General features: G+C 50.2%; 9 protein-coding genes, 1 long non-coding RNA gene and 4 pseudogenes across 34 annotated transcripts in view; 9 read left to right on the top strand and 5 right to left on the bottom strand.

Annotated features, from left to right (window-relative positions):
* The first annotated feature begins 5,350 nt into the window (after positions 1–5,350).
* Positions 5,351–6,349, top strand: LOC116238950 (olfactory receptor 6B9-like). Its single transcript, XM_031608891.2, has one exon. The coding sequence runs from the start codon at positions 5,414–5,416 to the stop codon at positions 6,347–6,349; it is 936 nt and encodes a 311-aa protein (XP_031464751.1). The 5' UTR covers positions 5,351–5,413.
* Positions 6,350–15,928: 9,579 nt separating this feature from the next.
* Positions 15,929–17,228, top strand: LOC149914851 (uncharacterized). Its single transcript, XM_090124826.1, is given in 3 exon segments — positions 15,929–16,536; positions 16,538–17,012; positions 17,082–17,228. Coding segments are annotated over 3 exon segments (1,230 nt in total).
* A 3,092-nt stretch (positions 17,229–20,320) lies between these two features.
* Positions 20,321–21,253, bottom strand: LOC116238949 (olfactory receptor 4N5-like). The gene has a single exon (XM_031608890.1). The coding sequence runs from the start codon at positions 21,251–21,253 to the stop codon at positions 20,321–20,323; it is 933 nt and encodes a 310-aa protein (XP_031464750.1).
* Positions 21,254–30,464: 9,211 nt separating this feature from the next.
* LOC116238948 (secreted frizzled-related protein 4-like) lies at positions 30,465–44,865 on the top strand (annotated as a pseudogene). Its single transcript, XR_016460059.1, has 6 exons — positions 30,465–30,636; positions 31,705–31,842; positions 32,487–40,467; positions 40,543–40,608; positions 42,640–44,298; positions 44,411–44,865. The product of XR_016460059.1 is annotated as a secreted frizzled-related protein 4-like (transcript).
* A 1,305-nt stretch (positions 44,866–46,170) lies between these two features.
* On the bottom strand, positions 46,171–49,058 carry LOC149914850 (uncharacterized; annotated as a pseudogene).
* On the top strand, positions 47,417–59,741 carry LOC116238947 (SUN domain-containing protein 3-like). Of its 10 annotated transcripts, none has more exons than XM_090125358.1 (11): positions 47,417–47,521; positions 48,152–48,266; positions 54,497–54,633; positions 54,716–54,825; positions 55,208–55,248; positions 55,481–55,619; positions 56,217–56,301; positions 56,847–56,959; positions 57,371–57,538; positions 57,904–58,129; positions 58,423–59,741. In XM_090125358.1, the coding sequence occupies exons 4-11, from the start codon at positions 54,772–54,774 to the stop codon at positions 58,548–58,550; spliced, it is 954 nt and encodes a 317-aa protein (XP_089981484.1). In that variant the 5' UTR covers positions 47,417–47,521; positions 48,152–48,266; positions 54,497–54,633; positions 54,716–54,771; the 3' UTR covers positions 58,551–59,741. The 10 variants fall into 10 exon arrangements, with proteins under 10 accessions (XP_089981484.1, XP_089981487.1, XP_089981488.1 ...); XM_090125362.1 differs by having other exon boundaries at positions 47,490–47,628; positions 57,904–57,990; XM_090125352.1 differs by having other exon boundaries at positions 47,490–47,628.
* Positions 59,742–68,577: 8,836 nt separating this feature from the next.
* On the top strand, positions 68,578–75,616 carry LOC116240017 (zinc finger CCCH domain-containing protein 11A-like). Of its 8 annotated transcripts, none has more exons than XR_016460001.1 (10): positions 68,837–69,731; positions 69,954–71,979; positions 72,541–72,731; positions 73,020–73,143; positions 73,568–73,630; positions 73,877–73,963; positions 74,255–74,569; positions 74,670–74,719; positions 74,900–74,973; positions 75,430–75,486. XR_016460001.1 is itself a non-coding variant. In XM_090125092.1 (10 exons), the coding sequence occupies exons 4-10, from the start codon at positions 72,678–72,680 to the stop codon at positions 75,484–75,486; spliced, it is 774 nt and encodes a 257-aa protein (XP_089981218.1). In that variant the 5' UTR covers positions 68,852–69,393; positions 69,645–69,731; positions 69,954–71,979; positions 72,541–72,677; the 3' UTR covers positions 75,487–75,616. The 8 variants fall into 8 exon arrangements, 7 of the variants coding, with proteins under 7 accessions (XP_089981225.1, XP_089981218.1, XP_089981224.1 ...); XM_090125092.1 differs by lacking the exon at positions 74,670–74,719 and having other exon boundaries at positions 68,852–69,393; positions 69,645–69,731; positions 75,430–75,616; XM_090125098.1 differs by lacking the exon at positions 74,670–74,719 and having other exon boundaries at positions 68,852–69,393; positions 69,645–69,731; positions 69,951–71,979; positions 75,430–75,616.
* A 4,063-nt stretch (positions 75,617–79,679) lies between these two features.
* On the bottom strand, positions 79,680–82,738 carry LOC149914849 (uncharacterized). Its single transcript, XM_090124825.1, has 7 exons — positions 82,735–82,738; positions 82,376–82,487; positions 81,890–82,013; positions 81,179–81,316; positions 80,728–80,870; positions 80,408–80,533; positions 79,680–80,298 (listed from the first exon to the last, which is right to left on the bottom strand). Exons 1-7 carry the CDS (start codon positions 82,736–82,738, stop codon positions 80,190–80,192), a joined length of 756 nt encoding a protein of 251 aa, XP_089980951.1. The 3' UTR covers positions 79,680–80,189.
* LOC149914848 (uncharacterized) lies at positions 82,737–85,711 on the top strand (annotated as a pseudogene).
* A 3,591-nt stretch (positions 85,712–89,302) lies between these two features.
* On the top strand, positions 89,303–90,950 carry LOC116240208 (uncharacterized). Its single transcript, XR_016460013.1, has 4 exons — positions 89,303–89,505; positions 90,013–90,060; positions 90,175–90,264; positions 90,518–90,950. It is a non-coding gene; the product is annotated as an uncharacterized LOC116240208 (long non-coding RNA).
* Positions 90,951–107,037: 16,087 nt separating this feature from the next.
* Positions 107,038–111,732, bottom strand: LOC149914847 (zinc finger CCCH domain-containing protein 11A-like). 2 transcript variants are annotated; one of them, XM_090125202.1, is made up of 8 exons: positions 110,477–111,732; positions 109,928–110,135; positions 109,163–109,286; positions 108,623–108,685; positions 108,285–108,371; positions 107,657–107,995; positions 107,274–107,350; positions 107,038–107,152 (listed from the first exon to the last, which is right to left on the bottom strand). In XM_090125202.1, exons 2-8 carry the CDS (start codon positions 109,979–109,981, stop codon positions 107,096–107,098), a joined length of 801 nt encoding a protein of 266 aa, XP_089981328.1. In that variant the 5' UTR covers positions 109,982–110,135; positions 110,477–111,732; the 3' UTR covers positions 107,038–107,095. The 2 variants fall into 2 exon arrangements, 1 of the variants encoding a protein (XP_089981328.1); XR_016460041.1 differs by lacking the exons at positions 107,038–107,152; positions 107,274–107,350; positions 107,657–107,995; positions 108,285–108,371; positions 108,623–108,685 and having other exon boundaries at positions 108,701–109,537; positions 110,477–111,726.
* A 4,699-nt stretch (positions 111,733–116,431) lies between these two features.
* Positions 116,432–118,826, top strand: LOC149914846 (uncharacterized; annotated as a pseudogene).
* Positions 118,827–118,961: 135 nt separating this feature from the next.
* LOC149914845 (uncharacterized) lies at positions 118,962–123,133 on the bottom strand. Of its 5 annotated transcripts, XR_016459998.1 has the most exons (5): positions 122,451–123,133; positions 121,264–122,340; positions 120,901–121,014; positions 119,922–120,755; positions 118,962–119,006 (listed from the first exon to the last, which is right to left on the bottom strand). XR_016459998.1 is itself a non-coding variant. In XM_090125089.1 (2 exons), exons 1-2 carry the CDS (start codon positions 122,868–122,870, stop codon positions 122,086–122,088), a joined length of 675 nt encoding a protein of 224 aa, XP_089981215.1. In that variant the 5' UTR covers positions 122,871–123,133; the 3' UTR covers positions 121,078–122,085. The 5 variants fall into 5 exon arrangements, 2 of the variants coding, with proteins under 2 accessions (XP_089981215.1, XP_089981216.1); XR_016459999.1 differs by lacking the exon at positions 118,962–119,006 and having other exon boundaries at positions 119,574–119,978; XR_016460000.1 differs by lacking the exon at positions 118,962–119,006 and having other exon boundaries at positions 120,321–120,755; positions 121,264–121,358.
* Positions 123,134–126,008: 2,875 nt separating this feature from the next.
* Positions 126,009–131,275, top strand: part of LOC149914844 (zinc finger CCCH domain-containing protein 11A-like) — a 5,493-nt gene continuing 226 nt past the window's right edge. Inside the window, exons 1-8 of one of the 3 annotated variants that reach the window (XM_090125125.1) lie at positions 126,009–127,300; positions 127,734–127,849; positions 128,491–128,614; positions 129,092–129,154; positions 129,406–129,492; positions 129,782–130,120; positions 130,427–130,503; positions 130,625–131,275. The exon at positions 130,625–131,275 is cut by the window's right edge and continues 226 nt beyond it. In XM_090125125.1, coding sequence (XP_089981251.1) covers positions 127,796–127,849; positions 128,491–128,614; positions 129,092–129,154; positions 129,406–129,492; positions 129,782–130,120; positions 130,427–130,503; positions 130,625–130,681 — 801 coding nt within the window. In that variant the 5' untranslated portion in view covers positions 126,009–127,300; positions 127,734–127,795 and the 3' untranslated portion in view covers positions 130,682–131,275. The other 2 variants (XM_090125124.1, XR_016460014.1) reach the window with 2 other exon arrangements.

Below are 131,275 nucleotides of genomic sequence, written 5' to 3'. Positions count from 1 at the left end.
CCACAGTACTTCAAATATATAGACTTACTGCAGTATAAAATTTCTGGTTCTATAGCAAGCAAGTGCAACTGTGACAACCAGATGAGGTGAAAAACAAACAGACAAAGGAAAATGGAATTTCTTCCCTTGCTGCAGCACATCTAGGGAGCAATGTAAACATCCTCAAAAAAATAATTGATAAACTGCAGACCATTCAACCTTGATGAATTCCCTTCAGTTCCTGGGAATATCACGGAGCAAGTTTTCATGTAAAAAAGAGGGTGACTGCAAGAAGTCAGCATAACTTTACTAAAGGCCATTCCTGACCAAACTATTTCTGTGATGAATTCACTGGATTTATGGGTGAAGGAATAGCAGAAGAACTTATTTAGCTGATCTTAGCTGAAAATAACTCAACTTTCAGCATACTGTATCTGCATTAGGACTTTGCATTCTGGATGGATGGACTACTGGATGTACAAAAAGACTGAATGGATTATCTGCCGGAGGATTGTGGTTAATGGGTATACTCCGCTGGATGCTGGTAACATGGGAAATACAGAAGGGGTCTATTTGGGCACCTGTCCTGTTCAACATGTTTTTCAAGGACCTGAAAGAGCTGATGGACTGCTTACCTACCTGGTTTAAAGATGACACCTAATTAAGGGATGGGAACAGCACTTAAGGGCATAGACAGACTAAAAGAATTTGGCAATAGGGACTGCATGAAATTCAGCAAGGATAAATACCAACTCCTACACCTGGCAAGGCATAATCCCTGGCAACAACTCTAACTGGGGACTGACTATCTGAGGAGAAGACCCCTGGGGTAAACATCAGTCATTAGAGTGCCCTGGTGATAGAGCAGCTCAATATTATCAGCAGCATCCTGCACTGTATAAAAGACAACATAGATAGTAAATCAAGGGAAATGTTCATTGCTACCAACTTAGCATTCATTAGACTGAATATGCTTTCAGTGAGAGATTATACTTCAGATCTTACAGGATCTCATGCAGTATAATTTATCTTATATATTCTACACAAAGTAAGGACAAGGTTTGTGTACCTGTATGTCATTGTATATTGATATTTCAGGTGCCCCTGAGCATCACAACTGGCCTCCTGCTACTGCTAAACAGTGGTTGTACAGCATCAAGGCAGATAGCTTAATCTAACCAAATAAATACTACTTTCTATATAGTGTCATGTTCAGCATTAAAAAGGAAAAATAGGTGATGTAAGTAGGTTAGTTATCTTTTGCCCAGGAACTGGCTGGACATCAGTCTTCCCATGGGATGCGGTGAGTGACTGTATTCACATGTTTTGTTTGGCTTTGTTTTCTTCCAGTCTTCTTCTGCCTCTTCTTCACTTGTTAAAACAGTTTTTATCCCAACCCACAAGTTTTTTTTGTTTGTTTGTTTGTTTTCATTTTCCTTTCTTTTTCCCACATCCAACTGGAAGGTGGGTGGAAGCTGTGAGGAGAGAGTGTCTGTGTGGTGCTTAGCTGCCTACTGATGTTGACCTAGAACACAATCACACACAGAAAGAACTGCCTTCCTTTTAGCAGAGATTCTGTGTGGATCTGATCTCCTTGGAATTTCTGGGGTTCTGAAAGTAAAGGTTCTTGTGCTGAAATTTTCATTAAGAGACTGACTACAAGTGGACTGATTTTTTTTCACCTGTTATGTTGGAGAATGAGGAACAAAGTGTATGTAACTTAAAATTGTCCTTAAAGAGCGAGTAGTTCATCTTTCCCATGCAACAGAAGAGAAAAAAGTGCTCTCTTAACCTTGCATAATTCTTGATCTTTAACTTCAGTATAAAACTATTTCAACAAATTTTTATTATGGCTTTTTTTTCTGCAAATTTCTATTTTCATACTTCAAGATACATTTTCCCTTGATTCTCCTTTTTCTTGTCATCAGCTATTGAGAACAAGTATCAAGAAATAAATAATAGGCTGAAATATTCATCATCATACTTCTCACATAAGTAGTGCTTTTTGTTTTGTGTTTATGTTAAAGCATGTTTATTATTGAAACAGTTTTCATCACCGTTATTAATTTTTTTTACCCTTTCATCGTTTCTCTCATTTATAATCTTCCTTATTCCTCAAATCTGAGAACAATGAGATTAATTTCATTTAATTATAGGTAAAAATAAAAACAAATACCATCAGCACAGTTTTCCATACTTTATCTCCATTGCCAATGTTTCTATTGTCAACCACTCTTTCAATATAATTCACATGAATTATTTTAAAGTCTATCTCAGGTGGTTCATGTTATATAGAGGGAATTCTACATAGAATTAATTGATTAAAATCTGTATTTTATCTCTAAGTTGATGAGGCTCCTATTACGAGTAAAGTTAATACACCTAAAAATGAAGCATGCATAGATTTTCTCTGCCTGTGAGCAGACTGTTATCAAATCTCCCTGACAGTTTCTCCTGCATAAAAATTTCTATTACTTAGGGACGTTATCCTGTTTTTAGTACAATAGGCAAAGTATTTGGTCCAATTAATGGATGGAATTGGATCTTCATATCCCAAACTGAACTAATTTGAAGAGAATTGCTTGTCGTTTTCTGATTATCTCATTTTCTCTAAGTGATTTTGTATTGGCTTTATGTGGCAAGGTTTTGAAAGTGGAGGACTCCCAGAATGGCCTCTGTGCAAAGAGACTAGGAGCTTCTCCCATGCTGGAAACAGCCAATTCCATCTAAATCCAAAATGGACGCATTCCTGGACAAATATAAGCCCATCAGTGATGCAGGCAGCATCTCTGTGAAAGTATACTTTATAAAGGGCAAAAACTCCTCTGTGTTGAAGCTGTGAGAAAGCAGAGAGAGAAAAACTCTGCAGACACCAAAGATAGTGAAAGAGGAGGGGAGGAGATGCTGCAGGTGCTGGAGGAGAAGTGCCTCTGCAGCATGTGGAGGACCATGTCAAAGCAGCCCATGAAGGACTCCACTGGAGTGGGTGGATAGTGCATAAACCTTGAAGGAAACTACGGCCTGTGGATATCCCACACTTGAAGGAGGAACATCCAGGAGGAACTGTGGCACCATGGGTGACTCGAGTTGGAGCAGTCAGCTCCTGAAGGACTGAACCCTTTGGAAAAGTCCCATGCTGGAGCAGTTTGTGAAAGACAGCATCCCATGGGAGGGACTCCACATCAGAGCAGGGGAGGAGTGTGAGAAAGGAATAGCAGAGAGAATGTGTTATCAACTGGTGGCAAACCCCCATTCCACATATTAACTGCTGAGCTCAGGAAGTAAAAGTGTTGGAAACAGATGTGTAAGGTTGAATCTGGATAGAGGTGAGACGTGGGGAGAAGGTGTTTTTATTTTAGTTCCTCATTATTCTCCTCTTTTTTTGTTAATTGGCAATAAATGATTCTACCCAAACCAAATCTCTTTTGCCAGTAACTGATGACAGTAACTAAGAGATCTGCTGGTCATCATCTTGACACATGAGCTTTTCCATCATATTTTATCCCACTTTGCTGACGAGGAGTGAGAGACAATCTTGGTGGGCACTAGGCAGCTTGCCTAGTAAACCCTGCCACTGTATTTATTGAGAAGTAAAGCAATGTCGCTGTTACAGAAATTTTGTGCAGAAATATTTAATTATAAAACAGATTCACCCACATGTACATATTTCTATATTCACCTATAAATTATTATAAAGCATTTTTGCTTTTTTTTTTCTTCTTTTTAGAGCTGAAGATACAGATAGGGGGATAGAGCTATGAAGGAACAGCAGAATATTAAAATTAACGATTAAGAAATCATGTGAAAAAGATAATATTCCCACCAGGGAAATAATGTAGGTATACTTTTTTGCATTTCTGTTACAGCATACCCTTTTCTATCTGGCCAAATCTGACATTAGAAACATATATCTAATACACATATAGAACAGAAGATTATCATCAGCTACACTGTGTTAATATGTTGGTATAAGCATAGATGAATGAATAGGTGAACATGTAAGTGTGTGTCTATAATCTCATAGCACATTTGTAAAACAAATTCACCTCACAGTTAACTACAAATTGTATGCAATGTGGGTATGCAAGATTTAAACAAGTGCCTTTAAGAAACCTGCACTCTCTGAAAGCTGGGTGGCATAATCATCAGTTCTCCAAGCAGAAAGAACAGCACAGTTTTAGGCAATCTCTGCTTTCTCACCTACTTATTAATTGTGTATGACAATGGACTAAGAATTCAAGTCCTTAAACACAGCCATCAACTGCTATTTTAGACCTCTTGAGGTACTCTGGAAGGCCTTCAGCTCTGCTCTTGAAAGCTGCAGATCTTCTGCAGGATTTGTGTCCTATCTGTTAACTCCAAACAAGTGACTAAGATATCTTTGACAGGTAAAACTGCACTCACTCTGCATAGATGCCTCAATGTTGCCGTGAGTCCCACAGTGCAATAACTATTATGTAATGCTAGGTGTCTATGTTTCGATTACAGTTGCTTAATTACATAAAAAATGTGTAAGTGTAAGCCACATAGACAACATCATCCAGAAATATTTAATTCATTCCTAACCAGATCTGGCCAAGGCCAGATGAGGCCAAGGACTGTATTAATTGTTACTCATGAGGAGATCTAACTGCCCTAACTCAAGCAGAGACAGGTCCTGTCTCAATCTTAAAGACTAGCAATAGAAGATATGCAACTACATTTAAAAATTACATTAAAGCCATTTACATGAAACATTCTGTGAAGATGTCCTGATAATTCACGAGGGTGACTAACCTTAACATTTAGTGACATGGCTCAATTAAATTTGTCCCTAAAAGCTCAGAGGCACTAAGGTTCAATGTCCACAATAGGTGGTGGAGCTCTGGATGAGGAGAAATGTGGAGACTGGCTAAAAAATTAATGTAAAACAAAAGAACACAAAATACGCACATATATCCTGACCATTGTACTCTTTCCTGTATGTAGCATGTAGGACATTGGGCTGTGGTCATATCATGAGATACTTGAGGCCTAGATCAGTAATATAACTGACACTCATTTGACCATGATCCTAATTGTATTTCCAGAAAGGGTCCTTGAAAAATCCTGCTATCTACTTTGGAAAATCCCTCTAGTACCTCTATGTGAGTACACATTATCGATTGGTCAAGATTCTTGTAATTCTCAGTGTTAGTTTGCAAAGCTGCTGTACTGTTACCATTGGTGCTGGGATTTTTTGTTTCACTTTTGCTCGGTTTTCATTATGAAAATCTAATTGCAACTAATATACTTTTTGGTTTTTTAATTTTTTTTAAATCCAGTCAACTCTTGTTATAAACAAAGATTTTCTGCTCCCAGTCTGTGCTTATAAGCTAGTCTGAGTGAATGTTCAAATTGCTGCTACATCTGCTTCTGCTGCAAAGTTCACAGCAACTTCTGTGGGATTACCAACATGTCCTCAGCTAACCAGACCTACGTGACTGGATTCATTTTGGTTGGTTTTCCAGATAGACCAGTGATCCAGCTTCTGCTCTTTTTGATATTCTTCCTGGCTTATGTGCTGACAGTGACAGAAAATATAATGATTGTTGTGCTTGTCTGGACAAATATCCAGCTTCACAAGCCAATGTATGTTTTTCTGGGCAACCTTTCCTTTCTGGAGATCTGGTATGTCTCTGTCACAGTGCCCAAGGTGCTTGTGAGCTTGGTGATTAAGAGCCAAGGCATCTCCTTCACAGGCTGCATGGCCCAGCTATTCTTCTTCCTGGCTCTGGCCTGCACAGAGTGCACTCTCTTGGCTGTCATTGCCTATGATCGCTATGTGGCTGTCTGTAAGCCCTTGCATTACCCAATAATCATGAATTGCACTCTTTGTGCCCATCTGTCTATTGGCTCCTGGGTAAGTGGCTTCCTGATTTCTGCAGGGAAGGTTTACTTCATTTCACATCAGACCTACTGCGGGCCCAATATCATCAACCACTTCTTCTGTGATGTATCCCCCTTGCTGAAGCTAGCCTGCACCAACGCATCACTAGCTGAGCTTATGGATTTCTTACTAGCCCTACTTATCCTCCTGGTACCACTCACTGTGATTGTGGCGTCATATGTGTGCATCATCTCTGCTGTCTTGGGCATTCCCACAGCCCAGGGCCGTCACAAGGCCTTTTCCACCTGTGCATCTCATCTTTTAGTGGTCACAATGTTCTACACAGCCTCCTTGTTCATCTACGCCAGGCCCCAGCCTATTGATTCCTTCAGCTCCAACAAACTGGTTTCTGTGATTTACACTGTCTTAACACCGCTCATCAACCCGATCATCTATTGTCTGAGGAATCAGGAATTCAAGATCGCTCTTAGGAAAACAACATGCTGGAGGAACATCTTCTAGAAATTTCAGGCACAGATTTGCAAGAATTTTCTTCATTCACTATAATATTCCATCATAACTCTCATTCCACTTTGCAACAGTAATATGTAACAGGTTGTGATAAATTTACTGATGTTCACCTCTGAAATCTAAAAAATTTGGAAGATCCTGAAGAAAAAGCAGAGAGAACACAGAGGAAAGCCCACCATCTCACATGAGGAAAGCAAGCGGCTAGGGGAACAGAACCTAACAACTGAGCAAAACAGAAGGGAGCTCAGCTATGGGTCTCAGAATCTGCTCCCAGGGTCTTTGCTCCCTAGGCCTGCATGAGTGTTTGTTAGTCTCAGAATACTATACAGAGCTAAAGTCTCTAAGTTGACCATAACTTTTTCTCTACATTTCCCCTAAAGGTCTGCTATTTATAGAATCATAGAATCACATAACATAATAGCCTTGAACACCTCTAGGTTTGAGGTATTCAAATCTTCTGGGCAACCTGCTCCAGTACCTTACCATTCTCTGAATAAAGAATTTCCTCCCAGTATCTAATATAAATCTCTCCTGTTTTAATTTAAAATTGTTCCTCCTTGTCTAATCACTATTTGGACATGTAAAATGTTGGTCTCCCTCCTGTTAATAAGCTCCCTTTAAGTACTGGAAGGCTGTGATGAGGCCACCCCAAAGCCTTCTCTTCTCCAGGACGAACAAGCCCAGTTACCTCAGCCTTTCTTAGTAGGGGAAAGCTGCAGCCCTCTGATCATCTTCATGAACCTCTGGGGCACGCCACTAGAGGTTGGCCTCCAGCTGGATTTTGTGCCCCTGACAACAATCCTTCTAAGTCTGACACTTTAGCCTGTTTTCTATTCACTTCATTGCTCGCTTAAGTAATCCACAGTTCACGAATTTATCTATGAGGATAGCATGGGACACAGTTGTCAAAAACCTTGCTGAAGTCAAGGTAAGAAACACCCACTGTTCTGAGAAAAGACTAAGGCAGTCTTTTCACTGTAGAAGTTTCATCAGATCAAGGAAGGACCTTATAGGTCATTTAGTGCACTCCTTATGCCATGGACAGAGATATCTTCCACTAGATCAAGTTGCCCAAAAGACCCATTCAACCTGGCCTTGAACATCTCCAGGGATGAAGCGCCTATAACTTGTCTGGGCAACCTGTTCCTGTGCCTTTTCACCCTCACAATTTCTCCTAGTTTCTAATCCAAATCTACCCTCTTTTAGCTTAAAACTATTATCCTTTGTGCCATCACTACTCCCTGATAAAGAATCCCTCCTCATCTGTCCTGGAGAACCCTAGCAAGTCTCCCCAGAGCTCTCTCTTCTCTAGACAGATCTGGGGCCCCCAGATCTGCAGGTGGAGCCTCAGGAGGATAATCATCTCCCTCAACCTGCCAAGCTTCTTTTTATGAAGCTCAGTATACAGTTGGCCTTCTGGGCTGCAAGTGCACACTGCTGGTTCATGTCAAGCTTTACATCCACCAGAACCCCCAAGTCCTTCTTCACAGGGCTACTTTCTATCCACTTGTTGCCCAGTCTGTATTCTTGTTTGAGATTGCCATGGCCCAGCTGCAGGACCTTGCAGTTGGCCTCATTGAACTTCATGATATTTGTACAGCTCAACCTCTCAAGCCTCTCAAAGTCCCTCTAAATGGACACCTTCCCTCCAGCATATTGGTTGCACCACACAGCTTGGTGTTGTCAGCAAGCTTTCTGAGGGTGTACTCAACACCACTATCCATGTCAATGACAAGCACGTTAAATAGCATCAGTCTCAATACAGACCCTTGAGGAATATCACTTATCATTGGTGTCCACCTGGATATCTGCTGGTATAGCAGCACGGTGGGTGGCAGACAATCCAGGAGATTCCTGGAATCTGTCTAGGACAACTTCCTGGTCCAGGTAATAGATAGACCAACCTGAGGTGAAGCCTTACTGGACCTGGTGCTCACTAATGCATAGGAGAGCATTAGAGAGGTTAAGATTGGAGGCAGCCTGGGCTGTAGTGACCATGCCTTAGTGGAGGTTGTGTTCTTGAGGAATGCAGGCCTGGCAAAAAGCAGAGGTAGGACCCTGTGCTTTAGGAGAGCAAACTTCCGACTGCTCAAGGAGCTGCTGAGTGGGATACCCTGCGAAATGTGTCCTTAAGGGCATGGGCACAGAACAGAGCTGGTAGCTCTTTAAGGACACCCTTCTGAGAGCGCAATGGCTCTCCATCCCTCAGCAGAAGAAGTCGAGCAGGGGAGGCAGGTGACCATCATGGCTGTGCAAGGACCTGCAGCTTAAACTGAGGGAAAAGAAGGAAATGTACAGAAGGTGGAAGCAGGGTTGTGTATCCTGGGAGGAATACAGGACTGTTGTCCATGTGTGTAGAGATAGGATTAGGAAAGCCAAGGCGTAGACAGAGCTGAACTTGGCGAGGGATGAGAAAGAAAACAAGAAGGGGTTTCACAGGTACACAGGCAGGAGGAGACAGGCCAAGGAGAGTGTTCCCCCTCTGATGAAAGGTAATGGGTAATTTACAGCAATATTTACCACTGCATTATTATTACTATCTTGATGGGAAATAAGGAAACAGAGCTAGATGAAGATGTGAAGGTCTTGGTGTCTGCAACGATAGACAGTGAAGCTTAAAATCCTGAAAAGAGTAAGGAAGCTAAACAATATAATCACATCCTTGGCCTTCTGAAGAGCAAGTTTTGGCTTGTTCACCTGTCTGCTTGGTAGGACCCCATGGAAAACTGCTCTTTGAGGATAAAGAGACACAGGAAAACTTATTAATCTTAGGAGCAGCCTCTTTGGAGTGGAAAAATGGTTCATTCAAATTTGCAGTAAACCAATGTCTCGCTCCAATTTATAGGAGGGAGAGGAGGTTCTTTTAATATAACGTACCCAGCACAAGATTAAGAAACAATGGTTCAAATGTTGGTTGTCAGTTTATTATAAATCCTAATCAGGGAGATGGAGACGGGAAGGAGTGTGATAGGAAAGATAGGAAAGAAGCAAGAATCGCATGAAGCGGAGACAGTCACCACCAGGATCCAGCACTGGTCCCGTTGCACACCGTTTCGAAGGCCCGAGGCAGAAGCAGCAGGGGGAGAGCAGCAGCAGCGCGGCCGGCCTTGGGCAGCAAGCGGGCAGCAGGAGGCAGTCGCAGAGCCAATCCGGGGGGAAGCAGCAGGACTCAGGTAGCGGGCCCAGGAGAGTCTGTCAGCATGCAGGCATTCCGTTGTGAGGAATCTGGTGGCAGACACCTTTGTTCTTCTTCAGCATTGTGGCAGAGCGCAGAGCAAGTCCAGGAGGGAGAGAGGCAGGTCGTGAGGCTTCTCATGTCAGAAACCTCTTCTTCTTCATGAGGAATCTGTTGCCAGAAAACCTCAACCTCACGGCTGTAGGTTCCCTTTTTATACTTCTTCTGCCATCGTGGCATTCCTGGGCACTTGGGTAACAGTCATGTGCAGCACCTTCTGAGATGGCCATCTTCCTCGAGATAAGCCCACACAAAAGACTGCTTCCTGGCCATTAATCTGCAGCTTATCTCTCATTGCCCCTGGCTTTGTCCATCTGTGTCCCTCAGACAGAGGATTTTGCAACCCTTGCCCAGGACTTTTCCAACTTTTTTCTCCAGACAAAGGATTTCTCAACCCTTGCCCACGACTTGCTTGGACTGTGTTCCCAGCAAGCTTAAAGACAATTATGTAAAAGAACAATCTCTTACAACCAAGCAAGTGCAGAAGGAGTCTAGTATATATGGACCTGTATCTTCTGACTTAGCTCAAAGACCAAAAAGGCCAACATGGAAGTTAAAAGCTAGAATGGCCTACTTCAGATCAATACAGAGGCACTGTTTATATACGTAGGAGTTGTAGGAAATATCCAAATAATTTTCTAGGACGGTATCTCTGATAAAGCAGATTTTATTCGCAATCGCAATGGCGGGCCTCCTGCAAGCAGGAGAGCACACAGAAAACAGAGTTACATCTTTTATTCCCTATTCCCTGATGCTTATCTCTTACTCCCCTGGTTCCTCATTGGCTGAGTACTTCAGGTTCACAATCTTCTCGACGCTTCACTAAACATGGAAACACTGGACAAACATAAATTTTTGCTGCATAAGTGTAAATCTGTATTTAATTAATTAACTTATTCCACACCTGATCATTATTTTGCGGATATCTGCTTGTCCTTCTTTCTACAAAGATCAGCTTGGGAGAGAGGCAGGGGAGTATCCTGGTGCCTGCCTTCACACCCCAAACTTCTCATGGAGTGAGACAGTCCGGCCTTGTGTAGAGGCCCTGACTTCTTTGATGCTTGCTAAATCTGTCTTTCTTTTGCTGAGAGTTTCTTATCCTAACAGAACAGCTCTACAATATGTTTTCTAATCACTATACTCACATTGTTTGGAACATTTAACAACTATTACAGTTTTGCAAGAAAGAATTAATCACATAATTCAGTAGCATGCCGCTAACATATATAGTATTTTACTTCTTAGATCAACTATTTCTAAGATAAGTTACAGAATACAAATGCATTATGTTCTACTTCTTCAAACCAATTGCTACTTTTTAATATCAAATGCAGAAACAACATTCCATTCCCGCAGAGTGGAGTGTGTGGAAAAATACAGATCATGGCCTGAACAGGCAGCTAACCCATGAGAAAGAGACAGTGTTAGCTTGGGAAAACAAGTAAACTGCCCCAAACTTCTGCACGTAGCTAGAAGAAACTTGTTTGCAAGAAAGTGCTCTGCAGCTGTGACCAAATATCCGTGCTTTCTGTTAACACTGTGCTGATAAACAACACCTTATTGTCTGCTGCTGTTAAGTATATGGCCACGGTACTAAGGGGTGGCATGGACATCTTGCTGACTGGCTGACTGGCTGACACCTGTATCTGCTGGGGGAAACCCCACGGCTGACACTCTACTGGCTGGCCTCTTCCAGTAATGAGAACTTGATGGAAATTCTACCAGCCAACCACCCCCGGTAACTTGAGTACTTCTCTATTAAACTGATGAATGTTAATTTGCCTCTACATATTTTCTTTGGGATCACTAAATCTTGCCCAGAAGCACTGGTGCTCTTGCATTATGTGCAGTCCACAATCATCTGAAGCTGAAACTTGCAAGGGAGGTGAAATGCAAAAATAAAGGTTTCTTATAGTGCTTCTTATTTGAAGCAAAAGGAAGAGTAAGGAGAGTATGTTCTCATTGCTTAGTGGAGCTGGGAATCCAGTGCTAAGGCTTGTGGAAATATTTACTCAACATTTTTCCATCAGTGTTCTGTAGTAACAATTATGTTTGTCTTAGCTTTCTGAGCTTAGTAGATGAATTTGTGAAACAGCAGACACTACAGGAAAACAGAAGAATCCCTTAAGCCAATTAAACCTACACAAAGCCATGGGACTGGATTGGATTCATCTGACAATCCTAACTGGCTTATGTAACTGTGGGGCTGCACTCTGTCATTTTCAAAATGTCATCTGTGGGATATTCCTGATGACATGGAAAAACAGGCAAATGTGTCATCCAACATCAGAAATGGGAAGAGGGAGAATGCCGGGGGCTGTGAGCAACCTGGCCTAATGGGAGGTGTCCCAGCCTATAGCAGGGAGGTTGGAACCAGATGATCTTAAAGGTCTCTTCCAACCCAAACCATTCTATGACTCTATGATTCAGTCTCTAGGAATATTATGGAGCCATTATCAAGTTGCTTAAGGACCATGGTCAAATCATGACCAACCAACCTCATGGCTTTCTGTGATTATATGACTGAAATTCTTGATCAAGGAGGGAAGTGACTTGTTTACCTTGACCTTAGCACATACTATCTTACCAACAAATTGGCTGGATATTGTTTGGATAAAGGAGTAGATAGCACAAATGGAAAATTGCCTGGGCTGCTCATTTTAAGAAGTAGTTTTCAGAGGTGTAAAATTTAAGCAGATGAGAACTAACTAGTGGTGTCCCTCAGGGATCAGTATTAAAGCCAGTACTGTTTAATGTTTTCATTAATGAGATAAGTGCCGAGATGCAATGCATAGTGACTTTGCGGAGGACATCAAGCTCAGGAAAGTGGTCAGTATGCTGGAGGGGAAGGCTGGAGGGCAAGGCTGCTATTCTTAGGGAATTTGCTGAACATGAGACAGCGAAGTATTTATGCAGTTAAGAAAGCAAAACACATCCTGGGCTCTGTTAGCAAGGGTCTAGCCAGCTGATCTGGGGAAATGATCCTACCCCTCTGTTTAGTGCTTGAGAGATTCCGTCTGCAGTACTGTGTCCAAAATGGGGCTCTCCAGGACAAGAAAGACAGTGGCAGTGAATTCCCTGGAAGACCATCAAACTATTGGCCAGGAATGACAAGCCAAACAAGATTTGTTCACTCGTAAGTACAGAAGGTTAAGAGGAGACCTTGCTATTTATAACTAACAGATGAGAGAAAGATGCAGAGCAAATGGAGACAGACTCTTCCTGGAGCTATACACCAACAGGATGAAAGGCAACAGACACTTGTGGGAATGTGCTAAATTCTATGGATATTTATTTATTTTCCATGAGACTGGTCATATAATTGAATGGGTTGCCAACAGTCTGTGAGATCTCCATGCTCGGGAGTCTGCAAAAATTCCCTAGGTGTGCTCCAGTTGACCCTGAATTGAAGAGAGGATCAGACTTGATGCCAGTTAGAGGTTACTTCTAAACTAAATTATTTATGATTCCGTGATTTTATGATTCTGTATGCTGATACATGTTTGTTACTATCTTCATTGTGCAGGAACGAAGTTGAACAATATCACCATCACTGTGACAGAATTTGTCTTGCTTGGACTGACATAGAGTTGCAAACTACAGTACAGTCTGTTTGTAATCAGCTTTGTTATCTATATAATAACCTGGCTTCACCATCATTGCAACTGTAGTTGTTGATCACCAGCCCCATAAACCCATGTACTTCCTATTGACGAACTTGGCTTTTCTCAATGTCTGTGGCTCTTCAGTCAACATTCCTAAACTGCTGTCAGGTCTTTTTACTCTGCATAGCATAATACAGTTTCATTCAGTGAATGTTTCCACCAAATGTTCTTCTACTTCATTGCTGGTGCAATGCTTTTTTTTCCTTGTACGAATGTCAGTTGATAGGCATGTGGGTGTCTATGAGCCACCACGTTACTTGTCTGTTACAAACTGGAGTGCACAGGATTGGTGATAACAGCATGGTTTAGTGTGGAGAGCGTGATTGAGTCCTGGCTTGCTGAGAAAGGCCACATAGACAGTATTCACCTGATGAGGCGAGAGTAAAAAAGACACGGTGCCCTTGAGCAATGTAACAGAATGTGAAAAGAAGGGAGCAGAATGTAGAAATGAGAAAGACAAATAGCATGGTCTACAAGTAGCTGAAGAGCCTGTCAGGAGCTCGGGCTTTGCAATATGTATGAGCTTCATCAGCACCAACATAAATGCATGCAACCTTCTGATTAAAGTTGAGACTTTCTAATCAATTCTGTGGTCGTGTGTTTGTCTCCCGCCGAGCTCTGACAAATAGTGACCCCGACGTGATACCCGTTGGATAGAACCAGACGAGCGGCGTAGGAAGTTTGGGTCCTTAAGCAGCGGGGACGGCGAAAGCACTCCGAGAAAGAAGAGGTGCCGCGCCTCAGGACACTCTGTGAGACCTGACCGATACGGGCTGCCGGACCTTGCAAGGCTGCAACAGCGCTGAAACTTAGAAAAGCGTGGGATAAAAGGAATAGATCTTAAAAAGGAGCTCCCTGGGTTATTGGCCTATGGTCAGAGCCAGGGGTTGTTTGTTAACCCTCATTCAGTCCATGAGTTGAGTGAGTGGCAGAAGTTTGGAGATGTACTGTGGGAGGCTACGATAGAGGACGATAAAGTGGCAAGGAAACTGGGGAAGCTATGGAAGGCAGTTCATAATGAATTGCTTCAGAGTCAGGCTGAAAAAAGGGCAGCTCAGCAAGCTGCAGGGGCACACCAGCGAAATGAGGGTTACGGGAACTGGCCGCCAGCAGTTCCTCCTGCCGTAAGCACAATCGTTATCCCAGCCAACAGGCTGCGGGCTCGGAGCAAATGAATCTTCCAACCGCGGGCTCGGAGCCAATGATTGTTCCAACTGTGCCGCTTGTGGAACCATTAACCCCATCAGCAACTGCCCTAGAAAAGCAAGGTGATGAGCTGGTCCCTGGGGCAGAAAGTGCCCTGGCGGAGGCAATCGCAAGAGAGCGCAGAGAGGCATGGGCGAGCATAGCGAAAGCATGCATGGAGCAGGGAGATGGTGAAGGGGCGGCAGCGGTGCAGGAATTGGCGTGCCCTGTAACCTATACTCCTTTGGCTGCAGGAGGAATGCAGGCAACCATATCAGCATTAGACTGGAAATTATTGTCACAAATGAGGGCTACAGTTAGCCAGTGTGGAGTCACGGGTGAGCCAGTGAAGCAAATGTTGGATTTTATCTGAGGTTCACAAATATTGCTGCAAGCAGACATAAGGGGAGTAGCAAAATTGATATTTACTCAGCATCAGTTATTGCTGTTTAATGCACACTGGCAAGATCTGTGCCAGCAGAGTGTTATGATCCAGAGGCAGCCAGGAGATCCACTGCAGGGGTAACACTTGATGAACTACTAGGGCTGGGACCATACGTGAGGACGGGACTCAAGCCCTCTTAGGTCCGGACAAATTGAGAGAATATGTGATTGGCTAGGCAGGCCATATCCAGAATTAGGGCACCAGGCGGACTCCCCTCATACATGGGAATCCAGCAAGGAAGGAGTGAGGATTTCGGGAGCTTTATTGATAGGGTAGCGACAGCTATAGAGGCCGCAGGGGTACCTGAATACATGAAGGGAGCTATGGTAAAACAATGTGCGTTACAAAATTGCAATTCTACAACTTGGGAAGTTTTAAACACATTGAGTAGCAGGTGGACAATAGAAGAAGCACTAGAGCGAATGTCAAATATACCTAGTGGCCCACAAGCATTATTAGTGAAGGCAATCGCAGATCTGGGTGAGGGATTAAAAGCCCAGGCACAAGCTAGTCAGTTGCAGGTGATGGCAGCTCTTGCACCCTTGCAAGCATCAGAAGTCCACACACGCTGAGCAACAGATGATACTCCTGCATGAAACACTGGCAGCAAAAGGACTAGTGATAGCACTGGAAAAGATCCAGCATACGTCCCCCTGGAAATATCTCGGTCTGATATTAAATGATACAATCGTCATGCCGCAAAAGCTTCAATTGAAGACAGACATAAGGACTTTAAACGATGCCCAGAAATTACTAGGAGACCTACAGTGGCTATGGCCCATAGTCAGCATTCCAAATGAACTTATAGAATCACTGCGACCTATATTGCGGGGAATGGATCCTGCTCAGTCGGTTGAACTCTCGACAGAACAATATCGCACCATACAACAAATCGCCGAAGGAATAACCCAGAGCTGCGTACGACATAGAGATCCAGAGTTGCCGTTACAGCTTATTGTGTGTATCACTGTGGGTTCCAGCACGGTGGACCCAGGCAGCGGTAAAGAACACCACAGAAGAAACCCAGGAAGAATCTAATGATGAAGCCTGTGATCATCATATGGGTGGTAACATGGGTGATGATAGCAGCAGTATGGGTCCCGCCACAACCAAAGCAAAATGTGTGGATTACCCTGGCCAATAAGACTGGCCAAGACTATATCTGCCTGTCAATGAGCACACCTAGCAACCCATTCACAACATGTCTAGTAGGGGTGCTGCTGGATGTTCTGCCATGTCTCACAGAGGTGCACTCATGCCAAAGAAATGACTCACACAGATACGCAGACCAGTGGGACTTAATAGTGCCATACTTCCCAGGGGCAGGAGTAGAACCACAGGAGCTCGAGTTATTAGGCTCCTTGCAGGCTGACATCTGTATCTATTTTAATTGGACAAGTCGCGCAAGAAGCAGTAACAATAATACAATTATTGTAAATTCCTCTCTACTGATTTTTCAAAATGAGTCAGCTTGGTGCAATTACACGTCCAGTAACAAATCAGTATCATCGAACACCCCGATTCGATTACCAGAGGGGGTGTTCTTAATTTGTGGGGATCGGGCGTGGTGCAGTATTCCATCCCGCCTAGAGGGAGGACCATGCATGTTAGGAAGGCTTACCCTCCTCAACCCAAACACCAGTACAATACCGAAAAGCACACAGACATAAGAGAAGGGTATCTCATGCATTTCAGAGTGACTGTGATGATAACGTAGATTTCTGGAATTTTGAAAAACGTCTTTTCGCCTCGCTTCTTGCTCCAGGCGTAGCAGCTGCAAAAGCCTTGAGCACGCTTAACAAACTAGGATGCTGGCTTGCTAAGCAGACAAATGCCACTTCAAGGGTATTAGAGGAATTGTTGGTAGATACAGATTCAGTCAGGCATGCCACGCTGCAAAATCACGCTGCTATAGTCTTTTTACTGCTGGCTCACGGGCATGGATGTGAGGACTTTGATGGAATGTGCTGCATGAACCTCATGGAACACTCGTCTTCAATACACCAACAAATAGCTAAGCTACAAACCCTCACCAGCCATTTGCAAAAAGAAGAGGGTTTGGGATTAGAGGACTGGCTCCGTGGGCTAGGAATTGGCCCATGGTTTCGAGACATCATCCGATTTGTGCTTATGATATGGGGGGTATTCACTGTGTTACTGCTGGTGGTGCCATGTGTGTTCTCTTGTCTACAGTGCTTAATACACCGGGCAATTGATAAGGTAGTAGGAGCTAGCCTAGTTGTCCAAAAAGAAAACAGGGGAAGTGCGGAGAGCGTGATTGAATCCTGGCTTGCTGAGAAAGGCCACATAGACAGCATTCGGCTGATGAGGCGAGAGTAAACAAGACAAGGACACGGCGCCCTTGAGCAATGCAACAGAATGTGAAAAGAAGGGAGCAGAATGTAGAAAAGAAAGACAAATAGCATGGTCTGCAAGTAGCTGAAGAGCTTATCAGGAGCTCGGGCTTTGCAATATGTATGAGCTTCATTAACGCCAACATAAATGCACGCAACCTTCTGATTAAAGTTGAGACTTTCTGATCAATTATGTGGTCGTGTGTCTGTCTCCCGCCGAGCTCCAACAGTTTAGTGGAATTTTTTGTTCTGCTATACAGATTGTTTTTCTTTTCCGTCTACCATTCTGTGGGCCCAATGTACTGGACATTTTTGCTGTGATGTTCCTCAAGTCATCCGACTGGCTTGTGCTGACACCCGCATGGCTGAACTACAGATGGTGTTTAATGGTGGAGTGATTCTCACTATTCTTTTTGCGATCTTGACAATTTCCTACATTGTCGTCTTGAAATTAAGGACATGCATCACAGAAGGAAAATGGAAACTCTTTTCTACTTGAGGAACTCGGATAACCATTGTGAGCTTAATATTCATCCCCTTCATTGTCATCTCTGCTTGGCTTTACGAGAAATTCCCTATAGACAAGGTAGTGTGTGTTATTTGTACTGTGATCTCACCAATGCTAATCCTGTTGATTGACACAGTCAAACACTGAGATGAAAAACGTCATCAGGAAAACACTGGGAAAAATCTTTCTCAGGAAGGATACAGAAACCACATAGTAGATCCAAAGAGATGAGATCTGACATTCGATGAGAAAACTACATTCTCTGCTGAGATCATCATTTCTTCTGTATCATCTACAAACTGGGTGTGCATTTGACTCCTGCATCCAGATTATTTATATAAAATTAAAATAAATAAAACTGAGCTCTTTGGAACCCCACTAGTGACTGGCTTTAAACCCATTTATTATAACCCTTGGAGCCCAATCCATCAGCCAATTGTTCATCCATTTTATTACATAATTGCCTAGCTGTATGCTGGACATTTTGTCCGTAAGGACACAGTGAAAAACATTATCAAAAGCTTCGTAGAAAGCCAAAAAGATTACATCTACTTGATCAGCTAGGTGGGTAACCTTGCCTTAGAAGGAGATTAAGGTCATTGAATAGGCCTTTTACTTTGTGAATCTATGTTGGCTGTGACCAATAACTGCACTGTCCTTCAGCTGTTCTTCAGTAACTCCCAAAATAATCTCTGTTATTTTTATCAGGCACCAAGATAAGACCCACAGACCTGTAATTAACACTATCTTCTTTCTTGCCCTTCTTGAAAAATGGGCTGTTTGCCAGCTTCCAGTCAACGGAGACTTTCTCCAGATTCCAAAGACCATTGAAAACTAACTGAGAGAAGCCTTGCAAAGCTACTGATCCAAAGGGACTGCAATATGCTCCAAAAAATATGGGATTGCTTGGAATTGTTGTGATCATGTTCCATTAAATTCAGTTGCCAGTCCTTACTGAAGAAAGTCCTCCAGTGTATCAGTGATCTGTTCATGGATGCAATTCCAGAGGGAGGATGCTGCAGTCCAAGTCAAAACCTCTTCCTGGGAATACAGGAGATTGTGGCTTCACCTATGGGAGACATGCTATTTCATGGCACTGACTTACAAGTGAAGGAACTATTGGATGAAGTGAGCAGACTATGCACTTTCAGGGAATCAGAACAGGACTGCAAGAGGAGACAGAGCAGACGCAATAGACTTAGTTTCATGCTGCAATGAAGGAGTGATAGCTAAGAGGTTACACTTGATTAAGTGGTGATGAAGTCTCCCAGGATGGGGAAGGATGGGTGTTTGTGGCATCTGACATTAGGAGAAAAGCACTCTTGACTTTGTGACATTGTCTTTTGTCAAATGATGTGTAGAAGATGTGTTAAGGAAGGGGGTAAATAACAACAATAACAAAAAAACCATACTTCAGAGGCAAATATATTTGGATATCTACAGCATACCATGAACAGTGTTACATGAGAACTGAAAATACCATGACCTGTAGGGTGCAATGCTTTCTGGAATATTACTGGAGAATTTAGTGGATGAAGCCATAATTAGTTCACTCAGCATCTACACTGCCTAAAGAAGTTACACTGCCTTAAGAAAATCACGTTCTTTGAAATCATAGTTTCCAAACAAAAATAATTTATTTGACTGACTCCATCTCAAAGCAAGACTAAGAAGTGGATTACAGGGCAAGTACAAGGGGCAAGACAAAAATGTCTAAGGCAGTAGAAATTTAAAAAGAGTTAGCTGAATTTCTCCCTAGAAATGCCTATTAATTTTGCAGGAATCCTTATGACTAATTCAGACATTTGCATCTGCGTTGCAGATGTCTGTGACTGTATAGATAAAGCTTATGATCAGTATTTCCTCTAAGTCTGTGACTACATTGTCTTCGATTTTTACTTAATAGTTGTGTTCTGATTTCAGATTGCAGTGTTTCTCAGTGAAAAACAAAGCTTGCCTACAAGCTAGATCATCCAGCAGCCTGGACATTCTCCCTTTGTGGAAAAGTAATTGACTCATTAAATGACAGAATCATGAAAGAGTCTAACAAGAAGGCAGCATCAATAGTGAAAATTCGACCATGAGCTGAAATCTTGAACAAACATGCTTGTACCTGAATCAGTAGTCCATTAATGGTTTTATGGAGCCTCAACATCTACCAAATTATTTCTAATAAAATTAAAAGATTTTTAACAACAACTTCATAGCAACAACTGTCATGTCCTGCCTATAAGGGGAGAGAAGAGTTGACCAAACGCACGAATATCCCTGGTTAGGTTAAGGAAAAATGATCTGCAGACGTCCAAAAACAATCATCAATTTAAATGAGAATCTATATACAACAATTATCCCAAAAATATTGGCAAGCAATTATGCATAAAATATTGACCCTCTAATGCTTAGAATTGATCTTAAACCATGCAGCTAAACCATATGACTGACAGAAGAGGACTTCTTGAAGATTACTGATTAGGTACATTATGCTGTGTACAGTGCACAGTCCAGATTTTTTTCCTAAGAAAATTGCAAAACTGCATTAAGAAATCAAGAAACAAGCTTTTTTTTTTTTTTTAAACTCTACACCAAAGTGTGTGTTTGCAGACCAACTTCCACATCGAACTTTTGATCTCCTTGTTACACAGGGTGTAGATCATGGAATTTGTCAAGGGGAAGATGACCGTATGGAAAAGAGCAACAATCTTTTCCATTGGGACAGTCTGAAAGGGTAAGACATAGATGTAGATAGCTGGGCCACACATGACAAAAACCACAATGATGTGGGAAACACAGCTGGAGGTTATTCTGTTCTTTGCCTTGGTGGACTGTGTCCGGAGCTTCAGCAATAGGAACGTGTAGGAGATTAGGAGAAGAGCAAAACACAAGACAATGACAACTCCATTGTTGAGGAACATCAAAAGTTCCACTGTGTAAGTGTTAGCACAGGCCAACTTAGCCAGCTGACGGACATCACAGAAGAAGTTGTCCAGGACGTTGGGTCCACAAAAGGGGAGCTTGATGGTGAGAGCAAATAGGATGATGCCATGAATGAAGCCACTGCCCCATGAAGCTCCAGCCAGGGCACAGCATGCAGTTCTGTTCACAAGCATGGTGTAGTGAAGAGGCTTGCAAATGGCAACATAACGGTCATAGGCCATGGTCAAGAGCAGGAAAGCTTCTGCTGCTCCCAGGAAGTGAAGAAACAAAAGCTGGACCATGCAGGCATTGTAGGAGATGGTCTTAGGGTTTGAGAAAAAGTCAGCCAGCATTTTGGGTGGGGTCACAGAACAGTAGCAGATATCCAAGAACGCCAAATTGGCCAGGAAAAAATACATGGGTGATCCCAGTTGGGAATCCCCCTGAATTGTGAGAATGATAAGGATGTTGCTTGGGAGAATTATCATGTAGAACAGCAGGAAGAAGAAGAAGAGAACTGATTGGACATTGTGAGTTTGGGACAATCCTAACAGAACAAACTCTCTAACTACAGTATAATTTTCACCCATTTTGACTCTGCCAAACCGTGAAAAACAAGCAGTAATAAACACACCAGTACAAATATATTGCAATATTTAAGCACCTTGAGGTATACTTAGACTACTGAAAATGCACACTCTGTGACCATTGGCTAGTTTTATGGAACTCCTTATTCTGAAGTACTTGAAAGCTAGTAATTTAGATTCCCACTATCTCAGGCATCGTATTGGAATTGTGAACTGAAAGTAAACATCATTAGATGTTCCATGTTTTCTCTGCACACTAGGAACCGGTACCTGGATTAAATCTAGGTGGTAAAGCATTAGTCCAGCCTCCTATAGTAGGCTAATCTTCGTGGTTTGCACTGTAGCTATCTTGATCTTAACTAGCGTTGATACAACCTCTCCAAATGAGCAAAGTAAGCCTTTCCAAGGTAATGTACATCTCATTCTAATGCAGACAGTCAAAGATAGGTGAATTGCAGTCTAAAATTGCTCAAACCTAGAATCACATTCCCAGCTGTCTTTCAGGGGAGCTAAGGGTGCTCAGATCATATGCAGACTTCCACTTTTCCTCAAAGAGATCCCACAACAATTGTCAATTTTCCAATGAAGTCATCAGAACATTGGAAATATAGAGAAAAGTCAATTATCTAAGTATCTCTATGAAATTAATATGCCAAGAGTTGGAAATAAGACAAACATAGAAAACAAATCAGTATTCTCCATGGAATTTATCAAATATTTTCATTTTCATACGTTTTGAATGAAACAGTGATTCATTTGACCTTAAAAAAATCAAAGTTGTTTTAGAATTCTATTTATCCACTCATTCATCTCAATTCTTTTTCTGCTTTTGAGTCACGAGAAAGTTATGTTAGTTTTTGCATTCCTCCTTTTACATCTTTCTTCTATCTTGATGCAAAGATGGTATGTTTGTATGAATGACTATTACTGCATTAATAGCATGGCTGGCAATGTTGAGCTAGAGAAGAAAACATACTGAAAATGCTGTGATAGGAGTAGATACTCAGACATGTAAAAGTCACTGATTTAAAACAGGTTTAGTTTACTTCCCTTACTGAGACCAGTGAGAAATGAAACTCGTTTTGACACTGAAAACTAAAAATTTTATATTATGCCTTGAAATAAGCAAAAAATCTTACCATTTTTTATTTAATTATAGAATCATTATGGTTGGGAAAGACCACTTAGATCATCTAATCCTACCATCAGCCCATCCCCTCCATGCCCACTAAACCATGTCCCCATATCTCATCTTTCTTACATGGACAGTTGAACGGCTCATTGTATTAAATGTGTGTATAAATTAGTCCATATTGTCCGATACCTAATTACCTTCCAATATTTAATGGGAGCTTTTAAACAAAAGGAAGAATGACGTATTACACAGAGTCACAGAATTGCAAAGTACATGCTTTGATCAAAGAAAATTCATTATCAGTCTCATTAATGTTTTGGTAGTCTAACCAGAATTTAATGATCACTCATTTCTTGTCCAATCTCAATAATACTAACACTCACTTATCTTCTGTTTAAGAATAAATAAGTATGTCTCTCTTTTCTTAATTATCACCCTTCTTGTCATCAGTTCAAAGCAGTATTCCTGCTCCTCAGTCAAGGTGAGCCATCCACATCTTAATGTCCTGTGGAGGGAGAAGAACAGCATAGTCTGAGGCACTTTTCCTCCTTAGTTATTCAGAGTTCACTCAGGCTTATAGATACCAACATTCACGTGTGAATACAAGAGAACTGAGACCTGAACTCTCCTAATCCTTGCACAGCTTACTGACTGTCTTCCTCAGTGCTCCCCAAGTACCAACAGCTCCCAGCTGTTCAAACTCCTAGCTTCACTCCATACTATAACTTTATTTCTGAAACCAACCCCAGCTTTAACCTCCTACAAATACATGCCATCAGCTTCAATATATACCTCCATTTCAGGAGCTTTGCTGGTCCATCATCCTATTCTGAAGTCTTCCTTCTCTTCCACACACTCATGTTTAATACTTCTGTGCGTAGACCAAAGGTCCCACCTATTCTGGACTCACCCAAATGGCCATTTGTTGCCCTGTCTGCATGTCAGCGCTAACACCACAGCCTGCAGCCAGTGTCTGTGACCTTATCTGTACCACCTGCTGATAGGAGAGGAGCACTGTGTGCCAGAGGACAGAGATTTTGTTGTATTCTCTAGATATTCTTTGTCTCTTTAAGAGACAGCGGGGACTGCGGGTGTTTTTCTGTTCCAAAGCTGAAGGTAATATAATTGTGGCAAACAGCTGTGCTAACTCAGATACCCACGGGTCTCAATTAAAGTCGCAAGGTGTATGATTGTTTACAATTATTTATTACTATTTATTATTTATTTTAACATGTATTATTCCTGGACCAGGTGTTTCATTAATAGGTAAAAAAGTTTGTTAGAAAATATAATAAATAAAAATATATAATTTATAATTATAATATTTATTTATTTATTATAATATAATAAATATAATAAATCATTCCAGCTTCTTCTTAGATATCAGAGGGGCTGAGGGCAACTGAGCTTAGATTCTCAGTGATGTCCAATCTGGCATCATAAGCACAGGGAATATATAGACTGATTACAGATCCACAAATAACATATCAACCAAGTCGCACTCAAATGAACCAAAACGGCCCCTCCGTAAGAAATTTGGTTGTATTCAATGAGAACATTCACAGTGAAGTTAATGACTGGCACTAATTAATGAAGTAATGAACTGTAGATTCTTTTGGATTGCTGTCAATAATGCACTGTCTGCAGAGCATATGCGAGTACCATGAGCGTCCCATAGCACTACTAAGTTCCCATCTCTGTAGTGTTATCACAGAATCTCACTTTGATGTTTCCATCTCATTCCACCGTTTGTGCTGCACCTTCCCTTTAGAGGGATAATAATCTCAATAAGTCACCTTCAATAATTGAATACCAGGTGCTGTGTAGAGGTCCCCTACAACTTTCTTCTTTAAGAGTCCATGTTTAATTTTGCTCAAATGACTGATATATTATGCTTCTGATATGCAAATGAACCACCAATCTCTGACTTTCACATTCTGTGCATTCTGATCTGGGAATGCACAGGACGGAAAGCTATTTTCTAAAATTCTTTGTATCAATTAATTTCCTTTATTTTACGAGCTTAATTTCTAATGGGAGCTTTAATTTGATGGGAGCTCTCATAGTCCACCGACAAAGATACATACTTCAAGAAAGTGTAAAAGAGATAAACTCAATGTGTTGTTCTTGGTTGTTTTGTTTCCTCTCTTTCCCAGAAAAAAACTTCTTTTAATTTGCATTGGTGGTGTATCAGTGAGTCAGATGAATCAGGACTGGGAGATTCGTACTTCACAATCTGAGTGCCTGGCTCAGACTTAATGATGCAACATTTACATGGCCACAGTTAGGTTGGCAAAGGCTATGGTGACTACTTCACTGCTTTTGAATGAAAAAAACCTAACAGACTATAAAGAACTCAAGGTAGAAAGGCATACAAATTTCCAAGCTGAACATATGTTCCACTGACTCAATATTTTTACTTTTTTTCTTCCCATGTAACTAAATAGCTTTCACCAAGTACTGGGATTTGAGAACTGCAATTTATTTTGTTTTCATCGCTGGTGAAAAATCATGATTGCATATACCCACTATAGAACCAGAATACATGATAAACTCCATGCTGCCTGTGGAGAAATTTTTGCTGTGACATGTAATTAGGAGATTATTTACTTCAACCTTTGCCTGTAAATGTAAAAATTTTGAGGGAGCTCTGCACATCACACAGGAATTAGATTAGTGTACTTGTCTCACATTCTGTGAGGAAGACAGTGATGAAAACATGAAGATGTATAACTTTTAGACCCCTTTCAGCTTACTGTGCAAGCCATAATTTGCAAGTCTAGTTGATAGTTCTTCAGTGTAGGTAATTTTCTCCCAAATGATCATCAACAGAGGAAAAAGATCATTGAGATCCTTTACTTAATTTATTATGTACATGGTTGTACTTAGTCTGGCTGGGATAGAGCTGCCAATCATAACAGCTGTGATTGGCAACCAAAACAATGCTGATATCATGCTAATGTTCTAATTATGCCAGAGCAGTGCCTGCACAGCACCTGCTTGTCACTGTCCTCAAAGTGAATAAACTGTGGGATATGCAAGAGTCTGGGAGGGCACGCAGTCAGATGACTCAAACTAACCAGAGAAATATTCCATACCATATAATGTCAAATTCAACAATATAAGGGGGAAAAGGAGATGTTTAGGGAGATTAATCAAAGGAAGGGAAAATAACTCCAAGTTACAAGACAGTGGCTTAAATGCTGTCACACACACAAACACACACACACACACACAAAAACTATCAGCAACCTTTGGGCAGCATCTAACATCAAAGCACGAGGAGAGTGGCTATGAAAAAGTTAAGTGATAGCTCACAGAACTCCTTCCCTTCCCCATTACCCTAATTCATAATAGCGTCCGTCCTCCCCTTCACCATCTCCCTAATTAACATCTGTAATAAACTGGTCGGACCAACATTTGAACTGTTGTTTCTTAATCTCAAGCCGGGGATATAGATATTAAAAGAACCTCCTCTCCCTCCTATAAATCGGAGCGAGACAGGGCCTCACAAGAGCAGAGTAGAGGGGAACAATCACCTCCCTGTCCCTGCTGGCCACCCCTCTTTTGATGGAGCCCAGGATACCATTTGCCTTCCGAGCCGCAAGGGCACACTGCTGGCTCATGTTAAGTTTTTCATCTATCAAGACCCCCAGGTCCTTCTCCACAGGGCTGCTCTCAAGGACCGCTCCTTCCAGTCTGTAGGGATGCCTGGGATTCCTCCGGCCCAAGTGCAAAACTCTGCACTTTGCCGTGTTGAACCTCATCAGGTTCACCCAGCCCACCTTTCTAGCCTCTCGAGGTCCCTCTGAATGGCATCCCGTCCTTCAACCGTGTCGACCGCAGTACTCAGCTTGGTGTCATCAGTAAACTTGCTGAGGGTGCACTCAATCTGTCATTGATGTCATGATTATTATTATTACCATTCTCTTCCTTGCATGTGGTAGAGATTGCTTGATTGCTCTCAGACTCCCTCTAGGCTTCCTCCCCATATGCACAAACACGTTAGGGACTTGTTCAGCACACATAAAACAGGGGGTCCTGAATCTATTTCTTTTTTAATTCACTTTTTAACTACTTATCTTTTTAAATGAGGATGCTACGTGTATACACACACATATTTTTGATATCAGTCTACAGCAGGAGGGTAATCAAAACCTGAAATATTTTTGTACAACAGGAAATCTTCCAATCTTCCTGGTCTACTTCTTGTAGAAGAAAAACGTGATGATGACAAAAAGAATCGTAAATCAGCTAGTCAAATGATCACAGAACTGAAGGGACCTCTAGAGATCATGTCCAATCCCTCTGCTAAAGCACGTTCCCAGTAACAGTAGGCATCTATATAATCAATGAATATTAAGATGCTATAATTATGAAATAAACAAGAGAGTTAGACAAAGCAGGTTAAAATAACACAAAGAGAATAGATAGGATGCTTACCCATAACCTGGGCTCACTTACGAAACTCCAGCAAAGCGATCTCCAAAAGAGATCCTTCCCCGCTGGTAGTCAGCTCCCACATGGCTCTAGGAGAGGCGGAGCCAGGTTCCAACCCCTTCCTGCAGCACAGAAGAATTGCCTTCACCTGTGCTCCCGTGGCTGACTCATTGCTCACCTCAGGTGATCAATCAAAGGTTCAGGCTGTTCAGCAGTTCCCATACAGTATCCAGACACGTCTTGGATCTCTCCAAAGAAAGGGAATACACAATCTCTCTGGGCAGCCTGTTCCAGTGAAGAAACTCCAGAATCTGCTAGCTATATCATTTCAACTGTCCTACTGGTGTACTAGCAATCATCAGAATATTTCTTTAAACCTTCTGAGGTCTACTTGGTGTGATTAAAAAGGTAGCTATGTTGCACATGTTGAAATAAGCAGATAGGCAGTCATATGGAGAGTCATCAGAATGAGGGAATAATGGAAGGAAGGAAGAAAAGGAAGAAAATGAAAGGAGGGGGGAAAGGAGGGAAGAAACAGAGGAGGGAAAGCAGGGAGGGAGGGAGGAAGATTGACTCCAGCCAGCTGCCAAACTTCCACTGTCTGTCACTCACTCCCCCAGCTAAAGCAGTTTTCAGAAGGGAAAGGACTTCTGGCTGTCAGTGCTATTCACTGCATCTGTTTAGAATAGACCCAGTTCCCCTGTACTCAGCACTAGTGAGGCTGCACCTCGAGTACTGTGTCCAGTTTGGGGCCCCTCACTGCAAGAAAGACATTGAGGCTCTGGAATGTGTTCAGAGGAGGGCAACAAAGCTGGTGAGGGGTCTGGAACACAGGCCATATGAGGAAAGGCTGAAGGAGCTGGGAATGTTCAGCCTGGAGAAGAGGAGGCTGAGGGGAGACCTCATTGCTCTCTATAAGTTCCTGAAGGGAGGTTGTAGTGAGCTGGGGGTCGGCCTCTTCTCTCGTGTCATTAGTGATAGGACTAGAGGGAATGGTTTTCAAGCTATGGCAGGGGAGATTCAAGCTGGACATAAGGAAGTATTACTTTTCAGAAAGGGTGGTCAGGCACTGGAATGGACTGCCCAGGGAGGTGGTGGAGTCACCGACCCTGGGGGTGTTCAAGGAAAGACTGGATGTGGTGTTGAGGGACATGGTTTAGTGGGAGCTATTGGTAATAGGTGAACGGTTGGACTGGATGATCTTTTAGACCTTTTCCAACCTTGGTGATTCTGTGATTCTATGACTGTGAGGTCGCTGTCCATGCTAAGGGGTATGGCTGCCCCTTTTCTGTCTGCAAATTCAATTTATAAGAAAACTGAGTGTATCTCCCTGAAACAGGTAGATGCACATGAGATATTTCTCTCCCAGATATATCAGCTTTCTCACACATATATGACCTTTTTCCACCAAAATAAAACATTTTCTCCCAGAAATACCAGTTTTCTCAGAAATATCTCACATTATCTCCCCAAAATACTACATTACACTCCGCAATATGACATTTTCTCCCAAGTGAATGATATTATCTCTCAGAAATACCAAATTTCAATTGTAAATATGACCTTTTCTTCCTAAAATATGATATTATCTCCCAGAAATACCAGTTTTCTTAGAAACAATTCAGTTTTTCTCCAAAAAATACTGGATTATAATACCAAATATGACATTTTCAACCAAAAATATGATATTTTCTCACAGAAATACCATTTTTTTCCCCCCCAAATGTGGTGTTTTTTCCCAGAAATACCAGCATTCCCACAAATAAATTGTTTTCCCTCCAAAATAAGACATTTTCTCCCAAATACACCAGTTATCTCAGAAATACCTCACATTTCCTCCCCAAAATACTACTTCACACTCCTCAATATGACATTTTCTCCCAAATGCATGATATTTCTCTCACAAATACCACATTTCAATTGTAAATATGATCTTTTCTTCCAAAAATATGATATTTTCTCTCAGAAATACCAGTTTTCTTAGAAATACTTAAGATTTTCTACAAAAAATACTGGATTACAATACCAAATATGACATTTTCAACCAAAAATATGACATTTTCTCACAGAAATACCACCAAATATATGAGATTTTCTCCAAATACTATGACTTCTTTGTTAGAAATACCAGTTTTCTTCCCTAAATATGACAATATGACATTTTTTTCCCTAAGAATGATATTTTCTCCCAGAAATACCGTTTTTCTCCAAAATATATGACATTTTCTCCCAGAAATACCAGTTCTCTTGTAAATACCTCACATTTCCTCCCAGTTATACTACTTTACACTCCTCAATATGACACTTACTCCCATAAATATGGCATTTTATCACAGAAATACCATTTTTCTCCCAAATACATGACATTTTCGCCCATAAATACCAGTTTTCTTAGAAATACTTCAGGTTTTCTCCAAAAAATATTAGATTACAATACCAAGTATGACATTGTCAACCAAATATATGGCGTTTTTCTCCCAGAAATACCAGCTTTTTCCCAAATATTTCACATTTTAACCAGATGAGGTTTAACAAATGCAAGGGTAGAGTCTTGCATCTAGGGAGGAATAATTGCATGCACCGGTACAGGTTGAATGCTGGAGAGGAGCTCTGCAGAGAGGGACCTGGGTGCCCTGGTGGATGACAGGTTGGCCACGAGCCAGCAGTGTGCCATTGTGGCCAAAAAGGCCAATGGCATTCTGGGGTGCATTAAAAAGAGCGTGGCCAGCAGGTCGAGGGAGGTGATCCTCCCCCTCTACTCTGCCCTGGTAAGGCCTCATCTGGAGTACTGTGTCCAGTTCTGGGCTCCCCAGTACAAAAAAGACAGGGATCTCTTGGAAAGAGTCCAGCGGAGGGCCACAAAGATGGTGAAGGGCCTGGAGCATCTCCCCTATGAAGAAAGGCTGAATGAACTGGGTCTGTTTAGCCTTGAGAAAAGAAGACTGAGAGGGGACCTGATCCAGGTCTATAAATATCTAAGGTGTTGGGGACAGAGTGGTGAGCCCAGACTGTTTTCAGCAGTGTGTGGAGTCAGGACAAGGGGAAACGGCCAGAAACTGGAGCATAGGAAGTTCCGCACCAATGTGCACAAGAACTTCTTTACGGTGAGGGTGACGGAGCACTGGAACAGGCTGCCCAGGGAGGTGGTGGAGTCTCCTTCTCTGGAGATATTCAAGACCCGCCTGGACGCCTACCTGTGCGACCTGGTGTAGGGAACCTGCTTTGGCAGGGGGTTGGACTCAATGATCTCTGGAGGTCCCTTTCAACCCCTATGATTCTGTGATTCTGTGATCCCTTATCCAAAGTCCATCCCATATATATCCCAATTCCTGATATCCCATCCCACATCCCAATTCCAAATCTCATTCCCTATCACTCATCCCAAGCCCATCACCCACGTGTCAATCTCAATCCCTCATCCCAATCCCAATCCCTCATCCCAATTCTGATCCCAATCCCACCCCCTATGGCAATAGAGAGCACCCCGAGGCCCCTCCCCCACAGCTGCTCCGCCCCGCCCCCGGCTTCTTATTAGTTAGGGGCACTTCGTGCCTCTCATTGGTCAGCGGCGGTTCCGGCCCGCCTCCAGTCTCTGATTGGTCGGCGGCAGCACCGCCGGCTCCGATTGGCTGAGGCTCAGAGCACGGGAGCGGCCGTTGCATCCGGCTCGGAGCCGGTCGTCTTTCCTCTCAGACGCCGCCGATCCCGCAGCCGCAGCCGCTGCGCGCCGGAGCTGTCCGGGCAGCATCGAGCAGCACCGAGACGGAGCCGCGGCACGACGGGAGCGGTGCTGAGGAAAGCGGCGCCGGAGGTGTGTGGGAGAAGGGAGAACGGGGAGAGGAACCGGGCGCGGCCCCAGCTGCCCCGCCCTCCCTCTGCCGTGGGATGCGGGGATTTGGGAGGGCTGAAGGACTCAGGGCCCCAAACGCCGCAGCGCTGCTGCCCACATCCGGGCTGTGCCCCCCAAGCCCTCCAGCGCTGCTCCCAGTGCCCCCTGGGGCTGAGGTGGGCTGTGGGTACAGGTGGCGGTGGGGGAGTTATGGGGGGATGTGGGAGTTTAGGGGCTGTGGGGGCTACAAGGGGGCTGTGGGGTAATATGGGGAATGGGGGGGGTATAAGGTAATGTGGGGTATCGGGAGCTGTGGAGGTGTAAGTAGCTGTGAAGGGAATATTGGGGAATATGGAGTTGGGGGGGCTATTGGGAGGGATGTGGGGCTATAGGGGGCTTTAGGGGGGTTGTAGAGGGATATAGGGCTGGGTGGGTTATAGGAGGGTATGGGGCTATAGGGCCCTGGGCGGCCTTAGGGGTGGATATAGGAGTACTGTGGGCATATAGGGTGCCTTATTGTGGCTACAGGGGAGATTTGAGGCTATAGAAAGCTGTGGAGACTATAGAAGTGGTATAGGGGGATATGGGAGAAGAGGGGGCTATGGGAGAGATATAGAGGGATATAGGGGGGCTATAAGGCACTGGGGGGGCTTTAGGAGGGTTTTAGGGCTATAGGGGGATGTAGGGTGCTATAGGGAGCTTGGGGGGGGACATGAGACTGTAGAGGGCTATTCAGGGAGCTATGCAGTTCTACGGGGAGATCATAAGGGGCTCTGGATGGGCTATAAAAGGGTTATAAGGGGATAAGGGAGTATAGGGGGCTTTATTGTGGCTATAGGGAGATATGGCGCTAAAGGAAAATGTGGGGGACTATGGACGGATTGTAAGGGGATATGGGGGGGATATAGAAGACTGGGGGGCCCTGGGAGGGGTATAGGTCAAATGTGGGGACTATTTAAAACCCCAGTAAATCAAAATTGAAGTTATATTGGAATGGAATAGGATTATTTTGTGGTCTTATCTGAAACGTGTTTTCTCCTTGGGCTTCAGGTACAGATATTGTTTAATATTTACTTTGGAGAAGGTTTCACTATCCAGTGTCCTGATCAGAAAGAAAGAAGAAGGTTTTTGGAGGACTTAATCACAAATGGAGCTGCTGCTGAACCTCCACTTACAAGAAGCAAGCAGGTGAGGACATTGTGCATCTCAGCCTTTCCTCACTGCAGGGTACCAGCGATTCAGTCTGTGCTTTGCGGTGATTTTCCACCAGCACTTCTGCTTGTATGTGAGCACCAGGCATCCGCTAATGCTGTCTGGTGGCTTTAGGCTGGGCAGACACGGGAAGCACTGCCTGCAGCAGCAGCAGCTGAGCTCCGTGTGCCAGAGGAAGGAATGCGGCGTCTGGAGGAGCAGGAGGAGGAGACCCTGTGTGACTCTGCGTGTTCTGCAGGGCCGTTCCTCACAGACTGCCGCTGACAGACGTTTGGGGCACTGCAGAGCCTGTTGGTGCGGAGGAGGTAAAGCGGTGTTGGTCTGTAATGCCGTTTGATCTGCGTGCATGCAGGATTTCCCTGTGTTTGTAGTTCTCAGAGTTTGTGGTCCAGGTTTTGTTCAACGATGTCAGACCTCCGTGTATCTTTCATCCCCCTCCAGCTGGTTCTGAAGAGCCCTTCCATTTTTGAGAAGGCTGCGGGTTTAGTTCAGCATCTCCTGATGTGTCACACAGATTCAGGGCTTTCAAGAAGTCTTCTTTAAAGTATTGAAGATGGTGAATTCTGCTAGACAGAGCGCTTCTCTAATCAAACCTCTTAACCCCAAGGTTTGTTCTGCAGGTCCCAATGACGGCACAGGCATTAAACAGCCCAGAGCTCGTCACTCAGGAGAGGCTGCGCACTGCGCTGTGAAGGGAGAGATGGAGGAGGGGTTTGAACAGCGTTGCATAGGAATGGAAAGCTGGTAAGAGAAGAAGGGTGTGTTCTGAGAGTGAGGGCTGTCCAGCTCATCTCTGTGTTCCAGCAGGAAATGCAAGGCAGAGCTCTCTGCTCTCTGTTCTTTCTTGCAAGGTTGCTGCCCTTCAAAGTGCGCTGTGGATGAGCAGTGCGATGACAGCCCAAGGATGGCAGCAGGAGATGCAGCACAGCCCTCTCCAGCAGCAAGGTGCATTGATTCATCTTGCTAATTCTTGAAGTAGAAGGTGTGTTTAGCTTCCAGAGTCGGTGGCTTGATAGCGTGTTTTGAAGGATCTGGGGCTCTTCCTCTGTTACTTACATTCTGAGGCAGTGAAGGAGTTCCCTTGCTCTGTAGGAATGGTTCCTGTGCAAGGGCATGGTCGTCTGCCTGTAGCAGATACTGAAGGCGATGGTTTTGTGACTGCAATTATGGAGTTGGCTTTTTAATGGCAGTTGCACCCTGCTAACGTGCAGCTCTTTCTGACACATGCAGGGGACAGGCAGCGGTACTGCAGCTCCTCTGGCAGCTTTGCAGCTACGTCAGGAAGTAGAAGATGTGGATTTGAAAGAAGAACTCAGTTACTGGGACATTCCTCTATTCTTCCCCTAGCTGTCCCCCTGCCTCACTGCAGATCCACCTTGCATTCCTGTAGGTTTCCCTTCCATCCCCCTGGCTGCCTCTTGCTTTCCCCAAGGTAACCCTTTACCTTCCCATGACAGCCCACATATAATTCCCTCATACCCCCATAGCTCCCTCAGTTTTCCCCCAGCAAGACCCCCATAGGCACCCCATAGCCCCTTAATGACCTCCTCAGACATGGTATTTGTATGGGGACTGCTGAATCATGGCCCGAACCTCTGATTGATCACCTGAGGCAAGCAATGAGTCAGCCATGGGAGCACAGGAGTATGGGAGCATTTGGAGAAGATATGGGGATGTGGGCCACAGGCTGCAGGAGCAGAGTGCTGCGCAGGAGAAGGCAACGTGTGAGGTAAAGGTGGGACTTGTGGGTGTGGGGACATGGGGTGGCATGAGGATGTAGGGGGTCTGGGGACATGGGGGGAGGGGTTTGGGTGAGAATGGGGGATGCGGGGTGATGTTGGACAGCATTTATTGATTTCTTCCTGAGAGGGGATTGGGGTTCCCTGAGGCCCAAAGGTGGGGCCCTGATCCATAACCCCACATGACTCCATACCCCATATAACTTGGTGTGACCCCAAGGCTCCACGTGACCCATAGACCTGTGAGCACCATAGCCCTCAATGAGGCTGTGGACAATGATGGGTTTGTTCTTGGGTTGTTCATGGGGTACCATAGGGTGGCTCTGGGGCAGCAGTAGCTGAGCAACTTATATCTGCCCCTGACCCTCATCTTATCACCATCCTGGGGCTATGGGAGAGGTTCCATGATCAGAGCAGATTCACCGCCAGCTCCATGTGGGAGAACATTTGCCCCATTGAGCTGTGGGTGTGTCCCATAGCTGCCCCATAGCAGCCCCAGAGCCATCCTAAAGCACCCCAGAACAGCCCCATTGCTGCCCACAGCCCGTGGCCAGCAGCAGTTCCACCATCAGCGGTGCGTTGTGTAAAGGCAGCTCCCAGGTGTGGCTCTGCCCCATAGCTGCTCCACAGTGCCCCTTTGGAGTTCTCCCATAGGTGTCTTTTACCTGTCCCAAAACTTTGTAGGGCTTCTCCCCATCACAGAAGATCCCCCCAAGTGCTCGTGGGGTGTGTGAGGAATGCTCTCATCACTGCTGTTCCATCAGGCACAGCTCTTGGTGCAGCAGCAAAGTTCATCTGTTATTGCTATGGCATTACTGCACTCTCCCTCCTCGTGGTGAGGGACAAAACGCGCAGCTGCTCAGTGAGCTCCTTCTGCTCCTGTTGCTCTCCTCCCTCAGCAGTCCCTGCTCTCCTGTTCCCTCTTGGCTGGGGACTTGAGGCTCACAGTCTACACCACGCATATGCTCTGCTGTTTTTCCAGATGAGGTCTATGGCCAACCTGTTCCTTGTGGTGTTATTGTGTGCTTTTCTATACAGACAGGCAGGCAGGATTTCTTACAGCTGTTGCATTTGCTGTGTCTCATGCTCTGTCCTGCACCTGTGCCTTATCTTATGTGCAGTCTTCACCTTACTTTGGTCAGAACATCCTGGCCCTGCTGTGCTCTGCTCAGCATGTCTGCTGAGCAACAGCACAGCTGTCACTCTGATAGCACACCTTGTGCTATCCTTGCAGATGTTAGAATATTTTCTGACCGTAACAGGTCAGATCATTTCCAGCAGCACACAGCTGACACACAGAGCCATGCTGACCACAGCAGGGTGCGGCTTCTTGTTGCAGAGTTTTGTAGCGGTGGGTGACTGTGCAAAAGGAGAATCCCACCGCTGATGTTCTCCATCCTTCTTCTGCACCATGATGCATTCCTTCCTCCTTGTGCTGCGCTGCCATCAGAGTTCTTTGTCCATTTCTCAGGGTCATTGCACAACTGCTCCAAGTCCTGATGTTGGAACAATTTCTTCAGCACTGTCCCTACTGCTGCAACAGCCCCAGTCTGAGACGCCTTTTTGTGAGGAGTTTTGTTGTTCATTCTGCAGCTGACTTGGATTTCTTCTCCCATTGTCCCATGAAGGAATTGATTTTCTTCAGTCCATCCCAGCTCTATTTCTGGTTCAAGCATCCCTCATTGCCACGCGACACTGCAGCAGCCAAGCTCCAGTCCCTTCCCCAATCTCAGTGGGATCAGTTTATTCTGTTCTCATCCACTTAGAGAAACAGAAACTTCCTGCCCACCAAACCTTGTGACCTAGGTATTTCCCTGCAGAAGCATTCCTGTCCTTATGGTCCCTTTGGCCAGTTCCCAGTTCTTCAAACAAAGACATACAGCTGCAGCCCATGCCATATCTTCTTTGGGGCAGTTCTGGGGCAGCCCCACCCCGAGGAGGAGATGCCTCTTCCCCACACACAGCTGGTTCTAAGGCCACATGGGGTGAGGACACGGGGTAGTGGGTCATGTGGAGGTCCTGCAGGGTCACAGAGTTATGGGGTGACGTTGGGTCAGATGGCATCAGCCAGATTTGTGGGGTCAGATGGGGTTCTGGGTCACAGTGATGGGGACAGATGGGATGATATGGAATTACAGGTCTCATAGTGTTATATGGTTGGGGTGAGGTGGGGGCAGGGATCCCAGAGTTCTGGGGCCACATAGCCTTGGGTTGCAGCATGATGGGGGCAGGCAGGGTCAGGGAGTCACAGAGTTGTGTGGAGGTATGGTTCACACAGGGCTGTGGGTCACGTGCAGACATGGAGTCATGCACATACAGGGTTATGTGGTCATCTTGGGTTATGGCTCATGTGGGTAATGGCTCATGGCCCCACCTTTGGGCCACAGAGACCCCCAGTTCCCTCTCAGGAAGAAATAAAACCATTCCAACATCACCCCACAACCCCCTTTTTACCTCAAACCACTCCTCACATCCCCCCCCCTTCCCTCTATGTCCCCATACCTCCCCATATCCCAGTGTCCCATCTGCAGCGCATATCTTGCCTTCTCCTGAACAGCATTCTGCTCCAACAGCTCTTTGCCTTCCTTGTATTGAGGGCCCTAGACCTGAACATAGTATTCCAGATGGGGAGTATGCGCCGCCTCAGCTTCTACAGGTGGGTGTTTGGAGGGGGCACTGAGATGGGGACTGGGGCTAAGGGAGCCGGGTGCTGCCTGCTGCTCTGCTTTGGCCCCGTGGGGCTTCTGTGTCACTCAGGGCCTCTGCTCGGCAGCAGGAGGTGCTCTGTGTCCCCCCAGTGGTTCGCCTGCAACCTCCCCCAGTCCCTCTTTCTCATCTCCAGGGTCACGCCCTCTCCTGTGGTTCCCCTCCCATCTGACATTCTGAACCCTGCAGTCCTCCTCCATCCCACACCTCACTGCCCCCTTCTCAGTTCCCTCCCCATTCCCCATTCTGACCCCCAGGATGCCTTCCCCCCTCTCCTCCCCTTCCCCAATCCCATCCCACCCTTCCTATTCTGCCATTCTGATCCTCCTCCTCCCCCCACCCAGTGTCCCCCATCCAGAATCACACAATCATCAGGTTGAAATCACCAATAGCTCTCACTAATCCGTGTCCCTTAACACAACGTCTCAGTGTTCCTTGAACACCTCCAGAGTTGGTGACTCCACCACTCCCAGCGCAGCCCATTGCAGCGCCCAACCACTCTGTTGGAGCAGTAATATTTCCTAACATCCAGCCCGAATCTCCCCTGGTGCAACTTGAGGCCATTCCCTCTCATCCTATCACTGTTACATGAGAGAAGAGACCAACCCCCAGCTCACCACAGGCTCCCTTCAGGAGTTACAGAGAGCAATGAGGTCTCTCTGAGGCCCTTCTTGCAGTGAGGGGCCCAGAACTGAACACAGCGCTCGAGCTGTAGCCTCACCAGAGCTGAGTGCAGAGGGACAATCACTTTCCTGCACTACTGGCAGCACCATTTCTGATACAGGCCAGGATGCCATTGGTCTTCTTGGCCACTTGGGCACATTGCTGGCTCATGTTCAGCTGAGTGTCAACCAATAACCCCGGGTCCATTTCCTCTACACTGACTTCCATCTGCTCTGCCCCATGCCCATAGCAGTGCCTGGGGTTGTGGCCAAAGTGCATCTCCAGTTGACCAGGAAGGCTGACAGATGATGGAAAGCAGCTTGGCTTTTCACCTGCACCAGCTCCCTCAGCACTCTTGGATGAAGAGGGTCTGGACCCGTGGACTTGCGGCGGTCCAGGTGGAACAGTAGGACTCTGTTTCCTTCTGAACTGTGGGGGGTTTATTCCGCTCCCCATCCGAGACTTCCGGGTCAGAAAGCAGAGAACCTAAGAAGAGCTTTTTTTTCACCCTTTTCACTTCACATCCCTTGCACGCTGCAGTCTTCCCTTCCCTGAAGCTGCTCTCCTCATAAACTGCTGACAGCCACAGCCACCAGTCCTGCTGTTAGGATTTTGTGAAAGGGGTGCATCACTTGGCATTGGGGTGTAACTTTTTGTTAAAGGGGTTAAATCTTTTGGCTTTGGGTTCAGGTTTTTGCTAAAGGGCTTCATCTTTTTGTTCTTGGGGTTATGCTGTTTGGCACCATTTGGCCTTGGGCTTCTGCTTTTAGTTTTCATTTCTCCCGTTTTCCATCTCTATGCCTCTCCAGGGCTCCACAGCACAGACACTTTTTCTTTGCTGCAGTCTTCACGGACGTACCACTGAGCAGAAGAGATCTGTGCAGACACAGCAGCAGATGTTTGTGTGCAGAGGGACACTGTTCATCTCATTTTTCTTCCTATCTACATCTCGTCCCACTCAGTGCGTTTTGAGGGGGTGAATCTTTTTCCATCTCCTGAGTCGCACCTCCCCTGGTCCATCACTGCAATGGAGTCATCCAAACTCAGAGGAATAATACACATCCATTTATTGAGAGCTTTCTTAACAGCCAGCAACAACCAATTGAATGTAACATTGGCCAATGGGCTAATTGCAATGAAAAAGCGTTAGAGGTAAACAATTGTAGGCAACGGCTGCTATGAAGAGTCAAAGAATAGAAGACGATAAAGAGAAAAGGCAGAAAATGGGGAAAGAGGGACAGACAAACAGCAAAGCAAGGTGGTTCAGAGCTCGTAGATCCAGCCACGTCCTGGTGTCAGGTGCGGATCTTCAATCTGATGGGTCATTAGAGGTGGTGGTGTTCAGCTGACAATGACTCATGACAGTAGAAACTTATTTATCCAAAGTGGCACTCAACCACCTGCCAGCACTGCCCCACAGCTGTGCCTGTGCACCCCTGGGGGCAGGAGCACAGGAGAGGCCCCTTCCATGGGGACAGACCCCTCTCCCCACGCCCCACCGCGCAGTCCCGAGCTGGGAGGGGTTACTGAGTGAGGCGGTCAGATGGGCAGCAGCCCATCACAGACCACACAGCAGGGTACTGCTTGTAAAGTACGCCAGGGAAGCAAACATTGCCCAGGGCAGCACTCAAGGCAGGAGCCAATAGAAGAGCTCCTGGTCATAGTGCTGGGCATACAGTACTGCAGAGCCCAGCGCGGCAACGAGGAGCAGTTGGAGGCAGACCAAGATGAGGCAGATCGTCCTGTGGGGCAGAAAAGAGGGCCAGGAATGAGGCGTCCCCACCCCATGGCAGCACAGCCCCACACAGTACCAAAGGGGCTGTTTGGGAGCCCCGCCAGCTGTAGTGGGGTTCAGGCCATCGGCCCACTGCCGGGAGCCCAGCTGCAGGCTGGTGGGCACAGGGCAACGAGGGGACACTCACTGTGTCCAGAAGGCAAGCCCTCGTCTCCTCACCCGCTCCTTCTTCTCCTGTAGGTGAACATGGGGTAGGGACGGTGGTCAGGCCCTGCTGCACAGCCGGGGTTCGTGCAGGACAGTGAGAGCCTGGCAGTACAGCAGCACAGCCCCAGTGCTGCAGAGAGCACCATCCTTGGGGAGATCCTTGTCGGATGGGGTGAGGGTGTGGTGAGCTCTGCCCCTTACCAGATGTGCCTCCACCAGCTCCGGCAGCACAGCCCCAGGCACGCCGGCTGCCTTCCGCTCCATCTGATGCTGCTGACTGTAGGGCAAAGGCTTGGTTGGAGGGTGCTGGCCTCTGTCACCGCGGGGACTCCCCACCAGTGTGTGCCCACCCCAGGGATGAGATGGGGCTGTCTGTCACTCCACGTGCTGAATGGAACCTGACCCCAACCCCAGCAGCACTGCAGCCCCATTGCTGCCTCAAGTGCTGCAGAGACTCCTGGGTGCAAGCGTGGGCTGCAGGGCCCAGTCCCACTCATCAGGCACTCTCCAGTTCCAGCTTTTCCTGCTCCTCTTCCAGGTGCTGTTTTTCCCGGCACAGCACCTGGCAGAAAAAAGCGTGAGCGCCTGTGCCTGCTGCAGCTCTCCTCCATGTCCCCAGGCAGCCCTGATCCCCTTGCCCTTCCACACTACCTCAGTCTACTCCGTCTCAACCTGCAGCTGCTTTTCCAGCTGAGCGATGAGCTGCTTCTCCTGTAAGACAACGGCCATGCCATGTGGGATGGCTGTGCTGGGACCCATGGACCCAAGGGACCGGGACCGAGGCAGAGCCAGAGCCGTGAGGACGCTGAGCTCTGAGGACAAGTCCCCACTCCACCCTACCTGCTCCAGCTCCTCTTTCCTGGCAGACACTCTTTCACCCTGTGTTTCCTGGGATTCCTGTGGAAAAGGAGAAGAGGAGCGGCCATCAGGGCACTGGCACTCCCACGGAGCTCTGTTGGATGGCAGCTCCATGCCGCCCTTCCCTCCTGCCTCCTCCATCGGGGCAACCAGCACCTGCAGGGCTGCAGCTGCACACCCACACGAGGGGACTTCTCCCACCCCATGCCCCACAGCAGCACTGCTGTGCCTGCACACCCACACCGGGAGTACGAGAAGCTGGTGGGCACCGGCTGCAGCCCAGTCCTCCACTTTTTCCTCTGCGCCATGTACGCACCCATCTGCACGCTGGAGTTCCTCTATGACCCCATCAAGCTTTGCCACTCTGTCTGCCAGCGCGCCCGCGATGGCTGCGAGCCCATCATGTGCCGCTACAATCACAGCTGGCCCGAAGCCTGGCCTGCAACAACCTCCCTGTCTACGACCGCGGCGTCTGCATCTCCTCTGACGCCATCGTCACCGACCTGCCTGAGGGTGGGCGAGTGCCTGGCTGGGGGCAACGGGGTGGCAGGGGGCGGCTCCTGATCTTGCAGCACCCCGCAACCTGACCCCTCCGACAGCCCCTCTTTGCAGATGGGAAGTGGACGGACTTCACGCAGGGCATGCTGGTGCCGGACAGACCCCCACAGCCTGAGTGCAGGAGCCGTGGCCAGGGTGAGCCTGGGGGGCTTCCCAACTTCTCCTTCCTGCCCTGCACCCTGTAACCACTCCCCTTCTCTCCCCCCAAAGAGCGATGCAGGTGCAAAAAGACAAAGCCTACGCTGTTGACCTACTTGGCCAAGAACTACAGCTAGAGTAAGTGCTGCAGGCTTTGCCCTGCTCTATTTCCCACCCCTGTGCTTGCCCCCTCTCCAGGCCCCATCTCCAAATCACGGGTGTTGAGGCTTCTCCATCCAACACTTTTCATGGGCACCAATGACCAACACACAGATGTTGGTCACCATTTCCCACTTTTCTGGGGAAGAGTGAAATTTCGGTAGTGTATGATAGGAGCAACAGGTCACCCTGCAGGAATAGCTCTTGCTGCTGCAAAGGGCTCTCACTGAGTGCAGATGAGTGTGGCCCGATGCTGCTTGGCCAGTTCCCATGCTTGTCCAGCAGCTGGAATTAACAGATTTATTACCTAAATAGAGCTTTTAAATGTAAACAAAGCCACAGCAAGGTAAAACTTTTTATTACTTGTGTATATGCTTTTACTTGCTAGCTGGAGCTTCATCCTGTGGGGAACTGTCACAGGTTAACTGAATTCAGTGACAATTTGCAGTAGCCAGGCGAGGAGTTGGCTGGTAGTTTCTGTGTTGCATGACACTGTGGCTGTACAATTAAGTATTCACTGCATCCCCTGCCCTTCTATCGCATCCATGGGCTTCTGCTGCTGGGAGTCCAGAGAAAACAGTAGTTAACATTGGTTATATACCAGCTTAAACATCTTTAATGTCAATAGAAAAATAAATCCCTGTTAATAGTGAATTGAATTTGCAGTATCAGGCTTAGCAATTTATGGGCTTTTTCTCAGGGAAAAGCTGTTTCTTTGAGGGAAGTCCTGAATTATCTTACAATAGAGATGTTATATGTAGTTGATTCCTGTTTATCTGATAGCAAATGAAAGCAAGTTTGTAGTTATTGGCTTCTTTGTTAGAACATGGGAAAAAAAAAATCCAAGTCGGTTTGGTGAGAGTAATCAAATTGAGCAGGGGAGTTGAAACTAGATGATCTTTGAGGTCCTTTTCAACCCAGGCCATTCTGTGTTTCTGTGTTTCTGTTTCTGTGACATTACCAGCACAGGAGGGCTCTTGAAGATCATAGAGCCCTAGGATGGTTTGTATTTGAAGAGTCCTTGAAGATCATTAAGAACCACAGAATGGCTTGGTTTGGGATGGCATGCGTTGGGAGATTCCTTGATGATCAAAGAACCATAGATTGGTTTGTGTCATAAGGTCCTGGAAGATCATAGAACCATAGGATGGCATGGGTTGGGATGTTCCTTAGTGATCACTGAACTATAGAATGGTTTGTGTCGTAAGGATGGTTTATGTTGGAAGAGTCCTTGAAGATCTTAAGAAGTACAGAATGGCTTGGTTTGGAAGCCAAAATCGTCCTTGAGGATCAAAGAACGATAGGATAGTTCTTTGAAACAGCTGTGAAGGATCTCTGAGCAAATCCGCCATCAGTAGTTAGTGCTGAGGGAAGGCCGGAGGTCCTACCTTTCCTCTAACGACTTCAGTGTGAAATTGGAAATACAGTGCTCACACCTGGTTTGTTACATCTGCCAGGACATCTGTTCCCTCTGATGGGATTTTGAAATCAGTTTAAAATAGATGTCCTGTTGTTGAAAATAAGATGGCAAAACATATGCCTCAGCTCAATGTAACATCAGTGGGAGCCGGTTTGGGCAGCCCCCCTTAAAAGGTTGGAAATTTACAGCGAGGATGACTATTAGCCTTCATCCCACAGCCACCAGAGATGTTAATTATTTCTTGGAATTTCTGCCCATGTCCTTGGAATGTAATGAATATGTCTATGCTACGCCTATAAACCCATAGTCACTGCTTCTCTGGGTGTGCATGTTGGTGGAGTTATCCCCATGCACCCAGTGCTGTAATAAAGGCAATACCTGCTTGACAGAACCCAGTGGCATGTCCTATTCCTAAGTTGGTTTACTCAGCTTCACCACGGCCTAAGAGAATAAGCTTGTTGGACTGGACACCATTCAGCTTTCAAACTCCATTATTTTAAATGAGATACCACAATCCAAAAAGCTGAGTTGCTGAGCTTCCTTTGACTCAACTGGCTTTTAGCTATGGTGAAATATTTTCTTTATTGCAGTCTAACTGGAAACCACAAGGAGTTGGATGGCCTACTGCTTTTCTTCAACAGCTCCCTGCCAGAGCAGGCCATCCATCCCAGCACCACTAAAAGTTGCCCATACAGCCCAGTGCTGTGGAAGGCAGTTCCACCCAACGCTGTGTCGTCTCTACCACCCAGCTCAGCTGAAACCCACTCTGCCCTACCCTGGCATGAAAAGCAGGAAAGCGTGGCGAGGCATGCAGAGGAGGCAGGAATGGAGGGGCTGGTCCAAATATTTGCATGTTCCTTCCAGTGGCCCAGGCCAAGCTCATTGAACTGCTCCTCCTTTGAGCAGGGGTAGAACAGTGCAGATGAATGCGCTGGCCATGCACAGCATGCTCTTTACTTGCTTTTCACCTCTCCGTCTTCCATGAGCAAACAGCATCTCAAATCTTGCCTTGCTCAAAACCACTCAGATAAAAAAGAACTGGCAAGCTTGCTTTTAGAATTCCTTTTTCTACACAGCTTGATGCTGTAAAGCACAAGCTCTCCTAGAAATGATCTGCCTCTGACATACTCAGCCTGCAGGGAAAAGCTGACAAGGCCTTCTTGCTTCAGCTGCAGGAGCTGTCATGCTTGCAGGCTCTTGTCCTGATGGGGGATTTCAACCACCCAGATATCTGCTGGGAGAGTGGCACAGCAGGTGGCAGACAATCCAGGAGATTCCTGGAGTCTGTCAAGGATAACCTCCTGGTCCAGGTAATAGATGGACCAACCCGAGGTGAAGCCCTATTGGATCTGGTGCTCACCAATGCGGAGGAGAGCATCAGAGAGGTTAAGATTGGAGGCAGCCTGGGCTGTAGTGACCATGCCTTGGTGGAGTTTGTGATCTTGAAGAATGCGGGCCTGGCAAAAAGTGGAGTCGGGACCCTGAACTTCAGGAGAACAAAGTTCTGGCTGCATGGTTTCCTCTTGTGCTTTAGTGTCGCCTTCCTTTGTGCCCACCATTGATCTGCAATGGTAAGTAAGCAAGCAAGGCCTGAGTGGCCAAATGTTGGTCCATGCGGTCCATGATGATGCTGCACATGGCCTGGAGAGTATTTTGCAACCTGCCCATGGCCAGCCAGTGGGTCTCCCTGCCCACTCTGTAGCTGTGGAACTGACAACCTGGATCTTTCTCCCATCCCATTACCTGGCCCAGCTCTGGTCTCTGATGGAAAAAGAGATCACAGCATTCAATGGGAACTTCTCTCATTTGTTTGTAATTCTAGATGACTACACTGGTTCTTTCAATCCAGTGTTCTAGTCAGACACAGCTTTTGTTCCTGAGGTGGAACCCAGTGCTAAATCACTACCAGGACAGAGCCTTTGGGGGTCCCCCTACTGTTCTCTTTTCTTCTGCTCTCCATCCCCTTTCAGTTCTCTTCCCCTCCCTGTCTCCAGGCAGTTCCACACATGGATTGTTGTGCATCAGCATGCTGCCACTACAGGCACCCAGCACCTATGGTTGAGATGCTGCTGTGTGGAAGGAAGAAAAGGGTGCCGTGGAGTGATCCCTCACTGTTCCCATCTGGAGATGGATATGGATGTGTTTGACACAAGCTGCTCTGTCCTGTTTGTTTACAGATGTGAGTGGAGGTGAATGGGATGCAGAATCCCAGCCGGCTCCCAGGACGGAAGCTACAGCAGATGGCATGGGTATGTCATGGCTTTTTAATTCCTTTGTGAGCTGCCAGCTCACAGCCCTAAAACAGAGTGCTCCATTCAGTAACTAGCTCATCTGAAACGTGTCCTGGTACATCCTGTTCAGGTCCTGTGATACAGAGAGGGAAGTTGGCAAGACAGATGTTTGCAGAGGTTTTCTCACATTCTGCAGACAGTCATGATGGACAATACAGAGAACAGATGGGCTCAGCCCCAGCGGCCTCCACATGTGTCAAGATGTCCAGCCTAGGTGCCACAGAGCCCCAACAGATCACCCCTCCCCGGATCAGACAGCATCCTGGCTCCGCTGTCCCCCGTGCAGCCCTTGTGGCCCCCCCAGCCTGGCCTACATCCCCCTGGCCATGCAGAAGAGATTGAGTCACCCCAAGCCCCGCTGGGCACTGCAACCTTCCCTGCTCCCATCCTCCAGTGGATGGCAGCCGTCCCCTAGGGTAGGATGTGGGGACCACGTCCCACACCTGGACAGCCACTGCTGCGACCAGCTTTGGCTTTCCAGATTGCTCATGCAATAATGAATAAAAGAGCTATTTCTTAACTTTGCTGGCTGTGTCACATTCTGCTTAATTCTCCCAGAACACATTCACATTGGCTTCTTTTCAGAGTAAGAAGTTTCCACACTACACCCGCCCAGTGCACAAGTCACAGCAACCTTGTAGGTATTTGAGATCATGGAGCAGATCTTCCCAGAAGATGTGTTAAGACGGCTGAGAGATGAAGTGATCTGGGACAGCCAGCACGGCTGTACCAAGGGCAGATCGTGCCTGATCCACCTGGTGCCTTCTGTGACGCAGTGTTGGCACTGACGAATAACAGGAGGGCAATTGATGTCATCTTCCTGGACTTGTGCAAGGCCCTTGATATGGTCCTGCACCACTTCCTTGCCTCTAAGTTGCAGTGCTTACCCACCCTCTCTGTATAGATATTTTTCTTGGTATCCAACCTAAACTCTCCTGGCACAACTTGAGGCCATTTCCCCTCGTCCTGTCACCAGTGAGAAGAGACCAGTCCCCAGGACCTGACACTCAGCCCACTCCTACGGTTTGCCTCAGCCCATTGACCAATCTGTCCAGGTCCCTCTGCAGTGCCCTTCTCCCCTCTGGCAGGTCAACACTCCCTCCCAACTTGGTGTCATCTGCAATTTACTGAGGATGAACTCAATCCCCTCATCAAGTTTATTGATAAAGTTGTTAAATAGGAGCGGCTCCAGTACTGAGCCCTGGGGGACACAGCTCACGACTGGCCGCCAGTTGGGTTTAACTCCTTTGACCACAACTCTTTGGGCCTGGGCATCCAGCCAGTGTTTCACCCAGCAGAGCATACGCCCATCCAAACCATGGGCAGCCAGCTTCCCACAAGGATGTTGTGGGGGACAGAGTCAAAGGCTTTCCTGAAGTTCAGGCAGACCGCATCGACAGCCCCACCTTCATCACCTTGTCATAGAATGACATCAGGTTTGTCAAGCGGGATTTATCATTCATATCTCAGGAGGCTTTAACCCAACTGCTGAAAGGATATAGGAAGGATATAGAAAGTATATATGAATATGTCATCCCTGTGTCACGGTAATCATAAGCCCTATGCATGTTCTATGTTTCTTACACGCTCCATCATTCTCACAGCGATACACAGGGCTCTGGGGAGCCGACGTTTCCACTGTTGGGGATCTTGCTGCCACCTCGAGGTACTGGGCCGAATTGCCACCTTCGGTATGAAAAACGAGGGAAAAATACAATTCTGAACCCACAGCACCTCAAAGTCCCTTCAAGAGACCACAGCTACTGCCCTAAGCCCTCCAATTTCCCCTGCTGCCCCTTAAAAACCTCAGGAGTGCCAGCAGCACCTGGTGCCTTAGGGTGCCCGCTGGATTTCACAAGGATGCATTCATCTCCTGCATTGTGATCATTGGGAAAAATATCCAACAGCGCTGACCCGAGCTGGGGATTCAGTGGTGACATACAGGGAAACCTGCTGTGCTGCAGTGTGAGCCTCCGGTCCTGCTGCTGGGCAACATTGGGCACAGCCTGGCTCCGTCCTCTCTGCTCCTCCCTGCAGGGACTGATGGCCGTGCCTGGGATCCCTCGAGCCTCCTCTTCTGCAGGCTGAGCCGCCCCAGCTCTCCCAGAATCCCACCCCAACCATTTCCCACGCAGTGCTGAGGAGGGGAGGCGATGTGAGAAGAGGAAAGGGGCTGGTGGTTGCAGTCATATGACACGGCCACTTGTGCTGCCCTGTCCTTACCCGGCGGTGGGCACAGGGACGGAGGGCTCTTTGGAGCTGCAGAAATGACTGCAGTCGAAATGCTGAAAAACGAGTGCTAAACATTTAATCATTTAACATACAGAGCAATAAACACAGAAATGACCGTATTCCCAACCAGGTTCCACCCTAACAATCATTCCCTCCTCACGGCTTCCCTCCTCGGGGCCAACACGAAGCGGCTTCACGCAGCTCCGGGAGCTCCGCGCGGGGACAGACAGACAGGAGCTCCGCGGGGACAGACAGACAGATGGAAACCGGCACTTGGGGACCGCAGCTGCGGGGCAGCAACTCGGCACAGCGCTGCTGATTTGAGCCGCGCGAGAACCGAAGGCGCCCGCCCAACTCCGTGCCGGGCTCCGACGTGCCTCGATCCGTGCGATCGCTCCCTCTCTTTCGGGGCTGCCCGGCTCAGCCAGGAACCGCTCCCGGACACCGGGCGGGTCCCGCCGCTCGCGGTCAGCCGCCGCTCCTCGCAGCCCCCGCGCCGCCTTTCCCTGACCGCCCGGCGTCCCGAGGCACAAGGCGGGCGGCGGCAGGGCGGCGGAGCGCCGCTTTCCCCGCACGGAGCCCCGCGGCTCCGCAGCCGCCATTGGCCCGCGCTCGGTCCCGCCTTCGCCGCGCTCCATTGGTCGGTCCTCCGGATGGGGCGGGCACTCCGCGAGGGGTCCTTTCCCTCCGCCGTCGCGCCGTCATTGCGTCATCACCGCGCGCGTTCCGCATGGCCCCGGCCCGGCCGTCTGCGGCGCTGCCGCTCGCCCGCTCCGCTTCTGGGGTCTCCGGGCGGCCGGGTCCCGGCTGGGGCTGCGGGAGGAGGAGAGCGGGGACGTGGGGGACCGCAGCGAGGCCGAGCCCGCCCCGCCCCGCCCCGCCCCGCCCCGCTCCGCTCCGTGAGGGCCTTCCTGGAGAGCGGCGAGCACGGGCTGGCGGCTGCCCAAAGGTGGGGGAGCGGGGCGTCCGGGGCGAGCGGCAGGGCCCGGCCATGGCGCCGGGAAACTCCGAGGGCACCTTGACGTCCTGCTGCAGGCGGCGGTGGCGGTAGTTCAGGTAGTTCAGCCCCACGCAGATCGCCTTCTCGGGGTCGTCGATGGGCGCCGACGGCCGCACTCCCGCCCGATGCAAACGGTGCCGGCCCAAGGCGGGGCGGGGCTGAGCGCGGGGCGATCACCTGCTGCTGCTGGCTGCGCTGCTGCCGGTACAAGCGGGCTTCTTGGCCGCCTGGGCGCACAGTTGTCTCACGTTCAGCTGAGCGTCGATCCACACCTCCAGATCCTTTTCCTCCGCGCGGCGTTCCAGCCGCTCTGTCCCCAGCCTGCCGCCGTGCCTGGGGTTGTTGTGACCGAAGTGCGGGTGGTGGTGAACCTCGTGCCGTTGGCGTCAGCCATTGATCAGCCTGTCCGGACCCCTCTGCATACTCTTCATATCCTTAGGCAGATTATAGGAGGATTATAGGAGCAAGAGCTGAAGGGCAGTGGGAGGGAGGGATGGATGGAGGGAGGAAGCCCCATTGGGAGCCCGGGGACCGCGTGCTGTGGGTGTCGGCACAAAACTCCTCCATCTGTCAGCACAGGAGCTGCGGTTCTGGCTGCAGCAGCAGGAACTCAGCGCAGCTCTGCAGATGGCGGTCCGGCAGCACGAGAAGATGATGGCCACGGAGTGCGAGAGCCTCTGCAGCCTGCGAGAAGGTGAGTGCAGCTGGGGAGAGGAAGGTGTGGGAGTCCTGGGGAGGGACACGCAATGGCAGCATTATTGGCAGGATCAGCTGCTTCCTCCTCCTCTCCTGACACCGTGCACTGGTTTCCTTTGAGAAGCACCCAGAAGCCAGGCCCCATTGTCACATCTGTGGGGTTAAGATGTGGGATAAGTTCAGGTTGGATATCAGGAGAAACTTTTATACAGAAAGGGTTGCTAAGCACTGGAATAGACTGCCCAGGGAGGTGGTTGAGTCACCACCCCTGAATGTGTTTAAAAACCATTTGAATGTGATGCTCAGGGCCATGATTTAGAGGAGGGTTGTTAGTTAGGGTAGGGTGGTCAGGTCATGGTTGGACTCGGTGATCTTTAAGGTCTTTTCCAACCTGAGTGATTCTGTGATTCTCTGGGGACGCTGTGTGTTGGATTGCTGTTCATTGCAGAGCAGCAGCACAGGGCAGGACTGGGGACTGGGAAGATGGGGGTGGTGAGGACAATGTGCGGCCGTGGATTCCTCGGGTGGTACCAGGAAACGCCTCCACGTGTTTGTAGCTGTGTGGAGGTGTGCGTGTCTCCTGCTGTAGCAGAGATGGAGGGGATGGCGCTGACTGAAGGGCGGTGACCGGAGGCAGCACGAAGGCGCCGCGAGGCGGCCGCAGTCAGTCCGGCCGCAGCGCAGACAGACGGCGCTGTGGCTCCCCGTCGCACGTGAGGCGGCTCTCGTTCCTTCCGCGTGGGGGCGCTGTGCTGCCGGCGCGCTCTGATGACGTCACGTAACCGCCCATTGCGGGTGCCCTTCTGGCGCCGCGTCCCGCTCCCAGCACGGCCTGGCACCGTGCGCGTGTCGCCATGGAGCGCTCTGCCCTCGGGGCCTTTTTTTGTGCAGTGATCTGCTTGTTTAGTAGCCCTGCTTCCGCGTACACAGCAACCGAACGGTGAAACTGCATCAGAAAAACATCTGTCAGATGCAAAGCCGCTACTTGGTGCCCAAAGCAAATACGAACAAAGTGGTTGGCCCTGCATTTCTGGCAAGGATTCGAGAAGAACGGAAACTATTTTTCTGATGCCTGGGTCGTAGATCGTCCACTGAGATGCACAGTTCCATGAAGGAGAGAACGAGCCTCTGTGTGGCCTAGGCAGCGCAGTGCCGTGATGTTCCAGACGTGTAAGAGTCATGTGCAGGGCGAGCACAGGCACTGCTGCTCTTGCACAAGGGCTGGGCTCACTGACAGCGGTGGTCTGCTTCCCCTTTTAACCTCAGCCAGGCTAGGGATAGAATAGGCATTTCTCACCCACTGATGCCTTTAGCTGCTTGGGCACTGCGTCCCTCTTTCATGCAGAGCTGCTGTTGTGCTGCAAGGCAGCCCTTGTTGGCTCAGAGCAGAGCAGACGGTCAGTGTGCTTGTGGGCATTCTGTAGTGCTGTTCAGGCATTGGTCTCAGACTGGGAAATCAAGTGCTTATCATCATGCTTTACAGTCACAATCACTTAACCAGCACCATGAAATGGCGGGGATGGTATGTTCTAAGAACTGTTTGCTAGAGAACTAGTGCTCTCTGGTTTTTATTGCAGTTGCCAGCTGCTGGTGAACCTGAACAATAAGAGATTGACCAAAAACTCAAGCGATAGTGAGTGTGCTTGTTTGCTGTACCATGCTGTGCCAGGCATTTGCTCTGATCAGCTAAATGCAAGGAGTGTAGGTAGAGCAGGAAGAGCACTGTCTGTCTTTTTATGAGTGCCTGTTTTCCAAAGCCTAGGTTCCATGTAGGTCAGCACTGTTTTGCTGTTGATCTTTGTTGGAACAGAGATGTATCGTAGAAGGCAGTATGATCCCACACAGATGGCACTGAGCAGGAGGCAGGAGAAACCTGTCTGTGGATGACCATTTTGAGCCAAACGCAGCACATTGTGGTGTGTTGTGGAAGCACAGGATGGTTGATATGGGAAGGGACCTCTGGGTCCATCTGTTCCAGCCCTGCTCCAACAGGCCACCAGAATTGGTGCCCAGGACCACATCCAGATGGGTTTGGAGATCTCCAGGAGACACCGCAGCCTCTCTGGGTCCCTGTGCCAGTGCTGAGTTGGGGGTCAAAATGGGGGAATGGACTCCAGAGGTCAGGAAGTAGGGCATGGGAGGTACAGCAGACTCTAGGGGTTAGGAAAAGGGGTCAGGAGGGGGTGGGGCAGTAAGGGAAGACAGGGGACTCTGGAGGGCAAACTGAGGGGACTGGGGGATGGTAGGAGACTCTATGGATCAGAATGGGGGAATTGGAGTGGGGGTACCTGGGGGGAGAAGACATATAGGGGGGTGAGAAAGGGTGCACAAGAGATCAGAGTGGGGGACCGAGGAAAGAACAGGGGAGAGGGGGTCGGACAGGGGATCCTGTGGGTCAGAATGGGGAACAGGGGCAGACACTGATGGAGGAACTGAGGGGAGGGGAGAAGAGGGGTGGAAGAGGACTCCCATCAATGAGAATGGGGGAATTGGAGGTGGGAGAGAGGAGGGAGAGTGTAACCCCGGGAGTCAGACTGAGGGACTCGGGGGATTGTAGGCCACCCATGGTGGGGGTGGAGGGAAGGCAGTGAAATATCTTGGGGGGGGGGGGGAGGGGAGAGGAGGGGGACACAGCCTGAAGCCTGAGTGGGGCTCGAGGGACAGTGGGGGGGTGAAGAGGAGTGTGGGGGAGAGAATGGAGAGCTCTCAGGGATCTCCTGGGGAGGTGGGGGAGCAATTGGGGGAGGGCAGAGCTCCGGGGATGGGATGCAACAGGCAGGCATCAAGATATTGCCCTCTACGCTCCCTCCAAGCTTACCTCTATGCAGGGATGAGCAGATGTCCAGAAACAGTTACCGAGTGTTGAGTGAGCAAGTGTTAGAAGTTAAATAATTAGCGATATATGCTTAACTAGCAAAAATTGATGTTTATCCAGTATTTGTATGTTTAGTTGAGCATCAGGAAGATTGTGATCCTGAAGTACTCAGACAGTGAAGAACCATGGGAGAAAGAGATAAGTAATAGGGCATAAAAGATGTAAGGCTGCTTTCTGTGCACGCTTCTGCTTGTGGGATGCCCACCATTGCAATTGTGAATAAAATCTCCTTTATCAGAGATCCTGTCCTGATAAATTCTTTGGATATTTCCAACAATATGAACATCATAATCCTCAAAGGAAAAGGAGAGATTGATGTGGGGTGCTCTGTTTGGCAGCAGGGATTAGCACATCAGTTTAAGAACCAACGTATGAGTTTAGCAAAAGGAATCCATGAGTGGTAGTTCTGAAACCACTGCAGCGTTTCAGCTTTAGTGGGAGAACAGCCTCGTTTCTCCTCAATAACTTTGCATGGGGACGCAAATGAATACTTCTCCCTTCTGCCTCCATGACTGTGCCTCACGAGAAGCACCGGAGTCCCAATAGAATACTTATATCTTTTGCCTCAAAACATGCGAGGACATTTTCCTCAGGTCCCACACTCTTAGGAAAAAGTGGCTCACTATGGCCTAATCGGCCGCTCTGCTTGGCAGCCAGTAACATCTGAGTGTAGAAGCACAATGCGCTGATGGAACTGCATGTTAAGCTCTGCAAATTGCCACAGCACAGCATTCCTGCCAGGGCTGCTGTGTGTGTGTGCAGGGATAGGATTAGGAAAGCCTAATGGGTGGAGCTGAACTTGGTGAGGGATGTGAAAAATAACAGGGGGTTCTACAGGCACACAGGCAGGAGACAGGCCAAGAGAGTGTTCTCCCTCTGATAAATGAGAATGGAGAACTGGCTTCCTGAGAAATGGAAAAAGCTGAGGTGCTCAATAAGTGCTTTGCCTCAGTCTTCGCTGCTGGTCAGGCTGCTCCCCATGCCTGCCAGACCCTGAAGCCCACAGTGTGAGTGAGAGGAGTGGATTCTGTCCCACTGTAACAGTGGAACAAGTCAGAGACCTTCTCATGAAGTACTGAAAGTATGTAGGTCCACGGGACCAGATCCATCCCAAGGTTCTGAAAGAGATGGCTGATGTGGTTGCCGAGCCACTCTCCATCGTGTTTGCAAAATCACGGCAGTCTGGTGAAGTCCCTGTTGACTGGAAAAAGGGAAACATTACTCCCATTTTTAAGAAAGGGAGAAAGGAAGACCCAGGGAACCACAGGCCAGTGAGCCTCACCTCTTTGCCTGGGAAGATCATGGAGCAGATCCTCCTAGAAGCTGTGTTAAGGCACATAGAAGACAAAGAGGTGATCCGACAGCCAGCATGGCTGCACCAAGGGCAGATCATGTCTGACCGATCTGGTGGCCTTTGATGATGGAGTGACGGCTTTGGTGGATGGGGGAGGGGTGATGGATGTCATCTACCTGGACTTCTGCAAAGCCTTTGACATGATCACCACATCTTGCTCTCTGTTGGAGAGGTGTGGATTTGAAGGATGGACTGTTGGATGGATTAGGAATTGGCTGGCTGGACGCAGCCAAAGGGCTGTGATCAATGGTTCTGTGTCAGGGTGCAGGCCGGTCACAAGCGGTATCCCTCTGGGGTCGGTCTTTGGACCTCTGCTCTTCAACATCTTCATCAATGACAGACAATGGCATTGAGTGCATCCTCAGCAAATTTGCGGATGACACCAAGCCGAGCTGTGTGGTTGAGGTGGTAGGGGGAAGGGAAGCCATCCACAGGGTCCTGGACAGGCTGGAGAAGTGGGCCCATTAAAACCTAACGAGGTTCAGTAAGGCCAAGTGCAGGGTGCTGCACTTGGGCCGGGGCAATCCAGGTATTTATACAAACTGGGGGAAGATCTCCTTGAGAGCAGCCCTGTAGAGAAGGACCTGGGGGTCCTGGTGGATGAGAAGCTGGACATGAGCCAGCAGTGTGCGCTTGCAGTGCGGAAGGCCAACTGTGTCCTGGGCTGCATTAAAAAAGGGGTGGCCAGCAGGGAGAGGGAGGCAATTGTCCCCCTCTACTTGGCTCTGGTGAGGCCCCATCTGCAGCACTGCGTCCAGGGCTGGGGCCCCCAGCACAGGAAGGACGTGGAGCTCTTGGAGCGGGTCCAGAGGAGGGCACTAAGATGGTCAGAGAGCTGGAGCACCTCTCCTATGAGGAAATGCTGAGGGAACTTGAGGGCTTGTTTAGCTTGGAGAAGAGAAGGCTCCAGGGAGACCTCATTGTGGCCTTCCAGTACTTGAAGGGAGCGTATAAACGGGAGGGGGAACGGCTGTTTGTGAGGGTGGATAGTGATAGGATAAGGGGGAATGGTTTTAAAGTGAGACAGGGAAGGTCTAGGTTGGATATTAGGAGGAAGTTTTTCACACAGAGGGTGGTGATGCACTGGAACAGGTTGCCCAAGGAGGTTGTGGATGCCCCATCCCTGCAGGCATTCAAGGCCAGGCTGGATGTGGCTCTGGGCAGCCTGGTCTGTGGTTGGCGACCCTGTACATAGCAGGGGGTTGGAACTCGATTGTGTCCTTTTCAACCCAGGCCATTCTATGAGTCTGTGACTGTCACAGCCCCTGCCAGATGTACTCAGCCTCTCCACACCCAGGAGGGAGCAGCTGTGCAATAGCACAGACATCCTCGCCGGGGCATCCAGAGAAGCTCCTCTCTGTGCTTGGAGGTGTTTTGGGGAATTTCAGCTGGGCTCAAACCCACGGGGTCTGTCCCCCCTGGGCATGCCCTGTGAAGTCAGAAAAGGCATCATTTGGCATTCACAACTGTGAGCTGTTATGACATTAGAACCTGCTGTCCTACTTAGCCGGAGAGGTGTGCAGCAGTGCAGTCCTGTGAGGATTGCAGAGCAGGCAAGTGGGGAAGAGGTGCTTGTGTCCTGAGAGGAGAGCGAGCTGTTCCCTGTGTCTGTGAGAGGAGTGAAGGTGCCAAAATGCCGGCCCAACTGGGCAGGTGAGTGCAGCTGGACCCAGAATGCGGGGAGGGGAAGACAGAAGCACTGTGTGCTGCCAGGCTTTCTCCAGCTGGGTGGCCCTAAATCCCCTTCCATGGGCACAGCCCTGCTCCGTCTCTGGGGGGAGCCAGATGGGGCTGGGCTGCTGCTCCTGTGGCACAGCAGAGCCCTTCGCTCTCATGTGTACCACGGGTGCTATGGCACTGGCTGGCTCTTGCTAAAGGGCCCTGGGACTTACATCTCTGCTGGGCAGAGGAACATGGTGGCAGCCGTCTGCTAAAAGGATCCCAGAAGATCGTGTCCCAGTGCTGGGCCGTGATAAGCACTGTCTGATCTCTCCCTTAGCCAACACGCTGCCAAAGAGAGGGGAAGGAGGACTCCCATCCTGCTTCTAGCAGTCCTTTCTGGTGACTGTTCCCCAGCCAAAGCCATCCCAGCAGAGCCGGAGAGCAGGACTGTCCCACATGGCATGTCCCCGCTAGGTCTGGAGGAGGAAAATGGGGCTGTGGGGCTCAGAGCAGTCTGAGCAAACTAATGGTCTCTCCCTACTGATGTCCCCCACAGCTGGAGCCTTCCTCTGGATTTTGGCTTGGTGAAATGACATCCCGCGGGTCAGTGCCATGGTGTGCAGCAAAGGCCAAGCTCTGCCCTTCTGCCTCTGTGGAGACGGGGAGGTTGGTCACCGGCTCCTCACTGCTGAGACGGAGGGAGGGCCCTCGAGCCAGGCTGGGGGGCACCTTGGCAGCAGGATGGGCTTCGGTGTGGAAGCATCTTCCCAGTGCCCAGCATGGAGCTCGGGCTGAAGGCAGCAGCGTGTGGGAAGAAGGGACCTTTGCCCATCTGTGGCACTGGGGAGTCTGGAGGGGATGGGAAAGCAAACAGGGAAGCAGCAGATGCTCTGCAGCACAGGGAGGGCTTAAGAGCCCGACTTCGGGCAGAGTCCTCTGCAAACTGTTGGGAAGCAGCAGGAAATTCTGCCAGCGGTTCCCTGGGAAGCTCCTTTGGAAGCTCTGGCCATGCTCCTTGTGCATCCCATTGAATGCCTTTCTCTTCCAGATGGCATCAGCAGGACCTGTGCATGAGCTCCCGTCTCTGGGGTAAGAACACTTCCTTGCCCTGCACCTGGCTCTTTGCACACCTTTGCCTCGTGCCCATGGCTCCAGCCTTTCCCATCTGTATGGTGGAAGGCAGCCCTTGGCAAAGTGAAGGAATAAAAGGGGCTGGGGGATAAGGAAGGGCACAACCCCTCAGAATCCTTCACCTCATGGCACTGGAGCTCTGACCTGCGAGGTGGACAGTGCTGGAGACTCACTTTGCCTTTGCCTTCAGGAACTCACTGGTTTGGCTGGAGGGGAAGAGGCAGGAGCTGAACGTGAAAACTACTCAGGTGTCAGCCAGGAAGGACTTCATTCTCCAATCAGTGTTTGATGTCCTCAAAGAGAATGGGGTCCACGGATTGAAGAGAGAGGTAATGGTTCTGCTCCCTCCTGTTTCCTCTCAGCCCATTCCAGAGACAGTTCTGTGCTCTGTCTGCCCAATCCACACTTGGCTCTGAGGCTCAGCCTCTCTTGTGTTTTGGAGCCGCTCTGCTCCTCTCTGAGAGCTGCTGCTGGTGCTAGCTGCACAGTACAGCTGGGATCAGGGTGCTCTGTGCAGCGCTCTGAATTCCCCCTGGGCTGGGCCTTAGCCAGGCACCTGCTGGGTTTGGCTTCGAGGCTGGACATCATCCTTTCCAAGAGACTTGCAGTCAGGCTTCTTAGCTGGAAGGGCCGTTCTCCAGGCCAGCTGCAATTGGAGAACTGCAGGGCCTGGCTGGCTCAGAGCATGATCTGACTGCCTGTCCAGGCTGTTCTGGAGATGGCACAAGGCTGGCAGCAAGGGGGTCAGGCAGAGCCCAAAGCCGATCTTTGCTGTGTCTCTGGAGTCCAGTGGCTCATCGGGGCACACTTTCTGGAAGATCTTGCTGAATTTCTGGAAAGACATGGAGCCCTCCCTTAGCTGGTCACACTGATCTCCTCCAGTGTTTGTGCTCACTGCTTTCTCTCCATTCCCTATTTGTTGCCAGGAAATTCTGCAGTTGACACAGCATGCAGTTGAGAAAGTCATGGAAAACAGTGTCTGGATGCCCAACTGGGCTCTGGAAACCATAGGTATGTAAACAGACAGCTTCACTACCCTCAGCTTTGCGTCTGGCACTCTCCGAAGCCTGCCAAGCACTGCTTTCTGTTACAGTTATCTCATAGAGCTTTAGAATGGTTGAGGTCTGAAGTGACCTTACAGACCATCCCAGACCAACTCCCTGCCATTGACAGGGCTGCCATCCTTTCCATCAGGATGCTCAGGGCCCCATCCAACCTGGTCTCCAGTACTTCCAGGAATGAGGCACCCATGGCTTCTCTGAGCAGCACATTGCAGGGCCTCACTGCCCACTGTGGGTCAAGAATTTCCTCCTGACATCCCATCTACATTTCCACCCTCTGAGAATGTAAAAAGCCTTCACCTGTGTTCCTAGGGCTGACTGGCTCCTTTCCTCAGGTGCTCAATCAGTGGCTTAGGCTGGGACTCAATAGTGCCCATACACAGCAGGAGGGATTTTGCACCCCTGAGCCCCACCAAGAGCTTCAGGGAATGAGAATTCACTCCTTCAGCTTGTCTTTGGGCTGTCCTAGTGCACATCTTTCCATCTTTATTTCAGGTGCCACTGTTGATGCAGAGAGGACATCCAAGAGCTTTGGTGGGAAAGGCTGGAAGAACCATTGGCTTTCTCCACTCTTTTCCACCACAAAGCCTCCCAAGACACTCTTGCAGGTATGCCAGGAGAAATGGTGACTGTGGGTTCACTGCCTTGCCTTCTAGCTGCAGGAGCAAGTGCACAACAATTTCCTTTGGCCCAGCTGCACTGCTTAGCCCACATTCTTCCCATTGTTGACAGCAATGTTGGGAGGGTGATGGGGTGACAGATGCTGGGGAGGGCTGCCCTGCCAGCTCTGGGCAAGCAGAGAAAGGCAACTGGCTCCAGACCTGTTGTCCATACCTTTGCATATTTCCCTCCTGTCCCTTGACTAGTGTTTCATTACTGACTCCTCATCCCCTGACTCCTCGCTCCATTATGAGGAGAACAGCAGCCCACAGAGAAGGCAAGCTCTGTGCTTCTTGCCCAACAGCCACCTCTGGCAGCTCTTTGCCTCGCCGCTGACAGACACGTCTTTCTCATTTCAGCCCAATATTTCTCCTGGCAACTGCTGGGCTTTCCAAGGATCTCAGGGCCACGTGGTCATCCAGTTGCCGGAGAAAATCCGTCCCATGGCGTTCACCATCTGGCACATCTCCAAGGCGGTCTCTCCCTCAGGGGAAGTCAGCAGTGCCCCCAAAGACTTTGCTGTCTTGGTAAGTCTCTGCCTGCTGCTTCTTCTGGAGCACTCCAAGGAAAAGCTTTGCCATAGAGCCCCATGAGACCCCATAGTGGTGGGAGCTCCCTGAGAGCTGTGATGGGCTGCTGCAGAGCATGGCATCCTGCCCAAGAGCACAGAGACCCTTGGGATGGTTACACGTCTCTGGAGGTCTCTGCTGCTCTTCATGGCCAAGCAGCTAGGAGCAATTGCTGCACGTGCCCTGACTAAGGTTCACCCTCCTTTGTGCTCCAATCCCACCAGAGCTGAGGGGGGGAGGAAGGGCTCCTGCCTTCAGCCTCGGCATGTTCTTTTTTTGCACAGCCTGCCTAAGTGTGACCGCTGTCATCTCTTGTCTTTGAGGGAGTGGATGAGGCCGAAGGTGAAACTCTCCTGGGGTTATTTGTTTATGACGTGTACAGAGAGATCGCCCAGACCTTCCACATGCAGGTACGGCAAGTGCATGCGGCAGGCTGCCAGGGAGGAAGGCCGGGCTGCCTGCTAGTCCTGGGACGGAAGGGTTTGCCTGATCAGCCGGGCCTTCCTCTGCTCTCCAACGTGGCCGACTCCTGCGGGGCAGACAGACAAGGTAGCCATCCCACCTTTGGTAGCAATTCTTCCTGCTAGAGCAGAGAGAGCAGCAGCGGGAAGGCAGTGCGGGAGGGAAACTGTCCGACCCCTGCGGGTGTGGAGGGACGATTGCTGGTGGGAGGGAGGAGTGCAGCTGCCTTCCCCCATCAGCAGCGCCATCCTGGCATCCCACGGCAGCCCAAGGAACAGAGGAGAGCAAGCCAGGGTTCAGCAGCTGGCAAAGGGAGCTGTGCAGATGTGCCGTGGCTCTTCCCACGTGCATCATGAAGCCTCTCCTCTTTGTGTTGGCAGGAGGAGCCCTGCAAAGCCTTTGGCCGTGTCAAATTGGAGGTGCGGAGCAATTGGAGAAATGCAGAACACACCTGCGTGTACTGAGTGGAAATTCACGGAACTTGATAAAAGACAGCAGAGATTTTTAGAAGGGAATAATTAAAATAAAATGTTGATGGCTTTCTGCCCGTGTTGAGGTTGATCACTGGAATGGCGCGTTGGGGCTGGGGGAGGGCGGAGCTGCAGGGCTGAGTTGGGCGAGCGCCCTAGCAAGCTGTGACATTGGAAGGGATGCCATTCAGAGGGACCTCGAGAGGCTAGAAAGGTGGGCCCACGTGAACCTGATGAGGTTCAACATGGCAAAGTGCAGAGTTTTGCACTTGGGCCGGAGGAATCCCAGGCATCCATGCAGACTGGAAGGAGAGGTCCTTGAGAGCAGCCCTGTGGAGAAGGACCTGGGGGTCTTGATAGATGAAAAACTTAACATGAGCCAGCAGTGTGCCCTTGTGGCTCAGAAGGCAAATGGTATCCTGGGCTTCGTCAAAAGAGGGGTGGCAGCAGGGACAGGGAGGTGATTGTTCCCCTCTACTCTGCTCTTGTGAGGCCCCATCTTGAGTACTGTGTCCAAGTGTGGAGCCCCCAGTACAAAAAAGACAGGGAGCTGTTGGAGAGGGTCCAGAGGAGGGCCATGAAGATGATCAGGGGACTGGAGCACCTCTCTTATGAAGACAGGCTGAAGGAGCTGGGCTTGTTCAGCCTGGAGAAAAGAAGGCTGCGGGGTGACCTCATTGCAGCCTTTCAGCACCTAAAGGGAGCCTACAAACAGGAGGGGAATCAACTCTTTGATAGGGTGATAACAGCAGGATGAGGGGAAATGGTTTTAAGTTGAGGGAGGGGAGATTTAGGTTGGACGTCAGGGGGAAATTCTTTACAGAGAGAGTGGTGAGGTGCTGGAACAGCTGCCCAGAGAGGCTGTGGATGCCCCGTCCATCCCTGGAGGTGTTCAAGGCCAGATTGCATGGGGCCCTGGGCAGCCTGGTCTAGCATTAAATGGGGAGGTTGGTGGCCCTGCATGTGGCAGGGGGTTGGAGATTCATGATCCTTGACGTCCCTTCCAACCCTGGCCATTCTGTGATTCTGTGTCATCACTCTGCACCACTTGGAGACGGCGGCCATGCGGAAAAAGTCGTGCGATGCCCCGCGCTGTGACATCATCAGCCTGCGCCGCGAGGAGGCGACGGCCATGTGGAAGTGGTTCGGGGCCTCGCGCTGCTCCGACACCGCGGGGCGGCCTGGGGGCTCAGAGCACCGCCTCGGCTTCTACAAGTGGGTGTTCGGGGGGGGGGGGGGCACCGGGGCGGAGGCCGCTCTGTGTTGGCCCCGTGGAGCGTCTGTGCTGCTCAGGACCTCTGCTCGGTGCAGGGAGGTGCGCTGTGCCCCCCTCCTGACCCTGGGTGCATCGCTGCTCAGTGTTCTCTTGCTTCCATTTCCGTACATGAAGCATTTTAAAATGCATGTTGTCATGGGCCTAAAGCCACTGCCCTGCTCAGTCTGAGCTGGGTTTGGTGCCGGCTGGTTGCCAGGAGGAATCTCAGCAGGAAAGCTGGGCTGGGGAGGAGTTCCCAGCTAGTGAAGGGCTCGGAAAAATCAGCCTTATGAGGAGAGGCTGAGGGAGCTGGGGCTGTTTCGTCTGGGGAAGAGGCGGCTGAGGGGAGACCTTATTACTCTCTTCCAGTACCTGAAAGGTGCTTACAGTGAGAGCGAGGTAGGTCTCTTCTTATTGGTGTCAAGTGATAAGACAAGGGGAAATGGCCTCAAGTTGCACCAAGGTAAGTTTAGGTTGGACATTAGGAAACACTTCTTTACAGAAAGGGTGGTTAAACATTGGAATAGGCTCCCCAGGGAGGTGGTTGAGTCACCACCCCGGATGTGTTCAAGAGCCGTTTGGATGTGGTGCTTGGAGATATGATTTAGCAGAGGGTTGTTAGAGTTAGGGTACTGTGGTTAGGCTGCGGTTGGACTTGATGTTCCTTGAGGTCCCTTCCAACCTGAGTAATTCTATGATTCTATGATACTGTGACTCAGTGAGGATGATGAGATGTCATTACTCCCCTGGAAATCCACTGTCGGGCCCCCGCCTTCATGTCAGATATTGAAAAGCAAGGAGAGCACAAACTTCTCAGTGCATAACTCATGCCCCCTGCCCCATGGATGGCTGGGTGCAGAGCTATTGAGGAGGTGGAGAAGAGCACTTGCTGATAGAAGCCATGGCAGTCAGACACATAAACTGGATCTAGTGCCGGGCAGCTCTGGTGTCTGTGAAATCAATACATGATCTGCTGTAGTGACGGGGCCTGCGTGTCCATGGAATGGTCCATGGAAGGAGTGTTGGAAATATCCAAATAATTTATCAGGATGCTATCTCTGATAAAGTAGATTTTATTTGCAATTGCAATGGTGGGCCTCCTGCTAGCAGGAGAGCCCCCAGTAAAACGGTGTTACAACTTCTGATGCCCTATTGTCTGACACTTATCTCTTTCTCCCCTAGTTCCTCACTGGCTGGGTACTTTAGGTTCACAATCTTCTCGATGCTTCACTAAACATACAAACACTGGAAAAACATAAATCTTTAAGCATAAGCTTCTAATTAGTTAATTAACTTCTGACCCTCACTCCACACTTGGTCATTGTTTCTGGATATCTGCTCGTCTTCCCTTGCATAGAGACAAGCTCGGAAGAAGGACAGAGGGGAGTATCTTGATGCCTGCCCGTCATATTCCAACCTTCTCACGGGGTTGTGACAGTCTGACCTTGTGTAGAGGCCCTAGCTTCTTTGATGTTTGTTAAATGTGTTTTTCTTTTGCTGGGAGTTTCTTATCCTGACAGAACAACCCTACAATATGTTTTCTAATCCCTAACACTATACCCACATTGTCTGAACATTTAACAGCTATTGCAGTTTTGCAAGAAAGAATTAATCACATAATTCAGCAACTGTGTTTCTAAAACATGCTGCTAACATATACAGTATTTCTACTTTTTAGATAACTATTTCTAAGGGTAAGTTACAGAATGCAAATACATTATGTTTGACTTCTTCAAACCAATTGCCCTTTTTAATATCTAATGCAGACACAACATTCCATTCCCACAATTCCTCAACCCCCCCCTTTTTTTTTTTTTACAATGTTGATTTCTGAAATTCTTCTCTAAGGTACGATTCTAAAGACTTATTCTTTCTTCACTTTCTTCATTTGCCATTTCTTCTAATACCATCATTTTATCCGAATATGGTGTTGGCTCCATTATTGTTTGTTCAGCAGCGCATTTCAATTAATGGCTGTACGAATCCCCTCACACAGGGGATAATACAGCAACCAATGGCCATCAGGACTCCTACTACTATAATCAAGGAAGTAAATATGGATACAATCATCCCTTTTCATTTGCCAAACCAGGTCTCCAACCATCCAGTGATAGAAGTATCTATTCCTGAGTTTTCTGCCAGTTCATCAGCAAGAGTAGTAAGTCCCCATCGTGCTTTAGTTATTGTGTCATCCGGGGCTGTATTATTTGGGATGAAAGTGCAACAACAAGTGCCCGACATTACACACACACACCCTTTTTCAGCTAATATCATATCTAAGAGATCTTGTTTTCCCAGGCCATCCTGCTTGTAGCATCCAATTGTTCTGCAATTCCCTTTCTTGACTCCTTTGTATAGTTTATAAATCTCTGCTGATTGTAATAGATGTAGTTTGTCCAATCGACATTTTTGTTAATTGTCACCCACCAGAATAGTGACTCAAATCCTGCAGCAATTTGATTTCTAGCCTTAAATTCATCAGGGACACCTCTGGGCACCCCAATTGAATCTATATATATTGCATCATCAGATTAGACTCCTTGGCTCCTTTTGTTCTTTCTGTGAGTATGTGATAGATCCTTTTTGAATGCCAGAGTGAACGGTATAGCCAGTTGAACAAGTGCACAGGTACCTCCCCAATTAGGTGGGAGAGTGGAGCGTAAGTTCTTCCCACTGCAATACCACCAGAGATCCGCTCTAGGGATTCCCAGCCTTGAGTAGTTCCTTGCTAAATCTTTCGTAACATCCAAGGTTTCATTGCATAATGAGAAATTCCCTATAGGCCTGGTAGCCCTCACACCCTGCCTTGAGAGACAAGCTGTATGGTTACCTATGGCCATGGAGAATGCAGGAGGGATTTTGGCATCTGTCTCCAGTATTGGGAAAAACAGTTGGGAGAGTGATTTACAGGCTTCATTTCCCCAGACAGTTTTCTCCTGGTACAGGACAATCATACATTGCATCCCTTGGGAATCCTTGGTTCACCCCAGAGGAAGGGGTACTACCTGAGCTACAGGCCGCCCTCATGCACAAGCATAGCAGTTGCTGTGGTTGAGAGTCTGGTCAGTCTACTTAATCCATTCTACCCAGGTATTCACATCTCCATATCCTTTCTCAATTTCAAACATTTGTCTGAGATCCTTTATTTCTGTAATTACTACAACTGCAGGATTTTTAGGAGGATTTTCCACTCCCTTTTTCTTATCCTGGACATTCTGAGTATGATCAGGGAGTGAATCCCATACAGCTATTCTGAATCTAGCTACTGGGTCTCTTCCACATATGTTGATCCCAATGCCAAAAGTGATGTTAACAAGGCTATCAGCCTTGGTAATCATTATTGTCATTGGATACATTGCAAGGCCTGGCAGTCTGGTTGGACAATTCCCTTAAATATACTAATCCGTTCTTTTAGGGTGTGTGTTTGCGAAGTATCAAATATCCCTGGTGTATATGTCCAGCCTTGATAGGCAGTTGTCTACCATACATTATTCCATCCCCTACAAGGAGATCCCTTATTCATACCTAATTCAGGGCACAGGTATTTATCTTCACTGCTCAATTGTCATTGGGCACTTAAGCCCCCGCAGGCTATCACATGGCATCGAATGTGGCAGTCTGAAGCGTTTCTCTCCTTGTCACATTCACCCAAATCTTAACAGGGTACCCTCCCACTCCCCTCTGCAGGTCATCCTTTTTCCAAGCAATCAATTAACCAAGACGTTCTCTGAAGGGGATTATTGTCAAGATCAAAACTACCAATTGATCCCTCCTCAGCATCATTGTCAAATCCTAAATCTCTATATAGTTACTATAGTGAAGAATAGGATATACTCTGCTACGAAATACAAATATACAGACTAAACACCTTCCTACCTATACTGTTAAGGAGAAATTACAGGTCGGTTTATTTACAATTTCTTTCTAATTTTTATCTTTAGAGGATCCTCCACGGCAACAGTTTCCCACGCTTCAGGGTTAGTGGAAGGTTTTACTTGAGTGTAGTGAGTCCAACCTTTCTGGGCTGTCCTGACAGCTGTTTCTGTTGTCAGAAGTACTTGGAACGGTCCTTCCCAGTTGGGTTGCAGCTTTGCCTCCTTCCTGGTCTGGATAAGGACCAAGTTTCCAGTTTGGAATGGATGAATCGGAAACTCCAGAGGTGGTGTCTGTGCTAGCAGTCCTTGGATCCTGAGAGACGATAGTGAGGAAGACAATCCGAGTATATAGTTCTTAAGGAACATATCTTTAGTGTCAAACTGTGGTACCTCATTTTTCTTTCTCAGATGTGGTAACCCAAATAACTTTTCATATGGAGAAACCCCCACATTCTTTCTTGGTGCTGTACAGATTCAGAGAAGTGCCAGAGGCAAGCATTTGGTCCAACGGAGTCAAGTCTCTATGACCAACTTAGTGAGATGTTTCTTTATTGTCTGATTCATTCTTTCTTCTTTTCCTGATGACGATGGGTGCCACGGGGTATGAATTTCCCATTTAATCCCTGGAGTGTGCATTAGTTTCTGTAATGTGTGTGAAGTGAAATTACTACCTTGATCTGAATCAATGTATTCTACCACTCCATATCTAGGGATTATGTGTTCCAAAATTACCTTCGGTACCATATTTGCAGTGGCAGATACTGATGGAAATGCTTCTGCCCACCCAGTTAAATGGTCGACTAACACTAATAAATACTTGATTTTTCCTATATGTGGAAGTTGCATAAAATCTGCTTGAATACTTTGGAATGGTCAAATCCCCAGCTTTCTTCCCCCTTTAGGCCAGTTTCTGATAGCCATATTATTCACTGGCAAACTACACATCCCCTACAGAACAGACCTGTTCAGCCAGAGTGTATATCCCTATGCTTACGTATTTTCGCAGCACAGCATCACACATGGCTTGTAACTCCCCAATGACTCCCTTGATGCAGGATGATTAAAATTTCCCTTGTCATTGCCTTGTTTAATACTTCTCTCCCATCTGAAATGATCCACCTTCCGTGGACTTCCGGACTCCATGGCCCCTAAGTTCCTAAGGGTTTCCTTTTCTTTTTTACTGAATATTTGTTTTTGGGGAGGAGGTGGTACCTCAGGTACAAGATAATTCATAGTAATTGTTGATTGTAAAGCAGCCTCATGGGCTGTTTTATCTGCTGCTTTGTTACCTTGGGCAATAATTGAATTCCCCTTCTGGTGACCTTTAACATGCACTATTGCAATTTCAGTGAGTAGTAGTAAATTTTCTAGGACTTGTCTGTTCTCCATGGACCAATTCCTTTCCTTTACTGTTGATTAACCCTTGTTCCTCCCAAATTTTTCCAAAAGTGTGTACCTCTCCATACACATACTTTGAATCTGTATATATGGTTCCTTCTTCTCCCTTAAGGCATATATTTCACATGTCTGTGCAGACCAGTCATTATGCAGCCAACCCATCTCTCTCACCTCCCCTTTTGCTCCCTCTACTACGGCATATCCATTGTGTCTTTTTCCTTGCACCATCCTTGAGGACCCATCAATAAACAAAAGCTTTCCTTCCTCAAGGGGGGTATCTTGCAGGTCAGATCTTACTTTTGTTTGATACTCAATTAAATCCAAACAACTGTGCTCCACACTTTCCTTTACCTCCTCCCCTTTCCACAAGAATGTAGCTGGATTTAGGCAAGATTCAGTTGTTAGTATAAGTCATTTTTCTCCATTAGTATTGTCTTATTCAGAATTCAAGAGTCAGTTAGCCATCTTCCAGCCCTTTGGGTCAGAATATTTTTCACTCGGTGTGGGGTAGTGACTATCAAGTGTCCCCCAAAGGTCAGTTTTCTGCTCACTTCTACCAGAAGGGCAGTCACTGCTACTGCCTGAATACATTCTGGCCATCCCCGAGATACTGGATCCAGTAGCTTAGATAGATATGCCACAGGCTGACGTTTGTCTCCCCATTCCTGGGTTAGCACTCCCAGGGCTGCCCCTTGATCTATGTTAACAAAGAGCTGGAAAGGTTTATTCAGTGCAGGGAGAGCCAGGAGTGGGGCTGTAGTTAGATTTTGCTTTATTTCCTCTGTTAACTCCTTTTAGTCAGCAGTCCACTCAAGGGTGTTGGGTTCCTCATCTAATAATTTAAGGTATAATCCTTTGGTTTTCTGAGAATATGCTTCTGTCCAGAGCCTGTGGTAATCCCACTACCCCTCAGAATTTTCTCAATTCCCTCTTTGTTCTGGGCGAGGGTAGTTCAACAATTCCCTGAATTCTTTCTGGGGTGATTCTACACTTTCCCTCAGAAACTACATGTCCCAAATATTTAAATTCTCTTTCCATGTACTGTAATTTATTCTTTGAGACTCTCAGTCCCTGTTTCCCTAGAAAACTTAGCAGTTCATTTGTAGCCTCTGCTACAAATTTTTATTTTTATTCATTTTTATTATTATTCATTTTTAACCTCTGCTTTTTCTGGTCCTGACAGCAAGAGATCATCTACATATTATGGGAGTGATACTCCCTCTGGTGGCTGAAAGTGTTCTAATATTTGCTCCAAAACTTGCTCAAGCAGATTTGGTGATTCTGCAAACCCCTGAGGCAGAACCAACCGATACTGTTGTTTTCACCCTCTCAGGATCTTCCCACTCAAAAGCAAGTATATCTCTGCTCTCCAGATCCAGGAGACAAGACCAAAAGGTGTCTTTTAGGTCTATTACACTGAACCATTTATCTTCATTTGGGATTTTATTTATCAGCATAGATGGGTTTGGAAACACTGGATGTCATTTTTGTACTATTTTGTACTATTAATTTTTCTCAAGTCTTGGACTAATCGATAGGAGCCATGAGGTTTCCTTACTGGTAGAATGGGGAAATTGAAAGGTGACATACATGGTTCCAACAACCCGTCTTTCAATAATCCTTGTATCACAGGTTTAAGCTTAGTACGTCCCTCAAAAGGAATTGGATATTGCTTCTGTCTTATGGTCTCATATTTTTCCTGCAACTTGATTTTTAAAGGGAATATTTTCAGCCCCCTCCCCATTCTCCTCCTTTGCCCAGACCACAGGATCTATCTCATCTGTCTCAGTTAACACGTTCATTGATACTGTAATTCCCTCCTGACAGGTTGGTATTTGTATTTTCAGTTTCACCATAAGATTTCTCCCCAGCAAATTAGTCCCTGCATCAGGCACATACAGTAATTGTCCTGTTATTGTCCTATTCCCTAATCTCAATTCAGTGTTTTCAAAAAGTGGTACTGTCATCCCAGTCCCCTCTACCCCCGTTATCCTTAGAGTCTTATCCATTAATTTGAGTCCTGACACTTTATAAGCTAGCAGTGATCAAGCTGCCCCGGTATCGACTAAAAATACAACCTCCTCCCCTTCAGGTCCCACTTTCATATTTACCAAGGGCTCCTGGTGGGACCAATTTTTAAAAACCCCTGACACCCCTATTCTGAATTTAAAGCAGCTTGTAACTTCTCCTCTCTCTCCCACTCTGGGCAGTTTTTCTTTATATGTCCTAGCTTACCACACCTGAAACACCTCTTTTCACTATTCTCTGAGTGAGGTCTAGATTGATATCCTTGGAATTTTCCTCCTCTCTGCTACCCTCCTGGACCCAACCTCTCTTCAGTTTTTCTTTCCCTATTATGCAATCTTTGTTTCACTACACGATCCACTGTGGAAACCATCAACTTAGCCTTCTGTTTTTCTCCCTTATTTTCCCTGCTAACATATATCTTCTGAGCCTCTTGTTAGAGCTCCTCCAGGGGCCTGGTATTCCATCCTTCTATCTTCTGAAGTTTTCTCTGTATGTCTGGCCATGCCTTAGTTACAAAATTCACCTTAAGGAGCCCTTGGGCTACGGGATCCTCAGGATTCATTCCTGAGTATTTTCTCATCCTGTCTCTAAGCCTTTCTAGAAAATCACTAGGGGGTGCATCCAGTAATAGACTGACCTCTCATGTCCAGCAAGCAGCATATTCTGTTTCTTCCTCTGACAAGGGAGTTTTATTCTTTACATATGAATTCAGAATCTGACAGGGGGGAAACGAAAAGCCTCTGCAGGTAAGAAGCTCTTTTGAGCTGTGGTATGGTACCTGCCTCTAAACAGGGATGTCCAGTAACCATTGTGGAAGCATTAGGGAGGCTGACAGCGACAGCTGATGACAGCAGTGAGACAGAAGTCTGTGTATAAGTGGTGGTGCTCAGAGCTGAGTGAATTCCCTTCAGGGACAAAAAATCCGTGTCTCGACTTTTGCAGCTGGTAGCGTTTTGTTTGCTGATGCAGCTTTGCTCTGCAGAATGCAGAGCTGTCGGGCAGACCGGGGTTCCTTTGCTGCCACCAGAGCAGGAATGAGAATCACAGAATCACAGAATGGCCAGGGTTGGAAGGGACCTCAAGGATCATGAATCTCCAACCCCCTGCCACATGCAGGGCCACCAACCTCCCCATTTAATGCTAGACCAGGCTGCCCAGGGCCCCATGCAACCTGGCCTTGAACACCTCCAGGGATGGACGGGGCATCCACAACCTCTCTGGGAGAGCTGTTCCAGCACCTCACCACTCTCTCTGTAAAGAATTTCCCCCTGACGTCCAACCTAAATCTCCCCTCCCTCAACTTAAAACCATTTCCCCTCATCCTGTTATCTGATAGGGTGCTGTTATCACCCTATCAAAGAGTTGATTCCCCTCCTGTTCGTAGGCTCCCTTTAGGTGCTGAAAGGCTGCAATGAGGTCACCCCGCAGCCTTCTTTTCTCCAGGCTGAACAAGCCCAGCTCCTTCAGCCTGTCTTCATAAGAGAGGTGCTCCAGTCCCCTGATCATCTTCATGGCCCTCCTCTGGACCCTCTCCAACAGCTCCCTGTCTTTTTTGTACTGGGGGCTCCACACTTGGACACAGTACTCAAGATGGGGCCTCACAAGAGCAGAGTAGAGGGGAACAATCACCTCCCTGTCCCTGCTGCCACCCCTCTTTTGATGAAGCCCAGGATACCATTTGCCTTCCGAGCCACAAGGGCACACTGCTGGCTCATGTTAAGTTTTTCATCTATTAAGACCCCCAGGTCCTTCTCCACAGGGCTGCTCTCAAGGACCTCTCCTTCCAGTCTGTAGGGATGCCTGGGATTCCTCCGGCCCAAGTGCAAAACTCTGCACTTTGCCATGTTGAACCTCATCAGGTTCACATGGGCCCACCTTTCTAGCCTCTCGAGGTCCCTCTGAATGGCATCCCTTCCTTCAACCGTGTCAACCACACCACTCAGCTTGGTGTCGTCAGCAAACTTGCTGAGGGTGCACTCGATTCCATCATCGCTATCATTGATAAAGATGTTAAAGAGCACCAGTCCCAAGACAGACCCCTGGGGGACGCCGCTCGTTACTGGCCTCCACCTGGACATAGAGCCATTGATGACCACCTTCTGTCTGCGGCCTGCTTTGTCTGAGTTTAAACATTGTAAGTTTAAGCACTGCAGTTTAAACATCAGTTTCTGTTTTGGCTGTAGAACAGTGTCTTTTGGTTTTTGGAGGGTGGACATGGGCTAACAGGACAATGCTGCTCCTGTAAAATCAACTCTTGATCTGTTATTGCAGAGACTGAGCCTGGGTGTCCATGGAATGGTGGTGAGCATGGAGGGAAATGGAAAGGTAAGAAGCTCTTGTGAGCTGTGGTGTGGGTACCTGCCTCTAAGTTGGGCTGCATGAAGGGGCATGTGTGATGGAGGAGAGAGGAAATGACATAGCAGATCTGTGCTTACTGCAGAAATGGCACACCATTGTAGCAGCAGAAGGGCAAATTGAAGAAACTACGCTTGAGGAGCAGAAGTTTGTGGTTGGCTGTGCTAAAGTCTTCTTCCAGAGAGATGCTCTTCCTGTCTGTCTTGTCTCTTTTCTGTCAGAAGCTGATGCCAGTGGCCTTCCTCTGAAGCGCAGCCTTGCAGGAAGCCAGGGGAGGAGCATGGAGTGTAGCACAGCACCCAAGAGAGGTACAGACACACAGCAGGCATCTGGGTTTGATGCACTGTCTTTCTAGTTAGGCTTTCTCTCTGGTCTTTCCTGGGACTGTTCTCATTGCGTGTTGCTTGGGGTCTTAATCCCTGGGATTTACAGTTACCTTTCTTGCCCTAATTTGTAATATGAACCCAGCATTCACCCAAGATCCCTTACCATGAACATCCCCTTAGGGATATTCTTGCTTTTCCCAGCAGTGGTGACCAGCTCAGATGTGCTGGAGGACGTCACGGACATCCAGGGTTTGCTCTCTTGGATCAATGGTGAGTTTGGGGGGCTGCAGAGCTGCAGGTGAGTGTTTGCACAGAGTGGGTGTGGGAGGACTATCATCGCCATTTTGGAGGATGTTTTTGCATTGCCAGACGTGGCAAGAGCTGTTGAGGTCCCCCATGAGAACCCCAGCAACCCTGCCCCAGGATGCTTCATCGCTGAGCTCCCTGACAACCCCAGGGACAGCAGAGAGCTCTGCATGGAGGCACAGGCTGCCACTGGGATGCCCACCAACCCCTTCTGGGGGCTTCCACCATCCCCTGGGTTCCTGTCTGAACTGCAGAGTGGGTTGTCGCAGCTGCACCCTGTCGTGCCTTCAGTGAGTGCCTGGCTCAGTCCACTGCCAACCTCCCTGGCTGTCACCACACCTTCCTTAGTCCAAACAGCATAGCCCATCGAGGAGGTGCAGCAAAGGGAGCCCCAAGTGGTTCAGGCTCACTCGCCCCTGTCACCAGGCTCTGTCCCCAGCCGGGTGGCGGAAAAGAAGGGCAGCACCAAGTGGGCCAAGCGCCCTGAGCCTGCTGGCAACACCCAGAAAGGGGAGAGCTCCCAGCAGGAGTAGCCTACCAGCAGCACTCCAGCCAAGAAAAGAAAGCTGCTGCCACGTAGGGAAAGAACAGAGAGAAAAGGCCGCAAACACCTGTGCCAAGTGAAGCTGTCTGGGCCCAGCGCAGGAGCAAGCAACAGTGGGCAAGTGGGGCCAGCAGCAGTGGGCCTTCTCAGCAGGAAGCCACAAACCCTGCAGAAAGCTGCAGGAGACTCAGAGCACGTGTGATGCCCAGATGGAAATGCAGATCCAGTGTTTGAGCAGCGCCTGGCCATGGAGTGCTGTACAGTCCAGGTGCTTAAAGTCACAGCCCAGTTAGAGAGGCTGACATATGTCCTGGGGCCTAAAGATACTGCCAGAGAAGACAGGACTGGCCCTAGGGCCTAAAAATACAGCCAGAGAGACTGGCACTGGCCACAGGACCTGAAGCCACAGCCTGAGAGGCCAGCACCAACCATGGGGATTAAAGCCACAGCCCCAGCCAGAGAGGTCTGCACTGGCCCTGGGCCTAAACCTGGAGCCACAACACAAGAAGCCAGCACGAGCTTTGGGCCTAAAGCCACAGCCTGAGAGGCTGGTGCCGGCTCTGAAGTCCGAAGCTCCAGCCAGAGAGCCCAGCACCAGCCCTGGGCCATAATGCCACAGTTACAGCCACAGAGGCCAGCACCAGACCTGGGGCTTAAAGCCACATCTACAGCCAGACAGGCTGGCACCAGCTGTGGAGCCTAAAGCCAAATCCTGAAAGGCCGGCACCAGCCCCTAGGCCTAAAGCACAGCCAGAGAGGCTGGAACCAGGCCAAGGGCCTAAAGCCACATCTGCAGCCTTAGAGGCCTGGGGCACACAGGTGTGCCTTCCTATTGGCTTCTGCTGATTCCTATAGGACTCCATTGACCACTCTGAGGCCATACTGGTCCTTACTGTTTTTTACTTAGCCATACTGGACTTTTCTGGTCCATACTGGTGTGCACTCCTCCCAGTTCCTACTAGTTCCTCTGGGACTCGGCTGACCACTGCGAGGCCATATTGCATTTTTATTGGGCTGCACAAGACTCATCTTCAGTTCTCTTGCTTTACTTCAATTAACCCCCATTCAATTAACCCCATTCACCCCACTGGGTGACCCTGGTGTTGGTTTCCTAAAATTTGGATCTAGGAGGTGACCACTCCCTTTGCCTATGGTGAAAACACAGAAGTGATGCACGCACTCGCTGAGGTCACAATGGTTGCTGGGGTGGGAGTGTTTGTCCCACAGCTGGTGAGCAGAGCTGGTGCTGTCGTGAGTGTGCTGCACACGGAGACTGAGCTCTGTGCTTTTCTTGAGAGAGATCACCCTGTGAGAGCCCATTGGAAGCACCACTGCAGTGTGTGTGAGCTGGGCACAGCACAGGCTGAGCAGGCTGACCAGGTGAGCTGGGTTTGGTGCTGGGTGGTTGCCAGGAGGTATCTCAGCAGAAAAACTGGGCTGGGGAGGAGTTCCCAGCTCCAGCGGTGCCCTTCTGAATGGCTGTATCCAGAGGAAACATGTTCTTCTTGAGATTCCATCCCACATTTCAGTGAGGATGATGAAATGTCATTCCTCCCCTGGAAAATTGCTGCCAGGTCCCCACCTTCATGTCAGACCTAAAAAAGGAAGCAGAGCGCAGACTTCATAGAGTGCTCCATGGATTGCTTGGTGTGCCATACCCAGCAGGTGTTTCACCACACCGCGCTGCAGTCACGGCAGAGAGCCGGGTGCTCAGCTGGGGACATGGACGGTCAGCACACCTGTGGGGGAAAAGGGGACCTGGGGGCACTTGCTGACAGAAGCCATGGCAGTCAGACACAAGCTGCAGCTAGTGATGGACAATTCTTGAAGACAGCTGATGTCCAAGCATTGCCCTCCTCAAGAGACTACATTGCATGGCAGAAGAAAGCTGGGAAAATGCTTCTTCCTCATGATTTTTCACTTGGTGATACTTTCTGTAAGGGTTCCTGTCCAAAAGGAGAACTCGGAGATCAAGGCAGTTGAAGAACGAGTGAAGCCAGCTCCTTCTAAGAGCAAAGGAGGTTCCTGTGGAGAGAACCCTCAGACCTTGCAAGTCTTCCTCTGACACTTCAGCCATCATGGCTCAGCAAGGAGATGACCGTGGTTCCTATTCCTGCTCTGTGAGAGGAAAGGTATGGCTGGGTTTCCTTTGCTTGATGTTTCTTTCTTTTTCTCATGTTTAAGGGAAGGGGTGGAGCAGGAGGAGCCCTACTGGTCCTTTGTCACCTCAAAAACCAGTTGGATTTGGTGTTCACTGCTGACAGCCTGGGCTAATGACGTGGACATGGCTTAGGCTGTATTTTCCCTTAGTGATAATTAATCTCTCAGCACTCTGATAATCTATCTCTAGCACAATCTGGAACCTCTCTGCAAACCTTGGCTGCCCGTTCCCACTGACGTTTCTTCCTTTCTCTCCCCAGAAGCAGCGCGGCGCGGTTCCCCGTGTTTGGGAGCAGCAGCCAGCAGGCTGCCGGAGATCCAACCGCATCTTGCAGCGCGCAGAGGGACGCGATGGGAACAGAGCGTCCTTACTGCCACGCAAAAGTGAGTTTCTTGAGGCCTCTGTTATGAAGGATGGAGGAATGAATTTTGAGTATTACTTCTGAGTGGGTGCAGTGCTGCAGGGGATGTCAAATAAGCCACTGTGAAAGTGTTGGAGAGGCCGACAGCAGCAGCTGGTGGCAGCAGTGAGGCAGAAGTCTGCATATAAATGCTTAGAGTCGAGTGAATTCCTTTTAGAGCCAAAAAATGTGTCTCAACTTTTGCACCTGATAGTGTTTTGTTTGGTGATGCACCTCTGCTCTGTCAAATGTAGAGCTGTCAGGGAGGCTGGGGTTCTTCTGCTGTCATCTGAGCAAGAATGAGACTTTTGTTTTTTTGTTGTTTTGGGGGTGGATTTGGTCTGACAGGACAATACTTCTACAGGCTACTGGTTTCTGTTAAATCAGCAAATTGTATTTTGTTGTAGGGATGGAGCCTGCACGTCTGTGGAATGGTGCTGGGCAAGGGGGGAAGCGGAAAGCCTCCGCAGGTAAGCAGCTCTTGTGAGCTGTGGTGTGGGTACCTGCCTCTAAATAGGGCTGCATGCAGGGCTGTGTGTGATGGAGAGGAAAGGACACTGCAGATCTGTGTTGACTGCAGAAATGGCACAGTGTTGAATCAGCAGAAAGGCAAATGGAAGAAACTATGCTTGAAGACCAGAAATTTGTGTCTGACTGTGCTAAAGTCTTCCTCCAAAGAGATGCTCTTCATGTCTTTCTTGTTTCCTTTCTGTCAGAAACTGATGCCAGTGGCCTTCCTCTGAAGCGCAGCCTTGCAGAAAGGCAGGGGGAAGCTACAGACCATGACATGGCACCCAAGAGAGGTACAGACACACAACAGGCATCTGGGTTTGGTGCACTGTCTTTCTAACTAGGCTTTCTGTCTGTTCTTCCTGGGACTGTTCTCACTGCGTGTTGCTTGGGGTCTTAATCCCCGGGACTTATAGTTACCTTTCCTGTGCTGATTTGAAATACAAACCCACAGTTCATCCACGATCCTAAGATCCGTGACTGTGAACACTGCAGATGAGATGTGCTAGCATTGTGACCCATTTTGCAGACTGAAAGTAGTATTGGACTCTTGTTATATCTTCTTGCTTCTTCTCTCTTGCCAGAGATAGGTGCTGAGCCCAATGGAAAGATCTACACGAAAGCGGTGCAGGAAGTCCTTTCTGAGAGAGCTCATCTCCAGGCTGGAGGGCTTCCTACAGCAGCAGGTCCCAGCTCAGGGAGAAGACCTTCCCCTGCAGCGTGCCCCCACTCTGTCTCCAAGTCCCTGGCTGGATGTAAACGCAAGGGCTTGGAAGAAGAGCAGCAAACAGCAGCGCAGTTGCCTGCTACCAAAAGAGCGAGGGGTCAGAGCGGAGACAGCGTGCCGGCTCCAGCAGCACAGCCTGGGCCTGCTGCAGCACGGAGCTCCAAGCTAAGAGGTAAGAAGGTGCTGTGGTACCCACCCTGTAGGGTAGGTGCTGCCCTTATCAAGCACACTGAAGTTGCATAGGGTTTGCTTTGCTTTTTCCTTCTCTGCAGAGGGGAAAAGAGTTGAAGCCTACAAAGTCCAAAGGCAGTGAGGTGCCACAGTATGTAACCCCGACTCCATTAACTCCATGGTGGTCTTCTGCACCTTTCCACTGGAAATGTCATTCACTGAGAGGCTTCCAATTTCCTTTGTCTTTTTTCTGCCATCTGTTTTTATGGTACCCATGTTTCTGCAGTTTTGCTGCTGACAGAATGAATTCAGTTTTATTCTTGCCTTATAGCAAGAAGACAACGAAAAGAGAGAAGAGTGGAATTGAAGAAGGCTTCTCTGAGAGCTGCCGCTGCACGTGCAGAGGTGAGTCCTTGGTGAGCACAGACACGGCTCTTGTTGTTCTCAGTGTCTCTGCCTGTCAGACATGAAAGATATTGCAGAATCCCAAGGCAAGCAATGAAATAGAAAAACACCCAGCTGTGTGTTTAAGGAAATCACACTGTCAGTGACAGCTGCCTAGGGGAGCTTGGATGCCTTCCTCTGCTTGAGAAGGACACTGTTGGTAACGGCTGGAGGGTTTTTCTGTGATAAAGAGCCTTGCCATGTCGGGCACTGCGACCTTTGGAACCTCGTTCCCCCAGCAGAGCATGAATCTTACCATAGGCAGCGTGTTATGGGAAGGAATGTCAGTGACCTGAATGGCAGGAACGTGCTGTGCTGCATGGGGCCATTCTGGAAGGTTTACTGATCAGACTTTCTTAATGAGATCGCCCTAGATTGTTTCTGTCCTATCTCTACACTTGCCTTATTTCTTTCCAGTCATCCGCAATGAACACCCTTGTGGAGATGATGCAGAAGCTGCAGCTGAAGGACTGAGAGGAAGAGCATCAGAAGGCAGCGGCTGCAGCATGCAGAGTTACAGGGCAGCGTTCTGAGTGCCGCCCAACTTGGCACTCCATGTTTGGTTGTAGTCAATAAAAAATAGTCACAATTAGAGATTGACAAAGAGCGCATGGCCTGATTTGTCCAGTGGCATTCCATGAGCTGCTGCACTACTGCTGGTCCAGAGTAGAAACTATGCAGCTTCGGACCACCAAGCTGCCATCCTGGCATTGTTCTTCTTGGAGGCAGTGCTCCAAGTTCTCCTGCTGTTGCTGACACCTAACGTTGCCTAGGGAGGACTTGGCCACTGCACTCTGCTCCACCCCCTGTGCCACACACACGTGTGCAGCCCACCACCCTTCCACCTGCCGTGCAAACGCACCATCCCATCTTGCACACTTCAGCCACGTGGCCTTCCTCCTCCTCCCCCCACCAGATCCCATTCCTGCTTCCCCTTCCCCACCCCGCCCCCCATTGCTTTGGCCCCAAAGCCTTTGGCCCCAAAGGGCCTACCACCCCCCGCAGCCCTCCAGTTTGCATGAGGCTTTGCTTCCTTCGTGCACAACCCCCCATTGCTGTGCACCTTGTTGCACCCCTCTTTTGCAGCACCATTTAGCGATTTCCCCCCTACTAAAAGTACAGTTAGCTCAGAAATCCATATTGTTTTCAATTAGCATTTTTAATTAAAACACAGCCTTGCAGCCAGTGCTGTGAATCTTTATCACTGGACTGTGAGCTACTCCTGGCAGTGAATTCTCTCTCTGTACTATTGGTTTTGTAGCAGTCATTGTTACCTTTGCCTCAATATCCCTCTGGGTTCTCTGTATGTGTCCCTTTCTGGAATCTTACTTCTCATTGGGAAACCCCCTCACAACCTTTCCGCTTTGCTTTTGTGTATGGAACATCTTATAATCTTACGTGGGTTAGAGTCTGATTCTGCAAATCAGCAGAGAGGATGGAGCCAGGCTGCACCCAGCGCTGCAGAGCAGCAGGACCAGAGGCTCACGCTGCAGCACAGCAGGTTCCCGTGCAAAGCTGCCACCACCACGCTGCTTCTCTCTGCTTGCACTGGGCATGCTGCAGAGCACGTGCAGACAGTGCATGCCCCAGTTTCCCTCTTCCACCCTTTCTCCTACTCCAGACCCTCTTTTCACCTCACAGAAGCCCCATTCACACCTTTCCCCCTGTAGATTCCCCACAACCCCCCTACCCACCCCCAGACTTTCTTTCCACCTCTAGAAGCCTCACTAACCCCTTTCTTCCTCCCACAACCTCTCCTATCCACCCCTGGAGTAATGCAGAAGAATCTGGAGATGTCCTAGAGTGGTTTGGGGCAAGCGGGGGGTCCCCAGGTGGTTCCAGGGGGTCCTTGGATTCATTCAGAAAGGTCTGGAGATGTCCAAGTGGGGTCTTGAGGGTGTCCAGGGGGTCTCCAGGATAGTCCTGGGGATCCCTTGAAGGATCTGGAAGCTCCCAGGATGGGCTCAGGAGCTCCAAGGAGCCACTGGGATGATCTGGAGATGTCCCACCAGTAAAGTCTGGTACGGGCCAGAGAGTCCTTGTGTGGTCCTGGAGTCATCCAGAAGGGTCTGGGGATGTCCCAGTGAGAACTTGGAGGGTCCAGGGGATCCTCATGTTGATCCAGAGAGTCCTTGGATTCATCCTGTGGAGTCTGCAATGTCCCAGAATGATGCTGTGGGGTCCAGGGGGTTTTCAGGTAGGTTCAGAGGGTCCTGTTGCCTTCTGGAAGGGTCTGGAGATGTTCCTAGAGATGTCCAGGGGTGTCTAGCAGGGTTCTGGACTCATCTAGAAGGGTGTGGATCTGTCCCAGAGGGGTGTTGGGGTGACCAGAGGGTCCCTAGTGGTTCCTGGTGTGCTGTCACTGAGCCTCTTGCTGTCCTTCGTCACTCCTCCAGGCCTGCCCACAGCCAGACTGAGTGACACCGGAGCCCTCTGGTGCCCATCATCGTCCGTCACGAGGACGGGGACATGCATGGTGGTGAACTCTGTGCCACCACCAGAAGAGACTGCATGTGACATCAGCGTGGCACAGCCATGGCACGGTGTCATAGTCATTGTGCATCGTTTTGGCAGCTGGCGTCGGGTGTCACCGTCATGAGGGGGGACAGAAGGACCCCGTGGGGACATTGCGCCAAAGCTGAGGACACCTTCCTGGCACCCTGGTGGTGTCACATCCCGGAGTTGGGGACAACCCCACCGTCTCAGACTCCAGAGTTGGGGACACACCCCTAAGGGGACCCCATCTGTGCCCTCCCCCACAGACCACATTGTTTCCATGGGGCGGGGGTGACCCCCCTTACCTTTGTAATTAAGGTTTATTTTTTGGCACGTCGTAGTGCCGACGCTCCTGAAGACGAATGAGCCGGTTCCTCAGGAGGTGACAATCCAAGAGGACGCTCTCTGGCACGCAGCGCTGCACCACGTGCGGCGGGACAGCGGAGGCTCACGCGAGCCAGGTAGACCTGGATGCAGATTGCAATCCGCCCGGCAGAGACCTCTGGTCGCCTACGCGGACCGGACGAGCCGCTCGGGGCCGGGTAGACCGTGTGCAGTCCGGACTCCGCTGCGGAGCGACCGGGTCGGTTGTCTGTGGTTCGTTCGTTCAATTCGTCCGCACGCCGGGCTCGCCCCGAGCCTCTCTCCCGGCGGGAGGGCAGCACACTGGGCGGACAGACAGTCGCTCGAAGGCGGGGGGGAGAGAGGAAGGTGAAAGATGGAAAGACGAGTGAGCGACTACAGGCGTGAGGACGAATGCGTCCATCCTCGCACACCCGCAGCCCCGGTGCGGCCCGGCCCGGCACCTCCAAAGAAAAAAGAAGAAAGAAATGGAAAGAATGCGCGTGGCGGGCTGGGGGTGGGTCCGCGGTCGGCTCGGGGGGTGCGGGGACCGGTCGAGCCATCGGGTCTAGCCCACCGGAGGGAAGCGAGAGAGAAAAACAGGAAGAAAAAACACATGGGGGTGGGGAAAGCAAAACCGAGGACGGGGGGGAGAAGGAGTGGGGATAGAGATGGGTGAGGGGGCGGGGGGGGAGATGAATAGGTTAAGAAAAAAAAATAGGGCGGGAAAGACAAACGAACCGAGGCCGATCGGGCGGGGCGGATCCGGGCGGTGGGGTGGGGGTGCCGCCGACCCTCACGTCTCGCCACCGTTCGGCCGAGCCATCGGTTCCGGGCTCCCGGGAGTCGGGTGGTGGGAGGAGGACGGGTGCGAACTGCAATAAAAGAACGGAAAGTCTCCCCAGAGCCTTCTCTTCTCCAGGCTCAACAAGCCCAAACCTCTCAGTCTCTCTCCAAAGGAGATGTTCCCGATGCTGGCCTTTCAAGTCATGTTGCTGATGTCCAAGTTATGTGCCATCATGTGCCAATCGATGGGCTCAACAGGAGTCTCTTTTCATTCCTTGCAGTGTATTCCCCCGGTCCTCTTCTGTTCCCTTCCCTTCCATCATCCTCTGTTTTTTCCATCATCTTCTGTTCCCTTTGTCCTTCCCTTCCCTTCCCTTCCCTTCCCTTCCCTTCCCTTCCCTTCCCTTCCCTTCCCTTCCCTTCCCTTCCCTTCCCTTCCCTTCCCTTCCCTTCCCTTCCCTTCCCTTCCCTTCCCTTCCCTTCCCTTCCCTTCCCTTCCCTTCCCTTCCCTTCCCTTCCCTTCCCTTCCCTTCCCTTCCCTTCCCTTCCCTTCCCTTCCCTTCCCTTCCCTTCCCTTCCCTTCCCTTCCCTTCCCTTCCCTTCCCTTCCCTTCCTTTCCCTTCCCTTCCCTTCCCTTCCCTTCCCTTCCCTTCCATTACACCATCTCCCCCCTGTCCCCTTCCCTTCCCTGGCACAAGAACTTGTCACGTATCACACAGGCTGAATTCAGCTCAGCAGAGTCTGGGTGCTGGGCGCAAGAGAATTCTGTCACAGCATTTCTGTTGCAGGGAGGGAGCTATGGGGATACAAGGGGACACATCAATTCTTCTGCACAGGAAATGTGCACGGCCAGCAGAGATGGCTGCCATCCTGGGAACCCGCTCTTGGAGAGCATGGGCCTACCAGGTCTTGGGAGCAGCTCTCGTTGCCACCCAAACTCCTCTCTCAAAGCACAGCTCCATCTTCCTCACGTTAGTAGATGGTGACAGACATGACACCAGCAGACTGACTGGAAATAAGGCCAATTTATTTTTATTGGGAGTACTGCGTCCAGGGCTGGGGCCCCAGTACAAGAAAGATGCAGAGCTTTGGATCAAGTCCAGAGAAGGGCCACTAAGATGATCAGAGGGCTGGAGCACCTCTCCTATTGAGAAAGGTGGAGGGAACTGGGCTTGTTTAGTTTGGTGAGGAGAAGGCTCCGGGGAGACCTCATTGTGGCCTTCCAATTCTTGAAGGGAGGATATAAAGTGGAGGGGGAATGGCCATTGACGGGGCTGGATAGTGACAGAACAAGGGGGAATGGTTTTAAACTGTGGAAGGGAGGCAGAGTTTGGTTAGATATTAGCAGTTCTTCACGCGGAGGGTGGTGATGTGCTGGAACAGCTTGCCGAGAGGTGGGGGATGCCCCATCCCTGGAGGCATTCAAGGCCAGGCTGGATATGGCTCTGGGCAGCCCGGTCTGGTGGTCGGCGACCCCGCACATAGCAGGGGGGTTGAAACTAGACGACCTTCAGTGCCCTTTTCAACCCAGGCCATTCAACGAGTCTTTGATTCTACGATCTTCCATTCACAGGTGGAAATCTGGACAGCTTCCCAGCCCCCTTGCCGAGAGCTCCACCGCGGTCACCACCATTGCCTCTGGAGCGACGCGAGCATTGAGCACTAGGGGGGTGAAAAGAACAGTGCACGGAGTGTTACGGGCTGAGCGCAGGCAAGTAGTGCAGGCTGGGCTCCAGCCCGGCTCTCAGGATCTGCTGCCTGTGGAGCTCACCAGGGGAGCTGCCGCTTCAGCTCCAGCTTCTGCCGGTTTCTTTCCGCTGTGCTGGCAAAAGCCTCTTGCTGATGGAGGTGCGGCTGCAACCTTTGGAGCACCTGAGCCACTCGTGGGGAAAGGAGGCTGCAGCAGGAGAAAGCCATCCCTCGGGCTCTGCTGAGCCCCCCTGCCTCTCCCATCACCCAGCCCAGCATCCCCATGCTGCCGCGTGTCCCCACCCTGCCAGAGTTTTTGGCCCGGGCCGTGCCTGTCCCTGAGCTGTGGTGTCACAGCTGCCCAAGTGCCTCAAGCAGCCAGCAGAGCCCACACACACTTACTCAGCATGCAGTGCCAGCTTGGTCGCTGTTCCCATTTTACTTCCCGGCAGAGGATCCACATCTTTCCTCCACCTCCTCTCCACTTGCTGTCCCCTGGGCTGGGCTGGAGGATGCGGAGCACGCATGCTCTGCCTGGCCAGCAGCTGCCAAAGAGGAGATGCTGTCAGCAAAGCGGCTGGGAGCACGGGGCTGTTTCTCAGAAGCCCTCTGTCAAGGGCCCTGCAGCAGGCCCCGGCAAGCAGGAGACTCGGCCCTGCCAGCCCATGGCTGCCCACTGCCCTTCCCTGCTCCCTGCGGGGCTCCTGCCAAGCTCTCCTCCCAGGGAGGAGCAGGCCAGCCCCTGCCATGCTGCGTGGTGCCCGTCCTGCTCCCACCCCCTCAGTCCTGCTGAGCTTGCACCCTGGCTCAGAGGATGGCGGCTGTTGCCAGCAGGCTCGATCCCTGACGGTACCTGGGGTGGACGCTGGTCCTTCCCTACGCTCCAGCCTTCCCACGCCGCCCTTTCTGCCCGTGCTTGCTCTACTTGCTGCTGGTGCACGGGCCACATGCGGTCTGCTTCTTTCCACAATGCAGACACTTCCCGGAGCTCCTGCAGAGACACAGCAGCATACAGGATCAGCCTCAGCCCCTGGGACCTTCCTTCAGCTCCACGCTTCTGCTCCTCGCCTCTGCTGGCCTGTTGGCACTGCTTTGCCCCTGAAGGACCAGGGGCCCCAAAGGCAGGCTGGGATCCACAACTTGTGGCAAACGTGGCTCAGAGGTCGTATTCCACTCTCATGGCCCCTGCTCAAAATCAGAGTGCTGTGGCAGGTGGCAGGCCAGGAGGTGAGAAGAGACAGGGAAGACGTGTAGCACCCTCCATCTATAGAAGAGGAGCTGAAGGAGCGGGCAGAAATGTGAAATGATGGCACCCCAAGGGCTGTGCTCCAGATCACTGCACACACAGAGGCTTTTGCTTCCCTCCCTGTGGAAGCACTCAAGGCCAGGCTGGGTCAGGCTTAGAGCAACCTGGTCTAGAGACAGGTGTCCCTGCCTACAGCAGGGGATCGGAACTAGGTGGTCTGAGGGGCCCCTTCCAACCCAAACTTCTCTACGATTCTACCATTCTGTCATTTGTGCAGTCTCAAGCAGCACAGTCCCCGTAGCAAGGCAGGGCCGGTACCTGCAGCACCCTCTTAGACTCTTCTGTAGCAGAGGGTGCAGTACTGGTCTGGGCAGGAGTAGATGCTTCCTTCTGTCCTGCTTTTTTCGTCCCGTGGGAGCTGCCTGCACATGGCAGGAGCGCGCTGCAAACAGACACAAGAGGAGTCTGCAGGAGCCCGGGGCACCTCGGTCTCCCCCCGTGCTCCCACAGCCGTAAAGATGGGCTCCGGTGCAGTGCGGAGAGACCCCTGAAGGGAGAAGAGCTTCTGCCATCAATAGGGATCAGCATTCAGCTCCCCCAGGGATTGGGGGCCAGGGTGGAACATGAAGCTGGTGTGTCTGCCTCGGGCAATCGTGCTGTGCGCTTGCCGTCCCTGGAGAGAACGGCCCCCACTGGGACACGTGTGTCAGGAGCCTTTCTGGGTGCCGAGAGCTGGCAGCTCCAAAGGGGAGCCCACTCCTACACGAGCGTACGCATCGCCTTCTTTTTGCCCTAGGCTCTCACCTGGCAGAAGGCTCCTTCGCCACGTCTTGCTGCCTTGAGCTTGGCTTGCGCTGCAGCAGCATGGAGGGGGGAAGTCTCTTCCGCCTCTGCAGCAGCCTGCCAGCAGAGCCCCCTGGAACCAAGACAGAAAGAAGTTCTTCAGAGCAGCCCCACGGACACAGCACGTGAACCTGGATCCGGTCACCTGGCACGGGACAGGGCCCACCTCCCTACAGCTGGGACCCGTTCCCTCACCTCTACTAATCTTCCACTCTACTGCAGCTTTCTGTTCTGCAGCAACCTCTGCTCTGCTCTTTTCCACAGTGAGCTGAAACCTGGAAACAAAGAGTGACAACCATTGAAGAAGGATGACCTCCTACCCATGCAGCTGTTGGTGGCATTTATCTATGTGCTATGCAAAGCATGGTATCCTTTTCCTTCCTGGCCATGCCAAACCAGCACACGTAGCCCAAATTCCTCTGCACGTGCAGTCCATTCTCTCTGATGGGAATCGGGACAGCTTGGGCACCAGTAACACAACCATAGTTCCCAGGAGCCAGACTTTCCATGATTTCTCCCCAACTGGATGCCGAGCACGGAGACCCAGTAGTGCATGTCTCAGAGGAGGAGGTGGGAAATAAGCCTGTCTCCTGGCCAGCTAAGTGCTGCAGAGGAAATGCGCTCACCTCGGGAACACCCGGATCCCATGGGCGGCTGTCTCTGGACCGAAGTCAGCAGAATCTTCCATCCAAAATCTCTGCAAAGGGACACAGAACTGCTGGAGGCTTGCCAAGGCCATTTTTTCATGGCTGTTCTCGACAGTAAGCAAGCCTTGCTCCCACGCCAAGAGAAAGCTGCTCTTCACCAAAGCCTCCTCCATGAACATAAGAGCTTTGTTCTGCTCTGAAGGAGCAGGATGGCCAAATAGAGAGGCTGTGCAAGAGCACTGCCAGACTTTCTGCAGGGGCAGGGATCCAGGAAATCTCTTTGCCAGTGGAGAAAGCCGTGGGGACAAGCACGGGGATAGGCATTGGCCTGGCCTGCCACGTCCAGGCTGGCCAGCGGTGATCTGACGGCGCACCCTCAAAACCTCCTCAACTTACAGTGAGGAACAGAGAAAGGACGGTGGCATTGCTCTCCAGCGTTGCAATGCAGCTGCAGAAGAACCTCATGAGGAGGAAGTCGTCTTGGCACGTCATAATGCCGATGTTCTTAAAGACGAATGAGACGGGCTCCTTGTTCCTCAGGAGGTGACAGTATAAGAGCACGCTCTCTCACACGCAGCGCAGCACCATGTGCAGCGGGACGCCGGAGGCTCGCGAGAGCTGCTGGTAGTTCAGCAGCTCAATCTTGACATTGTCTGCAAGGAGAAGGCACAGCCTCACTGCCACAGCAAGCCACATTCCCATGCAACGTTCATAACCAAATCCCATAGAAAAGGTTCTTCGGAGAAACAGCTCTGGGGCTGTGGTTCCTTCGGGAGGAACTCACGCTGTACCCCGAGCTTTGCAGACAATTCTCTGCTGCTCCCAGCCGTTTCCAGAGAGCAGGGATAACACACCCGGCCAGACGTGGGACAGGAAGGGGAAAGTGGCTGCTGCCTTCTCACCAGGGATGATGTCATTGGGAGACTGGAGATCCTGCAGCCACAGCACCCCGATGTCCAGCTGAAAGACAGGCCTTAGCACTGAAACTGCCTCTTCTTTGCTGTGGAATTGCTCTCAGACCCCAGCAAAGACCCCGAGCCCCGGAACCAGGACTCCCTGCACAGGGAAAAGACAGAAAGGCTGACGAGTGTGTACTTTAAGGGGCGGCAAAAGCCATGAACATCAAGAGCATGGGGTCACTGCTCTCTGTCCTCCCCACTCCTGATGGACAGCGGGGTGAGATGAGGCTCTCTGGAAAGCTTTGGAAAAATCTGTGATCCCTGCAAGACAGTCACCTCTGCATAGTATTTCCCAACATCCCTTGGCTAGAGAAGAGCCCAGGCATTTACAGCACAGGGCTTAAGCCTGGGACTGATTCCCAAGGACTATCCTTGGCACAGGGCCAGAAAAAATCCCCCATCCATTTCTCCCTTGGTTCTCCCCATTCTGACCACAGGGCAGAGCGAAGCCCCTGCATGTGCCAAACGTTTGTTCAGGGCAACTCTGGCCTTGGGTTTCCCTCCCAGTTGGCCAACAAGCTGCTCTGGGCACCCGGCTTGGGCTCAGTGTGCTGCTCAGTGTGCTGCTCAGGGAGGGACTGCTCTGCGGGGCCCCCATTCTCAGTGAACCTCTCTCCAGGGTGAGGGCCACCAGCATACCAGTCCACCTTGTTCAGCTTCATCTGTTCCAGGATGTAATCAGACACGGCACCCCAGGGGCTGGGTTGGAACTAGGTGATCTGTGAGGCGCCGTGTACTAAAAGGCAGCCACATGGACTCCCCAGAGCCTTCTCTTCTCCAGGCTCAACAAGCCCAAACCTCTCAGTCTCTCTCCAAAGGAGACGTTCCCGATGCTGGCCTTTCAAGTCACGTTGCTGATGTCCAAGTTATGTGCCACCATGTGCTAATGCTGTTGTGACAATCGATGGGCTCAACAGGAACAAGAAAGACACCAGCGTCTTTGGGATAGGCTTATGTTACTGCCCATGACAAAATAACACAAGCAATAATATTTATTGGCAGCGTCTATAGCCAGAAGGGAAGCTTCACAGAAAAAGGAATAAGCAAGGCAGTGGGCCTACTCATTGCCACGTAAGCTCAGCGATGAAGAGAGGTACATCACCAACTGCCTCAGTACTTTACCATCACCCAGACCCGCAGTCACTGCGGAGCCCCGTTTGCAGTGAGGATCTGGAGAACCTCTCCCAGCCATGGGCAAGTTGCACAGCAATGCATCCATCCCACGGTGAGGCGTCCAGAGCCGCTGCAAGCAGCTCCAGCCTTTCTCGCACGGAATAAACCAACGTACGGAGCGGTGCGGGGGGACAGCCGCTGCCCTCTTTCTCCTCGTGGCTTTCTCCCCGCAGCCTGGCCAGGGTTCAAGGGGAATGAAAGGAGTCGTGCTGTCAATCCTGCTGTAGCACGGGCCTCTTTGGCAAGACTGTCTGCCCAGCCCCCCTGTGTCGGGCTTCATCGGGTAACGAACACAGCAGCAAAGCCGCCCTCGGCTCCTCGGGGAGGGCCCGCTGTCCTCGTGGAAACGCAGCGTGACAGCACGCGGGTTCCAGCAGCACCGGTGCTGTGACTTCCTCTGCCCGCCCTGGAGCCGCAGCCCGCGAGCTTTCCCGGCCTCGCACACTGAGCAGCCGAACCTGCCGTGCTGCACGCGGTCCCTCCGGGCAGAGGCCCGCCAGCTCTGAGCCTCGCCCGGCCGCCGCTTCAGCCGTGGGGAACGGCGGCACACAGGCTGAGCCGGCCGCCATCGGCGCGGGGCAACGGCGAAGGCCCGGCCTCTCATTGGTCGGCGCCGGCACCGCCCCGCCCCCGGCCTCCCTCTCATTCGTCAGCGCCGGCACCGCCCCGCCTCCGGCCTCCCTCTCATTCGTCAGCGCCGGCACCGCCCCGCCCCCGGCCTCCGTCTCATTGGTCAGCGCCGGCGCCGCCGGCTCTCTTCTCTCTCCCCTTCCCTTCAGCTCCCTTGCGGCGTCTCTCCCCTGCCCCGTTCCCGTCCCCTGCCGTTACCTTGCAGCATCTCCCACCAGTTTCCTTCCCTTCCCCTCCCTTGCGGCGTTTCCCCCCAGTCCCCTTCCTTTCCTGCATCTCCCTCTGGTCTCCTTCGCTTCCCTTGCATCATCTCACCCCGGTTTCCTTCCCTTCTCTTCCCTTGCAGCATCTCATACCGGTCCCCTTCCCTTTCGTTCCAGCGTTTCCCCCTGGTCCCCTTCCCTTGTTTCCCCTCACCCTGGTTTCCTTCTCTTCCCTTCCTATGTGGCAAATTCTCCCAGTCCCAATCCCATTCCCTTCTCTTCCCTTACACGATTTCCCCTGTCCCCCTCCCTTCCTATACGGCATTTCCCCACAGTTTCCTTCCCATGCCTTCCCTTCCCTTATGTCATCTCTCCCATTTCCATCCTTTCTCTTCCCTTCCCATGGGGTGTCTCCTCCTGGTCTCCTTTCTCTTCCATTACCTTGTGGCATCTCCCCCCTGTTTCTTTCTCTTCTCTTCCCTTCCCTTCCCGATGCTCCTTGTGCAAGTCATGGAATCGTGCACCATTAAGTTTCATTATTACCATCAGAACACGCTGGATGTGAGAGTCACGTTTTTTGCCCCGTTAGTAGGACATGACAGAATTGGATCTCCTCTGAAAGGACTCTGGGTTCCCACTGCTGCTGTGTGTGTGTCCCTGCATGGTCCCTGCTGGATCACAGAACCCACAGGGTAGGAGGAGAGAAGCTTCAGACGAGACAAGGGGCATCGAGGTCAGCTCCTGGACATCAAATCACGTGCCTCAGAGCGTATTCCTCCAGCATCTCTGGATTCTCCTTCTGACTGAGAGAACCACCAGGGAGTGTGTCATCAGTGACAAAAAATACAAAATGAATGTCTTCTGGTATTGCTGGAATACAAAAAAAGACAGAAGGGGCAAGACAAGAAGCAAGACGAGGTAAGGGGAGGCCAGAAGAGGATGGCAAAAGAGGTGAGGTGAGATGAGGGGATGCCAGAAGGAGAATCCAAAAGAGGTGAGACAAAAGGCTAGGGGAGACAAAGGGGGATGAGAAGGGGATGGGAGAAGGGGGTGCCAGAATGGGACACCAGAAGGGGGTCAATAAGAAGTGAGATGAGATGACACCAGACAGGGATTCCAGAAGGGGACACCAGATAGGGCAAGATGAAGGGTGAGATGTGATGAGGGGAGGACAGAAGGGGCGAAACAAAAGGCAAGACGAGACAGGAGGTGAAGCGAGATGAGGGGACTCGAGAAGAGGAGTTGGCAGAAAGGCTAACCACCATGAGCCCAGGTCCTTTTTTCAGCCATAGTTAATTAACTCTTGAATAACTTCCCAAATGCCCCTGGGCTTGGCAGAGTCCCCTGGCACAGGCTGAGCCTGGTTTGCAGCCAGCTCATACTTCGGCCCCATGGCATGGGAAGGAGCCGTGGATCAGGGGACAGGCACTGAGTGCTGGGAACCCAATGGCACCGAGCCCCAAGCCACCAAATCAAGCATCTGGTACTTGCCTTCTGTCTTCCAGGACCACCTGGAGATGATGCTGTCCCTATATCAAGGATTTGTCCAAGTAGGTATGCCAGAGTCCTCTCAAGTCCTGTGAGGCACCAAGGTGAGAGACCGATCCCTTGGGGCCCTAGGAACATGACATCTGGGGACACTGAGAAGTGAGAGGCCAATGGGGACATGGACAGTGGGGACATCATGGTGATACGGGAACATCGTGGGGACATGAGGACAGGGGGACGTGGAGGTATCAGGACATGGGGACACATAGAAGCAGGTGGGTGACAGGGACATCAGAATACAGGGCAACAAAGACACGCGTCCCTGGCAGTGTCCACTCAGCTCCCTTGTTGCCAAGCAGATCGGGAGTGAATAAAAATCTGGCAGTGGCAGCTGGGTTTCCTTGTCATTTACTGCTGCAAAATCCAAAGACCATGACTTTTAGATCTTTGAAATCTCAGAATCGCGGGGTCTTAGACTCATAGAATGAACATAACATGGAACCACAGAATCACAGAATCACAGTATTGTAGAATTATAAAGTCAAGGAGTCACTTGGGTGTTACAAGACCCCTACAGTCTCATCAGGAGACACGTCGTGTATTTTCTGCTCATAACCAACATCAGGAGTCACCACGTTACATCCAGAAATCTGCATCGTGAATCTGAAACGGCAGTAGTGCTGCCTCTGTCCATGAGGACAATTTGTCCTTAGGACATGCAGTCAGGCAATCAAAAATTTGTGTTGGGGTTTGGAGTCACTGGGCTGTGTGCCTGAGTTTCAGCAGAACAAAAGGTGTCCTACTGGTTTTGTTCCCGTGATGGTCCAGCCTCCTGTCATGGCTTCAAAGAAAGTGACTCTTGTTTTATCCGGATGAAAAGAAATAATAAAACACTGATAAATGGCTTAGAACTGTAAATGGCTCAACGGTTCCTCAAGGAAAAGCGGTGTGCTAATTTTAAGTGTCATGTCTGGCAGAATGGATAGCTGGTCACGGCCTTGTGGGACGTTTCCCATCGATAAGAGAGCTGCTGTGCTCTGAAAAGATCACTTGAATGTCTGCTTTGGAAATTGCCCAGAGAGCAGTCAGCTGGAAGAATTTCCTTTGGGCTGCTTCTGCTCTGCAGCGTTTGTCAGGGAGCTTATCAGTGCTGTGTTATTTGCTGTATTTAAATACAGACTGACATCACACTTAGGTGAGGTGAAGACTGTTTTTAAGATAAAGGCAAAACAGGTGGGTGATACTTGGTAGTAACTTCACATTAAAGGTTCCACTCAGGAAAACCCTCTTTGCTGGTTTGATGATTCCTAAAAAGGAATCCTAAGTTCTTTGTAACTGTACAATGCTGAAATGTAAAGTGTGATGGGGTCCGAGGTTCTCAGGCTGCTCAGCCAGCAGCTGAGCATGGAATCATGGCTTCTTTTAACTTGGAAAAGACCTCTCAGGTCATCCAACCGTAAACTCAGTGCTGCCAATTCCACCGCTAAACCCACAACCTGTGACATGTCACCATATCTGCATCATGTCACCCTGCTGGGCCCCGGGCTTGTGGTGCTGGGGAGTAGGTGCGGGGACAATGGCATGGCACATCCTTGGTTGGGCTTGATGTTCTTAGAGGTCTTCTCCAACTTCAGTTCTTCTGGGATTCTAGGACAATAGGACTCTGGGATTCGGGCATGATATTAGGATTCCCCCCTTTGGGGCTCGGTGCCATTGGGTTCCCAGCACTTAGTGCCCTTCCCCTGATCCCTGGCTCCTTCCCATGCCCTGAAGCCAAGGTAGGGGCTGGCTGCATGCCAGGCTCAGCCTGTGCCAGGGGACTCTGCCAAGCCCAGGGGCATTTGGGAACGTGAGGGGGGTCCCAAGAGAATAAATGCAGCCCTGGCTTCTTGCAGCCTCACCCAGCTCCCAGCGTACAGTGGAAGATGAAAGCAGTTGCTGTCATCGTGCTCCTGCTCCTCGCCTCCATGTGCCTCCAGGCACAGGCTAGGGTGTGCAGACGGGTTCTTGGTAACGGGCTGGCTCGCAACCACTTTCTCCTTGGGTTCCCTTGCTTCCTGCTCTTTGGGTCCCCTCTGTCCCCTTGGTTTCCTCTCTTTGGGTTCCTTTGGTTCCTTCTCTTTGGGTCCCTGGGTTCACTTGGTTTCCTCTTTGTGAGTCCTATTGATTCCCTTTCTTTGGGTCTTCTTGGTTTCTTCTCTTTGGGTTTCCTCTTTAGGTCCCCTCTGTCCCCTCTCCTTGGATCCTCTCGGCCCCCCTTCTTGGGTCCCCTTGTTTCCTTCTTTGGATCTCCACCTTCTGGTCTCCACCCCCAGCCGATCCCCACATTCCAGGGACTCCAGATGACATGTGGAAGCAATTAGGTCTGTGGGAACCAGTAGGGATTTTCCCTTTAAGACCAAGGGGAGGCCATATGGGGTTGTTGCGAAGGCATCACCCTCTGCCATATGCTTTCCTATTAACTCCAACCCAAACCGTCCCTCATCCTCCTTCCTCAGCTCCTGGATGACTTCGAGGTGGGAGCAAGCGGAGCTTTTGATTTAGGAGTGAGTACTACGGTGCCCTCAGGAGGTGCCTCCCATTTGGGGAGCCCCAGGTCCTCAGCGGTTTTTGAGGAGGTTCTGGTGCCCACTGGGATCTCCTCATTTCTCCCACTGCAGCTTAAGTTGCTACGAGGAAAGCGGAACTCCCATCCCCTTCCCCCTGTGCTGGCGCTCCCAGATCCCGTGGTTGTGAATCTTCCTATCAAGGTGAGTGACACTGGGGGACCCCTGTATCCTGCAGGGTCCTGGGCTGTGGGGGGACCCCAAATCTCTCTGGATTGGGAGGTGTGGAGGAGATCAAAAAGGATCCAAGAAGAACAGTGCCGTCCCTGTAAGGTGCAAGTGATCGTCGTGGTACCATAAGGACCCCATAAGGTCACCCACAGAACACAAAGGGTTCAGGTGCCATACAGACCAAATAAAGTGACCATAAGGTCACCGCCTGCACTTTGACTTTCAGGATGAAACACTGGTGTGAACCCTGTGCTGTCCCCACCATGTTCCATAAGGACTTGATCATCCCTGCATATCGCCACCAGATCTTCGAAAGAACAGTCCGTTTTCCCATAAAGAAACACCAATAAACACCCCCAGCAAAGCTCCTGCGTCCGTGTGTCCCTCGATTCTTGCATCCATCAGTCCCTTTGTCCTTTTGTCCATGTGTACCCATTATCCCTGCAGTAACTCCATTATTCCACGATTCTGTGATATCCAGTGGGTTGAACAAAGTACTGAAGTCGAGGAGATGGCACTGAGTGACGCTGGGGGGGACAGCCCACCAGAGGTAGCACCCAGTGTCCTCTGGAGCCCTCAGCACAATTTCTGACTCCTTTTGGTGCCGTTTGGATGCATTCTGTCCCTCCTGCACTCTCCCTGTGGGGCAGCTGCAGCCCCTGCCCTCTGCTTCCTTCGCCCTCCATCTCTTCTTCCATCTCTCCCTCCATTCTTCCTCCAATTCCTCCTCACTTGGCCTTGCCTTCTACCTGCCCTCCCAGCCAGTGGCAGGGCACCCAGTCCATTTGAATTGAAGTCATAAGAGGGTGCTGTAGTCCTGGTGCTTTATAATCCTAACAAAGCTTTTTCGTTTTCCCCTTGATGTAGCCCACCAAAATCTTTCTCCATTGCAATTAATGATCCCTTTAAAGGCTGTGATCCGGGGAGGTCAGCCAAAATTTCCTGGTGTATCCGTTGTTTCATACCTACAGAAAAGGAGCACCTTTTACTAAGTCAAGCTTATGCAAAAAATAAAGAAGTGTTTTTGAGGTTGCTTACATTCATTTTCTTCCCAACTAACTCTAATATATTTATCTTTTTATTCCCTTCAATCCTTTCTACAATATGGCAATCAATGCAGAAGAGAGAAAAAAAACATATTTGAAATAAACAGAGAAAGACAAGCTCATGATGTCACTGATGTGTCGTTTTGCTGTTGTGGCATGCCTTCTGGTATTCTGCCTTCTCTGTTATCTGTCTATACTATTAGCTTTCTGGATCAAAGCCATTTTCTCTACACATAAAGTTATACGAACGATATTGTAGAGCCTTTGGTTTCTCAGCACTGGCCTTTGTGAAGGGATAAATGGCTACTGCCCCGTTGCAAAAAGGAACTACTAATACCAAGATGCATTTGTTGCTCTGAGCTGTCGTGGGCTGGAGTCCTGCAAAGTCAATCTGGGCCTTCGGTACACTGGTGCTGGCCTGAGGCTTTTACTCCAGCATAATCAGCACTGGTCAGGGCACAAGCATGACAGTTCTTACATCAGCAATCTACTGTCTTCCTCAAGTTATGTCACAAATCTGTATCCTTCACTCCCCATTTCCTCCCAAATATACTACATTACAATCCGCAAGAGGAGAGTTTCTTCCAGAAATGTGGCATTTTATCGCAGATACACCAATTTAACACCCAATAGAGATCATTTTCTCCCACAAATACCACTACTCCAAGAAATAGCTCCCACTCTCTACCAAAAATGCTGCTTCACGCTCCTCAAGATCACACTTACCCCCCTCAAGATGGCATTTGGTCACAGAAATACCAGCTTCTGCCCCCCAAAGTAAAACATTTTCTCCTCAAAACAAGACATTTTCTGCCAGAAGTACCAGGACTCTTAGAAATACCTCACGTTTCATCCCAAGAATACTACTTGACGCTGCTCAAGATCACACTTACTCCCAGAAAAATGGCCTTTTCTCCCAGATAGACCAGGTTTCCCCCAAACAGACTACATTTTCTCCCACAAAGACCAGGTTTCTCCCACAGATGGCATACATTCCCTCAGAAATACCAGCTTATTCTTAAAAACACGGTCTTTTTTCCAAAAATACCAGCTTGCTCACAAACACCTGTCATTTTCCTACCAAGTCTGCTACTATCTCCCTGAAACAGCACTTTTCCGAGAAATACCTGACGTTTGCTCTCCCAAATACTACTTGACCCTCCTCCAGAGGACATTTTCTCCCCTATTTACCACCTTTTCTCCTCAAGAGTCCACTTGGCACACCAAAAAGACCACCGTTGCTCTCCAATACAAGACATTCTTTCCCATCCTTTCCTACTTTTCTCCCTAACCTTTGTCCTTTCCACCCAGAAACACCACTTTTCCCTTGGAAATTTCACCTTCTCTTCCAAAACAAGGATATTTGCTCCCAGAAATACCCCTTCTCTTGCAACTGCCACACTCTTTCTCCCAAAAATCCTCCATGGCAATACCAAATGGGCACTTGCAACCAAGAAGAGGACACTTTCTCCCAGAAATACCACTTCGATCCCAAAGTGATGGCCTTTTCCCTCTCAAGCTTTTCTTTTCTCACAAATACCTGGCATTTTCTCCCAGAAACACCCGCTTTCTCACAGATACATGACCTTCTCCTCCCCACCTTTGTCTTTTTCTCCCAGAAATGCCACAACTCTTTGTAATATTTCCCATTTCCTCCCGAACATACAACATTACTCTCCTCAAGAGAACAGTTTCTTCCAGAAATGTGGCATTTTATCACAAATAGACCAATTTTACCCCCAATAGAGCTCATTTTCTCCCACAAATACCACTACTCCAAGAAACAGCTTCCATTCTCTACCAAAAATGCTGCTTGACGCTCCTCAAGATCACAGTCACTCCATCAAAATGGCCTTTTCTCCCAGATAGACCAGCTTTCTCTCAAATATAAGACATTTTCTCCCAAAAAAGACCAGGTTTCTCCCAAAGATGGCATACATTCCCGCAGAAATTCCTGCCTATTCTTCAAAATATTGCCACTTTTCCACAAATACCGTCTTTCTCACAGAAACCTGTCATTTTCCAACCAGGACTGCTACTATCTCCCTGAAGCAGCACGTGGCTAACAAATACCATTCTTTTACTTTCTAGAATGTGGCATTTTCATTCAGAAATACTGCATTGCTGTTGGAAATATGTTCTTTTTCTGGAATTTGATATTTTCTTCCCTAATTGGAATGTTTCATTCAAATGCTCTTTTTCTCTAGATACGCTGTTTTATTTCTCCGAAATACAGGATTCTGCCTGTACGCATGCGACCAGGTAGCAGGCTGCAGCAAGTCCAACTCTCCGCAGCGGGTCACCACGAGTGACGCATTGTGCCTTCAGCAGCAATCTCGTCATTCTCGGTGGCCGAGAATGTGCGAACTCAGTCTACCGCATTGCCAGCAAGCAGGGGCTTTTTTCTCCGCAGTACAGAAACAATGGCACTCGACTTTCTGCAATGATCTCCATGAGAGCACAACGTGTCCATCTCCTCGAACGTCTAGCTGCCTTATTAGAGGGGCTTTTCCCCTCTAATTGTAGAACTCGAGAGGGAAGCTGCGTAATTGCGATGCGGATAACGGGCGAATTCAGCATATTGCATTGCCTGAAAACAGGTGTTTTTCTTCTCCTGAGGAAAAAATCCACACCTCGACTTTCTGTAAAGTCCTCCCTGAATTAACAACGTGTGTCGTTCCACGAACTTCTAGCTACCTTATCAGAGGGGCATTTCAGATAATCACACAAAAACGTAATGTCGCTAGAACTAAAATGAAAGACATAAGAATTAGAGAGAAGCGTAGTGCCGAATGCCTGGACACAAGGAGAAGTCGGAACCGCTCCTTTGCGATGTGCGCAGAAGAAGCCGCTCGTCGGAGAAAAGCATCCGGCTGAAGTCGCCCTTTCTCGGCATCCGAGACAGACGAGACCGCTGCTGAAGGCTGCAAGCGGCATTCGGGGAGAACCGCGATTTCTCGGCCAGCAACTGCAAACTCTCCGTAGCGCTTAACGGATAGTGGCGCTGTCCACCCACGGGAGCGAAGCTGCATAATTGCGGTGCCGAGAACGTGCGAATTCAGCATACTACATTGACTGAAAACAGGGGTTTTTTTCTCCGCAGGAAAGAATCCTCAGCTCTCGACTTCCTGTAACGTCCTCCCTGAAAGCACAAAGTGTGTCTCTCCTGGAACTTCTAGCTGCCTTGTTAGAGGGGCTTTTCCCTTCTACTCTGTTCGTCACAGAATGCTGAAGTGTAGCATCGGATAAAAACGAAATGTCGCTAGGAATCAAGGGAAAGACATAAGAATGAGAGAGAAGCTTTTGCAGAATGCATGGACACAAGGAGAAGTCAGAACCGCTCCTTTGCGATGTGCGCAGAAGAAGCCGCTTCTTGATGAAAAGCACCCGGCTGAAGTCGCTCTTTCCCGGCATCCGAGAGAGACGAGACCGCTGCTGAAGGCTGAAAGCGGCATTCGGTGAGAACCGCGATTTCCCGGCCAGCAACTGCAAACTCTCCGAAGCGGTTAACAGAGAGTGGCGCTGTTCACCCACGAGAGCGAAATAGCGAAATTGCGATGCCGAGAACGTGCGAATTCAGCATACTGCTTTGCCTGAAAACAGGGGTTTTTTTCTCGGGAGGAAAGAATCCACAGCTGTCGACTTTCTGTAACGTCCTCCCTGAAAGCACAACGTGTGTCTCTCCTGGAACTTCTAGCTGCCTTGTTAGAGGGGCTTTTCCCTTCTACTCTGTTCGTCACAGAATGCTGAAGTGTAGCATCGGAAAAACAGAGAAAAACGAAATGTCCCTAGGAATCAAGGGTTAAGAATGAGAGAGAAGCGTAGTGCATTCTGCATGGACACAAGGAGAAGACAGAACCGCTCCTTTGTGATGTTCGCAGAAGAAGCCACTCGTCGCAGAAAAGCACCCGGCTGAAGTCGCTCTTTCCCGGCATCCGAGAGAGACGAGACCGCTGCTGACGGCTGAAAGCGGCGTTCGGGGAGAACCGCGATGTACCGGCCAGCAACTGCAAACTCTCCGTAGCGGTTAACGGAGTGTGGCGCTGTCCACCCACGGGAGCGAAGGTGCGTAATTGCGGTGCCGAGAACGTGCGAATTCAGCATACTGTATTGCCTGAAAAGAGGTTGTTTTTTCTCCGCCGGAAAGAATACTCAGCTCTCGACTTTCTGTAACGCCCTCCCCGAAAGAACAACGTATATCGCTCCTGGAACTTCTAGCTGCCTGATTAGAGGGGCTTTTCCTTTCTACTCTGTTCGTCACAGAATGCTGAAGTGTAGCAACGGATAAACACATAAAAGAGAAATGTCGCTGGGAATAAAGGCTTAAAAATGAGAGAGAAGATTAGTGCATAATGAATAGACACAAGGAGAAGTCAGAACTGCTCCTCTGCGATGCGCGAAGAAGAAGCCGCTCGTCGCAGAAAAGCATCCGGCTGAAGTCGGTCTTTCTCGGCATGCGAGAGAAACAACACCGCTACTGAAGGTTGAAAGCGGCATTCGGGGAGAACCGCGATGTACCGGCCAGCAACTGCAAACTCTCCGAAGCCGCTCATTGCGAGTGCCGCTTTCGACCCACGAGAGAGAAATAGTGAAATTGCGATGCCGATATCGTGCGAATTCAGCAGTATGCATTGCCTGAAAAGAGGGTTTTTTTCTTCGGAGGAAAGAATCCACAGCTCTCGACTTTCTGTAATGTCCACCCTGAAAGCACTGCGTGTGTCTCTCCTGGAACTTCTAGCTGCCTGTTTAGAGGGGCTTTTCCCTTCTACTCTGTTCGTCACAGAATTCTGAAGTGTAGCATCGGATAAGCGCACCAAAATAAAATGTTTCTAGGAATCAAGGGAAAGACATAAGAATGAGAGAGAAGCGTAGTGCAGAATGCATGGACACAAGGAGAAGTCAGAACCGCTCCTTTGCTATGTGAGCAGAAGAAGCCGCTCGTCGGAGAAAAGCACCCGGATGAAGTCGCTCTTTCTCGGCATCCGAAGCAGACGAGTCCGCTGCTGAAAGCTGAAAGCGGCATTCGGGAGAAACGCGATTTCTCGGCCAGCAACTGCAAACTCAACGAAGTGGTTCAGCGCGACAGTGCTGCTTTCGAGCCACGAGAGCGAAATAGCAGAATTCCGATACCGAGAACGTGCGAAATAAGCCTGATGCTTTTTCTCCGAAGAGGGTCTTTTTGTTCCGGAGGCAAGTATCGATCGCTCTCGACTTTCTATAACGTTCTCCGTGAGAGCACCACATCTGCAGGTTCGCGAATATTCATTTGCGTTACGAGGATGTGCTCTCCATTTTTCTCTTTTTCATCCCAGAATACAAGAAATGTCTTATTAGAGAAGCTTTTCCGTGTATACATTATCGTCACAGGCTTCATATTTGTAGAAACGGAATACCACCCAAAAACCAGGACGTATATTTAAGAAAACCTGTATTTCTTTTTGAAAATGTCATCTTTTTATGAGAATCATGGTTTTTCAGGAAAAAACGAAATGTCCTTCTGTGGGGAGAAAATGCCATGTATTTGGGGGAAATGGGACACTTCTAGTGGAAAATGGCATCGATTTGTCGAAAGGCTGTATTTCCGGGCGATAATGTCATAGGATTGGAGAAATGTGGTTTTTCTGGGAGACAATGTTCTAATTAAGGGGAGAAGATCCAGTTCTGGGAGGGAAAAGCATGCATTTCTGAGAGAAAATGTCCTTGTCTGGGTGGAAGTTTCATCTTCAGGATTAGAATAATGAACTTCATGGAGAAAGTATGAGCCATTTTTAAGAAACCTGATAATCCCTGGAAACAGTCTCATCTATTGATTGAGGGAGGGAGAGCTGATGTAGTGGTGACAAAGCTAATATTTCAGGAAGGAAATGTCCCACATCTAAGAGAGAACTGGTATTTCTGGCAGAAAATGTCCCAAACATGGGAGAAAAATGGTATCTCTGTGATTATATGTGGCATATTTGGGACAAAAATGAAAATTGTGTTATAAAAAGCCATATGATTGGGCATAACTAAGTGCCCTAAAGCCTAACTGGGAGGAAATGGGAAGTATTTCAAAGAAAGCTGGCATTTCCGGATGGAATTTCCGGGGGAAAATGTCCTCTATTTGAGGGAATGCTGGTATTTCTGGAAGGAAATCTAATTTGGGAGGAAACTGTGATATGAAGTCTAGGAAAGTATGATGGTAAGTCTCATCCTGTGGAGTGTGAAGTAGTACTTGTGGTAGAAAATGTCATCTGTTTGGGAGAATGGTGATATTTGTGGGAGAAAAGATCGTATTTTTGTTGGAAAAAGTCACCTTTGGCATTGTCATATAGTATTTTGTGGATGAAGCGTGAAGCATATCTAAGAAAAGCTGTTTTTCTGGTAGAAAACTTCATCTGTTTGGGGAGAAGGCTGTTTTTTCAGGGAGCAAGTCTCCTTCTTTGGGGAGGAAATGGATGGCCGAGTAGTACTTGTGGGAGGAAATGCCACGTATTTGGGAGAAGGGTAGTATTTCTGGGAGGAAATGCCATAGGTCTGGAAGAAAGTGACCTATTCAGGATTGAAATGTGATAGTTGTGGGGGAAAATGTCATGTGTTTGGGTGAAAAGTAGTATTTCTGGGAGATAATGTCATTGGATTGGAGAAAGCTGGTATTTCTGGGAGCTAATGCCTTCTTTTTGGAAGCAAATGCCATCCTTTGGGTGAAAAACGGGCATTTCTGAGAGAAAATGTCATGGAATGGGGAGAAAGCTGGTATTGCTGAGCAAAAATATCATCTGTTTTGGAAAAAGCGGGAATTTCTGGGAGAAAGTGTCATCTATTTGGAAATAGCTGGTATTTCTGGGAGAAAATGTCCTCTTTTTGGTAGAAATTGTCATTTATTTGGTAGAAAGGTGGTGTTTCTGGGAGAAGATATCAAATGCTTGGGAAAAAGCTGGTTTTGTTCTGGGAGAAAATGTCCTTTTGTGGAGAAAATGTCATCCTGAGGATTGTAATGTCGTATTGTTTGGAGAAACCATGAGGTATTTCTAAGAAAAGTGGTATTCCCAGGAGACAGGATCATCGTTCGAGGGGAGTGGGGGTGAGGTGGTATGTTTGTGAAAAAGCTGGTATTTTGGGAAGAAACCTTCATATATTTAAGAGACAGCTGGTATTTCTGGCAGAAACACATTTGTGAGATGAAACGGCTGGATGACTGTGAGGAGTGTGAAGCACACTGATGGGAGAAAATGTCCTCTTGAGGAGTGTATTGCGGTATATTAGGGAGGAAACGGGAGGTATTCCTAAGAGTGCTGGTAATTCTGGGAGAAAATGTCTTATCTGGGAGAGGAAAGGTCGTCTATCTGTGAGAAAGCTGGAGTTTCGGGGAGAAAATGTCATCTTTTGGGGATAGAAATGGTATTTCTGGCAGACCATGGCAGGTATTTGTGAGAAAACTGATGTTTCTGAGGGAAAATGCCATCTATTTGGTGTAGAAATGGTATTTCTGGGAGGAAATGCCCCAAATCGGGGAGTAAGTGTCATCTTGAGGCGTGTCATGCAGTAGATTTGGGAGGAAATGGAGGTGCGTCTAAGAGTAGCGGTACTTCTGCGAGAAAATGTCCTCTTGAGGGAAGAAAATGTATTTTGGGAAGAAAACAGGTATTTCTTCCCAAAACCGTCAAAGACTTTGGAGAAAATCTCCTCTCTTGGGGAGAAAAGTGGTCTTTCTGAGAGAAGGTGTCCTCTTCTTGGTTGCAAGTGTCCCATTTGGCATTGTCATGGAGGCTTTTTGGGAGAAAGCATGTGGCAGTTGTAAGAGAAGGGGTATTTCTGGGAGCAAATCTCCACTTTTTGGAAGAGAATGTGAAATTTCCAAGGGAAAAGTGGCATTTCTGGGAGGAAATGACATAGTTGAGGGAGAAAAGTGGGAAATGGTGGGAAGGAATGTCTTCTACTGGAGAGCAACGGTGGTCTTTTTGGTGTGACAACTGGTCCTTTGGGCAGAAAACGTGGTATACGTGGGAGAAAATGTCCTCTGGAGGAGTGTCAAGTAGTATTTTTGAGAGAAAGTGGAAGGTATTTCTGAGAAAACTGCCATTTGTGGGAGATAATAGCAGATTTGGTTGGACAGTGACACCTGTTTGTGAGAAAGCTGGCTGTCTGGGAAAAAGAGGCCATATGTTTAAGAATAAGCTGGTATTTCTGGGGGAATATGTCACATCTTTGGTAGAGAAGTGGTCTATCTGGGAGAAAATGTCATCTATTTGGGAGAAAACTGGTTTATTTGGGAGAGAATGTCCATTTTTATGGGAGTAACTTTGATATTGAGGAGTATATAGTAATGTGGTTTCACTTTTTCGAGGCTGCAGTGCCACCTATTAGTCATAGTTCTTTTATTTAATTAGTTTTCTTTGTAAAGCAATGACTTAACTGTTACCACAATAGGACTATATCTGTGCGTAACAGTTGCTAAAAGAACTTGAGAATTTAATTTAAATGATCTCTGGGCAGTAATCTCTTCCGTATAATAGAGTCATGCAAATGTCTCTGAACATTTTACATGCCGTGCTGTAGTGAGTTAGATCAATCAAACCTTAATTGCTTCTGAGGCATCCGGACAGCTTTCTGGGATCTGTTCAACACCACTGTGTCACAACAAAGCCATAATAATTGATGTAGCACTAAATTGTGCCTTTACTTTACTCTTACAATTGTGGTTTTATTAACCGAGCAGGCAAGGTGGAAAAATTGAAGGAAAAGAGTAACAAAAGTAAATTGAATACCAGCTAGTGGCCATTAACTTTGGTTTGATTCTGTGCATATGTGGTTTATGATCCCGACATTTCCCGTGTGCTTTGAATAGCCTGTCCTTGTTCTGCACAATTTCCTTTTCCCGGTGCTTTATATACGCAGAGTGGGAAGAATGTGAGATTCAGTACTCAATTTGTCAACCTGAAATATTTCATTTGAAATTTGGTTTGATGGCTTGGCCGTTCCGTGTGAAAAGTATCGCTCCCAGGTAAGCACTTGGTTTCTCTCAAGCTTCTTTCTTTCCAAAGCAGTGACTGTTGGTCCATATACCTTGGAGAAATTGGGTATGGGTACCAGTATTGCCTCTCTTCCCTAGTAGCTTCCTCCTAGCTTTCTAATAGAGATATACTTAATTAACCAAGGGAGGACTATTGCTGTATTATGGCTGCCATGAGAACGGTTGAACTGACTTCATACTTTTGCTTGTTGTATATTTATGGTAGTGAACAAAGAGGAATTACTTAGCACTGAATGTGGCTTCAGGGACTGAATTCATCTTTATAGATTGCATGAAGTCAACAAGTGTAGTTCTCTTATGGCATTTGTTGATTGAAGAGGCAGATTGATAGTCATCAGAGATGAAAAGACTGTTAGTAACAAAAGATTGTTGTTTTTTTCTTTCTCTTTCTGCTTAATACCATTTGTGAGCTGTTGTTGCTTCTATCTTTGTGAAGTTTGCCTTGTTTCCTGGTCTCGTTTCCATGATTCTTCTGGAAGTCTGTTTCATCAGTGCATACGCTGCTTCTTTGGCTACATGCCTGCCCTTTCACGTTCAGCAGATGTCTTACCACAGTGCAGGTCTGTCTTTGTAAAGGCATAGTTCTGGACCTTGAATATAATGCAGTCCGTCTTTCCCTCCTAGTAACAAGAGCTTGTGAAGTGCTTCTTGCTCCACTGCCTGTTAGGTAGCTGATGTGTATCTGACTTTCTGACCGGCATACAGGCAGTTGGTCCTTAGATGAAGTATGTCTCAGTTAAACTGGACCACATCCAGGATCTCTAATGATACTGCTGTACTGACATGAAAATGGAGAAGTTGCTGACACTGCTGTGAAGCAGCTATCGGGATGTTGTTCTGTTGTGTCAGAACGGCAGGTCATCTTTTCTGAGAATGAACACAGAGGGAATAAGGCAGGAAAGAGAGTGGTTAGGAAGCTGTGAAGAAGTAACGTATCAGCCAGCGTTTGCTCACTGGGCTTTGTGCTCATTCCAGCTGTGCTCTTGCCATCCCTCTTTCCTTCCAGTAGTGGATTCTCTTGCTCATCCTGTTTTAAACACCTTCTTGTGCATGAAACCCTGCTGCCTGCACACAGTGTGGTTTGGACAGTTGCAGGTGCTTGTCTGATTGGTTGATGCTGTGCTCTATAGACAGCATATTTTCTGTTTCCACTGACATTGAGAAATACAGCTCTTCTGTAGCCATCTCCTAAAATGTGAGTGGGAAGGCAAGAATGGATGCCAAGCTGCAAAAGTAAAGGAGGAAAAAGCACACTGCTGCCTTGGGGTGTTATGCCTTGTTTTAAGGCAGAGGGGTCTGCAACCTGATGAAAATAGCTGAACATGTTCCCAGACCTAGGGAAATAAATGTTCTGAACTGTTAGGGTTCATGAGTGGAAGGCAGCGATATTAGAAGGCTGAAAACACTTCCATGGCTCAAACTGGCAAACGGAGTGTTGGAGGCTATGGCAGAACTAGAGGAATTCTCTTCACTCCACTTGTGAGGGTGGAGAATGAGAATTGAGTGCAGGATTGTGGAGTCTTGACCTTGAGGTTCCAGGGGTGAAATGTGACTTTTCCCCTGGTTGTTTCCTTGTCTGCAAATGCTGTTTTATCCCGTTCCCTTTTGTGTTTTCTCTGGGCAGTCTTCTTTCTTTGTTTTGTCTTGGAGAGACAAATCCTTCTTGGAGATAAGGATGTGGTGGGGGACCGTGTCAAAGGCCGTGCTCAAGTCCGGGGAAATGACATTGGTCACCCTCCCCTTGTCTACCAATGCCGTCACTCCATCACAGAAGGCCACCAGATTGGTTAAGCATGACTTCCCCTGCTGAAGCCGTGCTGGCTGTCTCGGATCACACGCTCACTCCTCATGTGATCAAGCATGTCATTCAGGAGGATCTGTCCCATCATCTTCCCAGGCACAGAGGTGAGACTCACCGGCCTGTAGTTCCCGTGTCCTCCTTGCTCCCTTTCTTGCCAACGGCAGTGACGTGACCCTTCCTCCAGGCATCCGGGACCTCACCTGACAGCCACGACTTCTCAAATATGATGGAGAGCAGCTCGGCAGCCAGCTTCTTCAGAGCCCTGAGATGCACGCCATCCTGCCCATAGACTTGTACACGTTCAGTCTCACATCTCACCATCTATCTGCTCCATAGACTTGCACACGTTCAATCTCATCAGGCAGTCTCTCTGCTCTGCCCTCACAGCAGGGGGTATTTACCACCCCGGTCCCCACCTGGAGGTTTATGGATGCAGGGCTCAGGGACGTGACAAACTCTGGAATCCTGGCTGCCAGTGAAGACCGAGGCACAGAACTCATTCTGTACCTCAGCCTTCTCTCCATCTGATGCAGGCAGTTCTCCTTTTACATTTACAAAGGAGGCACACTTGCTTTGACCTGTCTCTTCTGGCCAATGCACGTGTAGAAAGTCTTCCTGTTGTTTTTCACGTCCCTCTCCAAGTTCAGTTCTGCGCCTTGTGTTTCCTGATCCCACGTCTGCAGGTCCAGACATCCCTGTATTCTTCCCAGGTGACACGGCCTGTTAGCCCTGTATTGCTCCAGGTGACACGGCCTGTTTGTTAGCCCTGTATTGCTCCAGGTGACACGGCCTGTTAGCAGAGCTCGTTGCTCCTTGCTTTGCCCCCAGCTGCCCAGCAGGTCTGCGCCGAGCCGATGGGCTTCCTGCGTCCTCTGCTTTCTATTCAGAGGGACGGAGAGCTCTTGTGCTCTCAGAAGGGAAGGCAGCCTTGAAGAGCAGCCAGCTTTGCTCACCATCTTTGTTTTTACAGACAGATCCCCAGAGATCTGGGCCATCAGCCCGTGAAAGCTTAAAGCTCGCCGTCCCAAAGCTCAGGTCCTGCCCCACTCCTTGCCATGCCCACATCCCTCGGATCACCAACCCCACAAGCCATGCTCACTGCAGCCAGGCTGCCCCAACCTGAACGCCTTTCACTCATCATCTCCTCCGCACTGCTGAGCAGCAGATCCAGCCACGCTTCACCTCTGGTCGGTCTGCCCAACGCCCGGAGCACAAAGTGACCATGGCTGCATTCCAGGAGCCTCCTGGAGCTCCTGGAGCTGGCCGTCTGTCCTTCCAGCAGATCTCCAATGGCTGCAGTCCTATTTTTGTAAAGATAACTGGTATTTCTGGGAGGAAATGTCCTATTTTTGGGAGAAAATGTCATACTGAGGACTGTAATGTCATATTGTTTGGAGAAAACATGAGGTATTTCTAAGAAAACTGTGACTCCCTGGAGAAAGTATCACATTATGGGGAAGGGGGGGTATTGTAATGTTGTATTTTTTGGAGGAAACGTGAAATATTTCTAAGGAAACTGATATTTCTGGGAGGAAATATCATAATTTTGGAAGAAAATTTCATATATCTCTGATAAAGCTGGCATTCTGGGAGAAAATATCATGGATTTTGGAGAATGCTTGTATTTCCGGGAGAAAATATCGCATTTTTGGAACAAATTGTCATATTTAGGATTGAAAAGTGATCTTTCCGGAAGAAAACATTGTGTATTTGGGAGAACACTGACATTTGTGGGTTATAACGTTGTTTTTCGGCACTAGTGACACGAGAGAAGAGGCCGAAGCCCAGCTCACTACAAGCTCCCTTCAGGTAGTTCTAGAGAGCAGTAAGGTCTTCCTGAGCCTCCTCTTCTCCAACTGAACAACCCCAGCTCCTTCAGCCGCTCCTCTTGAGCTCTGTGCTCCAGACCCCTCGCCAGCCTTGGCGCCCTTCTTTGAACCCGCTCCAGGGCCTCGATGTCTTTCTGGCAGTGAGGGGCCCAAAAGTGGACACAGCACTCGAGGTGCGGCCTCACCAGAGCTGAGGACAGGGGGACAATCACTGCTGTTCCTGCTGCCACACCATTCCCGATGCAGGCCAGGATGCCATTGGCCTTCTTGGCCACCCGGGCACACTGCTGGCTCATTTCAGCCCAGCATCCATCAACACCCCCAGGTCCACTTCCTCTACGCATCTTCCAGCCGCTCCGCCCCCAGCCTGTAGCGTCGCCTGGGGTTGTTGCAGCCAAAGCGCAGGACCTGGCCTTTGGCCTTGTTGGAACTCATCCCATTGGCTTCAGCCCAGCTCTCCAGCCTGTCCAGATCCCTCTGTGGGGCCTCGCTACCCCCAGGCAGATCCACACTTCCAGCCAGCCTGGTGTCATCCGCAAACTTCCCGAGGGTGCGCTCAGTGCCCTCAGCTCATCAAGAAAGATCTTGAGGAGGACAGGCCCCAGCACCGACCCCTGGGGAACAGCACTGTGACCCACAGATACCACTTTTCTCACAGATACGTGACATTTTCATCCGGGAACACTATTTTAGTCCCCTACACATGATCTCTTCCACCAAAAAACAAGGACATTTTCTCCCAGATAGACCACTTTTCTCCTAACTATGTGACCGCTTATCCGGGAAATACCCATTTTTTCCTAAAAATATGGCGTTTACTCCCAGAAATACCAGCTTTCTCACATACATGTGATCTTTTCCCCCCAAAACAAGACATTTTCTCCCAGAAATACCACTACGCTTAGAAATACCTCACGTTTCATCCCAAGAATACTACTTGACGCTCCTCAGGATCACACTTACTCCCAGAAAAATGGCAGTTTCTTCCAGATAGACCAGTTTTCTCCCAAATACATGACATTTTCTCCAAGATAGACCACTTTTCTCCCAAAGACGGGACATATTCCCCCAGAAATACCAGCTTCGTCTTAAAAATACGGCCTTTTTTCCCAAAATACCAGCTTTCTCACAAACACCTGTCATTTTCCAACCAAGGATGCTACTATCTCCCAGAAACAGCAGTTTTCTGAGAAATACCTGACATTTTCTCTCAAAAGTACTACTTGACACTCCTCAAGAGGACATTTTCTCCCATATTTACCGTATTTTCTCCCCAAAGGACCAGTCGTCACACCAAAAATACCACAGTTGCTCTCGAATAGAAGACATTCTCTCCCACCATTTCCGAGTTCTCTCCCTCAAGTATGTCATTTTCTCCCAGAAATACCACATTTCAGTGGTAAATTTCACCTTCTCTTCCAAAAAGAGGATATTTTCTCCCAGAAATACCCTTTCTCTTAGAACTACCACACGTTTTCTCCCAAAAATACTGGATGACAAAACCAAATGGGACACTTGCAACCAAGAAGAGGACTGGCACAACTGCAGAGCGGTGCCATCCTCATTGAAGAGGTGACGAGGAGTGTACAGGGAGGGGAGCTGGGGACAGTCGGGGGACATGTGGGGTCTGCTGTGGGTGTGACATGGGGTTGGTGGTGTCACCATTGTTGGTTCTTCCCTTCACTGGATGCCAGTGGGAGTCGTTGAGTGTCACTGTCTTCAGGTGACACCGTGACACAGGGTGACCTCGATGTGGAACAGCCGTGACGCAGTGTCCCCATCCCTGGCTGTCACTGTTGTTACCGTCATCTGGTGTCACCATCAATTGTGTGCCACCATCTATCGGGTGACACCATTCCCTGTACTCTGACCACCGCATGGGGCCAGGCACAGGCAGCTCTGCGTTGTCACCATGCTGTCACTGAGCCTCTCACTGTTCTTTGTCACCCCTCCAGGCCCGCCTAGAGCTGGACCTGGTGACACTGGAGTCCTCTGGCGCTGTCACCATCGTCTGACATGAGGATGGGGACACGCACGGTGGTGAACTCTGTGCCACCACCAGAGGGGACTGTGTGACACCAGCGTGGCACAGCCGTGACGCGGTGTCATCGTCATCGGGTGTCGCGTTCGGCAGCCAGCATCGGGTGTCACCGTCATGCAGAGGGGACAAAAGGACCCCCTGGGGACGTTGAGCCGAAGCTGGGGACACTGTAACCAGCTGGAGGACTTCCTAGAGAAGTGGGGACACAGCATCGTGCTGTCACACCACCAAAGTTGGGGACACCTTCATGGCACCCTGGTGGTGTCATGTACTGGAGATGGGGACACCCCCACAGTGTCACCCCCACGGACCACTTTGTTCCCATGGGTCGGGGGTTGACACCCCTCACTTTTGCAATTAAGGTTTATTTTTCGATAATGGGGGTTAGGGGATGTCTCCCCCCATGTCCCCATGTAAACTAAGCATGCACGCTGCAGTTTTCAGCCTAGGCTTTTAAGAGCAAAGCCAGAAAATTCCACACCGCTCAGTACAAAGCTGTGCGATGATGAGAGTGACTCAAGCTCTGCCCAAAGGATGAAAAGTAGCATCAAAACGGCTGAAGAGAGGGGGGACAATGAGGCAAGGTAGCACTGCAGAGAAGTCAGGAGAACACCTCTGCCTTCCGGGATCAGGCAGCCGGCGGAGCCTCTCTTCCCCCAACAGAGACGCCTGCAGGGTGAGGGGCACACGCTCACTTCTGCTCAGTGCTGCCCCGAGAAACTCAGACAGCTCGAGACAGCTGTTCTCTAACTCAGCGCGCCTGTGCTCAGGCCGTGCTACTCGCAGTTCTGTGCACGTGCTTTGCAGGCAGTGCGTTTATGGGCAGGGCCAAGGACTGGTGCATCCATTGCTTCTATAACCTGCAGCATCCCCTGATGGAGATGTGGGAGTTCTGACCCAGCGCCGCGAGTGGAATAACGAGGAGGTGGTGCAGCAGCTCACTGAGTGCCACTGGACAAATCAGGCCGTGCACTCTTTGTGAATACAAAGCTCCAATTGTTTATTGATGGACTGCAACCAGAGTGCCAAGTTGGGCTGCTGCCACGAAGCCGCTGCCTTCTGATGCTCCTCCACTCAGTCCTTCAGCTGCAGCTTCTCCATCATCTCCACAAGGCTGTTCATTGTGGAGGACTGGAAAGAAAGAAAGCGAGCGTCAAAGTAGGACACCGCTTCCCCCAGCATTCTACAATCCCCTTCACGTCTGACAGACAGAGAACAACAAGAGCCGTGTCTGTGCTCACCGAGGACTCACCTCTGCACGTGCAGCGGCAGCTCTCAGAGCAGCCTTCTTCATTTCTGCTCTCCTCTCTTTTTGTCGTTGTCGTCTTGCTATAGAGAAAGAGGAGAGAAATTCAGTTTGTCAACAGCAAAACCGCGGAAACATGGGTACATGAAAACAGGCTAGGAAGCCTCTCAGGGAAGGGTATTTCCAGTGGGACAAGCAGAAGGCCGTCATGGATTTCATGGGAAAAGAGAGGGTTACACTTTCTGGCAATTCCTTGCCATTGGACTCGGCAGCCTTCTACTCTTTTCCCCTCTCCGCAGAGAGAAGGAGAAAGCAAAGCAAATCCTAAGCAAACTCCATGCACCTGATAAGGGAAGCACCTCACCAGGGCAGCTGCAGCACCTTCTTACCTCTTCGCTTTGAGGTCCGGAACCGCTCAGTCGGCGCTGGGGCAGGCCCAGGGTGTGTTGCTGGAGCTGGCACACCGCCTCTGCTCTGATGTGGGCTCTGAGCCTTCTCCCCATCGCGCTCCACCTTCACTTGTTTCTTGGCAGGCCACAGCTCTGCTTTTTGCTCCTCTTCCTCCACTCCCTTGCGCTTTCTTGCAGCCATGGTCTTGGAGAGGGAGTGGTTGTCAACTGCAGGGAAAGGTCTTTCCCCTCTGCTGGGACCTGCTGTTCCAGGAAGCCCTCCTGGAGCCTGGAGAGGAGCTTTCGCGTACATCTTGCCGTTTGGCTCAGCACCTCTCCCTGTTCAAATCAAGCAAGGGGAAGCAGCAAGATTAAAAGAGAGTCACACACTGCCTTCGGTCTGCAAAATGGGCCACAATGCTAGGAACTCTCGAGTGTTCACAGCAATGGACCTTGGGATCTTGGCTGAACTGTGGGCCATTTCCAATTGGGACAGGAAAGGCAACTGTAATCCCCAGGGATTAAGATCTCAAGCAACACGCAACGACAGCAGTCCCAGGAAAGGACAGACAGAAAGCCTAACTAGAAAGACAGTGCACCAAACCCAGATGCTGCTGTGTGTCTGTACCTCTCTTGGGGGCTGTGCCACACTCCATGCTCCTCCCCTGGCTTCCTGCAAGGCTGCGCTTCACTGCAAGCCTGCTTGCATCAGCTTCTGTCAGAAAGGAAACAAGAAAGACATGAAGAGCATCTCTTTGGAGGAGCATTTTAGCACAGCCAACCACAAACTTCTGCTCCTCAAGCGTAGTTTCTTCAATTGGCCTTTCTGCTGCTACAACGCTGTGCCATTTCTGCAGTCAGCACAGATCTGCAGTGCCCCTTCTTTTCTCCTCCATCCCACACAGCCCTTCATGCAGCCCTATTTAGAGGCAGGTACCCACACCACAGCTCACAAGAGCTTCTTACCTGGGGAGGCTTTCCGTTTCCCCCCAAGCCCAGCACCATTCCATGGACGCGCAGGCTCCGTCCCTACAACAACAGATTGTGTGTTGATTTCACAGACACCAGGAGCAGCACTGTCCTGTTAGCCCACGTCCACCACAAAAACCAAAAGACACTCTTCTACAGCCAGAACAGAAACTGATCTTTAAACTGCAGTGTGCTTGCACAAAGCACTACTGCTCTCATTCCCGCTCAGGTGGCAGCAGAGGAACCCCAGTCTGCCTGACAGCTCTGCATGCTGCAGAGCAAAGCTGCGTCAGCACACAAAACGCTATCAGCTGCAAAAGTCGAGGCACGGATTTTTTGTCCCTACAGGGAATGCACTCAGCTCTGAGCACCACCACTTACACACACACTTCTGTCTCACTGCTGCCATCTGTTGCTGTCGGCCTCTCTAATGCTTCCACCATGGTTACCGGACACCCCTGCAGTGCTGCACCGCTCAGAAGTAATACTTAAAATGCATTCTTCCATACTTCATGACAGAGGACTGCAGAGACTCACTTTTGCGTGGTGCTAAGGATGGTCCGTCCCCATCGCGTCCCTCTGTGCGCTGCAAGGCGCTGTTGGATCTCTGGCAGCCTGCTGGGTGCTGCTCCCTAGCACAGGGAACTGCGCCGCGCTGCTTCTGAGGAGAGAAATAAAGGAAGGGCCATGGAAACGGCCACCCAACATTTGCAAAGAGATGCAGCGTTCCAGATGGTGCCAGAGGTGGGTATCAGAGTGCTGAGACGTTAGTTATCACTAACGGAAACATTTGGGAGCGCATTCACAACATCTGCACGCGCTGCAATTTCTGGGCATATCCAGCTTTCTCATTGTTCAGGTGGAGAAGACGGGCGCTCTCAGACATCACTTCGGGGGGTTAAACCAACACACCTGCAAACACCAGCATTATTCCGAGGGAAACAGTGACTTCAGGTGCCACAGTTCAACCCATGCAAAATTACCGTACACAGCCTTAGCTCTTCACCACTATTTCTTCCCCACCCTTTACTACTGCAGGCAGCTAGAACTAACTTCTCAGCAGAAACCCAGGGCAGCTGGCAAACCATAACCAGGTGCAGCTGGCAGGAGGGCAGTGCCCGCTCTCTGCTCCCACCCTGCCCCAGCAGGTTAAGGAGCCTGGCAATGCTGTCCTGTTGCTGCAAGTGCACAACCCAGCCGCTTATTGAGCTAACAAAGGACCAGCAGGGCTCCCCCTGCTCCACCCCTTCCCCTCCAAAACCAGAGAAAGGAGAAACCCAAGCGAAAGAAACCCAGCCATACCTTTCCACGCGCAAAGCAGCGATGGCAACTGTGTCCGTCTCCCTGCTGAGACATGCTGGGGAACGTCTCAGGGGAAGCTCAAGTTCCCGGGGTCCTCTCCACAGGGACTGCCCGCACTGTTGGAAAGAGCTGGCTTCACTCTCTCTTCAAGTGCCTCGATCCCCAAAATCTCCTTTTGGAAAGGAAAAAGGAACCCTAAGGAAAGAACCTGCAAGTGAAAAACAGTGAGGAAGAAGCATTTTCCCAGCATTCTTCTGCTGTGCAGTTTAGACTCTCGAGCAGGGCAATGTCTCGAAACCAGCTGGTTACAAGGACTGTCCCCAAAATACACCCAGCTCCTGTACAGCTGCCATGATTTCTGACAGCAAGCGTTCTCCATCTCCTCAATAGTTACGCGCCTTGAAGCACATGGCTGGTGTTGCTGTCCTGAAGAAAACTCCCTCTGTCTCACTGCCAGCCGGGACGAGGGCTGATGCAGCGTGCCCACCCCAGCCCAGCTTTCCTGCTGAGACACCTCCCGGCAACCACCCAGCACCAAACCCAGCTCACCTGCTCGGCCTGCTCAGCCTGAGCTGTGCCCAGCTCACGCACACGCCGCAGCGGTGCTTCCGACGGGCTCTCGCAGGGTGATCTCTCAAGGAAAGCTCACAGCTCAGTCTCTGTGTGCAGCACGCTCACCAGAGCACCAGCTCTGCTCACCGGCTGTGCCACAAACGCTCCCACCTCGGCGATGACTGTGACCTCAGCGAGTGCCCGCATCACTTCTGTGCTTCCATCATAAGCAAAGGGCGTGCTCACCTCCCAGATCCAAATTTTAGGAAACCAACACCACGGTCTCCCAACGGGTTTATTTAAGTAAAAGAACAGAGAAATTAAGATGACCCTCGTGCAGCCAGTTCTTGCTCAGGTGCTGCACAATCGGACCAAGGAGATGTTACCCCCAGGCTGCCTCCAGCTTGGAGGATTTGAGCTCCCAAGCAACCAGCAAGCATTTGGACGTGTCCTCCCCCTGCTTTTTACAAGGACAGACGAGTCCTTCTTGGGATGCCAGCTATTCTGCAAAGGCGGAATAGCTCTGTTCTTGGGCCGCAGCTCCTTGGCCACGCGCTTCTCAAATACTGGGGCTGCATTACCTCCTGGGCATCCACACGTGCTCCGACTCTCCCGCAGGGTTTCTGGCTTCCTGCTGGGGAGCTTCTCATCTTCTGCAATATCATTCCTGCCTCCTCTGGTACCATCCTGGGAGATGCTGCAGAGCTCATGAGCCTGAACTACCTTCCTCCCATCAGCAGCTGCTCTTGCTTTAAAGAAGTGCCAGCACCTACGAATCAGCTTGGAGAAAGTAATTCTGGGGACCCAGAGACACTGCAAGTTTCAATGCAGCTCCCACAAGAACGCTGCTGTTAAATCCATAGAATCATAGAATGGATCAGGTTGGAAAAGACCTGAATGATCATCGAGTCCAACCGCAACCTGACCATACTCCCCTAACTCTAACAACCCACCACTCAATCATGTCCCTGAGCACCACATCCAGAGCTCTTTAAACACGTTCAGGGACAGCCAGGACACATCCCCAATTAGCCAGGACTGCTGAAGGATGATGGAGAGCGGCTTGGCAGCCACGTCTGCCAACCCCCTCAGCACCCCAAGGTTCAATCCATCCGGCCCCATGGCTTTCAAAGCAGGTTTTGTTTCTTTAATTATTGTCTCCCATTCTATCTTTTCTTTTAGAAAGGAATCTAAAAGATGAAAAGTAAGAAAGTACTAAACAAAATGAATCAAAAGAAATGAAAAAAGGAAAGAAAGGGGAAGAGATGAAAAGAGACGGAAAGAAAAGGGGAGAGGGAAAGAAAAGGGGAGAGGGAAAGAAAAGGGGAGAGGGAAAGAAAAGGGGAGAGGGAAAGAAAAGGGGAGAGGGAAAGAAAAGGGGAGAGGGAAAGAAAAGGGGAGAGGGAAAGAAAAGGGGAGAGGGAAAGAAAAGGGGAGAGGGAAAGAAAAGGGGAGAGGGAAAGAAAAGGGGAGAGGGAAAGAAAAGGGGAGAGGGAAAGAAAAGGGGAGAGGGAAAGAAAAGGGGAGAGGGAAAGAAAAGGGGAGAGGGAAAGAAAAGGGGAGAGGGAAAGAAAAGGGGAGAGGGAAAGAAAAGGGGAGAGGGAAAGAAAAGATGGAAAACAGAAAACAAAATGAAAAAAGGAAAAAAAGGAAAGGAAGGGAAGAAAAGAAGAAAAAGGAAAGGAGAAAAAACCATCCTTCCATCACCACTGCTACCACAAGCACTAAACCATATCCTGTAACTCCTAATCCAGATGCCTCTTGAACACTGCCAGGGACGGCGACTCCACCACCTTCCTGGGCAGCCATTCCAGTGCCTGGCTGCTCTCTGAGAGAACAAGTTCTTCCTTATGTCTAACCTAAACCTCCTCTGGTACAACTTATGGCCATTTCCTCGGGTCCTGTTTGTTGCCTGGGAGACGAGGCCAAACCCCTCCTCATCACAGCCTCCATTCAGGAAGTTGTAGATTGCAATGAGGTCTCCTCTGAGCCTCCTCTTCTCCAGACTGAACAACCCCAACTCCTTCAGCCGCTCCTCGTAAGGCCTGTGCTCCGGACCCCATACCAGCTTTGTTGCCCTTCTCTGGACACGTTCCAGGGCCTCAGTGTCTTTTTTTGTAGTGAGCGGCCCAAAACTGAACACAGTGCTCAATGCGTGGCCTCACCAGGGCTGAGTACAGGGGGATGATTCCCTCCCTGCTCCTGCTGGCCACGCTATTTCTAATGCAAGATGCTGTTGGCCCTCTTGGCCACCTGGGCACACCTCTGTCCCTGGAAAGGTGATGGAACAGCTTGTGCTGGATGCCATCTCCAGACAACTGGAAGAAAAGGAGGTTATCAGGAGTAATCAGCAAGGGTTCACCAGGGGGAGGGCATGCTTGACCAACCTGGTAGCCTTCTACGATGGTGTCACTGGCTGGGTGGATGTAGTGCATGTAGTCTACCTTGCTTTCAGCAAGGCGTTTGATACCGTCTCCCACAACATCCTTATGACAAAGCTGAGGAAGTGTGGACAGATGAGTGGACAGTGAGGTGGGTTGAGAACTGGCTGACTGGCAGAGCGCAGAGGGTCGTCGTTGGCGGTGCAGAGTCCGGTTGGAGACCTGTAACCAGCGGTGTTCCTCAGGGGTCGGTGCTGGGTCCGGTCTTGTTCAACATCTTCATCAATGTCCTCAATGAGGGAATAGTGCTCACCCTCAGCAAGGGTGATCTGTGAGGCCCCGTGTACTGAAAGGCAGCCACACGGTCTCCCATGAGCCTTCTGTTCTCCGGGCTCAACAAGCCCAAACCTCTCAGTCTCTCTCCAAAGGAGACATTCCCGATGCTTTGAAGCCTTTGAAGTCACGTTCCTGATGTCCAAGTTACGTGCCCATCATGTGTTAATGCTGTTGTGCCAATCGGTGGGCTCAACAGCTGCAACAAAGACACCAACGTCTTTGGGATAGGCTTATTTTACTGCCTATGACAAAATAAAACCAACAGTAATATTGGCAGCGTCTATAGCCAAAAGAGAAGCTTAGCAGTAAAGGGAATAAGCAAGGCAGTGGGCCTACTCATTGCCACGTGAGCACAGTGGTGAAGAAAGATCCACGACCAATTGCCCCAGCACTTTACCATCAGCCAGATCCGCAGTCACTGGGGAGCCCCGTTTGCAGGGAGGATCTGAAGAACCTCTCCCAGCCATGGGGAAGTTGCACAGCAATGCATCCATCCCACGAGTGAGGCGTCCAGAGCCGCTGCAAGCAGCTCCAGCCTTTCTAGCACACAGTAAACCAATGTACGGAGCAGTCCGAGGGAACAGCCGCTGCCCTCTTTCTCCTCTTGGTTTTCGCCCCGAAGCCTGGCCAGGGCTCAAGGGGAACAAAAGGCGTCGTGCTGTCAATCTTGCTGTAGCACGGGCCTCTTTGGCAAGACTGTCTGCCCAGCCCCCCCGCGTCGGGCTTCGTCGGGTACGGAACTCAGCAGCAAAGCTGCCCTCGGCTCCTCGGGGAGAGCCCGCCGTCGTCACGGAAACGCAGCGTGACAGCACGCAGGTCCCAGCAGCCCGGCTGATGTCACCGGCGCCGTGACTTCCTCTGCCTGCCCTGGAGCCGCAGCCCGAGAGCTTTCCGGCCCCCGGCCTCCCTCTCCCTGGTCAGCGCCAGCGCCGCCAGCTTTCTTCTCGGACAGACGTGAATACAGAAAACGGCAGTCGAGTCCTCCGCCTGCGGGGCAGCGGCTCAGCACGGCGCTGCTGACCGTTCGAGCCGAGCCGAGCCGGAACCGAAGGCGGCCGCCCGACTCTGCCGGGCTCCGACGCGTCTCGATCGGCGGGGTCGGTCCCTCTCTTTCGGGGCTGCCCGGCTCGGCCAGGAGCCGCTCCCGGACACCGGGCGTCCCGCCGCTCGCAGTCAGCCGCCGGTTCTCAGCCGGCGGCGCCCCGCCGCGACGCCGACTCCGGAGGACGGCTCCGTTCTGACGCGGGACGGACGGGGCCCCGAGGCGCGGGGCGGGCGGCGGCCGGGACGCGGGGCGGCGGAGCGCCGCTTTCCCGGCACGGAATCCCGCGGCCGCCATTGGCGGAGAGCCCGCGCTCGGCCCCGCCTCTCCCGCTCTCCTATTGGTCGGCCCGCGGAACGGGGCGGGCGCTCCCGGCGGGGTCGTTTGCGCCCGCGGTCGCGCCGTCATTGCGTCATCACCGCGCGCGTCCCGCGTGGCCCCGGCTCGGCTGCCCGCGGCGCTGCCCCGCTCCGCGCGCCCGCTCCGCTTCCGGGGCCCCGGGGCCCGCGCCCCCGGATCCTTTTCCTCCGCGCGGCCTTCCAGCCGCTCTGCCCCCGGCCTGCAGAGATGCCTCGGGTCGTCGTGACCGAAGTGCGGGACCGGCGCGTGGCGGTGTTGAACGTCGTTCCGTTGGCATCAGCCGTCGGTCAGCCCGTCCAGAGCCCTGTGCGGGGCCTTCGTTTCCTCAGGCGGATAACGGGAGGATGCCGGAGCCGAGGGGCGGTGGGAGGGAGGCGGGGACGGGAGCATCCTGCCGTGCCGCCAGCAGCCCGGGGGCCGCGTGCTGTGGGTGCCGGCACGAAGCTCCGCCGTCCGTCAGCACGGGAGCTGCGGTTCTGGTGCAGCAGCAGGAGCTCAGCGCAGCCCTGCAGAGAGCGGTCCGGCGGCACGGGAAGAAGATGACGGCCTGGAGCGCGAGTGCCTCAGCAGTGTCTGCAGCCTGCGAGGAGCCGAGCCGGGCTGGGGAGAGGAAGGTGTCCCGGGGAGGGACGCGCGATGGCAGCGTTATTGGCAGGATCAGCTGCTTCCTCCACCGCTCCCGACGCCGAGCACTGGTTTCCTTTGAGAAGCAGCCCACTGTCACATCTGTGGGGTTCCGCAGGACACACAGGCATGGGGTAAGTTTAGGTTGGATATCAGGACAAACTTCTGTGCAGAACTTCTACAGCCGTGGGTGGGATCCCCCTGAGCTCCCCTTCTCCAGGCTGAGCAGCCCCCTCTCTCTCAGCCTCTTGTCATGGCAGAGGTGTTCCAGTCCCTTCACCATCTTGGTAGCCCTGCGTTGGACTCTTTCCAGCATGTCCAGCTGTCTCCTGTACTGGGAGCCCAGAGCTGGACGCTGTTCTCCAGCTGCAGCCTCCCCAGTGCCGAGCAGAGCAAAAGGAATGGTGCAGAATACTGGTCCTTACCTGCTACAAGAGAAGTCAGGACTAGGGCTATGATGGGAGCGCATTGCTTTATGATTGACGTGGAGAACTGCTAGGAAGAAGGCCTGGTGGGCCTGAACACAGATGCCGGGTGGTCCAGCTTTTGTTTCACTGGAAACCAGGTACTCCGTGGGCAGCAGTATGGAGATATGTTCTCCATGCAGTTGTGCCCCCGTGGCTTCTTTCTGATATGCTTGGGAAGTCCCACTAGAACAGGCTGCCGTGTGAGACAGAAGTGAGAGAGAAGCATCAGTTGTGTGGGTGGAGTTTTACTATCTCTGTGTTCACATCTTTTATGTTTGTCTTCTTTTTTTTTTCCAGTTCAACTCTGCGTGCGTCGGTCTGCCTTTGCTAAATCCTTTTCTTGTGGCCTTAGGCAACAATCGAGGGGGTCTCAAGTTTCAGCGCTGAGCAAGAAGCGCAGGCTCTCAGGAAGGCCATGAAGGGCTTTGCTAAGTTGATCTCCCTCCATGGTCAACTGTTGTTGTAGGCACTAACGAGATATCGGGCTGTGATGTGAAAGGACCCCCTGCTGTGTTGTGGTAGGCGATAACGGGGTATCGGGTTGTGACGTGATAGGACCTTCCCCGCTCTGTGAGTAACGTGTGAGTAACACGTGACGCATGCTTAGGGGGCTTAGGCGATAGGGATGTGTATGTAAGGGGTTGTTGTGCCTTAATAAATTGCCATTTGCTTCTGCATCATATTGGTGTCAATGTTGCTATGGCCCTAGCGAATGCAGATCGCTAGCCCCTAGGCAGTGCGGCCTTTGACACGGTGGTTGCCGGAGTTAACAAATGGTGCCCCATGTGAGGAGATCGGACTGTCACCCTTTACCTTCCAGCAACTAGCAGTGCGGTGTCAGGCTGACGCCGGGGCCCATACTCGGCAGAAGGCAGCGTGGTAGTGTCGCTGTGCTGAGGTCTGGGCTATTATTGAACTGTAAGGGGGGCTCATAGTCAGCGGGAGGCAGTGTGCTAGTGTCGCTGTGCTGAGGTCTGGGCTATCATGAAGCGAGAACCAGTGCGGTACAGGCGCTGTGCCACGATTCGTAGTCAGCGGAACGGCAGAGTAGCGGTGCTGCGCTGAGGTCCGAATCATGGAACCGGTAATTAAGGTAATACTTCAGCTGTGCAAAGATTACTGTGACAAGAACATTCCTTCTAAGAAGGAGGTCGCTGCAGTTATCTCCAGGTTAGAGCAGGAGGGGGAGGTTAACGCCCCCCAAGAGATTCTTGACCACTGGAGGTGGGACGATCTCACCTCCGTGCTCACGCAACATATTATGAGCACACAGAAGGGTGGATCTGAGCTAAAAACTTGGGGCCTGATACTAGGAGCGTTGAAGGCAGCCAGAGAGAAAAAAAAGTATAGTTGGAGGCTCGGTTGCTTTTGGGTCTCAGCGACGGGGCTGGGACACCGGACCCAGGGGGTTCCGGAGGGGGCTCGGGAGCAGTGGTTGTTTACAGGGACCGAGAGGAGACGGAGCCGCGAGCTGAACTGACAGTGCCCAGTCTGAAAGAAGACAGACAAGATAGCAGAGGACGTTCGCTGACTCACCCCCTGCCACCATATCCAGACCGGTTGGGTGAAACGTTGTATCCTTTATCTGAATTGTGTCAGTGCGCCCTGGGTCAAGGGAGCGGAGGAGGGTACGACCCACACGGGTGGGAGCAGCTTACTGCCGGCACAGGGAGGGGGCAGACAAAAGGCCTGCTGTCTCAGATTACACCCAAGGGCAATAGCTCGGGCAATAGCTGGAGCAACAGCTCAGCAGATGAAGGGGAAGTTAGTTCTGGGAGAAATGTTAAGGCATTGTTGCGGGCCGCCCCGGGAACGCTTAACACCCCAGGAGAAATTATCCAGTATGTCAGCCTGCGACATCAAAAATCTCTGCAGCGACAAGGGCCGTGTTTTCAGTGTGGCCAATATGTGGAGATAGAGCCTGGCAGGGTATCCCAAAGAACCCCCTTGGTGGCCTGTGTTACTTAGGGAAGCTAACGATGCTTGCTCCAAATTATACTGGCTGTCTTAGTGTGTCTCATAGTGTGTTGTGGTAGGCGATAACGGGGTATCGGGTTGTGATGCGATAGGACCTTCCCCATTCTGTGAGTAAAGTGTGAGTAACATGTGACGCATGCTTAAGGGGCTTAGGCGATAGGGATGTGTATGTAAGGGGTTGTTGTGCCTTAATAAATTGTCATTTGCTTCTACATCATATTGGTGTCAATGTTGCTATGGCCCTAGCGAATGCAGATCGTTAGCCCCTAGGCAGTGCGGCCTTTGTCACGGTGGTTGCCGGAGGTAACAGCAGAGGATATGGGGATAGGGGCCACAGGCTGCAGGAGCAGAGTGCTGCTCAGGAGAAGGCAACGTGTGAGGTAAAGGTGGCACATACGGGCTTTTGTGGTCACCTTGGGTTATGGCTCGTGGGGTTATGGCTCAGGGCCACACCTTCGGGTCACAGGGCCCCCCGTCCCCTCTCCAGAGGAATTAAAAGCACTCCACCACCACCCCACACCCCCCCTTTTCACCTCAACCCACTCCCCACATCCTCACGTTCCCCCTGTGTCCCTATACGACCCCATATCCCAGTGTCCCACTTGCAGCCCTGTGGGATAAACAAAGTCATTATCTTGCTAACGTTTAAGAAAGCTTAGCAGTAAGTTGAGCCAGACACAAACACACACGAGATGCCTGACTCCTACATGTAACCAGTTGTTTTTGCGCGGGTATAAAAGGTTGTGAGCACCTACAATAAAGGTCCTTCGTTCTGCACCAGCAAGGGAGTCTGCGCCTCTCTCGCCACACCAGCAAGGGAGCTCGGAGCCCTCTTGCCACAAAGAAGAGAGGAGAGGAGAGAAACGATAGAGCAGAACAAAGAAAAAGGGAAGAGAGGAGCTTTTAAGGGGAAGAAGAGAAGAGGGAGGAGCAAGAGGGGAGGAGAAAGAGGTAAGAAGAGCAGATCTAAAAAGGACAAGAGAAAAAGAGAGGGCGGGGAGAACAGAGGGAACAGCAAAAGAGGGAAGGGCAAATGGAAGAAGAAAGGAAGGAATGGGGCAGAGAAAAGAGGGAGAAGAGTTCCAACCCCCCTGCAATAGGCAGAGACACCTCCCTCTACACCTGGGTGCTCCAAGTCCCACCCAGCCTTGCTCTGTGCCCATAAACAAAGACAAACCTGTACGTAACAGTCACTCAAGGGGAGACACAGCACCTCTAATCACTTCATTTCTTTGTAGACAACATTTAAAAGCAGAGCGCTCACCTACAGGCAGCAAAGCATCTTCCAGATCTCCTGCCATCTCAGATTTAATGCTGTTATGTCCTTGTTAGCAATGCCTCTGTACCATCAAAAACTATGGCAGAAAGTCACAGAGATTCAAAGGACCGCTTTGCAACAAGCTCCTCGTATACTGCATGAACATTCTTTCATCCCTGCAGCACTCTCAGCTAAATCAGGATCGCCCCACAGAAATAATTCATTTTCACTGCTAACAGTCTTGCGAATTGGCCTACCACAGCTAGTACCATTTTCAAGACCTGCTGCTTTGTGCTGCCAATCAAGTTTCTTAGCTCCTCTCCCCCCTGCCCCAGTGGCAGTCACACTTCATGATCTCTGCTTTCCATGCTGGAGCTGCAGCCAGTTGGACTTAGGTTTCTCAAGTCCCTTTCAGTCTCAGGAGGGAATAAAACAGCCAGAATGGAATGGATGCAATGCGGCTCTCTCTAGGACACCTGCTGCCTCAGAAGAGTTCACATCTACTGGACAGCTACAGAGCTCCTACAAAAGCATCACACACAAACAAGGAAGGAAAGAAAAACCCAGGACACTGTGCAGGGGTCCTACCTCTCACTAGGTGATACCCGTTCCGTGTACAGAGGATGGACATAAACTGCACCTCATCTGTTCCCCACTTCTTCTCCCCCGCTTCGTACAGGCACTTCAAGACATTAGGGGTGACAAAGTAAGGCTCATGGAGAAGACTGGGCGTACAGGAGATCTTAAATCCCTTGCAGCTAGAGCACTGCTGGCGCGTACTTGTCTAGATCACGGATATTTTCCAACAAGCACCTACCAGGCACGGCAACCCACAGCCAAAATCTCATTGCCCCTGCCAAGTAGCCAGCCTGTCGAGAGACCTCTCATTAGAGACTTGCAAACAAGGCTAAAAGCATTATTTCCATTTCACAGGCTGGCTTCTCTTCACCATGCATCACCTGCTCAAGAATAGATTGGGAAGCACATTACTACGCACCTGAGCATCTTGCTGAGCATGGGCATCATCCACATACATTCCTTCATCTCTGTTTCCCTGCAAAGACACAAGGATAGAAGACTCAGTTCACCAGAGCATCTACTGGAAGCAACTCCTGAGAATTCCCCGTTCATGAAAAGCTGCTGGGGATGGATAATGGAGTCCTTCAAAGGGAACACTAGCTTACAAATGAAATGCAGCTCAGATGTACTTTGGGCTTCCTTCTGAAACGAGTAGCAACCCACTTTACTGGGACATTTAAAGAAGAGCCCACAGCACTCATGCACACCCAGAGTCAGAGTTCCCTCCCCGGAGAGGCTGGGTTTGAGGAGCAGGTCATGGGACACACAGGGTGAGAAAAAGCCAGCCTGGAGCTCCTCACCACTGAGTGCAGAGCTGTGCTCGCAGCTCTGAACATTCACCCCCTTCTCCCCTCAGCTTGGCTCACCGTTGCGAGGGACACGAGGACCCTTCGAAACATGGGAGATGTGTCAGATACGATGCCATCCTCAAGGGAGCAGCCATATTCCAGCAAGAACACACACACAGCACCCGTTAGGAGCAGGGCCACCACCTGGGTGCTGCCCACAACATTTGCCAGCTGTAACCTAGCTAAGTACAGAACTGTGCCCAGGGCTCCCAGCAGCACTGCAGCACTCCAGCCATCATCATTAGTGCTACAGCCTCCAATTAAGAAGCGCAGACAGAAGGAAACTGACAAGAGAGCCTTTCGCACTCCTTACGAAGCTTGTAGTTCTCATTAATGCGACAAATCTCTCCATTGGTGCGAGAAGCCAGAATTTCCATTGGGCAACCTTCATCTGCTCCTGCTCCCTAGGGAATCACCAAGGCAAGACTTAAGATACCAGCACCTGCTTGTGACGTGCAACCAGGTTTCTTTAAGAGAGAGAAGACATGCATAACAAAGCAGTAAGTCCTTGGCCAGAACTTAAGCAATACAAAAGGAAGATTTCCAAACCTTCACAGCCCTCCTTAGTTCGTGCACGTCATACATGGTGGTGGGAGTCATCACCCCAATGATCACCCTCTCAAAATTCCCACTCAGCTCCGACTTCAAGTCATCAATCAAATCCTAGAAGGCAAAGAGGAGAAAGGAGTTGGCAGAAGGGACGGCCTTTGAGGACAGAGGAACTGAGCTGTTCAGCACTCCTCTTCAGGCTCCAACCCTCCTTGCATCAACAACTGCTCTGAACTGAACAAGAACAAAACAACCTTGGTCAGGTGAAGTCTCTGCCGACCTTTCTCTTGTAGAGATTGGGTCGTTTTTCACTTTGCGCCCAAGTGACACAACCACGTTCATGCATCTCTGCAGACCACCCACCCTGCCAGTAGTGCTCTTAGAGGTGATCAGAACTTGCTGACGCTGGGAAACATTTAGTTTGGTCAAGACGTCAGTGATGGCATCTTCATCCGTGCCTGCAAGAAACAAATGGAAGCTAGTCAGGATGCTTGCACAAGGATCAGAAGTGCCCTCTGGTCTTGTGCCACCTCCAGTCCCTCACACAGCCGGCTCTCAACAGCTCCAGGACTACATCGATGCACACAAAGCTGCCAGGACCCACGCCACCAGAGCAGCTGCATTTTGGGACACGAAGGGCAGTTCTGTTTCCACTTTCCAACAATTTTTAGGGCAGTTGTGCAGCAGAGCAGTGCAAGCAGCTATGCTTCCCTCTATCAAACCACCAGAGCACCCATTCGCAGTGCTGGGGAAAAAATAAAAGTTGACCATGGAGGGAGATCAACTTAGCAAAGCCCTTCATGGCCTTCCTGAGAGCCTGCGCTTCTTGCTCAGCGCTGAAACTTGAGACCCCCTCGATTGTTGCCTAAGGCCACAAGAAAAGGATTTAGCAAAGGCAGACCGACGCATGCAGAGTTGAACTGGAAAAAAAAAAGAAGACAAACATAAAAGATGTGAACACGGAGATAGTAAAACTCCACCCACACAACTGATGCTTCTCTCTCACTTCTGTCTCACACGGCAGCCTGTTCTAGTGGGACTTCCCAAGCATATCAGAAAGAAGCCACGGGGGCACAACTGCATGGAGAACATATCTCCATACTGCTGCCCACGGAGTACCTGGTTTCCAGTGAAACAAAAGCTGGACCACCCGGCATCTGTGTTCAGGCCCACCAGGCCTTCTTCCTAGCAGTTCTCCACGTCAATCATAAAGCAATGCGCTCCCATCATAGCCCTAGTCCTGACTTCTCTTGTAGCAGGTAAGGACCAGTATTCTGCACCATTCCTTTTGCTCTGCTCGGCACTGGGGAGGCTGCAGCTGGAGAACAGCGTCCAGCTCTGGGCTCCCAGTACAGGAGACAGCTGGACATGCTGGAAAGAGTCCAACGCAGGGCTACCAAGATGGTGAAGGGACTGGAACACCTCTGCCATGACAAGAGGCTGAGAGAGAGGGGGCTGCTCAGCCTGGAGAAGGGGAGCTCAGGGGGATCCCACCCACGGCTGTAGAAGTTCTGCACAGAAGTTTGTCCTGATATCCAACCTAAACTTACCCCATGCCTGTGTGTCCTGCGGAACCCCACAGATGTGACAGTGGGCTGCTTCTCAAAGGAAACCAGTGCCCGGCGTCGGGAGCGGTGGAGGAAGCAGCTGATCCTGCCAATAACGCTGCCATCGCGCGTCCCTCCCCGGGACTCCCACACCTTCCTCTCCCCAGCCCGGCTCGGCTCCTCGCAGGCTGCAGACACTGCTGAGGCACTCGCGCTCCAGGCCGTCATCTTCTTCCCGTGCCGCCGGACCGCTCTCTGCAGGGCTGCGCTGAGCTCCTGCTGCTGCACCAGAACCGCAGCTCCCGTGCTGACGGACGGCGGAGCTTCGTGCCGGCACCCACAGCACGCGGCCCCCGGGCTGCTGGCGGCACGGCAGGATGCTCCCGTCCCCGCCTCCCTCCCACCGCCCCTCGGCTCCGGCATCCTCCCGTTATCCGCCTGAGGAAACGAAGGCCCCGCACAGGGCTCTGGACGGGCTGACCGACGGCTGATGCCAACGGAACGACGTTCAACACCGCCACGCGCCGGTCCCGCACTTCGGTCACGACGACCCGAGGCATCTCTGCAGGCCGGGGGCAGAGCGGCTGGAAGGCCGCGCGGAGGAAAAGGATCCGGGGGCGCGGGCCCCGGGGCCCCGGAAGCGGAGCGGGCGCGCGGAGCGGGGCAGCGCCGCGGGCAGCCGAGCCGGGGCCACGCGGGACGCGCGCGGTGATGACGCAATGACGGCGCGACCGCGGGCGCAAACGACCCCGCCGGGAGCGCCCGCCCCGTTCCGCGGGCCGACCAATAGGAGAGCGGGAGAGGCGGGGCCGAGCGCGGGCTCTCCGCCAATGGCGGCCGCGGGATTCCGTGCCGGGAAAGCGGCGCTCCGCCGCCCCGCGTCCCGGCCGCCGCCCGCCCCGCGCCTCGGGGCCCCGTCCGTCCCGCGTCAGAACGGAGCCGTCCTCCGGAGTCGGCGTCGCGGCGGGGCGCCGCCGGCTGAGAACCGGCGGCTGACTGCGAGCGGCGGGACGCCCGGTGTCCGGGAGCGGCTCCTGGCCGAGCCGGGCAGCCCCGAAAGAGAGGGACCGACCCCGCCGATCGAGACGCGTCGGAGCCCGGCAGAGTCGGGCGGCCGCCTTCGGTTCCGGCTCGGCTCGGCTCGAACGGTCAGCAGCGCCGTGCTGAGCCGCTGCCCCGCAGGCGGAGGACTCGACTGCCGTTTTCTGTATTCACGTCTGTCCGAGAAGAAAGCTGGCGGCGCTGGCGCTGACCAGGGAGAGGGAGGCCGGGGGCCGGAAAGCTCTCGGGCTGCGGCTCCAGGGCAGGCAGAGGAAGTCACGGCGCCGGTGACATCAGCCGGGCTGCTGGGACCTGCGTGCTGTCACGCTGCGTTTCCGTGACGACGGCGGGCTCTCCCCGAGGAGCCGAGGGCAGCTTTGCTGCTGAGTTCCGTACCCGACGAAGCCCGACGCGGGGGGGCTGGGCAGACAGTCTTGCCAAAGAGGCCCGTGCTACAGCAAGATTGACAGCACGACGCCTTTTGTTCCCCTTGAGCCCTGGCCAGGCTTCGGGGCGAAAACCAAGAGGAGAAAGAGGGCAGCGGCTGTTCCCTCGGACTGCTCCGTACATTGGTTTACTGTGTGCTAGAAAGGCTGGAGCTGCTTGCAGCGGCTCTGGACGCCTCACTCGTGGGATGGATGCATTGCTGTGCAACTTCCCCATGGCTGGGAGAGGTTCTTCAGATCCTCCCTGCAAACGGGGCTCCCCAGTGACTGCGGATCTGGCTGATGGTAAAGTGCTGGGGCAATTGGTCGTGGATCTTTCTTCACCACTGTGCTCACGTGGCAATGAGTAGGCCCACTGCCTTGCTTATTCCCTTTACTGCTAAGCTTCTCTTTTGGCTATAGACGCTGCCAATATTACTGTTGGTTTTATTTTGTCATAGGCAGTAAAATAAGCCTATCCCAAAGACGTTGGTGTCTTTGTTGCAGCTGTTGAGCCCACCGATTGGCACAACAGCATTAACACATGATGGGCACGTAACTTGGACATCAGGAACGTGACTTCAAAGGCTTCAAAGCATCGGGAATGTCTCCTTTGGAGAGAGACTGAGAGGTTTGGGCTTGTTGAGCCCGGAGAACAGAAGGCTCATGGGAGACCGTGTGGCTGCCTTTCAGTACACGGGGCCTCACAGATCACCCTTGCTGAGGGTGAGCACTATTCCCTCATTGAGGACATTGATGAAGATGTTGAACAAGACCGGACCCAGCACCGACCCCTGAGGAACACCGCTGGTTACAGGTCTCCAACCGGACTCTGCACCGCCAACGACGACCCTCTGCGCTCTGCCAGTCAGCCAGTTCTCAACCCACCTCACTGTCCACTCATCTGTCCACACTTCCTCAGCTTTGTCATAAGGATGTTGTGGGAGACGGTATCAAACGCCTTGCTGAAAGCAAGGTAGACTACATGCACTACATCCACCCAGCCAGTGACACCATCGTAGAAGGCTACCAGGTTGGTCAAGCATGCCCTCCCCCTGGTGAACCCTTGCTGATTACTCCTGATAACCTCCTTTTCTTCCAGTTGTCTGGAGATGGCATCCAGCACAAGCTGTTCCATCACCTTTCCAGGGACAGAGGTGTGCCCAGGTGGCCAAGAGGGCCAACAGCATCTTGCATTAGAAATAGCGTGGCCAGCAGGAGCAGGGAGGGAATCATCCCCCTGTACTCAGCCCTGGTGAGGCCACGCATTGAGCACTGTGTTCAGTTTTGGGCCGCTCACTACAAAAAAAGACACTGAGGCCCTGGAACGTGTCCAGAGAAGGGCAACAAAGCTGGTATGGGGTCCGGAGCACAGGCCTTACGAGGAGCGGCTGAAGGAGTTGGGGTTGTTCAGTCTGGAGAAGAGGAGGCTCAGAGGAGACCTCATTGCAATCTACAACTTCCTGAATGGAGGCTGTGATGAGGAGGGGTTTGGCCTCGTCTCCCAGGCAACAAACAGGACCCGAGGAAATGGCCATAAGTTGTACCAGAGGAGGTTTAGGTTAGACATAAGGAAGAACTTGTTCTCTCAGAGAGCAGCCAGGCACTGGAATGGCTGCCCAGGAAGGTGGTGGAGTCGCCGTCCCTGGCAGTGTTCAAGAGGCATCTGGATTAGGAGTTACAGGATATGGTTTAGTGCTTGTGGTAGCAGTGGTGATGGAAGGATGGTTTTTTCTCCTTTCCTTTTTCTTCTTTTCTTCCCTTCCTTTCCTTTTTTTCCTTTTTTCATTTTGTTTTCTGTTTTCCATCTTTTCTTTCCCTCTCCCCTTTTCTTTCCCTCTCCCCTTTTCTTTCCCTCTCCCCTTTTCTTTCCCTCTCCCCTTTTCTTTCCCTCTCCCCTTTTCTTTCCCTCTCCCCTTTTCTTTCCCTCTCCCCTTTTCTTTCCCTCTCCCCTTTTCTTTCCCTCTCCCCTTTTCTTTCCCTCTCCCCTTTTCTTTCCCTCTCCCCTTTTCTTTCCCTCTCCCCTTTTCTTTCCCTCTCCCCTTTTCTTTCCCTCTCCCCTTTTCTTTCCCTCTCCCCTTTTCTTTCCCTCTCCCCTTTTCTTTCCGTCTCTTTTCATCTCTTCCCCTTTCTTTCCTTTTTTCATTTCTTTTGATTCATTTTGTTTAGTACTTTCTTACTTTTCATCTTTTAGATTCCTTTCTAAAAGAAAAGATAGAATGGGAGACAATAATTAAAGAAACAAAACCTGCTTTGAAAGCCATGGGGCCGGATGGATTGAACCTTGGGGTGCTGAGGGGGTTGGCAGACGTGGCTGCCAAGCCGCTCTCCATCATCCTTCAGCAGTCCTGGCTAATTGGGGATGTGTCCTGGCTGTCCCTGAACGTGTTTAAAGAGCTCTGGATGTGGTGCTCAGGGACATGATTGAGTGGTGGGTTGTTAGAGTTAGGGGAGTATGGTCAGGTTGCGGTTGGACTCGATGATCATTCAGGTCTTTTCCAACCTGATCCATTCTATGATTCTATGGATTTAACAGCAGCGTTCTTGTGGGAGCTGCATTGAAACTTGCAGTGTCTCTGGGTCCCCAGAATTACTTTCTCCAAGCTGATTCGTAGGTGCTGGCACTTCTTTAAAGCAAGAGCAGCTGCTGATGGGAGGAAGGTAGTTCAGGCTCATGAGCTCTGCAGCATCTCCCAGGATGGTACCAGAGGAGGCAGGAATGATATTGCAGAAGATGAGAAGCTCCCCAGCAGGAAGCCAGAAACCCTGCGGGAGAGTCGGAGCACGTGTGGATGCCCAGGAGGTAATGCAGCCCCAGTATTTGAGAAGCGCGTGGCCAAGGAGCTGCGGCCCAAGAACAGAGCTATTCCGCCTTTGCAGAATAGCTGGCATCCCAAGAAGGACTCGTCTGTCCTTGTAAAAAGCAGGGGGAGGACACGTCCAAATGCTTGCTGGTTGCTTGGGAGCTCAAATCCTCCAAGCTGGAGGCAGCCTGGGGGTAACATCTCCTTGGTCCGATTGTGCAGCACCTGAGCAAGAACTGGCTGCACGAGGGTCATCTTAATTTCTCTGTTCTTTTACTTAAATAAACCCGTTGGGAGACCGTGGTGTTGGTTTCCTAAAATTTGGATCTGGGAGGTGAGCACGCCCTTTGCTTATGATGGAAGCACAGAAGTGATGCGGGCACTCGCTGAGGTCACAGTCATCGCCGAGGTGGGAGCGTTTGTGGCACAGCCGGTGAGCAGAGCTGGTGCTCTGGTGAGCGTGCTGCACGCAGAGACTGAGCTGTGAGCTTTCCTTGAGAGATCACCCTGCGAGAGCCCGTCGGAAGCACCGCTGCGGCGTGTGCGTGAGCTGGGCACAGCTCAGGCTGAGCAGGCCGAGCAGGTGAGCTGGGTTTGGTGCTGGGTGGTTGCCGGGAGGTGTCTCAGCAGGAAAGCTGGGCTGGGGTGGGCACGCTGCATCAGCCCTCGTCCCGGCTGGCGGTGAGACAGAGGGAGTTTTCTTCAGGACAGCAACACCAGCCATGTGCTTCAAGGCGCGTAACTATTGAGGAGATGGAGAACGCTTGCTGTCAGAAATCATGGCAGCTGTACAGGAGCTGGGTGTATTTTGGGGACAGTCCTTGTAACCAGCTGGTTTCGAGACATTGCCCTGCTCGAGAGTCTAAACTGCACAGCAGAAGAATGCTGGGAAAATGCTTCTTCCTCACTGTTTTTCACTTGCAGGTTCTTTCCTTAGGGTTCCTTTTTCCTTTCCAAAAGGAGATTTTGGGGATCGAGGCACTTGAAGAGAGAGTGAAGCCAGCTCTTTCCAACAGTGCGGGCAGTCCCTGTGGAGAGGACCCCGGGAACTTGAGCTTCCCCTGAGACGTTCCCCAGCATGTCTCAGCAGGGAGACGGACACAGTTGCCATCGCTGCTTTGCGCGTGGAAAGGTATGGCTGGGTTTCTTTCGCTTGGGTTTCTCCTTTCTCTGGTTTTGGAGGGGAAGGGGTGGAGCAGGGGGAGCCCTGCTGGTCCTTTGTTAGCTCAATAAGCGGCTGGGTTGTGCACTTGCAGCAACAGGACAGCATTGCCAGGCTCCTTAACCTGCTGGGGCAGGGTGGGAGCAGAGAGCGGGCACTGCCCTCCTGCCAGCTGCACCTGGTTATGGTTTGCCAGCTGCCCTGGGTTTCTGCTGAGAAGTTAGTTCTAGCTGCCTGCAGTAGTAAAGGGTGGGGAAGAAATAGTGGTGAAGAGCTAAGGCTGTGTACGGTAATTTTGCATGGGTTGAACTGTGGCACCTGAAGTCACTGTTTCCCTCGGAATAATGCTGGTGTTTGCAGGTGTGTTGGTTTAACCCCCCGAAGTGATGTCTGAGAGCGCCCGTCTTCTCCACCTGAACGATGAGAAAGCTGGATATGCCCAGAAATTGCAGCGCGTGCAGATGTTGTGAATGCGCTCCCAAATGTTTCCGTTAGTGATAACTAACGTCTCAGCACTCTGATACCCACCTCTGGCACCATCTGGAACGCTGCATCTCTTTGCAAACGTTGGGTGGCCGTTTCCATGGCCCTTCCTTTATTTCTCTCCTCAGAAGCAGCGCGGCGCAGTTCCCTGTGCTAGGGAGCAGCACCCAGCAGGCTGCCAGAGATCCAACAGCGCCTTGCAGCGCACAGAGGGACGCGATGGGGACGGACCATCCTTAGCACCACGCAAAAGTGAGTCTCTGCAGTCCTCTGTCATGAAGTATGGAAGAATGCATTTTAAGTATTACTTCTGAGCGGTGCAGCACTGCAGGGGTGTCCGGTAACCATGGTGGAAGCATTAGAGAGGCCGACAGCAACAGATGGCAGCAGTGAGACAGAAGTGTGTGTGTAAGTGGTGGTGCTCAGAGCTGAGTGCATTCCCTGTAGGGACAAAAAATCTGTGCCTCGACTTTTGCAGCTGATAGCGTTTTGTGTGCTGACGCAGCTTTGCTCTGCAGCATGCAGAGCTGTCAGGCAGACTGGGGTTCCTCTGCTGCCACCTGAGCGGGAATGAGAGCAGTAGTGCTTTGTGCAAGCACACTGCAGTTTAAAGATCAGTTTCTGTTCTGGCTGTAGAAGAGTGTCTTTTGGTTTTTGTGGTGGACGTGGGCTAACAGGACAGTGCTGCTCCTGGTGTCTGTGAAATCAACACACAATCTGTTGTTGTAGGGACGGAGCCTGCGCGTCCATGGAATGGTGCTGGGCTTGGGGGGAAACGGAAAGCCTCCCCAGGTAAGAAGCTCTTGTGAGCTGTGGTGTGGGTACCTGCCTCTAAATAGGGCTGCATGAAGGGCTGTGTGGGATGGAGGAGAAAAGAAGGGGCACTGCAGATCTGTGCTGACTGCAGAAATGGCACAGCGTTGTAGCAGCAGAAAGGCCAATTGAAGAAACTACGCTTGAGGAGCAGAAGTTTGTGGTTGGCTGTGCTAAAATGCTCCTCCAAAGAGATGCTCTTCATGTCTTTCTTGTTTCCTTTCTGACAGAAGCTGATGCAAGCAGGCTTGCAGTGAAGCGCAGCCTTGCAGGAAGCCAGGGGAGGAGCATGGAGTGTGGCACAGCCCCCAAGAGAGGTACAGACACACAGCAGCATCTGGGTTTGGTGCACTGTCTTTCTAGTTAGGCTTTCTGTCTGTCCTTTCCTGGGACTGCTGTCGTTGCGTGTTGCTTGAGATCTTAATCCCTGGGGATTACAGTTGCCTTTCCTGTCCCAATTGGAAATGGCCCACAGTTCAGCCAAGATCCCAAGGTCCATTGCTGTGAACACTCGAGAGTTCCTAGCATTGTGGCCCATTTTGCAGACCGAAGGCAGTGTGTGACTCTCTTTTAATCTTGCTGCTTCCCCTTGCTTGATTTGAACAGGGAGAGGTGCTGAGCCAAACGGCAAGATGTACGCGAAAGCTCCTCTCCAGGCTCCAGGAGGGCTTCCTGGAACAGCAGGTCCCAGCAGAGGGGAAAGACCTTTCCCTGCAGTTGACAACCACTCCCTCTCCAAGACCATGGCTGCAAGAAAGCGCAAGGGAGTGGAGGAAGAGGAGCAAAAAGCAGAGCTGTGGCCTGCCAAGAAACAAGTGAAGGTGGAGCGCGATGGGGAGAAGGCTCAGAGCCCACATCAGAGCAGAGGCGGTGTGCCAGCTCCAGCAACACACCCTGGGCCTGCCCCAGCGCCGACTGAGCGGTTCCGGACCTCAAAGCGAAGAGGTAGGAAGGTGCTGCAGCTGCCCTGGTGAGGTGCTTCCCTTATCAGGTGCATGGAGTTTGCTTAGGATTTGCTTTGCTTTCTCCTTCTCTCTGCGGAGAGGGGAAAAGAGTAGAAGGCTGCCGAGTCCAATGGCAAGGAAGTGCCAGAAAGTGTAACCCTCTCTTTTCCCATGAAATCCATGACGGCCTTCTGCTTGTCCCACTGGAAATACCCTTCCCTGAGAGGCTTCCTAGCCTGTTTTCATGTACCCATGTTTCCGCGGTTTTGCTGTTGACAAACTGAATTTCTCTCCTCTTTCTCTATAGCAAGACGACAACGACAAAAAGAGAGGAGAGCAGAAATGAAGAAGGCTGCTCTGAGAGCTGCCGCTGCACGTGCAGAGGTGAGTCCTCGGTGAGCACAGACACGGCTCTTGTTGTTCTCTGTCTGTCAGGCGTGAAGGGGATTGTAGAATGCTGGGGGAAGCGGTGTCCTACTTTGACGCTCGCTTTCTTTCTTTCCAGTCCTCCACAATGAACAGCCTTGTGGAGATGATGGAGAAGCTGCAGCTGAAGGACTGAGTGGAGGAGCATCAGAAGGCAGCGGCTTCGTGGCAGCAGCCCAACTTGGCACTCTGGTTGCAGTCCATCAATAAACAATTGGAGCTTTGTATTCACAAAGAGCGCACGGCCTGATTTGTCCAGTGGCACTCAGTGAGCTGCTGCACCACCTCCTCGTTATTCCACTCGCGGCGCTGGGTCAGAACTCCCACATCTCCATCAGGGGATGCTGCAGGTTATAGAAGCAATGGATGCACCAGTCCTTGGCCCTGCCCATAAACGCACTGCCTGCAAAGCACGTGCACAGAACTGCGAGTAGCACGGCCTGAGCACAGGCGCGCTGAGTTAGAGAACAGCTGTCTCGAGCTGTCTGAGTTTCTCGGGGCAGCACTGAGCAGAAGTGAGCGTGTGCCCCTCACCCTGCAGGCGTCTCTGCTGGGGGAAGAGAGGCTCCGCCGGCTGCCTGATCCCGGAAGGCAGAGGTGTTCTCCTGACTTCTCTGCAGTGCTACCTTGCCTCATTGTCCCCCCTCTCTTCAGCCGTTTTGATGCTACTTTTCATCCTTTGGGCAGAGCTTGAGTCACTCTCATCATCGCACAGCTTTGTACTGAGCGG

The sequence above is a fragment of the Phasianus colchicus genome, chromosome 26 (assembly GCF_987193195.1).
Source record: "Phasianus colchicus chromosome 26, bPhaCol1.hap1.1, whole genome shotgun sequence".
Classification (NCBI taxonomy): Eukaryota; Metazoa; Chordata; class Aves; order Galliformes; family Phasianidae; genus Phasianus; species Phasianus colchicus.
The sequence above is the reverse complement of the archived record's forward strand: the minus strand, read 5'-3'. Positions and strand labels throughout refer to the sequence as shown.

What these genes read in the sequence shown, in the direction of transcription:
- LOC116238950 (XM_031608891.2), top strand. Translation starts at nt 5,414, where the DNA reads ATGTCCTCAGCTAACCAGACCTACGTGACTGGATTCATTTTGGTTGGT.
- LOC116238949 (XM_031608890.1), bottom strand. Translation starts at nt 21,253, where the DNA reads ATGGGTGAAAATTATACTGTAGTTAGAGAGTTTGTTCTGTTAGGATTG.
- LOC116238947 (XM_090125358.1), top strand. Translation starts at nt 54,772, where the DNA reads ATGGTGTGCAGCAAAGGCCAAGCTCTGCCCTTCTGCCTCTGTGGAGAC. An exon ending in CTGGGCTCTGGAAACCATAG is followed by an intron (nt 56,302 to 56,846) that starts GTATGTAAACAG and finishes TCTTTATTTCAG; the next exon opens with GTGCCACTGTTGATGCAGAG. An exon ending in CCAAAGACTTTGCTGTCTTG is followed by an intron (nt 57,539 to 57,903) that starts GTAAGTCTCTGC and finishes CTTGTCTTTGAG; the next exon opens with GGAGTGGATGAGGCCGAAGG.
- LOC116240017 (XM_090125092.1), top strand. Translation starts at nt 72,678, where the DNA reads ATGGCTCAGCAAGGAGATGACCGTGGTTCCTATTCCTGCTCTGTGAGA. An exon ending in CCTGCTCTGTGAGAGGAAAG is followed by an intron (nt 72,732 to 73,019) that starts GTATGGCTGGGT and finishes TTCTCTCCCCAG; the next exon opens with AAGCAGCGCGGCGCGGTTCC. An exon ending in CTGCCGCTGCACGTGCAGAG is followed by an intron (nt 74,974 to 75,429) that starts GTGAGTCCTTGG and finishes ATTTCTTTCCAG; the next exon opens with TCATCCGCAATGAACACCCT.
- LOC149914849 (XM_090124825.1), bottom strand. An exon ending in AGTCTAAGAGGGTGCTGCAG is followed by an intron (nt 81,317 to 81,889) that starts GTACCGGCCCTG and finishes GTGTCTCTGCAG; the next exon opens with GAGCTCCGGGAAGTGTCTGC. An exon ending in AGGACCAGCGTCCACCCCAG is followed by an intron (nt 80,871 to 81,178) that starts GTACCGTCAGGG and finishes CCTCTTTGGCAG; the next exon opens with CTGCTGGCCAGGCAGAGCAT.
- LOC149914847 (XM_090125202.1), bottom strand. Translation starts at nt 109,981, where the DNA reads ATGTCTCAGCAGGGAGACGGACACAGTTGCCATCGCTGCTTTGCGCGT. An exon ending in GCTGCTTTGCGCGTGGAAAG is followed by an intron (nt 109,287 to 109,927) that starts GTATGGCTGGGT and finishes TTCTCTCCTCAG; the next exon opens with AAGCAGCGCGGCGCAGTTCC. An exon ending in CCGGACCTCAAAGCGAAGAG is followed by an intron (nt 107,351 to 107,656) that starts GTAAGAAGGTGC and finishes CTTTCTCTATAG; the next exon opens with CAAGACGACAACGACAAAAA.
- LOC149914845 (XM_090125089.1), bottom strand. Translation starts at nt 122,870, where the DNA reads ATGCCGGAGCCGAGGGGCGGTGGGAGGGAGGCGGGGACGGGAGCATCC. An exon ending in GCAGGACACACAGGCATGGG is followed by an intron (nt 122,341 to 122,450) that starts GTAAGTTTAGGT and finishes CCTCTCTCTCAG; the next exon opens with CCTCTTGTCATGGCAGAGGT.